The sequence below is a fragment of the Adiantum capillus-veneris genome, chromosome 10 (genome assembly GCF_014529385.1).
Source record: "Adiantum capillus-veneris isolate H3 chromosome 10, ASM1452938v2, whole genome shotgun sequence".
In the NCBI taxonomy this organism is placed as follows: domain Eukaryota; kingdom Viridiplantae; phylum Streptophyta; class Polypodiopsida; order Polypodiales; family Pteridaceae; genus Adiantum; species Adiantum capillus-veneris.
This window is the reverse complement of record NC_140940.1, coordinates 84229100-84373278: the sequence shown is the minus strand read 5'-3', so window position 1 is coordinate 84373278 and position 144179 is coordinate 84229100. Positions and strand designations below refer to the sequence as shown.

The following is a 144179-nucleotide window of genomic DNA, read 5'->3' as shown; positions in this document are numbered from 1 at the left end:
CATATTTTCAAACCCTCAAAAATATATTAATTCATGATCTCATGCAAGGAGGGGCTCACTCTTGGAGGATTATGCAAATTCAACAAAAGGGGGCAACTGAAGACTTTTGTAAGAGGAAAAATAGGCATTTTGGTGGGATTTTTGGCATCCATCTCCACTTTGAATTTGAGAAAGTAATCAAAATAAAAACTTTAGCTCACAAGTTGAATAATCACCTCAAAATTTTCTAATTTTTGGAGCTAGCGCCAATGAGATATGATTTTTCTGGTGGACCCCAATCTACCCACTTTTTGTCACAAGTCACACTAGTCTTCTCTCACCTTCCTTCACACTTCCACACACACACTCATTTCTCTCTATCCCTCCCTCTAACCTGCACCTTCCATGGTTTCTCTCACCCTCTTTACCATTAACCTCCCCTCTCACCTCCATAGCTCTCATATGAACTCTACATGTACATACACCATCTCTATGCCTCTCTATTACCTCTAAATTACAATTCCTTCTTAACTCTTCTCTATATACATAAAATTCAGCATGTAAAACCATGCTTAATCTCTACTAATTGGGGATTCTCATCAACCAACGTCGGCATTTTCATCGTAGTGATTCAAGCTTGGCAAAGACGATGTAAGAAGAGAAGAAGAAGAAGAGGATCAGCGTTCATTTTTGAGACCCTACACAAGTAAGTTTGAAATTTCTTCAAAGCTTCACCACCATCACAAGGATTCCCTCACTTCATTCACCCATCTTCCTTCAATAATCCACCTCATTCTACCCATTATAAATATATCATTATCTTTTTAGTGATTACTTACACTAACCACTAACCTACTAACACAAAATATCCATTGACCTAACCATAAAAGGCACCTCACCTTAAGACATGTACATAGTAGAAACTCTCTCTCTCTCTCTCTCTCTCTCTCTCTCTCTCTCTCTCTCTCTCTCTCTCTCTCTCTCTCTCTCTCTCTCTCTCTGTGTGTGTGTGTGTGTGTGTGTGTGTGTGTGTGTGTGTGTGTGTGTGTGTGTGTGTGTTAACCCGCATGGACACCCTATCACCTTCGACGGGCGCATATTATTTATTTGATTGAGTCATGGACCGGAGTCATGGACCGGGCTTGTCGGTCCAATAGGTGTGTAGGTGATCACCGATGAGGGGCGCACTATTTATCTTATTTTTAAAATAGCTTTGCAACGATCGGCAATTGTGGTCGTCCATGTGTGAATGGGCCTAACTCTTATAAAAGGTCCATTTGACCTAAAAATCCTCATTCTCTGAGGTGTAAGCTAAGAAGTGCTCTTGCTCTCCATCTCTGTCTCCTTCTCCTTCGTGTATGTGTCTGTGCATGCTAGAGAGAGAGAGAGAGAGAGAGAGAGTGTGTGTGTGTGTGTGTGTGTGTGTGTGTGTGTGTGTGATCGAGCATTGCGATGACATCGGAGCATTGCAATGACATCGGCGGCGGTGGCAAGGCGATAGAGCGCGGCATCGGCGGTAGCTCCTTCTTCTTTGCAGCACAGGATCCTTCATGACGAAAGCATTGAGAGGTGAGTGACACACCATTGTTCTTTGAGCTTGCTAGGACTCTCTAGCTGTGTTTGTAGCCTTTCAAGGCTCACACACAATGCACATGCAAGTTCCCAGTCTTTGACACGTACGACAAAGCGCACATTTTTGGCATCACTATTGGGGACATCCTTGCATTAAGCTTGAGGAGCACTCAATGCTACCTCTGGAAGCCTTTCTTCCATCTATTTTTCTACTTTTTGTTGAGTTCTATGAGAACTGCTAACTGTCTAGAATGGGCAGATTAGCAGGTTTTCTGTTAACTACTGTTAAGTGACTATAATATGCAATCTAAGCAGGTTTTTGTAAGATTTTGTTAGTGGCTGCAAGCTCTATTAGTGTTGCATTGTACTTGTTTTTGTTAGTTTTACAAGATCTGTATTGTGCAGATGTTAGTAGATCTGTGAGTAGATCTATTAGTGAGTGTAGACAGTGAGAAGTAGAGTAGACAGTGAGCAGCAGAGTTGAATGTGTGTGAGTGTGCAATTCTGTGTTAGAGAGTTGATTAGCTACTGCAAGGAGGTTAGACAGAGCTCCTAGGAGCTATTGTGTTCGCGTGGGAGCTCGGCGACCACATTATCCTCAGGAAAAACTTTTTTAGAAAATTTAAAAAAAACGCTCTAGAATATTGAGACCAAAAAAAGTTTTGAAAATTAAATTTAAAAACCCTTATCCTAAAAGGAAGGGATCGGGATCGGGATCATTCTCCCAAGCCCCGAGCTCAAGCCCCACCCAGGCCTCAGTCCTCAATCTTATGATATACTGCTCACACTACCTTATATATGAAGACTAGGATCTCAAGTGAAGGGAGGGCATGTGGGACAAGTTCCTCAAGTCATCCACCATCCCCTTCACACTCACCCTTTGGACTTACTAATTCTAGCCCTCTCCCCACCTATAGGAAAAGACTAGTTTTAGGATTCTGAAAACTGTACATAACCAAATCAGGGGCTATAAAGCACGGCACATCCCCCTAGCCAAGACGCTCATTTTGAGCTATCACACACCATATTCATGGCTTCGTTAAAAAAGGGGATTAAAAATACAAAAAATTTGGGTAGAAAACACCTAAAAAATTGGTGAGTGGCCTTCACAGGTGCACACCAAAACCTCTAGAGTATTGAGGTCACATGCACCTACGCTCTGGTCGTGTGCTAGAGGAAGAGCACATTGAGAGTGTCTCCGTTTATGTGGGCACTCATTATTCCTCTACCTTAGGTTCTAGGCCCTCAGCAGGAACCCGAGGTAGTACCACTCAGGACCCACATATTGCATCTAGTGACTCTTTCTCTCACTACAATGTCATGGAGGGTTACCTAATGCCTAATCCAGTTTACATGGGCACTCATTATTCCTCTACCTTAGTCTATAGGCCCTCAATGGGAACCCAAGGTAGTACCACTCAAGACCGACATATTGCGTCTAGTGACTCTTCCTCTGACTACAACGTCATGGAGGGTTACCCAATGCCTAATCCCAATAGCTCAAGCCAAGACATGCATGCCATGGGCCCACAGTCTGGGTTGAGTGTGCTTAGCCGCTTGAATAAAACCTTTAGTAGAGCCACTCACTCCGAACATGGAGCTGACGATGTAAATGAGGGGGGTAGTAAATTTGCGATTCTTGACCAATGTAAACCTTATACTCTAGGAGAGTGTGCAAGTGAATACTCCATTCATTGCACCCCTTGAATCTTCAGAGATATTCCCCTCCTTTGAGGTTATATTACCTGATGGTAGAAGCCTTGTCGAAGTGCAAGAGGTTGAGTGATATATCCTTGCAGCGAGGGAAAAGGAAATTGAGAGCTTACGCAAGGTGAAGCAACAGAGAGAACTTAAGGCAAAGGCCCCTATGTCAACATCCATGCTAGTCGAGCAATCGAGTGCTCCTGACTTAGCAACCACTAAGGGTCAACCCATAGAGATCCACCTTGTATCTAGCTCAAAAGACACCCCTAGTACCTCAATCCTAGATGGAGCGTTCCTAAATGAGAACTGGGAGTACAAACTACAAACAAAACATCTAAGCGACCTATACACAGGTCACACCTATCACATGGGTTGGTTAGATGTCCTACAATCCACAACGGGTGCTACTAGTGTAGAGGATCAACAACAAAGAGTTTGTGAGGTTATCCATAGGGTTATTGAGTTGGAGAGACAAAACAAGGGGATCCACATGCCTTCAACGGGTCTCATGAGATTCGTGGATACAGAGAAGGCTAAGCAACCGGCCTTATTGCAAATGGAGACTCCCTCGATAAGTCCAATGGATCCTCCATATGTTTTTTTGCCAGGGTCTCAGTACAATCTAAGCCCACAAGTGATAGATTTACCTTTCCAAGTGTATCTCATCTTCCTCTTGATGACACCACGGCTACCATGCCTATACCAATGATGGGCATGCCAAGGATCACGCCATGGACCTCATTTGTTAGTAAATCACCACTACATGGTAGCTCAATGCCTGCAACAATAGCTACAAGTGTGTACCAATCATATACACCTATGGGTCCTCGTACTCATGTAGCTCCTTCCCCTCCCATTGTTTCAATGACCAATGCTCCACAACCACAAAATCCAAGCTCTTATTTCAATGGGACCATACCGTCTAGAATTAGCATACCAACTACCACGTCTGCTATGCCCAGGGCCACACATATGAACTTTGGGCCACCACACGGCACCACATCGTACCAAACTTGGAACCCAAGGGCTTCCTATGTGCCAATACCAAGGGCAATACCTACTCCACATGTAGTCTCTGGAGTGCCTTCGCCCACCGATGTCTCCTCACTTAGGTGACTTGGCAACATTTGCTCAATCTATTGGTCGATCTATTGTTGAGAATATGACTAACACACCTGATAGGGAGCCTAGAAGTAAGGCAGTACAAATAGCCAAGCTCACACAAAAATTTAGTTGAGATGGGGATGTGAGAAAGCATATTAAAGTGTTTGAAAAAATATGCAATTCTCTAGGAGAACACAATGACCTGCATAAGAGTAATGCTTTAAGCTTGATCTTAAGTGGAAAGGTTGGGGATTGGTATAGAACCCTAAGGGTGGAACAAAAAACTATTTACCCTACTCTTAGGACACTGTTCTTGAAGGAATACATATGAGAGGGAGTGCTTTGGGGTGTAGCATATCAGCTCCAAAAAGCCCAACAAGAGGAAGGACACCCCTACTACCTCAATCCTAGCTGATGGAACATTTCTAAATGAGAACTGGGAGAATGAACTACAAACGAAGACTCTAACCAACCTATACATGGGTCACACCTATCACGTGGGTTGGTTAGATGTTCTACAATTAACAACGGGTGCTACTAGTGTAGAGGATCAACAACAAAGATTTTGTGACGTTATCGATAGGGTTATCGAGCTAGAAAGGCAAAACAAAGGGATCCACATGCCTTCAATGGGTCTCATGAGATTCTTGGATACACGGAAGGCTAGGCAACCAACCATGGAGACTCTCTTAGTAAGCCCGATGGATTCTCCATATGTTGTTTCTCCAAGGCTCTCTGTACAATCTGAGCCCACAAGTGATAGCTTTACCTTTCCAAGTCTAGTTCATCTTTCCCTTGATGACACCATGGCTACCATGCCTACCCCAGTGATGGGCATGCCAAGGAGCACGCCATGGACCTCATTTGTTACTAAAGCACCACTACGTGGTAGCTCAATGATGGCAATAGTACCTACTACAAGTGTGCACATATAGGTCCTCGTACTCATATAGCTCCTACCCCTCCCATTGTTTCAACTACTTATGCTCCACAACCACAACACCCAAGCTCTTATTTCAATGGGACCATACCAGCTAGCATTACCATGTCACATCCGATGTCTACTATGCCTAAGGACACACATATGAGCTTTGGACCGCCACATGGCACAACACACTACCAAATTTGGAACCCAAGGGCTTCTTATGGACCAAACCCAATGCCAATACCTACTCCACATGTAGTCTCTAGAGCGCCTTCACCTACGGTGCCTGCTCACTTAGGTGACTTGGCAACATTTTCTCAAGCTATCGATCAATCTATTGCTGAGAATATGCGTAACACACCTGATAGGGAGCCTAGAAGTAAGGTAGTACAAATAGCCAAGCTCACATAAAAATTTAGTGGAGATGGGGATGTGAGAACAAATATGTGATTCCCTAGGAGAACACAATGACCTGCATAAGAGTAATGCTTTAAGCCTAACCTTAAGTTGGAAGGTTGGGGATTGGTATAGAACCCTAAGGGTGGAAGAAAAAACGATTTACCCTACTCTTAGGGGACTGTTCTTGAAAGAATACATACGAGAGGGACTGCTTTGGGGTGTAGCATCTCAGCTCCAAAAAGCCCAACGAGAGAAAGGAGAGTCCGTGAGAGACTTTATTAGTCGCTTGAAGCATTTAAATTCTTGTTGTAATCCAAATGAGCGCTTCAATAATAACAAATTGCTTGATAGATTCATTAGGGGATAACGACATGAGGATATCTACAATGCCCTAGTCATTAGAGGTATCACCACTTGGGAAGCAGTCACCACCAATGCGATCCAATTGGAGTATAATTTAATGATTCAAGGAGAAAGAGTCTCTGTTGATCCTAAATCTACTAGCTCGCAAGCATCGGGGCATCAGCCAATGACCCTAAAGCCTATTGCTAAGGAGCCAAAGATATCTGAGATGACTTTAGCATATCTCACCAAGGCCATTCAAGAGAGTCTTAGAGACAATCGTGCTCCACAAAACAATCATATGTATCCAAGAAGGGAGCAACAATGATGCTCATTTTTCTATGGTCCTCATATTACCAGTGAATGCCCTACTTTTAAGGTAAAATTTAATGGGAATTGCAATGCATATGGGAGGTATGGTCATCAAGCTAAGAATTGCATAGTATTCAAATGCACAATGGCCAATAGACCAACCTTAGCATGGATGGACACACCTCAAGTGTCTGCATTGATGCCGGCCCAACTCTTGAACAAACGTCACAACACATGGTCCCTAGGGCCCAAAATGTTGTTCAAACAACACCCTTACCACCTTCAGGTGCTAGGACCGCAACCACCACATCCGAGAATCACATTTGTGAATCAAGTGGGTTGTGAGTCATCTATTGCTTGTTTGGAAGGCTATGAGGAAGATATAGACCCTAATATTGCCTATGGGATTGATGCACTTGAAGAAAGTCCACAATATTACATGGAGGACTATTGGGGACAAGTCAAACCTGTCTATCAAGTAGCTGCACTTGTTGCAAGAGGCCAAAATATCATTACATTGTCAAGAGACCACCTCTTCAATGCTATGAGTGTGGAGGTCCTCTTCAATGCTATGAGTGTGGAGGTCCACATCGTGTAGCCGAGTGTCCTATTAGGCTACAAAAGAATGCTACACTAATGCAAACGAATCAAGAAAGCACATCTACAATGCCAATACTCATGTGTAATCAATGTGGGCATAGATCATTTGATTGCCCAATGTCCAAATAATCCAAATGCACCAAATATCACGCCATTAAACTTGATTGAGGTTATGGAGGAGCCAACAAAGTACACCTGTGGTACTAGTAAATGTACTCACACTATCAATGCTCCAAAAACAAAATTATATTCTCGAAGAAAGAGACACTAAATCAATTACACAATCTCAGAAGAAGATGAAAACACGAAGGAAGACATCGCAAAAAGCAATGAAGTCAGACCCTAGTTCAAAGAGCAACATAGGGACTGGTGATGACCCCTTGTATATGAATGACGCTAGTGCAGCCAAAGTTGGTCGAAGATAGGAGATGGTCTATGCCATGCAAAGGCAGTAGGCAAGTGCAGTGCAGAAGTCTAGGGAAGGTGCCAAGGACCTAGGCAGCCAGAGGATAGCAAAAAAGTATGTATGAAGCGGTTTTTTACGCCAAAATTGCGGTGGGATGGTCCAATTGGGGTAGAAAATGAAGATGTTTGAAGTACTCTATCAGTGTCCTGAAATGTATTTTACAGTGTGCTCTAGAAGCCGGTCCAGACGGCTCGTCAAACGGAGCCCCAGTGTGCAAGATACTGAAGTTTAAGGGTAGAGTGTGTAGCAGATCCTCGACGAGCAGGGCAGCTGGGGACAGGTGACCCAGGCAGGTGTTAGTGGATGGATGTGTAGAGGTCGAGTTGTGGAGCATGTCTTCTCGAATTGCGAATCGGAGTCCTAGTTAGCAAGATATGGTCAGTTGATATTTTTTTGGGGTTCGGGTCTGAGCCCACTTGACCGCATTGGAGAATGTGCCATCTTGCATTTTTTAGACCTCGACGAGGTTTAAGTAGGTAGAGCATGCCGAGCAGAGTCAATGAGAAGTCATTGCACGTGATTCCGAGCCTCGAGCACTGAGTTACGGCTTGGGGAAACCTAGGGCTGTTGAAGGTAAAGTGTTTGCAAATGATTTTTCAAATTTTTGGTCGCCTTGAATCGTGGACCTGGGATAGTCGAAGTTCGAGGAGCATGAGGGGAGATTAAGGTTGAAGACCAAGACTATCGGATGGAACTTCTACTCCGATCACTGGGCTACGAAGCAGGATAGAGCATGCACTTAAAGGGTAGGGAAGGAAATGGTGTCAAATGGGTTTTTGGGCTAAAGTGGGGCATGGGGTACAGTGGAACGAGAGGCTGTCATGTGGCAGGGAAGAAATCCCACATGGGGAGTTGCATGCCGGAGGCGAGGGGTATTTGACCCAAGTCGACGAGTCCTCCCATAGAGCATATGAGAAGTGGAGAGAAGCTCCCTTGAGCTTGGCGATGGCTGCCGCCCATTGGGGCGTTGTGGCAGGCGTTGCGTGGCGATGCAGGGCGTAGTTGGAAGGCGATGGCCCTGCCGGGCGTAGGCGACGGCATTTTGACCGGCGAGGCGGCGCCAGGGGCGGCGCGCCCACGTGGCAGTGAGGAGGGTCGGTGCCCGTGAGGTCGGCTGCTAACATGGCAGGCGCCATTGTGGAAGCCGTTCACACGGCCCTTGGGGCCCAAGTTTTTAAAAGGAGTGGTCAACCCCCCCCCCCCCCCCCCCCCCCCCCCCAATAGCGACCTCGCTATTGCGAGTCTATGGAAGGAGTCCCACAGCGACATGAGACAGCAGGATGATGAGCATATAAAGAGAGAGGGAGAGCTCGAGAACGGCCAAAAGGGCCAAATGCAAAGTGACCAAGAGGGAGGTCAAGGGCATAAGGTGAGCCCATTTCAAGGCAAGGCCGGACGAGATGAAAGCCGGACCAAAGAGAAGCGGATGAGAGAGAAAGAGAGAGAGGGTCAAAGTCCAAACCTGTAGAGCAGTGCAAAGCTAGGCCCAGAAAGGGGTAAAAAATGGAGGAAAAAAGTAAAAAATGAAAATGCATAGGGGGCAATAGCGACATCGCTAATGCCCCACAAGAGCAAAAGAGAGAAGAAGAGAGCAGATAGAGCAAGGCGGTGCCCCCTTCCCAAAAATGCCAAATTAGGGTACCAAATGGACCAACGAAAGGACAATTTTCCAAAATTAAAGGCCCCCCCATAAAAGTCAAAATTGGATCAAATTAGGGACTTTTTTCCTGGCTTTTTGGATGCCATTTGAAGCCTGCAAAGTGGAGTTCTCGAACAAGCTAGCCCCTTTGTAACTTTTTCTTGAAAATGCCATGGTGATGGCAATGCAAGCTGATGTACATGTTTTTTGAAGTGCAATCAAGCCACCGTTGCCCCCTCTTGTTGTTGTTTCCCCTTCCCCCCTTCTCTTTCTTCTGCTTTCATGTTTCCCCTCGGTGCCGGCTGTGTGGATGTGTGTGCCCCCCCGGACCGACGGTGTTTTGTGTAAGAGAGTGAGATTGAGTGGCTGTGAGTGTGTGTAAGGGTGGAGACAGGTTGTGGGTGTGCGTTATGTGGTGGATTTGTGGAGTGTGTGCGCAGTGGAAATTGGGCAGGCAGTGGTCTGCTAGTGTAAAGTGTTTCTTTGGAGGTGTTTTCTGAGAGGATAGAGATGTTGTGGATACCCTGAGAGCTATAGAGAGGCCCTTGTGTTTGTGCCGGGTGTGTTCCCCCATTCCCCCTCTCCATCTTCTGGTCCCCCCACGAAGGAACACGGTGATTGCTCCCAGTTAATCGAAAAGAAGCGGTTTTTCGTGTTGGAAGTCATGGCAGCTAGAAGCTATGGACCGATTTTCACAGGCGAAGAGAACCTGGACGAGTGGATGTCGGATTTCGATATGTATATGCTATTGTTGCGTATGCCAAATGAGGATAGCAAAATGCAGACTTTTCCTTTTGTGATGCATGGTAAAGCAAAAGCATGGTATGAAGCGTTAGAAGATGAGCCGAAGCAAGCATGGCTGGCTCTACGGGCGAGGTTTCTTCATGACTTTTGCAAGGAGGCGTCCCCAATCGAGATGGATGCAAAGCTGAAGGCGCTTAAGCAAGATGTAAGTGAATAATTTAATCTGATTTTAGGTCATTTTGAAGATTGTTGGGCAGAGTTAAAGATAGCCATGCAGTTGGCTAATGGAGACTATTTCAAGCTAGACAAGTTCATGGCGTGTCTGCATCCCAAGGTGAGAGAGAAAGTCGATTTCGAGAGCCCAGAGAATTACAATGGTGCGGTAGCCATTGCACAATCAAAGAGCAGAAACATAAAGAAGAAGATAGAGCATGGCATGTCAGGCTACAAGACCATGGCCCATTCAACCGCAGAGTCTGAGGGAGTCTATACACGAGGAAAATCATGGAAACCAAGGTGTAGCTGTTGTGCCGCAAAATTGGGTGCACACAGTGCAAGATTTGTCCGAGCAAATGCAGAAGTTGCGGCTTAGTCTCATGGATAGAGGATAGCCAAGAGGAGCAAGGGGCAAGGCAAGGCCGCTGCCAGGTAGATGTTACAATTGCGCAGAAGAGGGGCACTATGCACCCGATTGTCCTCAGTCACACACACACACACACACACACACACACAGAGATAGAGAGAGAGAGAGGAGGTATCTACCCACTGTTTGGTAGAGGTCGAGGGCAAGAGCAATTCAATGGTTCAAGAGAGCAAGCGGTAGAGAATCCTACGCAGCAAGCTCCGCCAAACGGAGGTGAGGTCCAAAGAGTGAATATTATCGGGGTGGATAAGCAGGATGTCGAAGTTTTGGCCAATAAGAGAGCAAGAGCTGAGAGAGAGACGGAGACAAAGTGGGAAACCAGAGCTCGCAAAGGCAAAGAGAAGGTGTACGAAGGTAGAGAGAAGCCCAAGCCTAGCAAAAGAAGGAGACGTAGCAAAATCAAACAAGCGGATTTCTAGCTAGGGCGTGGCTATCCCGAGTACAATATGGTGAGTGATGTTTAAAATCAAAAGGCAAACATTACTTTTGGTCAGTTGTTAGCTTTAAATCCAAAGTTAAGAAGGCAGTGGTCCACAAGTGTTAGCACCAAGCTGCCAAGAGCTAATGGGAATGTGCAAGCGGTGCAAAACATGGCTTTGAGGGTAGGTAGCCCCACTAATGTTCTTCCTCTTGTGGATGCGTTTATAGAGAAGAGGATGCAGGTACAAGCCTACATAGATGGTGGACCACAGGTCTATGTCATGACATAAGCAGCCATGAAAGAGATGGGAGTCAAGGCAGTAGTCAAGTCAAATGTGTGCATGAGGATGGCCAACCATACCAAAGCAAGGTGTCTAGGTGTGGCTCAGGATGTGAAGGTCAAGGTGATGGGCATAGAGTTCCTGATAGACTTCTTTGTGATGAAGGCAGTGACGAAGGAAATTTGGAATGGCGGCCTCTACACCAAAACAAACTCCATTGCGCCACAAGGGAAATGAGATGAGGGCACCACCTAGTCTTGGAAGCGTGGACTAGGACCGCTACACAAAGGGGGAGAGAGAGAGAGAGAGAGAGAGAGAGAGAGAGAGAGAGAGAGAGAGAGAGAGAGAGAGAGAGAGAGAGAGAGAGAGAGAGATCACTATGAATGAAGCATTAACCGTGGTGTGTGTACAAGGAATGGATGACTTCAAACACTCCCAACACAAATAGCATATAGATTACCAAACAATCACTCAAGGATTAGCCAAGATCACATCAAGCACACGCATATAAAACATTTCTCTTAATTAACATAAGTAAGAGGAGGAGAGGTTACTAGCATGAAACCATTTGCACTCTAGGATGTGCAAGAATAGAGTGAATGAATGAGCTTATGGGCTCATGGTGAGTGATACAAAGGCTCAATGGGCTGAGGGAGGCTTGAAATTACAAAGGGGAAGGCCTCTTTATATAGGAAAGAGAGTGATTAGGAGTGAGGTTAAGATCCAAGTGTAATTTGTACAAATGAAGCTTGATTAGGGACATTCAACCAATGAAGAAGCTCCTTCCAAGTGATTTGTTGACCAATTAGCTCCATCATCACTTGTGTTGTCTTCACTCCTTCCTCCATAGCTTGAGTCCAAGAGCTTCCTTATTTTAAAATGTAAAGAATCTACATAAAATCAATACATGTCTAGTAATAATAGAAAGGGGTTGAATGAGAACTTATGAATTACAACAAGATTAAGTATGACTTGAGAGGTGATAAGAAGAGGAACTTTGATGGGTTTTTGAGCTTGAGAGAGAGGAGGAAGGAGAGGAGGGTGAGAAGACTAATGGCTGATTTTCAAGAAGGTCTCAATGTGGAAAAGGAAGGGTGTGTGTGTGTAAAGGTAGGGGGGTGGTCTCCACCACACTTGAAAAACTGGCGTCCACCATTTTGGCCATATCTCCTAGACCGTAGATGCAAAAATTATAAAAAAAATATGGCCAGAATCTTCAGCTCGTCAGTTACAACTTTGATGAAGACAACTTTCCTTGGATCGGAGTGGAAGGATTTTTGCAAGCCCATGTACCTTGCATTTGCCTTATCAAAAGCATGGAGTCACCAAAAGCGTTTAATCTCTTAATTGAATTATCGAGGCACCAGCAAAGGCCATGAATTAGAGCATGATATTCTGCTTCATTGTTGGAGTGGACATCTTCTAGAGTGATCCCTTCACCATGGATCCTCTCTCCCAATGGGGATAAGACCACGACGCCTGCAGCTGCCTTATCCTTGGTTCTCTTGTATGCTCCATCAAAGTAGAGGCTATAAGCATTGACCAAAGCCTCTAGAGCTGGAGGTGGTGGAAGTTCCTTTCTCTTCAAATGGCAAACTTTTTCATAGCACTTGTTTGTTAAAATGTCGGCTAAGCACGCTCGAGTTGTTCTTTCAACCTGTATTGTATAATCAAACTCTTGAAGTCGCACCACCCACTTTGCTATTTTGTCAGAGATTTCCATATGTTGTAGTGCATAGGGAAACATATCCTCCACAGTGATAATTACAAACCTCTTCGGCAGCAAGTATGGCCGAAATTTTGTTACTGCAAACATGAGAGCTAACACTAGCTGTTCCATCAGGGTGTAGGCCTTCTCTGTGTTTTCCATGAGGCGGCTAGCAAAATACACAGGCCTCATAAAGGAGGTTTTTGGATCTTTTTGTAGGAGGGCAGCACCAATGGCTTCTTCTCCCACACTAGGGTTTACAAAGAATGTTTCTTCCCAACAAGGTTGGAGGATTACAGGGAGTGACCCTAACATTTTTTTAATCTCTCTAAAATGCCCTTCACTTTCTTCAGTCCAAACAAGCGTCTCTTGACGAGTCAGCTGTTGTAGAGGAAATATCACCTGGGAGAGTAAGTGTATGAATCTACTCAAATATCTTAGCTTTTGCAAGAAGGAGATTAATTGTTTGATGGAAGTTGGGGAAGGTAGATTTAGCAATGTTTCTATCTTTTCAGGATCTACCTCGATTCCATCAATGGACACTACATGCCCTAATAGTGTAACCTTGCTTTCCCCAATGTGACATTTGTCCTTGTTTAGTTGTCCACCCAGCTTAGCTAAACGAGTAAAACCTTCATCAATCTTGCCGAGATGCATACTTTTGGAGCTGTAAATACAAAAGTCATCTATGAAAACCCTTATGGACTTACCAAAGTAAGGTTGGAAGACCATGTTCATGAATCGTTGAAAGGTGGCTGGAGCGTTGGTGAGACCAAAAGGCATGACTCGAAATGCAAAACATCCCCATGGTGTGATGAAAGTAGTCTTTTTTTGGTCCTCCTCTGCAATGCGTATTTGAAAGTAGCCAGAGTAGCCATCACACACTGTGTATCTCTCATGGCCTGCTACTTCATTTAGAATCTCATCTTGAAATGGGAGAGGGAAGTGGTCCCTCTTTGTTGCAGCATTTAGTGGCTTGTAATCCACGCACACTCGCCATTTACCATTCTTCTTTGGCCTCACCACTACTGGGGAGACCCATTCTGAATCTTCTACTGGGTATATGAATCCTGCTTCTAAGAGTCTCTTCACCTCAGACAACAGTGCATTTTGTTGCACAACTCCTAATCTTCTTAGTTTTTGTACTACTGGCTTGCTCCCTTCTTTTAGATGGATATGATGCTTCACTGCCGTGACACCTGTAATGTGAGTGTAATCAGAAATAAACAATGATGCATGCTTCTTGAGAACATTTACATAACCCTCCTTTTCTTCTTCCTTTATATCCTTGGATAACATCTCCTCTAGGCTGGCTTCCCACACATTCTCCATTTGGATCCTTGGGTTGTCTTCTGATGAGGTAGTTTCCTTTATGGTGACGCCCATGACTTCGAGAGTGCTATCACTCTCTTCACTTGAACTCTCTTCCTCGTCCATGGATGAGGAGCATCCACTTGAGCTCCACTCATCAGCTGACGTCTCTAGTTCAAGGTTCTCTTGTCGCCCATTCTTAAGGTTATAAACCACCTTCCGACTATGGCCACCCATGCGAGGCCTCAACTCCAAGTCTCCTGTTGCCCAATCTTGCCTAGCTCCTATACCCATGAGCCAAGGTCATCCTAAAATAAGGGGGTATCCTTCTCCCTTTACTGGCATCACATAAGCATCAACCTCTGTAGTGATTCCAAAAACAGAAACTCTCAAAGCTTTCACTACACCCACACAAGTGACAGAGACATTATTGGCCATTTTTGCCCTAAATTTTGATGATTCCATTACCTCTAAACCCAATTGATGCATTAGCTTTTCTGTCATGACACAAACCTCTGCTCCACTGTCAATGTAAGTTTTTGGAATCCGTTGTCCCTTGATTTGAGCCTCCACCAAAGGCACTATATCCTTGAGACCATATGCTTTGATTACACTTACTAGCTTACTTCGCTTTGCCCTCGTGCTCACCATTTTTGACCATTGTCGTCGAAGCTTTGGGGAGATATGAAGTAGTTGTGGCCAAGTAATCTTTGGTCCTTGGGAACTCACATCAGCTGTCAAGTCATAAGGTTGTGTCCGAGATCCCATAGGGAGATCAGAGATGTCAATTTGAGACCTAGTACGGGTCTTTCTCTTCTTGGCTTCATCTTTAGTTGCCCGAGATGTACTTGCTTCATTGCTTGCATCCTTGCTTGTTTCTTTACCTACTTCATCTTGGACACGCACACGTTTGATAGGCATTGTAGCCACTTCATCTATCTTCATCTTCCCTTTAGCTATTTCTTCCTGGTTGCTTCTGCCCTTGAGGACCTCCTCCATCCTTATGATGCTCACATTTGGTTGAGTAGCAGGGGCTTGAGCTTGACCACGAGGTGGCTGCAAAATTTGAGGTTGCGGTTGCTCTTGTGCTTGAGCTCTAGCACGAGGTGGACTTACTTGTTGTCGAGGACCTCTGACAGGGTAGTCATATCTTCTGGGATGAGGGCAATTATACATGCCGTGGCCAATTTCCCCACAATTGTAACACAACATTTCCCTTGCTTGACGTCGCATTGGTGGCCGATTCCCACCATTTCCCTCAATAGGCCTTCTTGCACCCTGCACAAGATTTACTCTCAACCCCTCTAGCTGGTTTGTGAGATTGTTTATTTGTTGGAGCATATCTTCTTGTTGACCTCTATTGAGGTCTGGTGCATTAGGCACATTTGGAGGTATGTGAGAAGCTTCCATAGTTGTGATATTGCCTCCCAAAGCTAGCTGGCCAGCTTGGGCTTGATAGAGAATCTTTCTATTCTTTTCCCTAGCAATCCTTAAGGCATCTTCAAAAGCATTTGGAAATTTGCCCTGTACCTTCTCCCTTAGCAAGGGGTACAAACCTGAGATAAATCGATCCTTTTGGAGGCAATTGGGAGCTCGCTCACCAGGGTTTAGTGAGTCTGACCATTGCCCCCAAAGTTTCAAAAAACCTTCCTCATAGGTTGCATAACCATGAGGGTCAACTTGATGAAGGGACAGAAGCCGTTGCCATAGTTCTTCTGCCGAATTGGCTCGTTGAAATCTTCATAGGAAAGCCACCTTCAATCCCTCCCAATCAATTCTTTGGGTTGGATCTAGAGCCTGGAACCATACCCTAGCTTCTTCTTTGAGCACCAAAGGAAAAGCTCTCAATTTCAATGCTTCATCATCCCTCCCGGAGACAAGGAAAGCCATCTCCAAGTTATCCAAAAAATCCCCAGCATTTTCCCCACTACGCCCAAAAAAATTTGGGAAAGCCATCATAAAAGTGGGTTGCCTTCCTCTCAATACAGCACAAATATGAAAACGTCTAGGCCCAAATCATATCTTATTAAGGGTAGAATAAATGGATTGATAGATGCATTAATCTCAGCTAGACGACGAGGGCCTAGTAAGTCCCTTATGATGTTTTGGAACCTAAGCTTTGTGCTAGCTATAATATGCACAGTTTGTCTAGCAAGAGGTTGGAAAGGTCCATAAAAATCCCTATGATTCATGGAGTATGCTTAAAGCAAGATGAAGATGTGAACATCAAAAGATACATTATACTCCAAAATAGGAAATATTATAGGGTCAGGGGACAGCAATATCTCTCTCAACCTCTCAGCTCCAAAATAGAAGACCAATCTTTGTTGGAAAAAAATCTTTCTATCAATGCGCACATTCACCCTAATATTCTGAACTGATTGAAAGTTGTAGAAAATGGGATTATTCATTGGTGCATTAATTACAAACTTCCATGAAGCACTTCATTGAAGTTGAGCTCTCTTGGATCCCACCATTTGAGAGATGCGAAGAATTTGCTCACCAGTGATTAGCCTAGCTTTGGTGTGACCATCTTCAGCTTTGTAGAATTCATAGGGTTCGATGGCTACCCTCTCAACCACCTTGAGCCTTCTTGCTAGTAGTAGTTGGAGTGCATCACCATATGTAGCCTCTTGCCAATACCGCACCCCATTGATGTGTAGCTCCCCCTCCAAAAACTTGTTAATACTCGAGTTTGAGAGTGCTTTCACCACCTGAAGTCGAGGCTTCAAAGGAAGTGTCTTCACACTAGCCACAAAACACTCCACACAATTTTTTGACCTAGGGACTTGATGACTACAAGATTTTCCTTGAAGCAAAGAAGGGTGTGTGTAGTTAACTCTCTTTACCCGCATACATGCCGTTTGTCGATAAAGACGCTTCTTTTCTCGAGCTTCTTGGGGAGACCATAGTGGAAGTCTCGGAGAATTTGATGGATCTTCCTTCATAGGATTAATAGAGCGCTGCTTGAGAACTCCTCCGTGGGGGCACCAATTTATGACGAAGGAAATTTGGAATGGCGGCCTCTACACCAAAACAAACTCCATTGCGCCACAAGGGAAATGAGATGAGGGCACCACCTAGTCTTGGAAGCGTGGACTAGGACCGCTACACAAAGGGAGAGAGAGAGAGAGAGAGAGAGAGAGAGAGAGAGAGAGAGAGAGAGAGAGAGAGAGAGAGAGAGAGAGAGAGAGAGAGATCACTATGAATGAAGCATTAACCGTGGTGTGTGTACAAGGAATGGATGACTTCAAACACTCCCAACACAAATAGCATATAGATTACCAAACAATCACTCAAGGATTAGCCAAGATCACATCAAGCACTCTCACACGCATATAAAACATTTCTCTTAATTAACATAAGTAAGAGGAGGAGAGGTTACTAGCATGAAACCATTTGCACTCTAGGATGTGCAAGAATAGAGTGAATGAATGAGCTTATGGGCTCATGGTGAGTGATACAAAGGCTCAATGGGCTGAGGGAGGCTTGAAATTACAAAGGGGAAGGCCTCTTTATATAGGAAAGAGAGTGATTAGGAGTGAGGTTAAGATCCAAGTGTAGTTTGTACAAATGAAGCTTGATTAGGGACATTCAACCAATGAAGAAGCTCCTTCCAAGTGATTTGTTGACCAATTAGCTCCATCATCACTTGTGTTGTCTTCACTCCTTCCTCCATAGCTTGAGTCCAAGAGCTTCCTTATTTTAAAATGTAAAGAATCTACATAAAATCAATACATGTCTAGTAATAATGGAAAGGGGTTGAATGAGAACTTATGAATTACAACAAGATTAAGTATGACTTGAGAGGTCATAAGAAGAGGAACTTTGATGGGTTTTTGAGCTTGAGAGAGAGGAGGAAGGAGAGGAGGGTGAGAAGACTAATGGCTGATTTTCAAGAAGGTCTCAATGTGGAAAAGGAAGGGTGTGTGTGTGTAAAGGTAGGGGGGTGGTCTCCACCACACTTGAAAAACTGGCGTCCACCATTGTGGCCATATCTCCTAGACCGTAGATGCAAAAATTATAAAAAAAATATGGCCAGAATCTTCAGCTTGTCAGTTACAACTTTGATGAAGACAACTTTCCTTGGATCGGAGTGGAAGTATTTTTTAAAAATTCAACAAAATCATGTGCCTGGTTTCTTCCTTTACCAAGTCTTCCACTTGGGTCCCATTTGTTTGAATCATCACATGGCTCCAAAGCCATGATGATATGAGCCACTCATGACCCTTGAATCATGGGTGCATGGCTCCACAACCACATCATATCTTTTCTTTTCACCTTTACATATTTTCCCTTCCCTTTACCACTAGGTTCTCCCTCTAACTTTCACCTCCGGTGAACTAGTCAAGAAAAAATCTTTTTTTTTTAATTTTTCCAAGAGGTTGTTCTCACTCTTTCTTTTATTGTAAACCTCTAGAAGCAAGGAAAACCAAAAAAATATGATAAACAAAAATTTGTGATAGGCTCGGATCAGCAGGAAATAATGCTTATTCGATCATCTTGGGTAGGCCATGGCTTTTGACGATAGGAGCAAAGCAAGATTGGGGAAGCAAAGTGTTTACCTTGCCTGACAAAGAGAAAGGTAGACAAATTGTGCTTGATTTGAAGACCAAGGAGAGCAGTTCTCGTCCTATGGAAGTTAAAGATGAGGGCGACACGACGAGCTACGAATACGAGACACAGACGGGTTATGATGAAGGCTATACTAGTACAAAGGAAGAGGAGAGCGAGGATGACATGCTAAAGATAGATGCAGACTTATTTGGAGTCACCATAGACGACTCCCCACCTAAAGAAGAAGGTATGTAGCCTCAAGCTCATGGTTTCAGCATAGAGGAGGTTTCAAGCATGTTGAGTGAAGATTTAACCAAGGTGAAAAGGAAGGTTATGTTCGACTGTGTGAGTCTATCCAAATCTATTTGTGACGGAGTACAAGCATTTGCGAGATGCAAAGGGGGTGGAGCACAAGATTGTTCTTAAGGAGGGGCATAAGCCTAAAGCACAAAAGCTAAGAAGTCTAGGGGAAATCCAAAAGGAGGCCCTTTGGCAGGAGACCAATAAGCTGCTAGATGCTGGCATCATATTCCCTGTGAAAGAGTCAGAGTGGGTCTCGCCAGTGGTCATAACCCCTAAGAAGAATGGGAAATGGAGAGTGTGTGTCAACTACAAGCCACCGAATGCCACCACCAAGAGGAATCACTATTCCTTTCCGTTTCAAGATGAAATCCTAAACCAGGTTGCTGGGCACAAAAGATACTCGATTATGGATGGCTTTTTGGGATACTTTCAGATTGGGATTGCACTTGAAGACCAGTTGAAGACACATTCATATCTCCATGGGGTTGTTTCGCTTACCGCAGAATGCATATGCCACCTTCCAAGATTGGATGAACAGGGTATTTGGTCCATACTTGGGCCATTTTATCAGGGTCTTTATGGATGATATAGGCTTCTACAGTTCAATATTGGAGCACCTATCGAAGCTGCAGTTATGCTTTCAAAGACTCGATGAAGAAGGAGGTCAGCTAAACCCCAAAAAGTGCAAGCTAGCACAGCCTCGAGCGCAACTATTAGGTCATGTGGTGTCGCAAAACGGTAGAGAGGCTGATCCCGCAAAGGTAAAGGCATTGATGTTGATGAAGCCACCATCAGATGCTCAAGGTTTGGCTTCATTTGTTCATAAACTGAAGTATCTATCACATATGTGCATCCTCTTCAAAAGAGGGCTCAGTAGGTGCATGGTTCTGAGTGGGATGGAGAAGCTCAGGAAGCTTTTGATAGAGTCAAGGAGATTTTGTGTCAGTTTGTCAGTGGTGTGTCCTCCCAATCAAGAGGACAACTTTTATGTGTCTATGACAGTGGGCACAGTTGTTATTGGAGCGGTTCTACTACAAAATGTAGGGAGGAGCTACACTACCGATATACTTTGAGAGCAGGGTGATTAGCCCAGGAGAGGCTACCTACACCGAGGCAAAGCAATGGGTGATGGCTTTGGTCTTCACTTGCAGGAAGTGCAAGGTACATTTGATTGTGCGTAAGTTTTTTGTGTTGACGGCTAATAATCTATTGCCAGAGGTAGTGCTACATTTGAAGCTAAGAAGGAGGATTATGAAGTGGGTGTCGGAGCTGCAAGAGTTCGAGTTCCAGTTCAAGGTAGATCACATGAGTCGGTCTCACCTGGCAGACATTCTTGCCAGCAAGGCCATTGATTTGCCGGCCTATCCAAGAGTGGTGCGAGATGAAGCTAAGGAGGAGCCTGATTTGGAGGATGCTTTTACAATGTGGTTTGACAGAGCGTATCGAAGGGTAGTACATAAAGCAGGAGGAGGTGTGGTGATATACGATCCACACGGCAAAGCTATATTTTTGAAGGCGTACGATCTGGAGGATGTCCACACCAATAATGAGGTAGAGTATCTCACTTTGCATTTGGGTCTTAAACAGTGTATAGAGTTTGGCATTTCAAGGTTGGTGGTGAAGGGAGATGCGTTGCTAGTATCAATCAACTATTAGGCCAATGGCAGGTAAAGCGCGATTCATTGAAGCATTGGTTCTTTTCCATCAAGAAGATGTTGAAGTCTTTTAAGGAGGTCCAATTCAAGCATGTGAGAAGAGAGAAAAACCAAGAGGCGGATCAACTAGCAAGTAGCAAAGTGCAGGTGCATGTTGCAGGTCTATATGTGGCCCCAGCCACTTATGCAGGTAGGGAAACTCTTAAGGAGATTGAAAGTTTTTTGGGTATAGGGCAATGTTAAGAGGGTTTGTCTAAGCTATAAAAGAGAAGAGTGGTGCAAAAGGCCCGCAAATTCACACTGGTGGGTAAGGATCTCATGAACTATGGGCGCGACGGAGTGCTTAGAACGGTGCTATACAAAGAAGAGATAGGAATGGTGCTGGAGCAATGCCACAAAGAAAGTGGACATGAGGGCAAAGACCAGGTTCTGTTTCGAGTGCTTAGAGCAGGCTTTTGGTGGCCTTCCATTGTGAAGGACGTGCATTATTGATGCAAGACGTGCCACGAGTGTCAAAATAAAGGTGAAGACGACTGGTAGCAGAGTCACAAGGCGCCATCATTGCACAAAGTGCTTTTTAAAAGTGGGGTCTGGATGCAATAGGCCCTCTTCCAAAGTCTACGAGTGGTAAGAAGTAGGTGGTGGTAGCCATTGACTACCTTACAAGGTGGGTCGAGGCCAAAGCAGTGAAGAAGTAAATGCTAATGTGGTGGCTCAGTTCGTGTTTGATAACATCTGTTGCGGTTTTGGTGTTCCATGGGTGTTAGTTTTGATAGGGGTCAGGGGTTTAGAAGCAAGCTCATGAGTGCATAAGTGGAAAAGCTAAAGATTCAGCATCGATTTTCCTCGCCCTATCACCCCCAATGCAATGGTCTAGTCGAGAGTGCTAATGGGCAAATCATCAAGATGTTAACAAAGTATGTGTATAAGCAGGAAGCTAAGTGGGAAGCAAATCTAGAGAAGTGTGTGTGGGTGTATAGAATGTCCTATAAAGTGGCTACAAACTTCACTCCATTTGAGCTAGTCCATGGTAAAGAGGCTGTGTTGCCAGTGCATGCGCAACTAGGGGCTTTGAAGGGTATGTGGCATGTCAATGCCACTCAACAAGGGGTTCTACAGGATTGGATAGCCAGTTTAGAGGCTTTGCAGATGGACAGAGAGGCAGCGGCAGACTACTATGTGAAGCAAAGAGAGAAGCAGATTGCCAAGTTCAATCAGAACCTGCCGGACAAGAAGATAGAGGAAGGAGACCTAGTCATGAAGTACGAAAGCTACCAAGATTTCACATTCTAGAATAAGTTCAAGAAGAAGTGGACAGGTCCATATAAAGTGAAAAAAGCCTTTCTGAATGGGACCTATCATCTGGTAAGGGCAAATGGCAAGCTTCTTAGGAACAGGGTAAATGGTGTGAGGCTCAAACTGTATTTCAAGAGAGATCTAGTGCCTGAGGTGCAGCAAATTGTAGTCAAGGGGGGTGGGCAACCCACCTAGAGCATGTGGTGTGCGAGAGAAAGGAGATAAAGCTTTTGTACATAGTTTGTACATACAGTTATGGTTTTGTGAGTGCTTTTAATCGTCAGTTTGGTATGCCAGTTTTAAAGTTTTGTACATATGCTTTTGGTCGAACATAAATTTTCAACAAGGGGGCTGGGCAATGTTGGTGCAGCCAACGTTGGTTGAAGCTAAGAGATGGTCTATGCCAGGCAAAGGCAGCAGGCAAGTGCAGTGCAGAAGGCTAGGGCAGGTGCTAAGGACCTCGACAGCCAGAGGATAGCGGAAAAGTATGTCTGAAGCGGTTTTTTAGGCCAAAAGCACGGCAGGATGGTCTAGTTGGGGTAGCAGATGAAGGTGTCCAAAGTGCTCTATCACTATCCTGAAATGTAGTGTTCAGTGTGCTCTAGAAGCCGGTTTAGACGGCTCGTCAAACGGAGTCCCGGTGTGCAAGATACTGAAGTTTAAACATAGAGTGTGTGGGGCAGCTAGGGACAGGTGGCCCAGGCAGGTGTTAGTGGATGGATGTGTAGAGCTCGAGTTATGGAGCATGCCTATCTTCTCGGTTTGTGAATCGGAGCCTTGGTTAGCAAGATATGGTTAGTTGAAATTTTTTCGGGGGTCGGATCTGAGCCCACTTGACCGCATTGGAGAATGTGCCATCTGGCATTTTTTAGACCTCAACGAGGTTCAAGCAGGTAGAGCATGCCGAGCAGAGTCAATGAGAAGTCATGGTACGTGATTCCGAGCCTCGAGCACTGGAGTTACGGCTTGGGGAAACCTAGGGCTGTTGACAATAAAGTGTTTGCAGATGATTTTTCAAATTTTTGGTCGCCTTGAATTGCAGACCTAGGATAGTCGAAGTTCTATGAGCATAAGGGGAGATTAAGGTTGAAGATCGAGACTGTCGGATGGAACTTCTACTCCGATCACTGGGCTACTAAGCAAGATAGAGCATGCACTCAAAGGGTAGGGAAGGAAATGGTGTCAAATGGGTTTTTGGGCTAAAGTGGGGACTCATGGGGTACAGTGGAACGAGAGGCTGCCACATGGCAGGGAAGAAATCCTGCATGGGGAGTTGCATGCTGGAGGCGAGGGGTATTTGACCCAAGGCGAGTCCTCCCATAGGGCATATGAGACGTGGACAGAAGCTCCCTTGAGCTTGGCGATGGCTGCCGCCCAGTGGGCACTGTGGCAGGCATCGCAGGGCGATGCAGGGCGTAGTTGAAAGGCAGTGGCCCTGCTGGGCGTAGGCGGTGGTATTTTGATCGGTGAGGCGGCACCAGGGGTGGTGCGTCCGCGTGGCAGTGAGGAGGGTCGGCGCCCGTGAGGTTGGTTGCTAATGTGGCAGGCGCCATTGTAGAAGCCGTTCACACGGCCCTTGGGGCCCAAGTTTTTAAAAGGAGGGGTCACCCCCCCCCCCCCCCCCCCCCCCCCCCCCCCAATAGTGACCTCGCTATTGCGAGTCTAGGGAAGGAGTCCCACATCCACATGAGACAGCAGGGTGATAAGCATATAAAGACAGAGGAAGATATCAAGAACGGCCAAAAGGGCCAAATGCAAAGTGACCAAGAGGGAGGTCAAGGGTATAAGGTGAGCCCATCTCAAGGCAAGGCCGGACGGGATGAAAGCCGGACCAAAGAGAAGCAGATGGAGAGAGAAAGAGAGAGAGGTTCAAAGTCAAACCAGTAGAGGAGTGCAAAGCTATGCCCACAAAGGGGTAAAAAATGAAGGAGGAAAAAAGTAAAAAATAAAAATGCCTAGGGGGCAATAGCGACATCGCTAATGCCCCCCCCCCCCCCAAAGAGCAAAAGAGAGAATAAGAGAGCAGATAGAGCAAGGCGGTGCCCCCTTCCCAAAAATGCCAAATTAGGGTACCAAATGGACCAATGAAAGGGAAATTTTCCAAAATTAAAGGCCCCCCCTATAAAAGTCAAAATTGGATCAAACTTAGGGGCTTTTTTCTTGGCTTTTTGGATGCCATTGAAGCCTGCAAAGTGGAGTTCTCTGACAAGCTAGCCCCTTTGTAACTTTTTCTGGAAAATGTCCATGGTGATGGCAGTGCAAGCCGGTGTACATGGTTTTTGAAGTGCAATCAAGCCACCGTTGCCCCCTCTTGTTGTTGTTTCTCCTTCCCCCCTTCTCTTTCTCATGCTTTCATGTTTCCCCTCGATGCCGGTTGTGTGGATGTGTGTGCCCCCACGGACAGATGGTGTTTTGTATGAGAGAGTGAGATTGAGCGGCTGTGAGTGTGTGTAAGGGTGGAGGCAGGTTGTGGGTGTGTGTTGTGTGGTGGATTTGCGGAGTGTGTAAGAAGTGGAAATTGGGCAGGCAATGGTCTGCTAGTGTAAAGTGTTTCTTTGAAGGTGTTTTCTGAGAGGATAGGGGTGTTGTGGATACCTTGAGCTATGGAGAGCTATGGAGAGTCCCTTGTGTTTGTGATGGGCGTGTTCCCCCATTCCCCCTCTCCAACACTGAAGAGGATTCAAATTCAAGTGAAACCATGGAGACAAAAATGACCACTAGGAAAGAAACCAACAAGGAAGATCGTAATTAGCCACAATGGCTAGGACCCAAGAAGAAGATAGAAACTTACCCAAACCTTACAGAGGAGATCGAACGAGTCAAGCAATTAAGGATTTAGGTAGAAGCAACCCAAAGGGATCTAGAGCCAGCACCTAGGTAGATCCAGATTATAGACAGAGTGTTCCCTATGCAACAACAACCTCACAAATTCCATAGACCCCTAGCCATACCTAGTGTCATCCAAGAATAAAGTGACTTAAAGTCATGGGAAAGTGGGCGTACTCAATTCTTGTTGGAAAGAATGTTTACAGAGGGAATACCTGACCCTATCAAAGAAATGGAGATCCCATCTTCCCCACGTCAAGGGACTGAATCCCAAAAGGTGCCGTTAAATATTGCCAAATTGATGGATTTCATGGCTTCAGAAGTTAGAACCACCATCATGTCCAAACTATATGGAGACCTGGAGCTATTCTTAGCTCTTCGAGCTTTCCTCAATGGAGAACTGAAAGTCGGGCTACCACAATTTGCACAGATGGATGGGGCTAGGGAGATGCCAATTGCGGAGGGACACTTAGATCCACAACCCCAACCTAGATGAGAACTTTGTTGTAGAAATACGTGTTAACAAGGTTGGGCAATACGTTGAGGGTGATGAATCCAATGCGACCATACCAGCCACTACCAAGGGATTAACTGTGAAGGGAATCCTTGATGGTGGTGTTGGGGTTAGCATTGTGACTAAAAAATGTTGGGAAACTATGGGAAGACCTCACGTTGGGACCACCACAACCATAGTGGTAAAGGTGGCCAATGGGTCTATTGTTAAACCTATTCGGATGCTAGAAGATCTCAAGATCAAGGTCTTTGGACACAAAATAAGAAATACCTTCATTGTTATGGATTTCTCCAAGCACACTATGACATCTGAGATGATCTTAGGACCTTCTTTCATGAGGGAAGCAAAAATGGTGCATGACTGGTCTAAAAACCATGTCTACTTGTAGTTCCAAGATTCTTTCATTCAAGTGGATCTTGTAACTGGTCGAGCACATCCTCTAGGAAACAGATTTATAATTGATCATAGATCTAACATCACAATTCACTCAGCCCCATTGGAGTATTGTCATGCATGTAAAGTGGACACTGATGTTGGAGAAGATTCTCCTTATATGGACGTTCTACCTGGGATGACTGAGTCTGACAATGTGAATTGGGTCCACCTAGTAGCAACCATAGACGCTTGGGGAAACAAAGGGATGCCCTGGGTAACACTTGAGGGGGATGAAATGCCATAACTCATAATCTTAAATATGCTAGAAGCAATGCATATAGCTTCTGATGACCTCAGGATGAAGGCTTGACTAACATTAGAACCAGTAGTGTCTCACAAGACTATAGCCCACACGATTCACAGTCAGAACCATCAATTGAAATTGACTGTGAGGACAAAGAATCTGAGTTAAATCTTAATGCAAATATGGGGACAAACCATTCAAGGCCCAGTGGTACCCTAGATGAAAATCTATCTAGGAGAGCAAAAGACACAAGTAGTGATTCATCTAGTGACTCTTCACTAGAGATCAGTTGTAATCAAAAATTAGACAAAAAGAGTAAGAGGTATAAGAGGCGACGATATTAAGCAAATGTGCGTGCTAGAATAAATGAAAATAAATCTACCACAGAATATCTTAATTATAAAGAGGCATGTGATGCTCATCGGAAGCTGGTAGATAACTAGGGTGAATACCTTCAAAGCATTATGTGGTGTAGTTCACAACCCATTGACATCACACAGCTAGAGGCTACAGAGAAGCCAAAGTTGAGCCGTACCACAAGGAGACAACACAATCGAGAGTTAGCTCAACAACAAAAGGAAGCGGAAGTAAAATCACAGTCCATAAAACAACAAGACCCCACAGACTTACACCCTGCACTTGATCATTTCAAATCCTACACCACAGAGGAGCATAAGGTTGTGTATATTAAGGCTCAAAGAAAACATATCAATGGAAGCAATGGAGTCTATGATGGTCCAGCAATAGTTAAGTAGATAGAGCTAGCAGACCCAGGAGAAGAGTCCAAACCTGTTTTCATTGCCAAAGATCTGACAGAGACTGAGGAGTATGTACTTAAAGAACTTCTCAAGGAATTCAAGGATATATCTTCTTAGACATATCGTGATATGAAAGGTGTTTTACCTTCCGTGGTGCAACACACAATCCCCATGAATAGCATGGCTTAACCAGTCCAGCAACGGCCCTACCCATTGATCCTAAATATGCAAAGATCATTCGAGAAGAGATGAAAATCTTGTCAAATGCGGATTCATATACCCTATTGAGCACTCATAAATGGGTGTCTCTAATAGTAATTTTTCCAAAAAAGAATGGGAAACTCAGAGTGTGCTTGGATCTCAAGAAGATGAATGCAGCCACTAGGAGGGACCATTACCCCCTGCCATATTCAAAACATGTGCTTGAAAGAGTTGCAGGGAAGGAAGCTTATAGCTTTCTAGATGGGTACTCTAGCTACAATCAAATCAAATTGCACTAGAATACCAAGCTAAAACCACCTTTATAACCAAATTCAGAGTGTTTGCATTTTGTGTTATGGCTTTTAGCTTAACCAATGCTCCTGCTACCTTCCAAAGATTATTAAACACTGCTTTTAGAGAATATTTGAGGGAGTTTTGTCAAGCTTTCTTAGATGACCTTTGTGTTTATTCCTCTTGAAAAGAACATCTATCATGTTTACCAAAAGTGTTTGAGAAGTGCAGATTGTATCCCATCTCCTTAAACCCTTTCAAATGCCAATTTTGGGTTAAACATGGAGTCATTTTAGGGCATATAGTGTCCAAAAATGGGATTTCCACAGATGAGAGGAAAATTAAAGCCATTGTTGATTTGTCACCACCTACAAACTATAAGTCCAAAGGTTCATGGGCCATGTTGGTTATTACGACGGTTTATTTTAAACTTTGGCAAGAGAGCTCGTCCTTTGTACAAGCTTCTTATTGAGTTCCACTGGATCGCGGAGTGTGACCATGCTTATGAGTCATTGAAAAAAGACCTTGATTAGCACTCCCATTTTACGAGTGCCCTATTGGAATATAATTTTCCATGTGCATATTGATGCATCAAACTTTGCTATTGGGTGTGTTCTAGCTCAACCAAGAGAACATAAATTGGACTACCCCATTAGCTTTGCAAGTCATCAATTAAATGATGCTGAGAGGAACTACACCACTACAAAGCGAAAAGTTTAGCTATGATTTATGCATTAAATAAATTGCACTACTAACTTCTTGCCAACAAGTTTATTTTCTATGTTGACCCCATCAAGCATTGTTGTATCTTGTAAATAAACCTTGTCCACGGGAAGAATTACACGATGGTTGTTAATTCTTCTTGAGTTTGATTTTACGGTTGTGGTGAGACCCAGTAAAAGACATGTCATGTGGTGGATCATTTGTCTCGCATACCCAATGGTGAAGCCCCTATTGGAATTGATGCTGAATTGCCTAATACTTCCCTGTTCCTAGTCGAGACCATGCTTAAATGGAGTGAGAATATTGTGACCTTTTTAGTTAATGGTTTTCCACCCAAAGAGCTTCGTAAAGATATATCTCAAAAACTGTTAAAAGAATGTGAACCTTATTCTCTAATTGTAGAAACTCTCTACAAGCTAGGGAAGGATGATATTCTTAGACGTTGTGCCCGTGAGGATGAGTATTTGTACATACCACAAGAAGCCCGCATGGGTATAGCCGGAGGAAATGTTTCAGGGGAACTAACTGCTAGGAAGGTGTTACAATCAGGTTATTGGTGGCCTACCTTATTCAAGGATGCATCACCTTTTTGCCAAAGGGTGTGATGAATGCCAACGTTACAAGATCATGCAACAAGAGGATAGGATGCTCTTACATCCTATTAAAGGGACTCAACCAGTTGAAAAATTGGGTTTAGAGTTTGTAGGCCCAATTAGTCCGGCAATTCGTAATACTCAATCTTGATATATTATTGTTGCCACTGACTATGTAACAAAGTGGGTGGAAGCCAAAGCAACACGCAAGGTTGATGCAAGGTCAACTGCCAAGTTTCTCTTTGAGAACATTTTTACGCGATTTGGTTGTCCCTTTGAGATTGTGAGTGATAATGGTACTCATTTTATAAATGGAGTGATAAAATAACTCACTACCAACTTCATGATAACTCACCAAAAGTCCACACATATTATCCACAAGAAAATGCCCAAGCTGAGAGTACCAAAAGACCTTAATTTCTATCTTGACCAAAACAGTGGAAGTTCATCGTGCAGATTGGGATTTGAAGCTGACTTCAGCTCTATGGGCTTATCGTACTTCTTACAAAGTGGCTATTAATTGTACACCATTAAAAATGGTATATGGCCAAGAAGCAATTATGCCATGGGAGTTTGTAATTCCTAGTCTACACGTGTAGCTTCACAAGAAGGTTGGGACAGTAACCCTTTAGTTGAGCATTTATATATCCTTGAGAGGTTAGATGAAGAAAGACAATTGGTTGTGCAAAATGCACTTGTGGAGAAAGATAGGAGGAAAAAATAGTTTGACCGTCATCTAAAGAACAAAGATATCAATGTTAGTGATAAAGTCCTTATGTATGGAGTGAAAAATGAGAAGAAAAAGTTGAAATATGCGGAAAAAGGACCATATAGAGTATGTCAAATTACCCCACAAGGTACCATTAGTGTGGAGACTCTTGATGGAGTTGAAACCATTAAATTCCTCAATGGGAGAAAATTTAAAAGATACTATGATCCTTTAAGCCAAGAGGAGCTATGTGCCATCCATCAAAAAAAGGCAGCCAAGGCACAAACAGAATTGAAGAAGATACAAGGTCAAAAAGCTGAGGCTAAGGAGCAACAACAACGTATAAGATGCTAACGAGAGGCCAACCTTGGAGTTACACATGCATTCCACGTTGAAATAGAGGATGATTGGTTGGACTCTGACACACCTCTAAGATACCTATTGAACTAAATAGCACCTATGGAAAAGTGTTATATAATGCCTTGTTAGACACGGGTGCTAAATATAATTTGTTGTCATATGGGGTGTGGTGTCAATTGGGAAAGCCATCCCTATCTGAGAGTATTATCCAAGGCAAGGGTGTCAATAAGAAAAACTATGATGTTTGCTATCTGGCAATGGGGTTGTAGCTCAAAACTTTTTGGTCCTGCCTGTTGGAACCATGGAAGGTCATATAAACCTAGGACACACGTGGATGATAGCGACCAAATGCACGTGGATGATAGCGACCAAATGCACTATTGATTGAGGGATAGGGAGTGTCACAACGCAAAAACAACATCTTAGCCTTGTCACTCAATCCATAGTCTCTGAGATATTACCTCCTGAGGAAATAAAACCCAAAACCTTGCATGTCCTGGAGGTTGAACCATATGTCCCTATATCCCAACTCTCTAGAGCTTCAAATTTGGTAGTAGAAAAAAAGCTTGAGACACAGAACACGCATCCTAATATAGCAAAGAAAACATACAAGTGGATCCCTAAAGCTTCTTTAGCGACCATGGCTGATGCTAAAAAATAGGAGCCTATTAAGAAACACCCCACTCACTCCCAAAAATGTAAGAAAGCGTGGTGTTGGATTCCTAAATGACTATTGGAAGTCCAAGGCTACTATCAAGGAAATGATCAAATCGGGTGCCAAAACGTAAATTGTGTTCTTACCTAGCACCTGACCCGTGTGAGTCAAATCTTGTGACGACAAAAGTCGATGGAAGATTGTGGGAAAGGAAAAATCAAGAACACTATACACCGGATCCGGAGCTAGTATGGGTTCCCAAGCGAGAAAGGCTTGTTTCGCTCAGCTCAACCATAGAAAAAATGAATGAAGCTTCTTGTTCTTCATAAAGTTCCTATACGGAAATAGAAGCTTCAACATAACCGACACCTACCATTGTACATATCCATACAAACAATAAAGAGTTTGCACCTCCTCATCACCTACAACAATGCTGCAAATAAAATCATGGGAGAGTACCTTACCACCCTTGCAACTAGATGAAATGCCTAGGCCGGTCAAAAACTATTAGTCAAAGTCTTCACCCAACACAACTTGGAACAATTGGTTTCAAAAGGTGAAGACATCATTCTAAAAGGCATGGTCTACCCAAGGAAGGGGGAGTGTTTTGCTAACATTCATCATTCACTCACTCCCCTCTTAACCATCCTCCCTAACCTCTCAATCTCCAATCTTAGCATTGAGGAAAATACGAACCCCAAAAGGGCCCTTTAGGATCAAAGATGCTTTTGGAATATACTCCATATACCAATGGGAATGGACTTGTGGCCGCGGTCCCACCATATTTTGCATTCCTTCAAATGGCCATAACTTGAACATTCTAACTTCAAACTTGTTGGACAATAGATGATTTGGATCACATTGTCGAGCTCTTTCCATAAATATGTTACTTGATGATATAGTTTTGAGGTACGTAGATATGAGTTATCCATGCCCCCCCTTTTATGTCCTATTGTTGACTAAAATCTGATTGGTTGCTCTTACAAGGCCCCATTTGGTTTCATTTTTTTCCTAATGGGAAATGTATATATAAATCCTTATACTCACAAAAAACAAAAATAAAAAAGTAAAAGAGCAAGAGCCACCAAACAAAAATCTGAAAACCTACAAGTTCTAGTACATGATCCAAAATCATAAAAACACATTATGCACAAGGACATGACCTTTTGACACGACCCTTATAATATTTTCACTCTAACCATCATCTATCTGTGTCTACAGATATGGCTAGAACGATAGAGTCATCCACTCCTATGTTGGGTGAGAGGTACCCTCTTTACTTTGTACAAGTGTTTCACATAGTCTACCCGGTGCTTGTATGGGAATGGGATTTGGTAGATACGCTACCGTGTGAGAGTAATTTTGAGGGGTTAGAATGGTTGATACATCTCTTGACCATGACTGATCCATACTTAGTAGAGGATGTCTCTCCGATTGCACAAACTTACCCTCTTGACCAAGATGACTATAGACGTCTAGTGATGCTCTTAATGAACATTTGTGCCTCTAATGATGAGGAAGAGTTACATGATTACATGTATGGCACATATGGTCTCACGGACGATGACTTTGTTTTTCTCGATGATAACGAGGATAGGGGTTTAGCCTTAGGGTTCCCCCCAATCTCTACAATATCTTATTCCCTTGACTCTCTAGGGGGATTGCAAATAATTAGGTTAGGGTTCCTTATGTTGTTTGATTTTGATTGTGTTCAATAAAGGTTGGTGCCTCTTTCCACTGATGTGCCTCCTAAAGGTATTCTATGTGTTTCCTAGTGTGTACAGGAACATGTTGCTATTGTTAGGATTTGGACCTTCAAGGAATCTTTCTCTTGTTCACCCTTCAAATCAAGCACGATCATCAACACAAATAGGTGTTTCTTGACCATTAGCATTGTCCCTTGTCTTTGTTTTTGCATCCATGTTTGTCTGCTTTAAATGTGATTGGTAGCACAATATTTTGCACATTTTCTTAGATTAAACATAGATTCTATATAATTTTTTGTCATAATCCCTTGTCTAGGTTTCAGAATCAAGCAGTGTGACTAAGCTAGTTTGACCAAGTTAGGAGTTAGAGATCTTCTCTTAATACCATAAGGAATGCCTTCTTGATAATCAATGGTTACTTTAGGTTCTTAATCCGATTTAGGCAGCATTGTGTGCAATGTGCTACGGCTTTCTACTGGGCTTAGTCCCTATTGACCTTTAGCCTAAGTATTATAAAGGAAGTTTACTAGTGTGATAAGCGTGGGGAGGGTAACAATGTTATATGACCCCCCAAAGTTACAAAATTACAATGTTGAAAACAAACAAACAAAAAAATAAAAAAAAATAAAAAGTGCCACAATGTAAAATCTTAAGCTGGAAGAGAAATCCCACCTTGATTTGGTACTTCAGTCACATGTATCGTCTATGGTACTAGAGCCCTAGATATTCCCAGTGTGGGTGCTTTTCCTTGAAAAGCAAAAAACCCAAGGCATATAACACAAATCAAAATTGAATCATGTGAAAAGACTTTGGGGGGTCAAAGAAAAGAAAATAAGTCAGACGATGATTTCATGAGGAATTCCTTTTATCGTAGTTTAACTACAAGGCCTTCTAGGTATAGCCTCTAGTCAGCCCTCGGACATGAAATGTTTTTCTCTCACAATTAAACAGCTTAATTGACCAGAAAAAATTGAGAAGCTTGCCCATGGTTGTTGAGAGGCACATGTTAGAAACTGACTCTGAATAGCTAAGTCGGATTTTGACTTATCGGATATTTACTGAGCTGTATTTTGCTAAGTCGGATGTAACTGTATTTCAGTTGCAGTCTGCTGAATGTCTTGTGACTGGGTAGTTAAGTCGGATTTATCTATATAAGTGGGGAATGGATCTGCGCACGATGTATCTGTTTTCTGATATGAATGGGATGATGATGGTGCAGTGCAGCAACTATTCAGTGTATTCTCTGCTTACTCTGATATTTAGAGTAGTCATGTTTACTGTGTCTGAATTGTTGTTAATGAAGTATGGTGGAGTAGATGGTTATTATTGCTGTGTATGATGTTCATGTGTTGACCTAACCCACAACACATTTGGCGATCCGCTGGGTTAACGTTTATTTTCAAGTAATGATGCATGTCAGAGGGAGACAGGAGAGTAGGAAGAGTGTACTACACAAGGGCTCAAGCACAGGCTGGAAACATTGATCCATTTAACTATGATCATGACAATTAGCAATCACCCGATGCTCAGGGGCAGCAACCTGTAGACCAAGGAGGGGTAGGATCAGGAGCAGCAGGAGAAGAGAGAGTGAGGCAATTTATTGGAGCTTTATTCCTGGCAAGAAGAACCACCAGGAGAAGGATCCAGTTTGACCCACTTCAGGGTGCTACCAGGCAAAGACCTAGGAGACCACCACAACCCATTCCAATGGCTCAACCACCACCCAACCCAAAGGTCAAGGCAGCCAAGTTTAGAGCAGGGAGTAAGGAAGATGCTGACTGTCATGTGGCACAGTTTGAAACTAAGTGGCAGGCAAGTGGCTATCAGGTGATGTATGCTGATGGAGTAAAGATGGAACAGTTTGCTGCCACATTGGAAGGAAAGGCCATGAGTTGGTTCAGCCAATATGGCATTGCACATTTTGCTACTTATAATGCTTTGAAGCAAGCATTTCTGCAGAGATTTAGAAAGGAGAAGACTCCGACTGATGTCCTGAGAAAACTCAGAGACATTAAGCAAAATAAGATGCTGGTTGAAGACTATGCACAGAAGTTCAGAATTTTAGTAGAAAGATTGCAGGGGAATGAAAGACCCACTAATGAAATGTTAGCAGGTTATTTTTTGAAAGGATTGAGAAGCAGCTTAAAGGGAGCAGTAGCTAGCATTGATATTGTTGGAGGTCTGGATGACCTTGTTACTGCTGCTGCAAGGGTGGAGAAGAGACTTGGCATGACCAAAGCAAAAGGAAAAGAAGACAGTGACTCAGATTCAGAAGAAGCATCTGAAGACACAGATTCCAGTGGGAACTCAGATTCAGACTCACCATCAGACAGTGATGAGGAAACAGAAAAAAGAAAGAAGCAAAAGAGCAGTAAGAAGAATAAAGTTAAGCAAAAGCAGAGTATTGAGCAAGATTTGGTAGGCAAACTTAAAAAGTTTGGTTATTCTGTTGTAGCACCTAAAGAAAAAGGGTATTGTCACATTTGTGAAAGGGATGGACATAGTACTGCTAGCTGTTGGTATAATCCAAAGAATAGAGGGCAGACAGCACCTAACATAGGAAGAGGAAGACCAGAAATTGGAGCAAATCAAGCAGTACCATTTATGGGAAGACCACCATTTCAGAGGGCAAGACCTCCTAGACCTCCTTGGAGAGAGCAGGAGAACAATAATAATAGGAGACCCTGTGTGTACTGTGGTGCACCAGATCACTGGGTAGGTCCCAATTGTGCTTTATGGGTGAAGCATAGGGAAGAAAGGGGAATGCCCATTGTGAGATATAATCAGCCCAATCCACCTGAAAATCAGCAACAGCAGCAACAGCAGCAGCAGCAAAATCAGCCAGCAGCTCAGGCAAATGTAATCTTGTTTGATGTGTTTTCTCAGGATAAGCAGATGCAAGATACTGACCAAGAACAGGAGCAGCAAGGGAATGAAGAGGAACATCAATGGGCTTGTGACTGTAACCAATGTGTGCAGGAGGATCATGTTGAAGTTCTAGCAGTGACTAGGTCTAAGGATAAAGCACCTTTGGATTGGAAGGAGCAAAAAGGGGTAAGAGATCAGGTTACAAAAAGGATTGATAAACACCAGGCAAAGCAGGTGGATGTTGAGGATGACCCAAATGAGAAGCAAGAGCAGAATAAAGGGAGTAAGGAGATGGAAAATAAACAGGATAAGGATTGGCTTGAAATACTTATTAGCTCACCTCTTCAATTATCTTTGGATCAGTTGTTGCAATTGGTTCCAGCTTTCAAAGACAGATTGTTCAGAAAGCTGTAAAACCTGAATGGACTTGGCACAATGGACAGGCAGTTTTATTCAGCAGCAGCAAATAGAATTGATCCAGCAGATGTGGACTTTGTGGTACCAGTTATTAAAGTACACTTTCTTGGAGAAAATTTTGATGATGTGTTATTGGATGGAGGCTCTGGGGTGAATATTTTACCAGAGGCAGTGTACAAAAGAATGGAGTTGGGAGCTATGGCTCCAGCACCTTTTCAGGTGAAAATGGCAGACCAATCTAGGGTACAACCTTTGGGAATTCTCAAAGCACAGGAAATTCAGGTGTCAGGATTATCCTTTTTTGTTAATTTTGTGGTACTCAGAATGTCAGACTCAGTAGCTGCATATGAAATGCTATTAGGAAGGCCTTGGTTCAGATTGGCTAAAGTAAGACAGGACTGGGGAGAAAATGTTGTCATATTGAAAAAAGGGAAAAAGAAAGTAACCATACCTATGAGGGGAAGGAAGATGGTTCCATTAAGTGAGAAACCACTGTTTGCTCAGACTATTAATTTTGCTGATGAGGTCACAGATGACCAAGAGGAAGAGTTCTTGAAGGCCAATCCAACTGTTGTACCTGTGTTTGAAGTAGATGTGGAAAGCATGTTACAGCAAGGTAAGAAACAGGATGAGCCAGATATAGGTTTAGCACCAGGACAGACAGTGCAGGGTAAGGAACTGTTACAGTTGGTGGACCAGAAATATGCTATGTCTGATAAGGAACAGATTCAGCAGGAAGAAAAGGAGGCCAGGGATATGGCTGAGAAAATCTATGAAAAGAAGTTTGGGGCATCAAGCAGGGTAGAAAAGGAGGAGCTTCAGGAGCTAAATTTCGGAACAGAGGCAGAACCAAGAATGGTCAGAGTGAGTGCACACATTCAAGGGGAATTTCTGGCACAGCTGTTGCAATTATTGGTTGATTATAAGGATGTGTTTGCTTGGGATTATTCTCAGGTGAGAGGCATTGACCCAGCACTACATCAGCATAGGATTAATTTGAAAGAGGGTGCAAAACCAATTGTGCAGCAAAGATATAGAATGAATCCTAACTTTGCCAAACAGGTGAAGGAGGAGCTTGATAAGCTCCTGGCAGTAGGGTTCATTAAACCTGTACATGAAGTATCATGGTTGTCTCCTATACTGGTTGTGCCAAAGAAAAATGGAGCTTTAAGAGTATGTGTGGATTATAGAAAATTGAATGCAGCAACCATTACTGATCCCTTTCCTATGCCATTTTGTGATGCTGTGTTGGATGCAGTAGCTGGTCATGAAATGTACAGCTTTTTGGATGGTTTTTTTGGTTATAATCAGATTAGTGTTGCTGAGTCGGATCAGCATAAAACAGCTTTTATAACTGAATGGGGAGCCTTTGCCTACACAGTGATGAGTTTTGGGTTAACCAATGGACCACCTTCATTTAATTTTGTTGCTCATAAGGTGTTTGAACCTTACTTACAGGACTTTATGAGAGTCTTTGTGGATGATTTCTCAGTGTTTGGAAAGAAGGATAAACATCTGCTACATCTGAAGCTCTGTTTTGAAAGATGCAGACAATTCAGGATGGCTCTGAATCCTTATAAAAGTGTAATTGCTGTGAGGAGTGGAATACTTTTAGGACATGTGGTGTCAGAAGCAGGAATGGCTATAGATGTCAAGAAAATAGAAGCCATTCAAGCAGCACCAGTTCCTACCAATGTTAAAGAGTTAATGAGGTTTGTTGGACAGACAAAGTGGCACTCCAGATATTTGAGGTATTTGTCTAATGTATGCTTGCCATTAACTCAATTAACAAAGAAGGATGTGGCATTTGTATGGGATGAACCTCAGCAGAAATCATTTCAGATGTTGAAGAAAATGATATCAGTAGCACCAATTTTGCAACCACCTGATTGGTCATTGCCTTTTCATGTGTTTGTTGATGCCTCGGATATAGCAATAGGAGCTGTACTGATGCAGGAGAAGGAGAAGGGATGGTTCAGACCTGTGTACTATGCAAGCAGGGTTCTCACAGGTGCAGAAAGAAACTATCCTGTGACAGAAAGAGAAGCTTTAGGGATGGTATATGCATTGAATAAGTTCAGGCATTACTTGTTGGGGAACAAGATAGTTTTTCATGTTGATCATCAGGCCTTGTTGTATTTGATCAAGAAGCCACTTCTTACTGGAAGGCTTGCAAGATGGATGTTGTTATTGCAGGAGTTTGACTTTCAGATTGAGCATACTCCTGGGAAGGAGCATGTAATTGCAGATTATCTAAGCAGGATTGAAACAGGTGAAGCACCTACTGGGGTAGATGATGCACTTCCTGATGCTCAGCTGTTTGATGTGCAGACTGCTGTGACTGAGTCTTGATATGATCAATTGCTGATGTTTTTGACTGATGGAACTATACCAAGGGAGTTCAATGCTGATCAGAGAAGAAAATTTGCACTGAAAACCAGACCCTATTTAGTTATTGCAGGGGCACTATATAAGAAAGGCATTGATCAAGTGATAAGAAGATGTGTGCCAGAATTTGAGCAAAGTGCAGTCTTGCAGGAAGCACATTCAGGCACAGCAGGAGGGCATTTCTCTGGAGATACTACAGGGAAGAAGATTTTGCAGGCTGGATTATGGTGGCCTACAGTTTTAAAGGATGCACATGATTATGCCAAAAGATGTGTAATTTGTCAGAAAACATGTCAACCTGATTCAAACAGGGATAGGATGGGGGATCACCCTATTTTGCCTTTGGAACCTTTTCAAAAGTGGGGTTTGGACTTTGTAGGACCTGTCAAACCAACTTCCAAGAGGGGATGCAGATACATGTTAGTGGCTACAGATTATTGCACTAAGTGGGTAGAAGCAGTAGCATTGAAGGATAATAAAGCTTCAAGTGTGGCCAGATTTCTTTATCATAACATTATGACCAGGTTTGGGTGTCCAGTGGAGCTGGTAAGTGACAGAGGAACTCATTTTCTGAATGAAGTAATTTCAGAGCTAACAAGGACACATATGATTATGCACAAGAAGTCTACAACATATCATCCACAGGCTAATGGTCAGGCTGAGAGCTCCAACAAAACACTGGTAAGGATTTTGAAAAAGATTGTGACAGAGAATCAGAAGGATTGGGATGATAAGTTGGATTCTGCCTTATGGTCCTTTAGAACAGCTTTCAAAGTCACTACTGGTATGACACCATTCAAGCTGGTGTATGGGCTGGAAGCTGTGGTTCCTATGGAGTTTGTGGTACCAAGTTTAAGAGTCTCAGCAGAGAAGCAGTCTCCAAAGTTGTCAGTACTACACAGGAACAAATATCTGATGCAGCTGGAGGAGGATAGGTTGGTAAGCTCTTACATTACTGAAGTCATACAAAGAAGAAGACAAGCATGGGTGACCAAGAATGTGAAGTTCAAGATCTTTCAGGTTGGAGATTGGGTAATGTTGTACAACTCTAAGCTGGGACCACATCCTGGTAAATTGTCATTGAGATATCAGGGACCATATCAGATTGTGCAGGATAAAGGACAAGGGACATTCATCATAGCTGATGTGTTTGGTACAAGAGTGGAAAAGGCAGTTAATGGTTTCAGGCTGAAGAAATTTCAGGGAAAGCCACCTCATTTGGACTGGCCAAGTGTAGCCTGCATAACTGTAATACCCCTACAGCCAGGAGATTCAGAATCAGCAAAAGGAAAAGGAAAAATGCTGGTTTGCATGGATTTGAGGAGGTCTTTTCATAGTATCCCATATAATTCACGGGTTGGAGGAAGTAGGCAGTTCCAAAGTGCACATCCGATTCAACATTGTAGATGTTGGAAGAGTACCTGTGTCGGAACTGACCAAGTCGGAATTTTTAATAAGAAATTATTAGGCCGGACTAATAACTTCGGGGAGTGTGCTGAAAAGAAGTTTCGTAGCACTTCAAGGATACTGGGTGGAGATATGTGTGCATGGTGCAGCGAGTATAATCATACATGCAACAAAAGTTTAGTACACATGCAGCAGCGCGGAGCATTCGGGTTTTCGCTTGAAGAAGCTTTATTCAGTCCTCCCATGCCGAAAGCAAAGCAATTGATGGCCATGCAACCACAGCCTGATGAGGAGCAGACCGAAGGTTCGGGGCGACGTTTGAGAAGCAAAGCTCTGCCAATGCGGCTTGACGTTAGCAGTGCAGATGAAAACAGTGACTCTGCAGAAGAGGAAACGCCAATGCCGACTCCTGTGTCAGAAGGTAAGGTGATGCAAACATTAATGGACCCTTTTATGGATTTCAAAGTTGACATAGATTGTCAGGCAGAGCGCAACGCCATATGGTTGCAGCAGGTAGGATTGTATGAGTTTGCCATTCTGCATTGGGAAGAATGTAGAAACAATGTATATGCAAAGTCTCAGTTGGAAATACTTAGGAAGACTAAGGGGAGAGTGTCACCGCATGTGGTACTCAATGTGGAGTTGGTGTCTGAGGTGTTCAAGCTGCCTTTGCATCCTAATACACCTATTCCAAAGTGTTCAGAGGAAGCACTGAAAAAGGAGTTTGGTCCAAGAGAAGGAGGCAGGCAGTATTACATGTTAAAGAATGTGGCATATGCTAGGAGAGAGCAGCTTAAGTGGTACTTGGAGAGGCTATGCTTTATTGTGAAGTTTGATTATATGTCAAAAGAAAACTTTGCACCATTAAGCTATGCAGAGCAGGGAGGAGAAGTGAGCTGGGCTCACTGGGTGTATGAAAAGTTGGCAGCAGAGATTCATTCTTCAGACAAGAGGAAGACACAGGCAAATAGTAGGTTATGTGGTTACTTGTCAGCATTGTTTTTTTTTGCACAGAGAGTACAGAATGGTGAAGCAAGGTGGCCTGTGAAAGCAGAAAAACTGGTGCAGGAGAAGCAGCAGCCAGTTCAGATTGAGCATCCCATCATGGTGCATTCTGAAAAGACAGGATTTGTGAAGTTTAATGCTAAGCATATGGAGGCTTATGAGGATTTGGTGAAAGCCAAATATACTCCAGGAGAGGCCTTTGAAGAAATCACAGCAAAAATGCAGTTTGCAGAATTTGGTACCATGGATGTTGATTCACCAATGCAGGTAAAAGCAGAGGAAACACCAATAAAGCTTGGTAAGGCTTTCACATTATCCAACAAGAGGAAGAAGTCTGAACCAGTCAGCAGAGTGTTTTCTAGATTAGATTTCAGTACTGAGGAAGTCTCTGGAGTATCAGTAGATACTGGGAAATTGGACAGTGATAAAGTAGTTCAGATGCTGCAGCAGGTGCAGGAATTTGTGAGGCAGCAGAATAATATGCTGAAGGTTCAGAGTATGCAAGCTGAAAGGACTGCAGAAAAATTGATGGATTTTAAAGGACAGGTGTCACAGGTGAAAGAGTTTGAAGAGCAGATAGCTATGATGAAAGTAAAGTATGAGCAGGATATGGAGGAAACAGTGGGGAAACAGAAGATGGAGTTAGCAAAAGTGAAGAGATCATTGGGGGAGTTTAAGCAATGGACTGAGAAAGTGGAGGCAGCGGTTGCTTTGGAATTGGAAGACATGGCAAAGAGGAATGCAGAGTTACAGGTCACTGTGGAGATGCAGAGGTTGAGATTGGAACCTTTGCAGATATTAGAGCAACAGATGTTGGCACAAGAGGAAATTAGCTTGAGTGCAGTATTAATGAAAGAAGGAGAAGTGTCTATTCTCAAGCAGCAGTTAGCTTTGGTTGCACAGGAGATGTGGCAAAAGACCAAGGAAAGAATGAGATTTGTCATTAAGTATCCATATGAGGTGTTAAAGGCAGGGTTAGTGCATGAGGTAGAAGCACAATTGTTGAAGGAAGTGGAGGAATTGCAAAAGGAGAGAGACTGTTTGAAGCAGCAGGTTCAGCAGATGGAAGAGAATAAGAGACAGCAGCTTGCAGAGGCAGAAAAGAAAGAGGAGAATTTTACTAATAGTTTTTTGATGCAAGATGTAGCTGAGGAGAAAGTGGCAGAAGATCAGATCGATACTGAGATTGCAGATAGAGCACAAGAGGTGGAAATGGGAAAAGATGATGCAGCAGAATCAGATGCAGTAAAGGAAGCAGAGCTGGTGGATCATAAAGTGAATGCTGAGGACCAGAGTAAGGAAGAAGCTGTGCAGCAGAGGGTGGATTCCTGATCAAGGGATATGTGGATCCGGGTCAGATTTCTGCGAAATCTACCACCGGGGCGTGCCATGTGTTGAGAGGCACATGTTAGAAACTGACTCTGAATAGCTAAGTCGGATTTTGACTTATCGGATATTTACTGAGCTGTATTTTGCTAAGTCGGATGTAACTGTATTTCAGTTGCAGTCTGCTGAATGTCTTGTGACTGGGTAGTTAAGTCGGATTTATCTATATAAGTGGGGAATGGATCTGCGCACGATGTATCTATTTTCTGATATGAATGTGATGATGATGGTGCAGTGCAGCAACTATTCAGTGTATTCTCTGCTTACTCTGATATTTAGAGTAGTCATGTTTACTGTGTCTGAATTGTTGTTAATGAAGTATGGTGGAGTAGATGGTTATTATTGCTGTGTATGATGTTCATGTGTTGACCTAACCCACAACAATGGTATTCATAGTTGACCTGTAGTGCCTTTCAACTATTAAATTAGCGACCCAATACTTGTTTAGTTTTTTACCTTTACAATTGTTTATACGTTTGATTATATTACGGTTTAATATTTATTACTAACAAATTGTTTAATATTCTCTTACCAATCAATTTATCTGTCTGCAACAACTGCATATGCTTTTTAACTGTATATGAGAACGCAATTACTATGCCAATTTTGGTTGATTTTGCAGTGATTGAAGAAGGAAAAGGACATTCAATCTTGGATGCTCTTCCACCTCGATGAACGGGCTTCATCTCAATACTTTCGAGGACGGAATCTACATCAAGAAGGGGGGCACGTTAACCCTCACGGACACCCTATCACCTTTGATGAATGTATATTATTTATTTGATTGAGTCATGGATCAGGCTTGTCGGTCCAATAGGTATGTAGGTGATCGCCGATGAGAGGCGCACCATTTATCTTATTTTTGAAGTAGTTTTGCAATGACCCACCACTGTGGGCACCCATGTGTGAATAGGCGGAAATCTTATAAAAGGTCCATTTGACCTAAAAATCCTCATTCTCTGAGGTGTAAACTAAGAAGTACTCTTGCTCCATCTCTTTCTCCTTCTCCTTTGTGTATGTGTTTGTGTATGCTAGAGAGAGAGAGAGAGAGAGAGTGTGATCGAGCATTGCGGCAATATCGATGGTGGCGAGGCAGTAGAGCGCTGCATCGATGGTAGCTCCTTCTTCTTTGTAGCACAAGATTCTTCATGACAGAATCATTGAGAGATGAGTGACACACCATTGTTCTTTGAGCTTGTTAGGACTCTCTAGTTGTGTGTTTGCAGCCTTTCGAGGCTCGTACATAGTGCACAGGCAAATTCCCAGCCTTTGACACGTACAAAAAAGCATACTCTCTCTCTCTCTCTCTCTCTCTCTCTCTCTCTCTCTCTCTCTCTCTCTCTCTCTCTCTCTCTCCCCTTACTTAGCACTCTAATTTCACTCTATCCACCATCACTAATGCCTTTCTCTTGAGCCCACATCCATGACTCAAGTAGACAAAGAAGGCCCGTAATGTTTTGATATTCAAAAGAAATCCTAATCTTGATCTGATTAGCGTGTAAATAAGGTTACCAATAACCTTAATGAGGGGTGTCCAACTTATAAATAGGACCCTCTCATTCTTGTAGATGATCCCCAACATCTCACATGGAACCCCAACACTCTATATGCAAGGAGAGATTAAGTTGTACTCATCACCTTGTGAGATTCACACTTGGTGTGAGAGAAGATTTGATGTTACACATTGCAAGTGAGAGAGTGTGAGTGTCCTATCTCAAATGACTCTTATACATGATCTTTCTCTATCAACAATTGAAGTCTGGTGCTTCTAAGGCATGCTTGGCTTCAAAATCTTTGTCCTTCCACTTGTGTAAAGCTCTATGGCAAATGCAAGGTGATGTTTTATCATTTGAGTTTGTTTGAGAAAGTGCTTAGTGTGTTTCATTGCCAAATTTGTGTACATTGTAAGAGAGTATTGTGGCAAGAGGGCTCCCATACCCTAAGACAATGTCTGTCTGTGTTGGCAATGTTTAGCATTTACTACCCATGGGTTAGTTTTTTGTACATACTTTGTGGTAGCGTTGTAATGAACCATCTCCATTTTCAAGTTACAAAAGAGATATTATGCAAGTTCCATTTCTCTCTCTCTCTCTCTCTTCCCTTTTCTCTAGCTCTCTCTTGCTCCATTTGGTGTTGGTCTTGGTGTGAGATTTCTTGTGTGTGTTTTGTTGAACTCCCCTTGGTCATCACAAAATCTCTCTTGCATCCTAGTTTGCATCCCATAACTAGGTCTCGCCCCTTCACTTGTTTGGATGTGGGTTGGTTGTTTTTTTTCTTGCTTGTGGTTTCCCCATCCCTAATTGAGTAGCATCGAAGCCTTGAGGGGTTTTTAGAGGTTGCCTCTCTTGTTGCTCGTCCCAGACGGCCTCAATTTTGGTGTCCCCATTGAGGAGGGTTTGATGTCTATTGTTGTTGCACATTGCATGAATGTTTAGCTTTTAGTATAATCAAATAGCTTGCATGAATCACAAAAACTTGTATGACCCATTTGTTCCCATTGCAAGGCAAAAGGTACATAGCATTGTAAGCACAAAATTACAATTTCAACGAGTAATTCATAGAAGTTTGGGCTCTCTTAGGTTGGCCAAGATAAACACTCCAGTAAATCTTTTTATTTTACCTCTCATTAGGTACGACCTTAGTTTGGACGTATATATTTTTATTCTATTTTAATCATTAAGTCATGCATAGACCATGGATATTTTCCCAAGAATAGAGGTTTTTCCCTTCCATTTCAATCCATGCATTAGAATAACCGTTGCAAATAGTAGAAAGATTCATTTTCAATAGTGTATGGTGTTCATGTTTGGTGCTCAAAGAGTAGGACAAATTCTTGTGTCCAAACCATGTCATCCTGCCTTTTGTTAACTATCATAGATCATTTGATGTGCATTTTTTTTTTTTGCTGTAGAGTAGATTGAATTTTAGAAAGATTATCATTTCAGTACTTCTTTGACCCCCAAAACACTCAAAAGCTATGGCAAGACATCGTTTCTCACAAGCAAAAAGACTCAGATGACTACTACATATACAAACAAGAGTTTCTACGTCTTTGGGCTGTATGGGTGAGAAATGTTGCTGACATGCAGAGTTCCTAAAGAAGGAGAGGTTCATAGTAGTCTCTTTTCCACACTCAAGATATAAGTTGAGGCAGGTGCACCTGCTACCTTTGATGCAACTAAAACTAGGGCTGTTGGGAAGTATAGAGAACTCAAGTGCCTAAGGGGGGAAATTTCAATAGAGTGTCCTATGTATCAACATCTGAGATATTCCTGAGGTAATTGAGAAGCTAAATGAGTCCTTGAGCAACTTATCAATCCACCTTGCACAAGTTGTAGGTCCCAAGGGACAAACAAAGAAAGCTGAGGAGCGAGAGCCATGACCTAGGTGACTCTTGCAATGTTGAAATTGCGGAGAGTCTAGACATGGGATGTATAATTGTCCTTGGCCTTGTGGGGAGCCAAGAAGACCTAAGTTGAATTACCCAATGATGAATGTAGGTGAAGGAACTGGTCAATAACCAAGGCTTCTACAAAGGCCAAATGGGGTAAGACCACCTCCATGAGGAGTGAAAGGAGTTCCACCTTTGCCAAATCCAAATGTGCATGTGGTAGAGATGAAAAATTCAAATGAGGTATACATGGAAGAAAATGGTATTAAGTGTGGCCATGCAAAAGGTAAGGAGAAAGAAGGAGTCATGTCACAAAGTGACCATGGACAAGAAAAGAAAGCAAAGGAGATCAAAGAAGCCAAGCGAACTTGACATCGTATCAGCCTCCAAAACTTCCCTCTTGGACATGGTATGGCTCCATACAACCTATTGGAAGACACAAGAGGTAAGGGTTCTGATATCTCATGGCCTTAGTTTCTTGCATTATGTCCACAAGTTAGGAGGGATTTAACAAAGGCGGTCAGCACTAGGAGAAATGTAAAAGAGAATGTGCATGTTGTGAAGATTGCACAAGCTAAAATGAATGAGGATATTACACCTGCGCTAGATTGTTACATCAAAGAAAGGTTGATTAGGAAAGGTCTAGTGGATGGGGGTGAACAAATTTGCATCATGACAAAAGGACTCATGCAAAGACTAGGCATGCACATCCATGAGACACCTGAAATCAAAGTAAAAATGGTAAACAGCAGCAAGGCTAGGTGCGTAGGCATTTGAGGAAATGTTTTTGTGGAGGCCATTGGCATTAAGAATGCAGTGGATTTTTATGTTATGAGACGACCAAAAGAAGTGGCTATCCATTTATCCTAGGAAGACCATGGTTAATGAAAATGCAAACTTTGCAAGATTGGGAAAGTGGAAAGTTAATTTGTAGGAATGACAATCATAAAATTGTTGTCTTTGACATGAAGGAGCAACGTCAAGAGGAGATCCATGAAGAATCATCACAAAGTGATACGTAGGAAGAGTGGACTAATGGCACTTCAGAAGAAGAAGGTAGCGATAGCACTAAGGAAGAGGAGTCTTCCATTGAAGTAATGGGGGTGAGGTTTAAGCAAAACAAACAAGAAACCTATTTTCAAGATTTGGAGGAGGTAGGTTCCCAAAAGAACAAAATGTGCAAGATTAAGGGATAATAGAAGGTATGCTATCAACAAAACTTACAAAGGGAGAAAGAGAGGAGTTCATATGTGAGCTAAGGAAGTTTCCTAGGCTTTTTTCTAAAGACTACACCGACATGCATGGAGTAGATGTTATTCAACAAAAAGATTGAGTTAAAGCCTGAGGCCAAACCTCAAGATCAAAAGCTATGAAGTCTAGGTGTTATCAAGGAGCAGGCTCTACTCAAGGAGGTAAGAAAGCAGGTTTAATTTATCCAATGCAGAATTTAGAGTGGGTCATTCTTGTTGTTGTCACTCCCAAGAAGAACGGCAAGTGGAGGGTGTGTGTGGATTACCGTCCACTGAATGAGGCAAATAAAAGAGAACACTTTTCCCTCCCATTTCAGGATGAGATACTAAATGAGGTAGCTGTTCACAAGAAGTACAATGTGTGCAATGGCTGCTCAGGTTACTTTTAAATAGGTATCACATTGGAGGATTAGTTGAAAACAACCTTCACCATTCCTTAGGGTTGTTATGCTTTCAGAGTCATTCCATTTGGCGTAACAAATGCTCCTCCAAATTTCCAACCCTTCATGAACATGTTGTTTCAAGCATTCTTTGGAAAGTCCATTAGGGTTTTTATTGATGATTTTTTCATTATAGCTTAAAATCATTGCACCTACAAAAGGTAGAAGAAGGTTTGAAAAAACTTTACGACATGGGAGGTCAGCTCAATCCCAACAAATGTCACATAGGTGAGGATGAAGCAATCTTTCTTGGTCACAAGGTTTTTTATAAAGGCATTGAGGTGGATCCTTCAAAGTCAAAGGCTCTTATTGAGCTACCATCACCTAAGAACCTCAAGGAGGTTATCTCATTCATTCAAAATGTGAATTATATGTCTCATTTCAGTCACTTAGCCTCAGAGTTACTTCACCCCTTGCAAAAATTGACATAACAAGTTAAGTTTGTTTGGTATGATGAGCTTTTTTTTATTAAAAAAATCGTAACATTAAAGTCATTCTATCAGAACTACCAACACTCATGCCTCTTTGTTGGGAGTACACATTACTTGTTTGCTCTAGCCTTGGGAAGGAAACAATCGGGGTTGTTTTGTTATAACAAGATCCCCACAGTATCAAGATACAACTCATCAAGTTTTCTAGTAGAGTCATGAATGCTTTGGAGAGAGGCTACACGGAAGCAAAACTCATGATGCTTTCTCTCATGTTTGTGGTGAGAAAGTTTAAATCCTACTTGCTACCAAAACCTTTTGTAATTCTCACTACAAAAAAATTATTCCCTTGGGTATCATCTCAAATGAATCTCAGTACTAGGATCTCAAACTAGGTTTATGGAATTGCAAGAGTTCCAATACTCTTTCAAGGTAGAAAATAGTATAGGTGCAAAATTGGCAGGGATTCTCACTTATAGGGTGCATGAGAATGATATTAAAGTACCTGAAGTAAAGACCCTACCATTGCCACCACCTAAAAGTATCCCTAATGCATTTACATTGTTCTTTGATGGAGCTTTTCGATGAGCCACAGGTAAAATTAAGGAAGGGCTAGTGTTGCTAAACCCAAGTGGAGAGGTGGCATGAAAGAGAAGGTCAATCTACAGGGCTTAACTAGCAACAATGAAGCAGAGTACGATATACTACTTCATGGTTTGAAGATGTGCATAAGCCAAGCTATACAACGTCTCATGGTAAAGGGGGATGCACTTCTCATTGTGAAACAGATTTTAGGAATTTGGGCATGCAAAAATGAAAGCCTAAGGACTAAGTTTCATGCCATCCGTAGGTTGTTTAATCAGTTTGAAGAAGTGCAACTATATCATATTCCTAGGAAACAAAATGAAGATTCTGATTTACTTGCACAACAAGTAGTTACATGTGTTGAGAAAGAAGCGCGGGTCATATGGTGGCAGCAGCTATCAACAAGCAATAGTGATACCAGAGATTGAAGTCATTGGCTTCTATTATTGGCTACATTTTGGAGGGTGAGTTTCCACAAGACTTCACAAAAGCTCAAAAGAGGAGACTCATGAAGAAGGAAAGTTCATAGCTCTTCCTAGAAGCTCCCTCTATCAAAGAGGTAAGGATCAAGTGTGTAGGAGAGTACCAACTATTGAGAAGATTCCAGCCATTCTAAAAGGTTTGTATGAAGAGACATGTGGAGGTCATTTTGTCCAAGAGTTGTGAAGAAGATTTTTCTTGCGAGTATGTTTGGCCAAGCCTGCATATGTGGATGTCCAACATTGGTGTAAAAGTGGTCACAACTATCAGGTAAATGGAAATAGAAGATTGGTACATGGTCCAGGGCAAATTGTGCTTGCAAATGGACCCTTTGCAAAGTGAGGCATTGATGATATGGGTCCACTGCGTAGAACAAAAAATGGTAAACTCTACATTCTAGTGGCCGTAAATTACATGACTAGGTGGGTACAGGCTCAAAATGTGGCAAGGGTAAATGAAAAAACAATGAGTAGGTTTGTCTACACTAATATTTGTTGTAAATTTGGCACACCTTTTGGAGATTGTCTCTGATAATGGTCCAGGGTTCATGAATGGTTTACTCAAGGAAGTTTGTGAAAAGCTTCACATTCTACATCGTCATAGCACACCCTACTACCCACAGTCAAATGGATTGGTGGAGAAGGCTAATGGTGTCATTGTTGCAGGCATCATTAAAAAGATGGGGGAAAACAAGACAAAGTTTTGGGATGACTTCTTGGATGGTGCCTTGTGGGCGTATCGAACCACATATAGGGAAGCCACAGAGTTCACACCATTTCACTTGGTCTATGATCAAAGTCCTTGCAGCCTATCGAGCTCAACATTCCAACAATACGGCTTCACGGAGGTGAAGGGGCACAAGATGACCAAGCAACATGAACAGATTGACTTCTTACCGTAGTCAAACTTGAGTGGAAGAGAGAAGCTCCTTGTGAGTGCTATAAGAGGAAAGCTATACAAGCAAAATAAAAGCTCGACAACAAACTGAATGACAAAGGCATCAAGGAAGAAGATCTTGTGCTAAGGTATGACAATTGACTTGATAATTGTTTTGATACCAAGTTTGAGACTAGATGGCAGGGACCATACATTCTCAAGAAGATTTTCATTCAAGTTATTACCAGCTCATGGACTTGAATGGTGAAGAGCACTCCATGAAGGTAAATGGGTATCGGTTAAAGCCCTACTTGAGTCGCCTTCTACCAAAGTATCTACCAAGGAATTGTCAGAGAGCTACTATCTCGTGTAAGTTTTGTTGCACGATGCATGTGTGTAACTCAAGCCAAAGTGACAAGGAGCTACACAATGAAAATCTTGTCAAGATATCAAGTATCACAGAGGACTCAGAACCACTCTCTTTGGAAAAGATGCCTTATGATGCTACATGAATGTACCATCATCTTGGGGGAAGACTAATGATAGTTTTTTTTTTGGCTATCCAAAATTGCCATAGTGAGCTACCTCACCCTATCAAAATCACCCAAGCATTATGGCTATCCCTACCTTTTCATTGTACATTGGCGTGTGTGAGTTAGGAGACTTTTTCCATATCTTCTTAAAAACCCTATGCTAACTAGTCATTAGGCTAGTTGATCCAAACAAATAAATAAAAGTATATATATATATATATATATATATATATATATATATATATATATATATATATATATATATATATATATTATGACCCATTTGTGTGTAAATATTTCATTGTATATAGGGTCTAAATATAGAGATTTTTTATTGTACTTATTTTGATATTTATTTAAATATTTTACCTAAGTGTGCGTTATTTATGGAAGTATGATGCATACATTGACTTATCTTACCATAATTTTTCTTACCATTGTGAATAGTATTTATTATATCAATACATCTTTTCATCAAAGCCTCTTTAAATCTTGGTGTGAACCCACTCTGAGAAAAAATCACAAAAATACATTCCACCCAATCATTCCCTTTGACTAAATTACCATTTTTCTACATGCATTTTTTCTTACTTCTTTTAAATAATCCTTAATCAATAAAACAAATCAGAGTCCCCTCATTTGATTCCCTATATTTTCATATATCTCATTTTTCCATTTTATATTTATACAGCTGACGTTATTCTACATTCCACGAATTGTTTATATACTAATCTGTTTTTTCTCATCATAATCCTAATCCATGCATATTTTTAAACCCTCAAGAACCTATTAGGTCATGATTTCATGCAAGGAGGGGCTCACTCTTGGAAGGTTATGCAAATTCAACAAAAGGGGGGCCACTTAAGAATTTTGTAGGAGGAAAAACAGGCATTTTTGTGAGATTTTTGGCGTCCATCTCCACTCCAAATTTGAGAAAGTGATCAAAATGAAAACTTTAGCTCACAAGCTGAATAATTATCTCAAAATATTCCTAATTTTTGGAGCTACCACCGATGAGATATGATTTTTTTGGTGGACCCCAGTTTGCCAACTTTTTCTCACAAGTCACCCTAATCTTCTGTCACCTTCCTTCACACTTCCATACACACCCACACTCATTTCTCTCTATCCCTCCCTCTAACCTGCACCTTCCATGGTTTCTCTCATCCTCTTCACCATTAATCTCTCACCTCCATAGCTCTCATATGAACTCTACATGTACATACACCATCTCTATGTCTCTCTCTATTACCTCCAAATTACAATTCCTTCTTACCTCTTCTCTATATACATTAAATACAGCATGAAAAACCATGCTTAATCTCTACTAATTGAAGATTCTCATCATCCAACATAGGCATTTTCATCATGGTGATTCAACCTTGGCGATGACAACGTAAGAAGAGGAGAAGAAGAAGAGGATCGGCATTCATTTTTTAAACCTACACAAGTAAGTTCAAAGCTTCATCATCACAAGGATTCCCTCACTTCATTCACCCATCTTCCTTCAATCATACACCTCATTCTATCCATTGTAAATATATCATTATCTTTTTAATGATTACTAACACTTACCACCAACCTACTAACACAAAATATCCATTGACCTAACAATAAAAGGCACTTACCTCAAGACATGTACATAGTAAAAACTCTCTCTCTCTCTCTCTCTCTCTCTCTCTCTCTCTCTCTCTCTCTCTCTCTCACACACACACACACACACACACACACACACACACACACACACACACACACAACACTCTAATTTCACTCTATCCACCATCAATAATGCCTTTCCCTTGATCCCACATCCATGACTCAAGCAAACAAAGAAGGCCCATAATGTTTTGATATTCAAAAGAAATCATAATCTTGATTTGATTAGCATGTAAATAAGGTTATCAATAACCTTAATGAGGGTCTCCAACCTATAAATAGGACCCTGTCCTTCTTGTAAATGATCCCCAACATCTCACATAGCACCTCAAGACTCTATATAAGAGGAGAGATTAAGATGTAGTCATCACCTTATCAGCTTCACACTTGGTATGGGAGAAACTTTGATGCCACACATTGCAAGAGAGAAATTGTGAGTGCCCTATCTCAAACCACTAATGTACATGCTTTTTCTCTATCAACAACAATTGAGATTTTGGTGCTTCAAAGGTGTGCTTGGCTTCAGAAAATCTCTATGGCAAATGTAAGGTGACTTGTATCTTTTAAGTTCTATCATTTGAGTTTGTTTGAGAAAGTGCTTAGTGTGTTTCATTGCCAAATTTGTGTCCATTGTAGGAGGGTATTGTGGTGAGATGGCTCCCACACCCTAAGACAATGTATGTGTGTGTTGGCAATGTTTAGCATTCACTACGCTGTCAGGAGTTTTTTGGAGCAAGGGATTGCGCATATGTACATACACATGCATGGTGCATCGAATAAAGGATTGCCCAATCTCCATAGCTAGGTGGTTACATGGGGCCCACGTGTGTACAGGTAGGACAGGGTGTACATAGTGCAGCGATTTTCACTATTACCAGTACCAGTATGTTTTTTCTACAATAATTGAGGAGTTTATAGCGCGTAAAACTTCTCGAGGAAGCTATCCGCAGGCCAACGACATGAGGTAAGCAGGTGCGTCAGATGGCATCTAGTGGCGTCAGGAGGCCGAACGGGGTCAAGACTTGCACGTGGATAAGTACGGACGCGACGTGGTGTTTTCTTGTGAGAGTTATGCAAAACGGTCATCATTAGGACCACTTTTTGGTGCCACTTCACGTGGTTGCGAGACGCATTATTGAAAAGAAATGAGTGCCAGGTGTGCGGATGATGCAAAAAGGTGACAACTATGCACTGCGAGGTCAGTTTTTGGCCTGTTCGGGGTCCGTTTGAGGTCATCTTGAAGGCCAAGGGTGCCCAAGTAATAAAGCTAAGTGTGGGAACTGAAAAAACAGAGAGAAGTCCAGAAAAAAAGTGGAGAAGAGAGGAGGAACAGCCGCAGGTGTGTTTTTGGGGTTTTCGGAGCCTGTTTTGGCCATAAACTGCTCATCCGAGGTCGAGGATTTGAGCACTTTGACATTGTAGACTGGGATTTTGGGCCGTTCCGGACGCGATGGCGCTGTCCATTTTTCCAAATTCCTCACTCTTTTTCTGCTATTTTTCTGTGTAATCTTCTCCGGTGAGTGAAGCCTCTGCTTAACTTTGTGGTTGTATCTGGTGTATTTCTTCAATATTGTGTGAGCTATTTGCCCCATTGGTGTTGGCCCAAGCTCAATTGTATCTAAACATCAGAAATTCTCCTCTTTTGAGCTGAGTTTTTTGGGTGTGTGTGAGTGTGTGTGTCTGTGTGGAGTGGGCAACTGGATAGTCTCTCTCCTCTCACTCCAGAGGTGTGTTCCCTGTCTCGGCCAGGTGTGTTGTGTAAGCCGAGTGGTGCCCCATAGTGTGTGTGTGTGTATCATTCCAAGAGTGTGTGTTGGGTCATTATAGAGGCGTTGTGTGTGTTTTCATCCCGCTCACATTCTTTTGGTGCCCCCACTGAGGATCTTCTTTGAGTACTTTCTGCTTCGAGCTTCAAGCTTCGAGATTCGGGATTACAGGTTGTAGGTTGCAGATTACAGGTTACAGGTTATAGGGACAGGTACAGGTACAGGTGATTCACACAGGCAGTGATGTCACTTGCAGTGGTTGTGGGTATGCATCACTTGGCGCCTGTTTGAGCGCATTGTCTGCTGGATTGTACGTTACTTGTGGAAACTGCCATTGTACGCCTTTGTGGAGCCATATTTGGTTTTATTTGGCAGTCCCAGCCATTTCTGAGACTTGGTCTGGAAGATAGTCATTTCTGAGACTTGACTTTACGCGATTTGCATTAGCCTTTGTGTGAGAGTCGATAGCGTGAGGTTTTATTGAACTGGGGGATTCTCAAATGTGAAAATCTTTTCGGTGATACAGGTAGCTGGAGCACCCTTTTCATGACCTCGCCATAGGCTATGTACTAGTGAGTCCTATTTGATGCTTGGGTTCTATTGTTGACAGTTTATGCATACATATACAGACTATATTTTGGGTTCCTACTGCTCTACTTCTGGGGAAACTCTGTCGACATTTTCCCAAGTTATGATGGCTGGTTTTTTGGTCTTTTGAGCCATTTATGCTGTTATGCTACTGAAATTTTGGCAAAATCAGAGGTTAAGTCAGGTGTGCCTTCTTGGGAGCTTCATGGTTGGCTTTAATGGATGATCAAAATGGCCCTCAATTCACTCCATTTCATTTAACTCAAAGAATCCAGATAAATGTTCATGTGTCCAGGAAGATTTTTTGCCAGCAGCGCATAGTCTTTATGTTTGGGCCAAGAAGATTACGAGAGATCTTGGAATGTCCTTGGCCTGTTCTAATTCCGATGATCAACTATGAAAACTCATTTGATGTGCATGTGTTTGTCCTTATCTAAAGTTGAGCTCCATTGAAGTTTTTGGGAATTGAGTCAGTAAAAGTTTTGGGTTCTTGCACGTGTGTTCAAAGGGGTTCTCAAAGCATTGTAACTTGGGTAGCCATGGCTTCCTCTTATCCGGAGTTTCATGGAAGAAGTGATGAAGATGTGGAAGATTTTTTGAAAAAGATGGAGGTTGCCTGCATTAGCAACCAGATTCATGACCCTGCGCAGATGTTACGTCTCCTCCAAATTTGTTTGAAGAGTGATGCACGAGTCTGGTCCAAAACATTTGAAGAGGAGTTGCGTGCAGCGGATCCACCTGTAAGATTGAGTTGGGACAATCTAAGGCATGGGTTGGAAGTGGAGTTTGTGAAGATAGAAGATCCTGACAAAGTGTGGCAAGAAGTACAAGGTTTGGTGCAAAAGGAAGGTGAGCCAGTAGATGCGTACATACGTAAGTTCTCATTGGCATGGGAGCGGATGTGCAAGGCCTTAGCACCACAGGTACCCCGCCTGACATGATGAAGAAGGACAGGTTCTTAGCTGGTCTTTGGGAGAATATACGTTGGAGAGGGGAGCTAAAGAAGCCTAGGACATATGAAGATGCACTAGAGGTAGCAAGGAACAAAGAGTGGAAGCTGAGGAAAATGAGCCAGTTATGGGTGGAGTCTTTGCCCATGAGGTCTGAATTTCAGCCTATAGAGTCTTTACAAGGTCTCATGTCAGGGGTTCATCATGAACCAGTGGTTCCTGTTACTACTCAGGTTATGCCAGCAGTGGTCACTACATCGGTGCAAGATGATGGGCTAAGGCAAGACATGAGGCAAATGGTAGATTTGATGAAGAATCTCAACCTAAACATGCTAGGTCAAGTGGGAAATAATCGAGGTCGAGGGAGGTTTGCAAATCAGCCAGGAGATGAAGAAAGGCCTAGGAATGGTGTTGGACAAAGCAATGGTAGGTTTTGGAGGCAGACGCCCACATGTTATAATTGTGGAGAGTTGGGTCACATCAGCCCGCAATGTGATAAGCCACCAAGGATGGGGGGAGACATGTATCCATTGCCAAGACAGGTGCTAACTAGGTCAAATGATTATGGCATCGAAATTAAGGGAGACGAAGGAACCAGTGGACTGACCCAGGAGGAAAAGGGAAAGACAAAAGTGCTAAGTGTAGTCACCTTGGAGAAGGCATCAAAGCTAGAGGATACATTAGTGATGCGTATTGGAAAGAGGACCACAGAGGATAAGGAAGGAAGAAGTGCCCCAGGTCCTAGTAAGAAGAAAGGAAAGAGCCATGAAGGCGAGGATGTCAAGGCCAAGAGGAAAAGGAGAGCTCGTCGAAAGTTTCATGTTTCAGATTTTCCACTAGGGGATGGGAAATTAAGCTATGACTTGAAGGAGGATCTGACGAGCAGGAAGGCAGATGTTACTTTTGGGCAGCTTATAGAGATGGTGCCTAAGCTAAAGCGACAGTGGAAGAGGATGGTTAACCCAATGGAGAAAGAGCCAGAGAGAGGTTCAGTAAAGGTGTTGGCAATGGATGAGCTACCAGACATTTGTCCAATAGTAGATGTGTGGTATAAAAGGAAACATTTGGGACAAGGTTATGTGGATGGCGGAGCCCAAATATGCGTCATAACACACTCGTGCGTTGAGAAGATGGGTCTCAAAGTGGCTAGGGTGTCAGGTTTCCGGATCAGATTGGCAAACCATCAAAAAGTAAAATGCTTGGGTGTTGTAAAGAGCTTAGAAGTGGAGGCATATGATGCAAAGGCAGTGGTTGATTTTCATGTGATGCCAGCAGGGTTGGGAGCATATCCTACTATACTAGGCAGACCATGGTTACGTGCAGTGGGAGCTGTTCAAGATTGGCGACACGGTACGATTAGCCTCTATGGAAAGACAGGTACCAAGAAGCTATACAATATGGACACAAGGAAACGATTAGAGGAGCTTTATGAAGATGAGGATGAGTCTAGTGATGAAGACTCTTCCACGGTGACAGATGAGGACAGTGATAGCACTACCAGCAGTGATGAGGATGCTGATGTTGCATTTCTTTTGATGGATAAAGAAATCCAGGAGTCTGATTTAATCACATTTGCAAATGAAGTCGAGGATGAAAGTGAAGGGCCTTATGAAGTGATTGAAGGGTTGATGCAAACCAAGGTTGAGTTGTCAAAGAAGCAGGAATTGATGACACAAATGATCAGTGGAGACCTCTCGGCTATGGAGAAGGATATATATTTGCACATGCTGGCTAGTTTTCCTGATTTGTTCATTACTTCATATAAAGAGATCAGAGGGTTCAAGGGCGAAGAGATGCATATAGAGCTGAAAGAAGGTGCTAAGCCAGTGCGGCAAAGGCTAAGAAGGATGGGTCAAGAGCAAATGGAAGCCTTGCGAGAAGAGGTGGACAAGTTGTTGAAGGCAGGGTTCATAGTCCCTGTGGAGACCACAGAATGGGTGAGTCCAGTCCAAAGAAGGATGGGAAGTGGAGAATTTGTGTAGATTTTAAACCCTTAAACGCATCCACTAAGAAGAACCCATATCCTCTTCCATTCATCGATCAGATCTTGGATTTAGTGGCAGGTTATGAGAGGTACAGTGTGTGTGATGGTTTTTCAGGCTATTTTCAATTGAAGATTGCTCTTAAAGACCGCACAAAGACCACTTTTATTACGCCATGGGGCTGCTATTACTACACAGTATCGCCATTTGGGTTGTCAAATGGACCTTTCTTCTATCAAGAGAGAGAAAATTGGGTGTTGGAACCATTCATTGGTAGTTGTGTTAAAGCTTTTATGGATGACTTCTGTGTTTATAGCAGTAGGGCTGAACACCATGAGAAGCTGCAGATGGTATTGGCTCGATATGATGAATGGGGAGGACAACTAAATCCAAAGAAATGTCATCTAGCACAGCCAAGGGTGAAGTTATATGGCCATATGGTGTCAAAAAATGGCATTGAGGCTGATCTAGAAAAGGTTAAGTCTATTATTCTTCTTCCATCACCTACGAGTACGAAGCAATTGGCAACTTTTATACACAAAGTGAAGTACATGGCACGGTTTATTCCATTGTCTTCGCAGCTTCTTTATCCATTACAGCAAGTGGCAAAGCATGATCCATTGCAATGGGATGACAAGTGTCAAGAAGTGTTTCAAGAGGTGAAAGAGGTGTTAGGGGGGTTGTTAGCCATGCAGGCTCCTGATTGGGAGAAAGTGTTTTATGTAAATCCATCAGTAGGGAATGATGCCATTGGAGCCATGCTATTGCAAAAGGGGAAGGGCAGCCATTATATGAGGCCAGTGTATTGTGCAAGCCGAGTGAAGTTGGTAGCGGAGAGAAAGTTATCGGAAGTAGAGCTAGTGATGGCCAGTGTAATATTTGCTTGTCGACGATTTTGTCATTACTTGCTACCACGGCCTTTTGTTTTCTTGATGAGTTATGCCTTTTTGCCACAGTTAATTAATGGTACTAACATGTCAAATGTGGTGAAGAAATGGGTAATTGAGCTGCAAGAGTTTGAGTTCTCTTTTCTAGTGGAAGATAGTACAAGGGCTACCCTAGCTGATTTGTTGACCTACAAGGAGAATCCCCTTATTGTTAAGGAAGAGGTGGTGAGAAAGGTAGTTGAAGAAGTGCCACAGATCAGCAATGCGCATGTGCTGTTCTTTGATGGTTCATACAGAAAGAGCCATGATGCAGTTTCAGGGGGTATAGCACTTTATGATCCAGAGGGGAAGCTAGTATGCAAGAGAGGGTTCAAATTGGATGCTCATAGTAACAATGAGGCTGAATATGCTACTCTGGAAGCCGGATTACACATTTGTTTGAAGCATGGGGTTCGAAGGTTGAGCATAAAAGGTGATGCCTTGTTAGTGGTGAAGCAAGTGTTGGGTGTGTGGAAGAGCAAGAACACCTCATTGAAGGAAATGTGATTCAGAATTAAAGGCCTGTTAAAAAAGTTTGAAGCATGGATCATCAGACACATTGAACGTGCTCTAAATGGAGAGGCACATGAAGCAGCTCAAGGCATGATTGGGGAGCTATTTGTGTTGAGGACCACTTTACCTCTTTATTATGGCCGGGAAAGTTTGGCTCAAGAAGAGGAGTTTTTGCTAACAGGAATCATTCCAAAGGAGATTCAGAAGTCTAAGAAGTATGGCTTTGTGCGTAGAGCATACAGGTACAAATTGATTGGTGATGTCTTATACATGAAAGGGGCTGATCTCGTGTTGAGACGTGTACCTTGGCGGGAGGAGCTTTACAGAGTGTTGGAAGAGAATCATGAAGGCGCATGTGGTGGCCATTTTGCTCTAAAGATCACCTTGCATAAGATTTTGCAAGAGGGGTATGTATGGCCTAGTTTGCACAAGGATGTTCACCATTGGTGTAGGTCTTGCAATAGGTGTCAAGCATTTGGGAAGAGAGTGTTGAAGCTAGAGCTACGAAAAACCATTATGGCGTTTGATGTGTTTGAAAAGTGGGGGATTGATGCAATAGGCCCGTTACCTATCACAAGCAGGGGCAAAAGCTATATCTTGACGGCAGTGGACTATCTCTCTAGATGGGCAGAGGTTATAGCAGTAAAACAGATCACTGCAAAGGATGTGGCAAAATTTGTGTATGATGAAATATGTTGCAAGTTTGGGGTGCCATTAGAGCTACTTTCAGATAAGGGGCCAGGATTTAGAGCTAAACTGCTAGACTTCTTATGCACAAAGATGAAGATTAGGCACCAGCATACCACTCCTTATTACCCGCAGTGTAATGGCTTAAATGAAAGATTCAATGGTGAGTTGGTACAAATTCTTTGTAAAGTGACAGAGCACCAAGGAAAGAATTGGGATTTGGAATTGCCTAGTGCATTATGGGCTTACCGTACTTCGGTGAAGACAGGTACAGGGTTTACTCCATTTCATCTGGTGCGCTGTGTGTGTTTTCATCCCGCTCACAACGCATTGGGTTAGGTTTTTGTACAAGCTCTATGGTAGCATTGTAATGAACCATCTCCATTTGCAAGTTACAAAAGAATCATTACGCAAGTTCCATTTCTCTCTCTCTCTCTTCCCTTTGCTCTAGCTCTCTCTTGCTCCATTTGGTGTTGCTCTTGGTGTGAGATTGTTTGTGTGTGTTTTGTTGTGCTTCCCCTTGGTCCACAAAATCTCTCTTACGTACTAGTTTGCATCCCATAACTAGGTGGTGTCCCTTCACTTGTTTGGTTGTGGGTTGGTTGTTTTTTTTTTCTTGCTTGTTGTTTTCCCAGCCCTAATTGAGCAGCAGTGGAGCCTTGAGGGGTGTTTAAAGGTTGTCTCTCTTGTTGCTCGCCCTGGACCGCCGCCTCAGCACCAAGAGAGGAGAAAGATTCTAGTCCTTTATTTTTTTGTCAATTTACATGGAGAAAACGTGGCCTAGCCTTCTAGTGGCATAGCTAGGGTAGTGCCGTATTATCGCAGTAAACAACCACATACAAGACCACCATCGTTTCCTTTTTCATCTTCTAGAAAATCTTCTATTGGCAAGAGCATGTCCTTTCTTATACAATATTAGCCTTACGAGTTTTGGATGGGAGATAGATCTTTGGGAGTATTCTTAGAATGTTAAAAAAATACTCTACAGCCACTACTAATGCTATTGGTTCATCTTTCACACAAGCTACAGTATAAAATCTCTATACACAAGGTTCAAACTCATTAACCATAAGCTTCAAGTGAATTGATATCTACCCTAGAACAATTAAACTATGTCTCTTGCTATCATGATTGGGTCACTTATAAGTACACTTTACATAGCACATGTCTTTCCATCAACCTCATTCTTCCTCACAATTCCCTCGACACATCGGTGCACACGTTGTAACTCGTGTTTCCCTTAGCCCTCCTACACTATCTCACACGGGCTCTACGTCGACCAACTTCTACAAACTACGACCTACAACTCCTACGAGACTCAACCCTAGTACGACTAAATCCTACAAGTTGGGGCCTCCTACGAGGCTAGGATTAATGGTCTACATTGATGTTACTATATATATTTGTTTTGGAGCTCCTCTTGTTGATGTGTGTTACCACATACATGGGGTAGTGATGTGTGTGAACACACTTAGGATCGTTGATACATTTTTTCCCTCATTAGGAGGTTTTTTCCCCCGTGCATTGTATATACGCCCATCATTCTAGGGCTATCTTTCATTCCATTGCACACTAAGTAATACACTGTCTGTTGTGTGCCTTGAGCTTCCTTCGTCTTCTCCAAGCTGTGTGTGTTTTCCTGCAACCCTAATTCCAACAATTAGTATTAGAGCAGGTTGCATCCTCCCAGGCTTAGTCGCTAGTAGCTCTAGCACATGCTTGCTCACTTTCTCAGATTTTTGTGAGCTTTTGCGAACGTTTGCAGGTTGACAAAAAAATTTGGGAGACCTCGTAAAGTTTAGTCTGCTCAAATTTTTTATTTGGGCTCATTTCGGCCTCCGTTTCCATTATAAGTAGTATTGCACATACTATCTTGTCATTTTGTGCAAATTTTTGTCAATGCCATTTTTTACATAACAGGTCCCTTACAGTCTTCTATGGTTTGTGCTATATAGCACGTGTTGTTTCCGCTTTGTTTCTCCTCTTTTCAGACAGTTTTCACATAATGTGCAGGCATTCGCCATGGTTGACACCAACACAGATGTGTTCAAGATGTTTGTTGGTTGAGGACAGATTGGATGGGGACATTACGCAACATGTCCTTGTATCAAAGGGCGTTTGGAACATTATGTAGGGAATTGATGTACGTCCTAGTTCTGAGGATGTAGGCAATGTTACAGGTTTTGGTGGCAGGATTCCTGCTGCTAGAGCTGTTTTGCCTACAGCTGAACAAGCTCGTTGGGATGTAAAATATGCACAAGATCATGCATTGATTGTGTTGTCTATGAAACACACTATTACTCCTCACATTCGTTCAATGAAATCTGCAAAACAGGCTTGGTATATTCTAGTTGGTCTTTATGCAAGTCGCAATGAGGCAAAAATTGCATTGCTGCGTAAAGAGCTAGAGTCAAAGATTATACATGAGGAAGATGACATGGACACTTTCCTTGTTGTTGTCAAGGATATCAATGAGCAAATTAATCCTGCAAGTGAAGATATTTTTGATAGTTCCCTTGTGCAAATTGTTCTCAATGCCTTGCCAGATTCTTACCCCAGACTTTTGTTAGTACTTAGAGACTTATGACCCAAGGAAATCCTGAAGTTGTCAAGTTAAATGCATTATGCACATTGCTATTGCAAGTCACTTTCCGAAAAAAACAAGGCTAAAGAGCATGCAATTGAATAGGCTTTTATTGTTGCTCAAAGAAAAGGTGGTAACAGCAATGTAACCACTTCTCACGATTCTTGTGCGAGTGGAAAATGCTCGATTATTAACACTTTTGCTAGCAACACTTTGTCTGGGAATTCTAGTGATAAGGGCAAAAAGAAGATTCATTTCCATTATTGTAAAGCTAATAATCACTCGATCAAGCAGTGTTCGAAATTGAAGGCAAAAGACGCCAAGAAGAAAGAGGTTGGATCCGCTACTAATGCTGGTTCCACTACAAATGCAACTATTGTTGAGTCTTTTGTGAAAGGAGACAGTGATGCTGATGTCCATTCTGGAATGGGCTTTTAGTGCAAAGTGTACCTATAATCTTGTTGTCTATGATGCATGCATGTCAGTTGCTGTAGATTCACATGTATGGTATTTTGATAGTGGTGCTACAAAGCACATTACCTCACATCGTGATTTGTTCACCTCTCTTGAGTGTGTCCCTCATGGGAATTCAGTTACTTGTGCCAACAATGCCTCTTATCCGATTCAGGGAGTTGAAAATATTGTGCTTACTGGCTGCAAATCACACGTGTTGATGGATTGTATGTACCTGGGATCAAGAAAAATCTTTTGTCTGTATCTGTACTTGCTAGACTTGGTCTTGTACTCAAATTTTGTGGATGATAGATGCGGTGTACATGATCTCAGTTTTAATGATGGAATTGTTGCATATAGCATTTTATGTCCTGGGCTGTATAAGCTCACTTTATGACAAGTGTGGGCAAAATTTTGCAAATGCAGTTGTGGATTCTAAAACTATTTCAGATGCAAAACTTTGGCATGCACGTTTTGGGCATCTGAATTTTGTCAGTTTGCTGCGTTTGGGGAAATCTAATATGGTTGCTTCTTTGTTGCCTCTTGAAGCACCTGTCAGACAAGTTTGTGGAGGTTGTATTTTGAGTAAGATGCAGTGTTCTAAGTTTACAAAGGATGGTTCAATTAGGACCACATGCAGGTTGAAACTTGTGCATAGTGATGTTTGTGGGCCCATGCAAACTCCATCCTTGGGCAATTACCTTTGCTTCGTGACTTTCATTGATGATTACTCCAGGCATGGGTGTATCCACTTAAGGCAAAGTCCAAAGTATTTATGTGCTTCAAATAATTTCTATCTATGGCTGAAAATGTCTCGAAATGTACTATGGGCACCCTCCGTTTCGATCGAGGGGGGGAGTATATGTCTCATGAATTTAACGGATTTCTGGCTAGTTGTGGAATAAACTACCAATGAACATTGCCTTATACACCTCAACAAAATGGTGTTGCTGAGAGAAAAAACATGCCACTTACAAAAATGGCACAATGTAGGGTCAAAAGTCAAGCTTTGCCGCAATCGTTTTGGCTTGAGGCCATCATGTGTGCCACTTATGTACTTAATAGGTGTCCTACAAATATTTCCAGTCTATGAATCCATATGAAGCATGGCATGATAGAAAGCCTTCTATTGAGAGCATGTGTGTTTTTTGTTGTTTGGCATATGCTTTGTTGCCACAAACGCAGCGCAAAAAATTGGATGATAAGGCTTTCAAATGTATTTTTGTCTGTTATAGTGCTGAAAGCAAAGGTTATAGGTTGTATCATCCATAAACAAAGCATATCTTGGTCTCATGAGATGTTTTATTTATGGAAGATTCTTTTCAACCCTTGCTATCATGTACTAGAGACAGTAACGTAAGCTCACACGACATTTATGACACTTTATTGCCTCTTTTCAATAGTGGGAGTTCAAATGTAAATTCCAATGAGTCACATGTACAACCTATGGGGGTTTTTGAAAATGTTATAGATCAGCCTATTACTTATGCAGAAGTACATGATGTACTTGATGAGGAAAGGGCTGAGAGACACATGAAATTTATGTGATTTTCCTCATGACAAAAAGACCATTGGTACAAAGTGGGTTTACAAGTTGAAAGGCAAGCTAGATGGTGAGATTGGTCTCTATAAGGCTTGACTTGTTGCAAAGGGTTATGCACAGCAAAATGGCATAAATTACAAAGAGACTTTTTCTCTCACTTGTTGTATGACTACTGTGCATTTTCTATGTGCATTGGCAGCTCATTTTGGTTGAGATGTACATCAGTCAGACATTGTTACTGCTTTCTTGAATGGTGACATATTTGAGGAAATTTATGTAACGCAACCTCATGGTTTTGTCATTAAAAGGCAGGAAGATATTAAAAGGCAGGAAGATAAAGTGTGAAAATGCAAGAAAGCTTTGTATGGGTTGAAGCAGTCTCCTCGTGCTTGGTACGAGAAGGCTGACACTCATTTGGTCAAACGAGGCTTTTGTAACAGTCCAACAACAGAAAGCACATTGTATGTAAAGCGTGAGGGTGATGTACTTCTCATTGTCGTTCTCTATGTGGATTTGATCATTGGAACAAATGAGAGACATATTGCTAAATGTAAGGCTGATTTGACTCCTACTTTCAATATAAAAGATTTGGGGTTGTTGCATCATTATTTGGGCATACAATAAATAAGCAATGTGATGATGGTATTTCCATATGTCAGAAAAATTACATAGGACATTTCTTTGTAAGTTGGGACTTGAGGATTCCAAACCTACTGCCAGTCCCATGGAAACATGTTTAAAAATGAGTCTTTATGATGTTGGTGATCCTACAGATGTCACTCTTTATCAAACTGTTGTTGGATGCCTCATTTATGTATGCAACACGAGGCCAGATATTCAGTTTGCAATCTCACAACTCAGCAGGTTTATGCATAGCCCAGGGTCTAAGCATTGGTAGGTTGTCAAGAGGATTTTCCACTACTTAGAGTGGCACTTTACATTTTGGATTGTTTTATCCCAAGGGGGGATCATTGCCGCCATACTTACATGCTTTTTCGGACTCATATTGGGTTGGTTGTCTTGACACAAGAGTGTCCACAAGTGGTTTTTGTTTCATGCTTGGTAGCTCATGTATACCATGATAGAGCAAGAAGCAACCTATTGTGGCCACTTCTAGTTGTGAGGCTGAGTATAGGGCAGTCTTCACAGCTACGGTTGAGTGTGTATGGCTCAGACGCCTCATGGCTAATTTGGGTGATGGACAGGACACTGCCAACACTATCTACACTGATAGTCAAAGCGCATTTGTAGTTGTGAGGAACCCAGTTTTTCATGCTCGCACAAAGCACATTGAGGTGCATTACCACTATGTCAGGGAGAGGCTCTGAGCAGAAGAGATCAACTTGGTTTATGTGCCAACATAGGACAACCTTGCAGATGTTTTCACAAAGGCATTGTCTTGTGAGAATTTTGAAGCTTTCCGCAAAGCTTTGGGCTTACTCCCCTTTGTGGACTGATCATGTTCTCATGGCATGGCACTTCCCTTTACTCTATGTGCTGGCTCTCGTTCACCGCATCACTCCCAGGGGGGATTTGTTACCATATACATGGGGTAGTTAATGCGTGTGAGCACACTTAGGACCACCATGGAATTTTTTCCCTCACTAGGAGGTTTTTTCCCCCATGTACTAGGGCTATTTATCTTTCCATTGCACACTAAGTAATAAAATCTCTATTGTGTGCCTTGAGCTTCCTTCATCGTCTCCAAGGTGTATGTGTTTTCTGCAACCCTAATTCCAACAATGTGTACCCTCTATTGTCACAGTGTGGAGTTGGTGTTGTGTGTGCATGGCTTCGTTTGACCAAACGAGTGTCAGCCTTCTCATACCAAGCACGAGGAGATTGCTTCAACCCATACAAAGCTTTCTTACATTTGCACATGTTATCTTCCTGCCCTTTAATGACAAAACCGCAAGGCTGTGTTACGTAAACTTCCTGAAACATGTCACCATTCAAGAAAGTAGTAACAATGTTTGACAGATGTACATCCCAACCAAAATGAGCTGCCAATGCACATAGAAATGCAAAGTAGTCATACGACAAGTGGGAGCAAAAGCCTCTTCATAATCTATGCCTTTTTTATGTGCATAACTCTTTGCAACAAGTCAAGCCTTATAGCGATCAATCTCACAATCCCACTTGCGTTTCAACTTCTAAACCCACTTTGGACATTTTGCAAGGACACAAATCACATGAAGTCCATGTGTCATTTTCTATAAGTGCATCATTTTTTGATAGCATATGGTACACATCCAATTTTTTTAATCTTGTGCTTCATTAAAAGACATAGGTTCTTCAACATCACAAAAGCTACACACAGCCAAAGCTTAATAATATGATGCATAAGATGCAAGGGAGAACCTGAACGAGTACGGCTAGACAAAGGTCTATCCAATTTACTATCACGAAAAGTATGCACCGACCATTTTGGCATACCTCTAGCCTACTCATTCTCATCCCTTTCGTCATCAAGTACATCATGTACTTGTGCATCAATAATAGGTTAATCTGTAGCATTTTCAGAAATCCCCATAGGCTATATATTTGCCTTATTGGAATTTACATTCGAACTTATACCACTAAAAAGAGGCAACAAAGTGTCATAAATGTCATGTGGGCTTACATTATTGTCTCTAGTACATGACCTCAGGTACATGAGAGCAAGGGCTGAATAGAATCTTCCACAAACACAAAATCCCGTGAGACCAAGATACGCTTTGTTTGTGGATGATACAACCTGTAATCTTTGCTTTCTACACTATAACCAACAAAAATGCATTTGACAGCCTTATCATCCAATTTTCTGTGTTGCATTTGTGGCACTAAACCAAAAGCCAAACAACAACAAAATGTGTATGTGCTCAATAGAAGGCTTTCTATCATGCCATGCTTCATAAGGAGTCATAGATTGCAAAGCTGTCAAAGGAAACCTGTTAAGTACATAAGTGGCACACATGATGGCCTCAAGCCAAAAAAAATGCGACAAAGCTTGACTTTTGACCATACATCATGCCATTTCCATAAGTAAACTATTTTTTCTCTCAACGACACCATTTTGTTGAGGTGTATACGGCACTATACATTGGTGTTTTATCCCACAACTCACCAGAAATGCATTAAATTTATGAGACATACACTCCCCCCCTCAATTGGAACGGAGAGTGTCCATAGTACATTTCGAGACATTTTCAGCCATGGCTAGAAATTGCTTGAAGCACATAAACACTTCAAACTTCGCTTTAAGCGGATACACCCATGCGTGCCTATAGTAACCATCAATGAAAGTCACGAAGTAAAGGTAATTGCCCAAGGACGGAGTTTGCATGGGCCCACAAACATCACTATGCACAAGATGCAACCTGCATGTGGCCCTAAATGAACCATCCTTTGGAAACTTCAAATCGTGCATCTTACCCAAAATATAGCCTTCACAAACATGTTTGACATGTCCTTCAAGAGGCAACAAAGAAGCAACCATATCAGATTTCTGCAAACGCAACAAAAAACTGACAAAATTCAATTGCTCAAAACGTGCATGCCAAAGTTTTGCATATAAAACAGCCTTTGCATTCACAATAGCGTTTGCAAAATTTTGCCCAGACTTGTCATACAAAGTGAGCTTATACAGCCCACGACATAAAATGCCAGATGCAACAATTTTGTCGCCAAAACTGAGATCATTTACTGTACATTTGTCATCCATAGATTTGACTACAAGAAAAAGTCTAGCAAGTGCAGACACAGACAAAAGATTCTTCTTGATCCCAGGTACATACAATCCATCAACAACAAGTGTGAAAGAACTGCCATTTGCAGCAGTAAGCACGAGCTTTCTTACTCCCTTTACCAGATAAGAGGCATTGTTGGCCCAAGTGATTGAATTCACATGAGGGACATCCTCAAGAGAGGTAAACAAGTCACGATGAGAGGTAATGTGCTTTGTAGCACCGTTGTCAAACTACGACACATATGAATCTGCAGCAACTGACATGCATGCATCATGGACAGTGCGATTATAGGTACACTCTGCACTAAAAGCCCACTCTGCATCTACATCAACATCACAATCTCCTTTCACAGAAGACTCTACAATATTTGCACTTATATTGGACTCTGTAGTTGATCCAACCTCTTTCTTCTTAGCCTCTTTTGTCTTCAATTTCGGACACTGCTTGATCAAGTGATCATTATCTTTACAATAATGGAGATGCATCTTCTTTTTTTTCTTATCACCGGAATTCCCAAACGAAGTGCTACCAAGTAGCAGAAGCATTAGGAATAGAGGATTTCCACTCGCACAAGAATCATGAGAAGTGGTTAATAGTTGCACTTATATTGGACCTTGTAGTTGATCCAACCTCTTTCTTCTTAGCCTCTTTTGCCTTCAATTTCGGGCACTGCTTGATCAAGTGATCATTAGCTTTACAATAATGGAAATGCATCTTCTTTTTGCCCTTATCACCAGAATTCCCATGCGAAGTGTTGGCAGCAAAAGCATTAGGAATAGAGGATTTTCCACTCGCACAAGAATCATGAGAAGTGGTTACATTCTTGTTACCACCTTCTCTTTGAGCAGCAATAAAAGCCTGTTCAATTACACGTTGTTTAGCCCTTTTTTTTTTTTTAAATGATTGCAATAACTATGTGCATAATGCATCAAACTTGACAACTTCAGGATTTACTTGGGTGTTCAAAACATTGTGCAAGGCATTCAAAACATTGTCGAAGTTGTCTAGTTTGATGCATTATGCAACTTCAGGAAAGATAAGATAGCCCTAGACTGATGGGCGTATATACATTGCACGGGGGAAAAAATCTCCATTGAGAAAAAAATTTCCCGATGGTCCTAAGTGTGCTCACACACATCACTGTTATATGTATATGGTAACATGGACGTAGATGCTCAACAGCTATAAACAAGCTAGAAAGGTTAAGAAAGTGTTGAAGGAAGCTTTGTGGGAAAGGTAAGGGTGGGGTAGGAAGATGCAATTCAAGGCACAAAAGGAAGATGCAAGTTAAGGCATCAGAACACACCTACTCTATCCCAATTGGATAAGTCATCCCAAGTCCTTGTTGCCGCTGGCATATTTGGGTGTAGATATGTAGCAACTACACAACCAAAACTCTTGCTGAAATACCCCAAAATATCACTCAACTTGGCGACAGTGTTGAGCAATGTGGAAGTAAGGAGGGGATAGGCTGCTCATGCAGATGGCCTTTTTTGTAGAAATCTTTCTACTCAATCATGAAGTTCTTCGTTGCCCCGTTAGGCTCTTGTCAAGCCTTCTTTTTGGGAGGCAAGGGAATCCAAGTTGGCTTTTACCACTAGTACCTCGATAGTACCTACACTTACCGCACCATTTGAGTAAGAGCCAAGTCTCACTATGACTTAGTGAATTATGGGTAACAAAATATTTACTAGCCTACCAATGGCAAAGCCCTTAGTGTTTGGTGAGTTTTTTAAGCTTTGGATATAAAGCAACAATGAATTTAAGTAAATATCTTCAAATCATTGTTTTGGTTTATAACGCTAAATCTTGGAATGGAAAAAACCAAGACTAATCTCTTTGCTTTTGCACTGATTTCTTGAACCCTCTCTCTCTCTCTCTCTCTCTCTCTCTCTCTCACACACACACACACACACACACACACACACACACACACGTTCATGTTCACATACATCCTTAACAATGCCACTATTTATTTTTGGGCAAGCTGTCTTAAATTCTTTAGCAATTCTTATACTTCATAATCTACTAGTACTTCTGAATTCAATATTGGTGAAATATAGGAGATAGCACCCTTCATCTTAGGAATCTCTAGATTACCAAGTATTTCATGAGCTTTTCCTTACCTTTCGGAGTACAAACAAACAAAACATGAGCCTTAAAAAGTGCAAGTCTTTTAAATATCTTCCTCAATTGTACAGCCCCTAAATTTGAACTTCCATTTAATAGTGTGACCCTTACTAGCAACTTTATATACTAGATTCCACTACAATTCTTCACACTATGCAAAACTTGGCTCAAAGCTACTCCAATATGACAAAATCTCCTCTTCACCAATGTCCACTTTTTGCCAACAAAAAATAAATGCCCCTACTTTATTGCTAAGCACTAATAGTATGCACTGAAACTCTTGGCCGCCCCAAACACTTGCCTAGGCATCTACCCTTGCACTTCTGGTTATGGTTGGTATTGGTTGAGGGAAGAGAGCATAACCTTAGACCAACCATACTTCATTCATAGGTCGGCGTTAAGAGGTGTTCACGTGGATTCTAGAGATCAAGCATAGTGAGAGCTAATACATATGCTCTTGAGAATCTCCTTTTCATAATTCATTTCAAACGCATTAGGCTTGATTTTGGTCGGTTTTATGGTTGCTCAAAAAATCTTGCTCGGAGTTTGGGATTCCTTCCATCATCTAGTTTGTAGATGTGGGCTGACAGCACTATATCTCCCTACATGATTTTGTGCCCATTTTGCACAATGACAACACGTCAGCACCTATTCAATCAAAAAATGACATAGCAAAAAAACTAAAGTAAACATCGTATGTAGAATAGAGCGTAATGTGCTGAGCAAGCATAGTACGAGATTCATGGATATTTACCCAAGAACGAACATCAAGCATTACCCAATGTGCTATGAGTGAACCACAATTGGCTAAGAGTACATAATCTTTATCATCATCCTTAACAAAAGTCGTACTCCTCCAAAGCACTAATGGTATGGCACCAATCTTCAAAGCTACTGTAAAAATACATAGTGTGATAAATTTATTGATCTAAGCTCACAACCCTCTACTCCACACAATACTGAATCTAAACTAAGCATAATTGCCAGCAAGCTATGCAGAGGCAACATTAGAAGCCTAGTCAGTTGTGCAGATGAATTTCTAGAGAATCAATTAACCTTCCTAATGGCAAAATAATTTGGATTACCACCAATCTATGACACCACAGACCACCAATAATTTGGATTGCCACCAATCTATGACAGCAGTAGTTTTTGTACACCACCCCGTAAAACATACTGCACGGCAAGGGCGATCATTACATTGCCGCACAAAGAAACCACTACTTCCGGAATTTCCTACAAATTTGAACCAAGGAGAAACCTTGGCATTCCCCCATTAAAAGTCCATTTTTTTGGATAACACTCACATTTCTGCTTCCAATGCATATACTTAATATATTGGACTGCCGCACACCAGCTTTGAATTTTGAGTATGTTCATATCACAAGCTGCTACCTTGCAGCAGCTCGAGCACTCATGAACGTATGATAACTTGTGCTCCGCTGCTTGCGGTATGATGTATAGACATCGTCATACTGGGTGATTTCATTGGGATCTGCAACCGCACCCAACCCGAGACGTCCTGTGCTAATCGACCCTGGCTTATGCTCAATGCTTCCATCAGGAAGTGTATTTGTTTCAGGATCAACATTCAGATTTGCAGGAGGGGGTATGCAAGCCCCACCTGTTCGGCTCCGATCTCGATCGTCCCTCACATCTTCGTCCATTGAAGAGGGCCCACCGCCCTTCATCTGACCTTCCATCGGATCGACTTCTCCTATGTCTTTGAAAAACTTAGCAACTCTGCTCAAAATGTAGGAGTCCGAAGCCGTGGAAGGTGGGATGACAGCAGGAATGTCCAAGGGACTAAGAGCAGAATATGGCACACCAGTCCCTATTTGCATTTTTCTTATCATACCTGGTATTAGACCTGGTGGAAAGAGAGGGTATGGAGGATGATCTGGGGCCCGTGCAGAGGCAGGAAGCTGAGAGGGAGTTGGCTGAGTTGCCGCGGGGGTTGAGCCAGTCAAACTGCTAAGGAAAGATGGATTCAAGGCTGGGTATACTGAGGAAACTGGATCTACAGGAACCTGCTGTGTAATTGAGGACGTAACAGAACTGCTTCCCCCAAAAGAAGCCGCAGCTAATGCCACCAAAGAAGGGGTATCCTCCTTTTTGGATGGAGATTGGAAACTTTGTGGGTGCTCTGGACTCGGCATGTGTATATGTTCAGTTTTATTCACAGAGTCGGGAAGAGATACGGCTCCTGATACAGCCAGAATCCATTAAGCAAATTTGTCATTAAAACTTCAGAAGCACCTGCCCAAAAAACAGCATCATATACCTGCTAAATTAGCCGACATGGGCATTGACTTATCTGTTTGTGGTAGCGATTGCATCCCTTGGGACCGATAGGGTGCTGGTGGTCCTGCAATCATTTCATTTTCCAGAGCAGTGATTATCTCCTTGCTGTATACCTCTTTGGAGCCCCAAAACTGAAGTATTTTTTGGAGGCGTGTCTGATTGGCCTCCTTATTTTGTGGATTGTAGTAAATTGCAGCCAACATGGAGCCCAAAACAGGTTGGAAAGCCAAAGCTTCATTATCCAGCTCCTTAAGATTAATACGTCGCTGTAAACTGCATGTCAACCAAAGGTCAACATTGTTATCAAAAGAACAAGAAACCTTTCCTTCAAAAAACACCACAAAAAAGATTGCACACAGCATAGAGCATGAACAATTGGCACGACTTTGAAGCATTATATGTGAGTGCGCAGGGGGCACCCTGGAAGGCAATGTGTGCACAGGCCCAGCTTTGCAGGGGCGCCCCTACTGGGCAGTCCTAGGGTGACAGGTGGGTAGCCATAGAAGAGGGGCACTCCTAGTCTTGAGTGCTGCAGCGGAAGTCTTGATGGTGATAGCTCAGGATGAGTGCTCAGTATGTACACGAGGTTCCTTTTACTTTAAATGAGATGTGCAAAAAATAGAGAGAAAAAAAAGATTACAACTGTGAGTGAAGGCTCTGAGAGAGAAATGAAATGAAATGAAATGATATATTAACGTCTACAAAAGGCCAAAATGACCTATGAGACTAACTGATTACAATGATGAGTCTAGTACCAAGTCTGGGTACAAACAAAGAAAACTACAAACAAGGAAACTGATAGGAGTGCTACCGACTCCTATGGGTGGCTGGTAGGCTGATCAATGGTATCATGCCATAAAGGTACAAAGTGGGGATAAATGTCACCATGATAAAATATAACACTAGCATGAAGCCTATCCTGATCGACACTCTGAGTGTCGTGCTAGAATCCTGTGGATCCTCTGCCGCAATCTCCGCCGGTGCTGGGTGGCTCCCCTCCCCATCAATCGCGGTCGTCTCGATCTCCCTAGCTCTATAGCTCGATCAATGAGAGTACCGTTTGTGGGGGAGCAGGAGAGAGAGCCCACTTGCTACTCTATGCAATGAGAGTGAAGGAGAAGAGGAGAGTGGCGCAGAAGAAGCACACGCAGAGAAAAATACGTGAGAGAGAGAGAGAACTCGTAGAAGTTTTGGGAAAAGTCACGATAGTGACATTTTGGGCTTGACCTTTGAGTATATGAGTAAGTGACTAGGGGGCCATTCACACTTGGGCCCCCTCACTTATAAGTCTTTTAACTTATAAGTTAATAAGTACAAGGCACTTAGGCCTTTATTCCCTAACAACCTCCCACCTAAAGGCAATGTACCTTGGGAGATCAAAGAATCAGCTAACTATGATACATCAGCTGATCATGCACTTACTCATCCAACACCCATCATCTGACGGCAATATGCAAACCGCTCTGCTGGAAGACTCTTGGTCAAAAGATCTGCAGGGTTGTCATCTGTGTGCACCTTGACAAGTGTAATGCTCTTGTCATCAAGCACACTCCTGATAAAATGATACTTCACCTCTATGTGCTTTGTCTTGGCATGAAAAACAGGATTCCTTGAAAGCATAATAGCACTCTGACTATCACAGTGTAGCACAGGAACCGGTGACTTAATGCCAAGCTCTTCTACCAAACGCATGAGCCACAAAGCTTCTTTGCATTCCTCAGTGGCAGCCACATACTCAGCCTTAGTGGTAGACAAAGCAACACATTTTTGCAGTCTAGAAATCCAAGAAACTGCACCTCCTGTGAATGTAAACACATATCCAGAGGTAGACTTCCTGCAATCTGGATGTCCAGCAAAATCTGCATCTGTAAAGCCATGCACAGATGTCTCACTCTTCCCAAAACAAATGCACAAGTCTTTAGTGCCTTTCAAGTATCTCAAGATACACTTCACTGCTTCCCAATGCTTTTTGCTAGGATTGCTCATGTACCTGCTTACCACTCCCACCGCAAATGCAATGTCCGGACGTGTAGCAACCATAGCATACATCAAACTGCCAACGGCTGATGCATAAGGAATCTTGGCCATTTCAGCCCGCATATCATCTGTGTTTGGACAGTCATGTGCAATCAGTTTTACATATGGAGGCAGCGGAGTACCAAGTGTCTTTCCCCCATCCATATGAAAACGATGTAGCACCTTATTAACATAATCTCGTTGAGATAGATACAGACGCCTGTTGGGTCTATCTCGAGAGATACGCATGCCCAAAATATGATTAGCTTCACCAAGTGTTAGGGAATAAAGGCCTAAGTGCCTTGTACTTATAACTTATAAGTTAAAAGGACTTATAAGTGAGGGGGCCCAAGTGTGAATGGCCCCCTAGTCACTTACTCATATACTCAAATGTAAAGCCCAAAAGATATAGCGTGGTTTTTTCCCAGATTTCAACGAGCTCTCTCTCTCTCACGTTCCTTCTCTGCGTGTGCTCCTTCTGCGCCAATCCCCTCTTCTCCTTCACTCTCACTGCATAGGACAGCAAGTGGGCTCTCTCTCCTGCTCCCCCACACATGGTATCAGAGCTTTAGGGTTTCCAAGAGAGCCATCTTCGCAACACAGATCAGAATTCTGTTTTTGCTCGCTGTGGGAAGGATATTCAACCGTTTTCGATCAACTCTGTCGCGAAGGGATCCTCTCACCGTGTAGAATCGACCTCCGGTGACAGTTTCCCCAAAATTAGGGTTTCAAAAACTGGCGAACAGCAGTCTATTTCTGCTGAAATTGACCAATTTCGGGGTCAATTTGATGCAATTTCATTAGGGCAAGTCTCACAGGTCAATCTTACAGGTGTTTCCACCAACGAGGTTCTGAAAATTCAGCAAAACAGGTGTTTACAGGTCTGATTTTTGCCCTAAAACAGGGAATTTCAGCAAGCAAATGATGTATACACCTTGTGGAAACCTTTGGTAAGGGTTTGGCAGTGAATGTACGTCGTTTTGGGGTGATTTCGCGTGAAATTTGCTCGCTGTTTTTCTGTAACAGCAAGCTGTTTTTTTGCCCGATTGCGCACATTTGGGCGTGTTTAGGTCGGCAAAACAGGGTTTCAGTGTTTGCAATCACTCAGAATGGCTTCTAACAGTGAAAGTGGCAATTTGTTGCACATTCGCAAGCTTGAAGGTGCCCATAACTTTGCTATATGGAAGAAGCAATGTTATAATGTGATGTTGCAGAAGAAACAGGCGAAACCTATTAAGTTACAGGGTGTGAAACCGGTTGATATGGAGGTTGAAGAATGGGAAGAAGTGGACGAGTTGGCTCGCTCCACGATCATGCTTTCGGTGTCTGACAATTTACTCTTCAATGTAGAGAATGAGCAGACAGCATGGGGCATGTGGAAGCGTTTAGACGAGTTGTATGCACAGCAGAGTGCTGCCAGTAAAGTGTATTGGCTTAAGAAGCTTATGGATCTCCGCATGAAGGAGGGCACGCACATGTCAGCGCACCTCAATGAATTCAATTCTATTTTCAGCCAACTGACAGAGCTGAAATTCACGATTGATGAGGAGTTCAAAGCTACTTTTCTGCTATGCACATTGCCCGAGAGTTGGGATGTATTCCGGACAGCTCTTAGTAACTCAAGTGCGTCACTTAAGTATGCAGATGTAGAGAGTTCTCTCTTGATGGAAGAGATGAACAGGAAGAACACTACAGGTGGGTCTTCTAATGCATTGCACTTGAGAGGCAGGTCTCAACAGATGGAGAAATCTGACAGTAAGGACAGGGCACGCAGCAAATCTCGTAGGAAAGATGTTGTGTCATCATTGTGGAAAGAAAGGGCATTATAAACGGGAATGCTATGAGTGGAAGAAAGAGAAGAACAAGGGTGCTGAAACTGATGCAAAGGACAAGGGAAATGCCAAGAAGAGCACTGTGTTGATTGAGGAAATCAATGTTGCTAGTAGTTGTGACAGTGACAGCAGCACTGATGTACTCAATGCCTCTTCTGTGGATGCACATACCCTTGCTATGGGTTCTGATGTGGACATGCATACTTGGATTCTTGATTCAGGTGCCTCCTTTCATGTAACACCTCATAGGGATTGGTTTACACAGTACTCAGGTGAGGTGCAGGGCACTGTTTTTTTGGGAGATAACTATGCATGTGACATTGCGGGTATTGGCAGTGTCCAGTTTTCCTTTACTGATGGCATGACTTTTGTTTTGCACAAAGTGCGTCATGTGCCACAACTCAAGAAGAGTTTGATTAGTACAGGACAGCTAAATGATGCAGGCTATCACACCACTTTTGGTGATAGCAAGTGGAAAATTTGTAAAGGGGCCCGGATTGTAGCCAAGGGTTGTAAATCGGACACTTTGTATCCTTTGCATGTATCTAGTGTACGTGACCATGTTGTCGCCGTAACCGAGCAGCCAAGTGTCTCTTTGTGGCATGGCCGGTTGGGACACATGAGTAAAAGAGGAATGGAAACTCTGTCTCGTTGTGGTTATTTGCCGTGGTTGAGGTATGCTGATTTTTCTCATTGTGAGCATTGTATTTATGGTAAGCACAGTCAAACACCGCACAAAAGGTCTATTTCTTTGAAGTCTGATAGGTTAGACTTAGTGCATTCCGATGTATGTGAAATGCCACAGTTGTCCTTAGGGGGAAAGAAATATTTTGTCTCGTTTATCGATGATGCTACACGTAAGGTGTGGGTGTATCCAATACGTGCTAAAAGCGATGTTTTGGATACTTTCAAGAAGTTTCTTGCGTTTGTTGAGAATCAAACTGACAAGAAGCTTAGGTCTTTGCGCTCAGACAATGGGGGAGAGTATGTATCAAAAGCATTTATTGACTTTTGTGCTACTAAAGGTATTAAAAGAGAGCTCACGGCTCCTTTTAATCCCTCTCAGAATGGAGTTGCAGAGAGGTTGAACCGGACTATCCAAGAGAAAGTTCGGAGTATGCTGTCACATGCTGCATTACCTCATGGTTTTTGGGCAGAAGCTGTGCAAACAGCTATTCACTTGATTAATCGCTCACCTAGCAAGGCTTTGGGTGGAAAGGTGCCTGAGGAGGTGTGGTCTGGCAAGCCACCCTCATATGCACATTTAAGAGTGTTTGGTTGTGAGGCCTATGTTCACATCCGGAGTGAACTGCGCACCAAACTAGAACCAAAGTCTCATAAATGCATTTTCCTAGGATATGGTGAGGATGGTGAAATGGGGTATAGATTATGGGATCCCGCATTACGGAAAATCATACGCAGCAATGATGTCATCTTCAATGAGAATTGCATGCACAAACAGCCCACAAAGGTCGAGGAAGTGCGCCGGGTTGTTTTTCGTGAAGATGTTACATATGGACAGCCAAGAAGGCCCAATGTTCAGCAGCCTTTACATGCTGAAAATGGTGCTGAAAATCAGCCATTAGCTGCTGAAAATCAGCCCCAACAAGTTGCCATTGATGCACCACAGGTAGGGGAACAGGTTGATGCTCCTAGACCGCCCGTTGTTGCGATGCAACCGGCTGAACAGCCTGCTGTTTTTGATGGTTTACAGGCTGAAAATCCACCTGTTATGGATCATTGGGTGCGTAGGTCTACTCGGGTGACAAGGCCCCCCGATAGATATGAACCGTCTTTGGACTATGTCATGCTTACTGATTGTGGTGAGCCGTCTTGCTATAAAGAGGCTATGCAACGGGAAGACAGTAAGAAATGGTTCAAAGCAATGGTTTCGGAAATGCAGTCTTTGGAGAAAAACCATACATGGGACTTGGTTGATTTGCCTAAAGGGCATAAGGCTCTGCCATGTAAATGGGTTTACAAGACCAAGGTCACATCTGATGCTTCTTCTAAGTACAAGGCACGTTTGGTTGCTAAAGGGTACAAGCAAAAGCATGGTGTTGATTTTGATGAGATTTTTTCTCCTGTTGTAAAGCTTGCCACATTACGCCTTGTTTTAGGCCTGGTTGCTTCTGAAGATATGGAGTTAAAGCAAATGGATGTCAAAACAGCGTTTTTGCATGGCGATTTGCTTGAGATTATCTATATGATGCAGCCAGAAGGTTTTGTGTCAAAGGGACAAGAGAAGAAAGTATGTAAACTCTTGAAGAGCTTGTATGGTTTGAAACAGTCTCCCCGTGCATGGTATCACAAGTTTGATACATTCATGAGGTCTCAAGGATACAAAAGAAGTAATTCTGATCACTGTTTGTATATCAAAACGGCAAGTGATGGATCTCTTCTATTGCTGATTTTGTACGTTGATGACATGCTTATTGCGGGTAAAAATGTCACGGAGTTGGATGCATTACAGCAAAGCTTAAAGAATCGCTTTGACATGAAGGATCTTGGTGATGCTAATCATATTTTGGGCATGCGTATCTCTCGAGATAGACCCAACAGGCGTCTGTATCTATCTCAACGAGATTATGTTAATAAGGTGCTACATCGTTTTCATATGGAGGGGGGAAAGGCACTTGGTACTCCGCTGCCTCCATATGTAAAACTGACTGCACATGACTGCCCAAACACAGATGATATGCGGGCTGAAATGGCCAAGATTCCTTATGCATCAGCCGTTGGCAGTTTGATGTATGCTATGGTTGCTACACGTCCGGACATTGCATTTGCGGTGGGAGTGGTAAGCAGGTACATGAGCAATCCTGGCAAAAAGCATTGGGAAGCAGTGAAGTGTATCTTGAGATACTTGAAAGGCACTAAAGACTTGTGCATTTGTTTTGGGAAGAGTGAGACATCTGTGCATGGCTTTACAGATGCAGATTTTGCTGGACATCCAGATTGCAGGAAGTCTACCTCTGGATATGTGTTTACATTCACAGGAGGTGCAGTTTCTTGGATTTCTAGACTGCAAAAATGTGTTGCTTTGTCTACCACTGAGGCTGAGTATATGGCTGCCACTGAGGCATGCAAAGAAGCTTTGTGGCTCATGCGTTTGGTAGAAGAGCTTGGCATTAAGTCACCGGTTCCTGTGCTACACTGTGATAGTCAGAGCGCTATTATGCTTGCAAGGAATCCTGTTTTTCATGCCAAGACAAAGCACATAGAGGTGAAGTATCATTTTATCAGGAGTGTGCTTGATGACAAGAGCATTACACTTGTCAAGGTGCACACAGATGACAACCCTGCAGATCTTTTGACCAAGAGTCTTCCAGCAGAGCGGTTTGCATATTGCCGACAGATGATGGGTGTTGGATGAGTAAGTGCATGATCAGCTGTTGTATCATAGTTAGCTGATTCTTTGATCTCCCAAGGTACATTGCCTTTAGGTGGGAGGTTGTTAGGGAATAAAGGCCTAAGTGCCTTGTACTTATAACTTATAAGTTAAAAGGACTTATAAGTGAGGGGGACCCCTAGTCACTTACTCATATACTCAAATGTAAAGCCCAAAAGATATAGCGTGGTTTTTTCCCAGATTTCAACGAGCTCTCTCTCTCTCACGTTCCTTCTCTGCGTGTGCTCCTTCTACGCCAATCTCCTCTTCTCCTTCACTCTCACTGCATAGGACAGCAAGTGGGCTCTCTCTCCTGCTCCCCCACACCAACATCCTTCATGTCAAAGCGATTCTTCAAGCTTTGCTGTAATGCATCCAACGCCGTGACATTTTTACCTGCAATAAGCATGTCATCAACATACAAAATCAGCAATAGAAGAGATCCATCACTTGCCGTTTTGATATACAAACAGTGATCAGAATTACTTCTTTTGTATCCTTGAGACCTCATGAATGTATCAAACTTATGATACCATGCACGGGGAGACTGTTTCAAACCATACAAGCTCTTCAAGAGTCTACATACTTTCTTCTCTTGCCCCTTTGACACAAAACCTTCTGGCTGCATCATATAGATCATCTCAAGCAAATCGCCATGCAAAAACGTTGTTTTGACATCCATTTGCTTTAACTCCATATCTTCAGAAGCAACCAGGCCTAAAACAAGACGTAATGTGGCAAGCTTTACAACAGGAGAAAAAATCTCATCAAAATCAACACCATGCTTTTGCTTGTACCCTTTAGCAACCAAACGTGCCTTGTACTTAGAAGAAGCATCAGATGTGACCTTGGTCTTGTAAACCCATTTACATGGCAGAGCCTTATGCCCTTTAGGCAAATCAACCAAGTCCCATGTATGGTTTTTCTCCAAAGACTGCATTTCCGAAACCATTGCTTTGAACCATTTCTTACTGTCTTCCCGTTTCACCCAATGATCCATAACAGGTGGATTTTCAGCCTGTAAACCATCAAAAACAGCAGGCTGTTCAGCCGGTTGCATCGCAACAACGGGCGGTCTAGGAGCATCAACCTGTTCCCCTACCTGTGGTGCATCAATGGCAACTTGTTGGGGCTGATTTTCAGCAGCTAATGGCTGATTTTCAGCACCATTTTCAGCATGTAAAGGCTGCTGAACATTGGGCCTTCTTGGCTGTCCATATGTAACATCTTCACGAAAAACAACCCGACGCACTTCCTCGACCTTTGTGGGCTGTTTGTGCATGCAATTCTCATTGAAGATGACATCATTGTTGCGTATGATTTTCCGTAATGCGGGATCCCATAATCTATACCCCATTTCACCATCCTCACCATATCCTAGGAAAATGCATTTATGAGACTTTGGTTCTAGTTTGGTGCGCAGTTCACTCCGGATGTGAACATAGGCCTCACAACCAAACACTCTTAAATGTGCATATGAGGGTGGCTTGCCAGACCACACCTCCTCAGGCACCTTTCCACCCAAAGCCTTGCTAGATGAGCGATTAATCAAGTGAATAGCTGTTTGCACAGCTTCTGCCCAAAAACCATGAGGTAATGCAGCATGTGACAGCATACTCCGAACTTTCTCTTGGATAGTCCGGTTCAACCTCTCTGCAACTCCATTCTGAGAGGGATTAAAAGGAGCCGTGAGCTCTCTTTTAATACCTTTAGTAGCACAAAAGTCAATAAATGCTTTTGATACATACTCCCCCCCATTGTCTGAGCGCAAAGACCTAAGCTTCTTGTCAGTTTGATTCTCAACAAACGCAAGAAACTTCTTGAAAGTATCCAAAACATCGCTTTTAGCACGTATTGGATACACCCACACCTTACGTGTAGCATCATCGATAAACGAGGCAAAATATTTCTTTCCCTCTAAGGACAACTGTGGCATTTCACATACATCGGAATGCACTAAGTCTAACCTATCAGACTTCAAAGAAAGAGACCTTTTGTGCGGTGTTTGACTGTGCTTACCATAAATACAGTGCTCACAATGAGAAAAATCAGCATACCTCAAACACGGCAAATAACCGCAACGAGACAGAGTTTCCATTCCTCTTTTACTCATGTGTCCCAACCGGCCATGCCACAAAGAAACACTTGGCTGCTCGGTTACGGCGACAACATGGTCACGCACACTAGATACATGCAAAGGATACAAAGTGTCCGATTTACAACCCTTGGCTACAATCCGGGCCCCTTTGCAAATTTTCCACTTGCTATCACCAAAAGTGGTGTGATAGCTTGGATCGTCTAGCTGCCCTGTACTAATCAAACTCTTCTTGAGTTGTGGCACATGGCGCACTTTGTGGAAAACAAAAGTCATACCATCAGCAAAGGAAAACTGGACACTGCCAATACCTGCAATGTCACATGCATAGTTATCTCCCAAATAAACAGTGCCTTGCACCTCACCTGAGTACTGTGTAAACCAATCCCTATGAGGTGTTACATGAAAGGAGGCACCTGAATCAAGAATCCAAGTATGCATGTCCACATCAGAACCCATAGCGAGGGTATGTGCATCCACAGAAGAGGCATTGAGTACATCAGTGCTGCTGTCACTGTCACAACTACTAGCAACATTGATTTCCTCAATCAACACAGTGCTCTTCTTGGCATTTCCCTTGTCCTTTGCATCAGTTTCAGCACCCTTGTTCTTCTCTTTCTTCCACTCATAGCATTCCCGTTTATAATGCCCTTTCTTTCCACAATGATGACACACAACATCTTTCCTACGAGATTTGCTGCGTGCCCTGTCCTTACTGTCAGATTTCTCCCTCTGTTGAGACCTGCCTCTCAAGTGCAATGCATTAGAAGACCCACCTGTGGTGTTCTTCCTGTTCATCTCTTCCATCAAGAGAGAACTCTCTACATCTGCATACTTAAGTGACGCACTTGAGTTACTAAGAGCTGTCCGGAATACATCCCAACTCTCGGGCAATGTGCATAGCAGAAAAGTAGCTTTGAACTCCTCATCAATCGTGAATTTCAGCTCTGTCAGTTGGCTGAAAATAGAATTGAATTCATTGAGGTGCACTGACATGTGCGTGCCCTCCTTCATGCGGAGATCCATAAGCTTCTTAAGCCAATACACTTTACTGGCAGCACTCTGCTGTGCATACAACTCGTCTAAACGCTTCCACATGCCCCATGCTGTCTGCTCATTCTCTACATTGAAGAGTAAATTGTCAGACACCGAAAGCATGATCGTGGAGCGAGCCAACTCGTCCACTTCTTCCCATTCTTCAACCTCCATATCATCCGGTTTCACACCCTGTAACTTAATAGGTTTCGCCTGTTTCTTCTGCAACATCACATTATAACATTGCTTCTTCCATATAGCAAAGTTATGGGCCCCTTCAAGCTTGCGAATGTGCAACAAATTGCCACTTTCACTGCTAGAAGCCATTCTGAGTGATTGCAAACACTGAAACCCTGTTTTGCCGACCTAAACACGCCCAAATGTGCGCAATCGGGCAAAAAACAGCTTGCTGTTACAGAAAAACAGCGAGCAAATTTCACGCGAAATCACCCCAAAACGGCGTACATTCACTGTCAAACCCTTACCAAAGGTTTCCACAAGGTGTATACATCATTTGCTTGCTGAAATTCCCTGTTTTAGGGCAAAAATCAGACCTGTAAACACCTGTTTTGCTGAATTTTCAGAACCTCGTTGGTGGAAACACCTGTAAGATTGACCTGTGAGACTTGCCCTAATGAAATTGCATCAAATTGACCCCGAAATTGGTCAATTTCAGCAGAAATAGGCTGCTGTTCGCCAGTTTTTGAAACCCTAATTTTGGGGAAACTGTCACCGGAGGTCGATTCTACACGGTGAGAGGATCCCTTCGCGACAGAGTTGATCGAAAACGGTTGAATATCCTTTCCGCAGCGAGCAAGAACAGAATTCTGATCTGTGTTGCGAAAATGGCTCTCTTGGAAACCCTAAAGCTCTGATACCATGTGTGGGGGAGCAGGAGAGAGAGCCCACTTGCTACTCTATGCAATGAGAGTGAAGGAGAAGAGGAGAGTGGCGCAGAAGAAGCACACGCAGAGAAAAATACGTGAGAGAGAGAGAGAACTCCTAGAAGTTTTGGGAAAAGTCACGATAGTGACATTTTGGGCTTGACCTTTGAGTATATGAGTAAGTGACTAGGGGGCCATTCACACTTGGGCCCCCTCACTTATAAGTCTTTTAACTTATAAGTTAATAAGTACAAGGCACTTAGGCCTTTATTCCCTAACACCGTTGGTGTGTGTATGGGTGGGAACCGAGCTCTATGATGGTGGTGTCCCCTCTGCCTCTGTGGTACTCAGACTGAAGAAATCTAAGATGCGTCTCTGGGACTGTCTCTGTCTCTGGGAGAGAGAGAGAGAAAGAGAGAGAGAGAGCACCCCTCCAAGAGCCCCTTACTCTATTGCTAGGGTGGTATATGTCACAAAGTGATGGCGTGGCGTGCCCAACTACAAGAGAGATGGCCGAGTGGACAAGAGGAACTGAAACTTGAAGAGCTGAACCCAGAAATTGTGGCCAATCTGAAGGGGTTAGTGTTTTTAAATAAACCTAATCCTACGTAACTTATGGAGCACCGGCCGAGGGGCCAATTATCAAAAGCTTCTATACAGACTTGGACACTCCAAGTCGAGATTCTACCGCGACACCACAAGAATTCACTTCAAAACAGTTCACAGTTCACAATTGATTCTACGCTGGCCCAGCGGAGTTCCGTGCCTAGAGATATTGGCCCCAAAGACTGGCGCCCCTTTCGGTATTTCTTTCTGTATTAATCTGCAACTCAAAGTACAAGTGAGTGGGAGGTCCTCACTCTCAGACTCTGCGTCCAGATGCTCTGAGAAGTGGGAGGCCTGCCCACTTATTTATTCATTACAAGGGATGCCAAAAGCAGAGCCCCAAAAGCTGTTCCAAAAGCATCTGCTCTCACTTGCTTAGTGAAAATAAAGCAAGGCTTTAAAAATTAAAAGCTCTCTTTCTCTTGCGTAGCCAAAAGCTGGCCCAAAAATGCTTTTCCGTACGCTGCTTCCGCGAATGGCGTCGCAAAACGCAGGCGTCCATACAGCAGGCAACGTCAGCAGCTCGGGGGGCAGTACGGGAGTGCCACGTCAGCATTCTGTCGAAACCTGCCACGTCAGCCTTTTTCCCCGGGATTGTCCATGCCAAGGAGAGGTGGTGTGTGTGTGTGTGTGTGTACAAGGCAACCACATCACCAGTTTGTGACAGCTTCAACGCTGAGGCTCATTTCTGTAAATTGCGTAGACTGATGATGTGGTAGACTGTACGGTTTTCCGCGATTGCACTGCCTGTTTTTGGCAGCTTTTTGCGAGAGCTTTTGGTAGCAGATGGCGTGTACTTTTGATCTGATGCTTTTGGGACTCTACTTTTGGGCATCCCTTATAAGTTTATAAGTGCCCAGAGGGCCACTCTTCCATAGAGCATCTGGACGCAGAGTCTCGGAGAGAGTTGGACCCTCAAGAGTCATACTTTGTGAGCATAATAAAAAATAAAAACCGAAAGGAGCACCAATCCTTGGGGCCAGTGGTCTTGGCTCCAAACTCCATCGTGCCATGTTCTCTCTCTCTCTCTCTCTCTCTCTCTCTCTCTCTCTCTCTCTCTCTCTCTCTCTCTCTCTCTCTCTCTCTCTCTCTCTCTCTCTCTCTCTCCACACACACACACACTCTCTACTAACGTGCCAAGCCACTGAAGACACGGTAGGTTGGGGATTCCCAGACCCAACCCAAGCCGACCTGCAAATATCGGCCGAGGGGCCTAAACCCTAAGAAGCAACAGCAGTAAAAGAAGTTCCTACCAACTTATGGGACCCCGTAGGGGGATTAAAACCACAAATCAGGACCCACACACACTCCATAAAAGGTTACGCAGCCCCTGAGCGCAAGTTGAGTGACGTAGGCCCTCTAATGACGTGTGTACGGCAACGTGTCACAAAGTGCTGACATGGTATGACCACCCAAGATCAAACTGCTGGCGAGGACACACAATACGAACAGGTGACATGGCATGTTGTACGGCAGATTCGCGTTGATAGGTTGCACTGACATGTTGACGTGGCTGTTATATAGATTTTCACAAATTACGATGATTGCTTCTTGGCAATTTTTTGAATAAAATGCTTTTGGGACAATTTGCTTTTGAGTTTACTGCTTTTGGGGCTCTGCTTTGTTGGGTTAAAGGCCCCGTTTTGTACATTTTTATACTTTGTCCAGGTTCAATGTGAACCTGGACAAATGTGAACCTGGACACATTTTTTTAAAGTCACTTATAATAAAAGTGGGAAAACCCAAAACTCACTTATTGAGTTTTCCCCAAAAACGTGAGCTCTCTCTCTCTCCCTGCTTCGATCCCTAGCGCTTCCTCTCTGCTGCACTCCACCTCCTGCTTCTTGTCCCAATCTTGCACTACATGCGACACGCACCTACGAGTACCCTCTGCTTCGCGCTTTCAACTGGTATCAGAGCCCTAGGGTTTCAGAAGGACCTACGCAGGTGGCTGGACAGCGAGCATAAGATGTTTTCTTGCGACAATCTCCACTTCTATCGTGAACCCCCCTTCCGAGGTCACCGGGGATACCTAGAGTGCCAAAGCAACCCAAAACAGACTGTTTTTAGGTCAAAAACCGGTTATTACAGCAAAGTACAGGTTCTCTCATGATGTATTAAGTTGTGGGAACACTTGTACTTGGTCCCTACTACCCTAAATCAACCAAATTTGCTGAAAAACAGGTTATTACAGCAAATTATAAATTTATGTAGGTTTATGCAAATGTACATTTGATGTATTTGGATTGGGGAAAGTATTAAATGCTATAATTACCGAGCATTAAGCAAGTTTTGGATGCAAAATGCCCTTTTCGAGTCAATTTTCTGCACTTTTATGCTAAAAATTGGAGCTTTTGTCCATACATACTCCCAAGGGTTGTGTTTTTGCATTATGTACATTCTTTAAGGTTAAAAACAACAACATTTGTTGTTTTTGGGCAAAATTTTGTTTGCTGAATTTTCTTCACAAAAAATTCAGAAATTGCTATTCTTGCCTAAACTTGCATATTTTTGGCTCAAATTGCTTCGGTGACACTTTGGAGCTGTTGTGCACATTGCGGTGAGGTTATATTCTGTTTTTGGAGCATTTTGCCCAAAAATTTCAGCATTTAAGCCCTCTTGTTTGTGCAACTATGGCATCGACTTCCTCTGACGTTAAGAATCTCTTCGAGATCAAGCGGTTTGAGGGAACAGGTTTTGATCTTTGGAAGGATAGGAATCCTCTTTCTTAAAGATTGTGACAGGGCACTTGAAGCAGAGAAGCCAGAAGATATGTCAGATGCAACATGGCTTACATTGAATAAGAAGGCCATTACCTACATTAAAATGGCCGTCTCTGACGAGATCTTGGTAGATCTCAAGGGTCTTGTCAATGCGTTTGAGTTGTGGGAGAAATTGAAGGCAACGTATGAGAATACGACCCCAGTTAATCAGGTGCATTTGATGCAGAAACTTGTTGGCATGCAGTTAGATGAGTCCAAGAGCGCTGCAGAGCATTTGTCATTGTTTACAGGCACTCTATCTCAGTTACGAGACTCGGGTTTGCCCCCTTTTGATGATAAGCTCAAAGCTATCTTCTTGTTGATGACTCTACCTATTCTTAGGAAACATTAGTGGTCTCACTGTCAAATAATCCCAACTTGACTTTTGATGGAGTTAGGGGTTCAATATTGAATGAAGAAATCAGGAGGAAAGCAAGTGGAGAAGGAGGTGGCTCAACCAACATGGTTAGAGGCAAGACAGAGAAGAAGAATGCCTATGCACAGAGAAGTAAGAGTAAGAGTAGAGAAAGGGGAAATGCCAGCAAAGGCAAGGGTGATGTGACATGCTATCAATGTGGCAAGAAAGGTCACGAGAAACCCGATTATAGGTACTATAAGGCAGAATTGGAAAGGAAGAAGAACGATGGAGACAAAAAGAAAGAGAAGAAGAAGATCAAGACAGATGCACAGGACAGTCCAAAGGACAAAGAGAAGGCCAATGTAGTCTCTAGTGTTGTTATTGAAGAGCTATCAGATGTTGAAGACATCATTCAACATCTTATGTACCACTTTGTCAGCTGATGATGCTCATAAGTCTGATGCCTCTTTTAATGTTCATACACAGGATATGCAGATCACCAAGAGTGATCTAATTGATGCTTTATTGACTGTTAATGATGCATTATCCTAGACTTGGATAGTTGATTTCGGTGCTTCATTTCATGTGATTCCTATCAAGGAGTGCTTTTCTACATTTGTTGCAGAGCCATGGCCATGTTTACCTTGGAAACAATCATGCATGTTCCATTGAGGATATTGGCACCGTGCATCTTTCTATAGATGGCACAAATGAGCTTGTCTTGCATGATGTTAGATATGTGTCAAGAATCAAGAAGAGTCTGCTTTCTGTTGGTCAGATGATATGCATGGTTACAGCATTTTGTTTGAGAGAGGATCCTGGAAGATGACAAAAGGCTCAAGGCTGATTGTAAAAGGTACAAAGAAAGGGACACTTTACTGCTTGCATGGCAAGGCCTTGTTGGGCAAGTTTATTGCTTTGGCTGAAATTAACTCACATATGGAGTTGTGGCATAAGAGGCTTGGCCATATGAGCCAAAAAGGCCTTACTAAGCTTTGTAATTTGAACAAGCTTGATGCTAAAGGCACAAAGCTTGATTTTTGTAATGATTCTCAATATGGCAAGCAAGTGAAAATTTCTTATTACTCCCGTGTCTCTCACAAATCTCACTCATGGATTTTGGGGAGAAGCTCTAAAAACTGTAGTGCATATATGTAATCGATCCCCTCACATGTCTTTGAAAGGTGACATCCCTGAAGAGGTTTGGTCTAGTAAACCTGCTTCATATGATCACTTACGCGTCTTTGGTTGTGAAGCGTTTGTGCATGTAAGACCTGAGTTGAGGAGTAAGTTGGATGCAAAGTCCATTAAAGGCCTCTTCATGGGATACGGTGAAGAAGGTGGAATGGGCTACAGAATTTGGTTACCTCAGCTCAAAAAGGTTGTACGTAGCCGGGATGTTGTTTTTAATGAGGCAAGGCTGCTTAAAAACCTATTAGGCCTAATTTTGACCCTCGGGATGCACCACATATGGCTAAAAATGTTGATGAACCAATGGTGTTTGAGCCAGATGACGTTGGACAGCAAAATGAGGCTCTTGAAGGGCATGTGCAGCCACATAACAATGCTGAAAACAGGGCTGAAAATGATGTACAGCAGCCCTTTGTTGATGATATCATTGTTCCACCTGATGTAGACCCATTTCCAGATAATGTGGATCATTGGGTGAGGCGTTCTACTCGTCCAAGGCGGAATGTGAGTAGATATGATCCCTCTTTGCATTATATTATGCTGACAGATGAAGGGGAGCCTCTCACTTATAAAGAGGCTAAGACATGTGAGTCAAGCAATAAGTGGGAGCTTGCAATGCAAGAGGAAATGAAACCCTTGTATGCAAATGATACTTGGGATCTTGTACCATTTGTCACAAAGTGATGACGAGGGCTACCGACAGCAGAAACCATAGTTTCTGCCAGAAACCCTAAAATTCCTGCAAATCCTAATTTCTGTCAAAAGCCCTAATTTTGCAAAAACCCTAATTTCTAGAAACCCTAACCCTAACTGCTGGCTGAAACCCTAAAGTGATTGGAAACCTAAAATCACGCGCCAAATGCCACGTGGCAGCAATGTACAGATTTCCGGAAATCATGGAGGCTGCTTTTTCTCCTCCTAGCGACGCAATCTGGCATGCTTTTTGGCTACGCTTTGGATATAGAGAGAGAAAGGGAATATTTGCTTTTATTTTTGGCTCTGTTGAGAGAGAGAAAGAATTTGCTTTTGAACTGAAAGCTTTTGGGGCTATGCTTTTGGGCATCCCTTGTAATCTTTAAATACGCAGTGAGGGGCTTACTTCTCAGAGCATCTAGACGCAGAGTCTGAGAGTGAAACCCTAACCGCTCTTTGTACTTTGACATTGATTTTAATACATAAAGAAATACCGAAAGGGGCGCCAGTCTTTGGGGCCAATATCTCTAGGCACGAAACTCCGCCGGGCCAGTGCAAATCTATTGTGATCTATGAATTGTTTTGAAGTGGTTATTTGGTGCTGTCACGATTGATTCTTGACTTGGAGTGTCCAAGTCTGTTACAGTGGTATCAGAGCACGGCCGATTTCTCTTCTACGGAAAATCCGATCCCCAATTTTTTTTCCGCGGCACCTATGGCTTCACGCAAGGATCAGTCAACTCCCTCTGCATCAGGAGATGAGGACAGAGATCACAACGAAGATTCCGGTAGAGAACATGACCCGCCTCAGCCTACTCAAGCGGAGCGACGAGAGATGGAGCGTCGTCAGTTGATCGGCGATGCAACGAAGATGATGCTCAATTTTGCGAAGGACCCAAAATTTGCAAAATATATGAGCGAGACTTCTTTTCAAGAAGTGCATGAGCAATGGCAGAAAACCACTACACCACCCCCGAAACCCCCTCTCAAGAAACCTTCTGCTCACAAGAAATATTCAAAGAAGGAATTACCAGAGGTGGTTGATGCACGGATTGCTCAGCTTTTTGACAGGTAAAGGAAAGCCAAAAAGCACAGCAAAAAGCAAAAGAAAAGCACTGACTTTTTGGGATAATTAGGTCGTCAGTCGACATTTGACAAAGCAAAGAAACAAAAGAAGCGTGTTCACTTTGAAGGAGTACCCAGTTCTTCTTCTTCTTCTTCTTCTTCTGACAGTTCTTCTAGCTCTTCAGATTCGAGCGAAGAAGACAGAAAAGGTAAAAAGCGAAGCAAGAAACAACGCTTCGGAAAAGTCAAGAAAAAGGCAAAGAAGGCTAAATCTCGCCCAGAGACTGACAGTTCTCATGAGGACTCGTCTACAGACAGCTCAGATTCCGATGACGGAAACTTTTATGCGAACGAGAAGAATTTTATAAAGCCAACCAGTATGACTTTCTCAAACATAAAAGCAAGAAAGTCCGAGAGTTTAAGGAAGGTGGCCACTCGATCAAATTTGATACTTTTTCAAGATACTCAGATGCTTCGAAGGCTTTGTCTTTTATACACAGTTTGACATCGCTTTCGCGGGAGGACGCTACTCAGAGCACTCCAAGATTCGGAGAGCTGCCTCTTACTTTGAGGGGAATGCTCGCACTTGGTGGTCCACGCTTCTTTTAAACAAGACTGCGCCAATTAAATGGCTGAAATTTAAGAAGCTTTTTATTTCTTCTTGGTTGACTCGAGAGTATGACCGAGATATACGAGCTGCTTGGAACCATCTTCGAATGACCAACAAAGATACAATCAATGCTTACTGTGAAAGATTCTGGAGCTCTTTTCTACCCGCCTCTTCATTCAAGAAGATCTCATTCAGAGAACAGATTGAGCGGTTCACCTTGGGTCTACCTACAGAGATCCGAGATCACTGCTTGGAGGAGAAGTCAGCTTCTATCCAGGAGTTGATGAGTCATGCAAAGCGGGGCTTTGACATTCACTCTGGCAGTCTGACCTACCCCACCGATGAGGCCATGACACAACGAGCCGAACAGACTTCTGGGAATGAAAGTAGAAAGAAAAAGAGCAACCCAGAGAAAAAGGATGAACGACCCAAGCTTACTCCTCAGGAGCGAGCTCGATTCATCAAGGAGGGGAAGTGCTTTGGATGCGGGGAACATGGACATATCTCCGCGAAGTGCCCTCAAAAGGCACCAAAAGAACAGAATGAAAAGGACGACGACAGGCCTGAGAGTTTGAGAGCAGTTGAGGAACGTGGACGAAAAGGCAAGATGAAAACAGGACTGGTTCCAGATTGTGTGGGTACCGATCCCGACACCATGGATGAGAGTACAGAACTTTGCCGAGCTTGGGGCAAAGTGAAAGATCAAGAGGCCCTGATCTTCTTTGATGGAGAAGCCAAGGCCAACTTCATTTCACCGGAATTGGCGGCGCGGCTCGAGATCACTCCCAATCGGATGGGACCACTTGCGGAGGCAGTTCTAGCGACACCCGGCAAGGACCTAGCCATTACACCTGTCATTGGCAAACTTCGGTTGCATTGTCAGAGGTATTTGGGGCATGAGGACTTCTTCATAATGCCTTTGGAGGGTTGTGATGTTCTCTTAGGGATTCCCTTGTAACACAAGAACAACTCCGTGGTCGATTATCGAGCGAGAAAAGCGACTTTGACTACAGAGAAGGGCAGAACCATTGTACTTGATATTAAACTGAAGGGCGAGTCTGTCCCTATTGTATCGGCTTTAGCCATTTCAAAATTAACGAAATCCAATCTGTTTGTTTACTCGATCTTTATGAAAGAATTGAACGATAAGGATAGGAGAAATATGTCTAAACTTGATAAAGAACGCCAAGATTTTCTCCACTCTCACGCCGATTGCTTCTCAAAGGGCCTACCAAGCGAGTTACCACCTGCTCATCCTGAAGATCATACCATTGATCTGATACCTGGAAGCACACCACCAAACCAGCCAGCTTACCGTGTGAGCCGAGCACCAAATGAAGAGATTATGAACCAGGTGAAAGACATCTTGGAAAAGGGTCTTGTCCAGCCTAGTACTTCACCGTATTGCTCTCCAGTGTTGTTGGTTTCGAAGAAAACGGATCTTGGAGAATGTGCATCGATTATAGAGCTCTCAACAAAATCACCATCAAGAACAGATTTCCGATTCCTAGGATCGATGATATACTCGACGGGTTACAAGGATCCTCGTGCTTTAGCAGGATTGACTTGAAGAGTGGATATCATCAGATCCGAATCGCACCGGGAGACGTCTACAAGACAACCTTTCGGACTACTTTTGGGTTATTTGAGTTTTTGGTGATGCCTTTTGGCTTAACCAATGCTCCTGCGACATTTAACCGGATGATGGACAAGATTTTTCGAGAGTACAGCCTATTTGTTGGCACTTTCTTTGACGACATCATTGTTTTCTCCAAGAATGAGGCAGAACACAGACATCATCTGCTTCAGGTCTTTCAGGCATTACGAGATCACAAGTTAGAGATTAATGCAAAGAAAAAGTAAATTTTTCCTACCAGAGATACACTTTTTGGGACAAATAATGTCAGCAACAGGAGTGCAAATGGATCCGGCCAAGATAGAGACTATACGTGATTGGCCCGATTTGAAGGATGTCCATGAAGTTAGAAGCTTCTTGGGACTGTGTTCGTACTACAGGCGGTTCATACGAAAGTTTGCAGAAATTGCTGCCCCTTTGCATATCTTGACACAGAAAGGAGTCCCTTTCTCGTGGGAATCCACAAAGGTGACTACCTTTCAAACATTGAAAGAGAAATTGACTACGGGACCAGTTTTGACTTTGCCGGACTTGCAGAAGTCATTTGAAGTATATTGTGATGCTTGTGGTCGTAGTCTGGGTGCGGTCTTGATGCAAGAAGACTATGTCATTGCTTACGAGAGCCGATTGTTCTCTAGGCCGGAGATGACAGCACAGATTTATGAGAAAGAGCTTTTAGCGGTTATCCATGCTCTTACTCAGTGGCAGCATTACCTACTCGGAGCGGATTTTACTGTTTTTACAGACCATCAGAGTTTGCGCTACTACTTGTCACAGAAGCAGCTTTCGGAAAAGCACATACGGTGGGCGAACATCTTGTCACAGTTTCACTTCCAGATTGTCCACGTGCAAGGAGAGAAGAATGTGGTGGCAGATGCTTTGTCTCGAAAGCCGTTGGTTCTGGCTATTTCCGCGATACATCATAGGAGCTTCGAGGATATGGTCGATCAATATGCCACAGATACAGATTTTGTAGATATTTTCACACGGATACGGGATGGGGAGACAGTAGCAAGATACTCCATTCGGGAAGGCTACTTGATGAGAAAAGCCATGTTGTGCGTTACACAGCCGTTGAGGGAAAAGGTTATGACTGAATGCCAATGTCCACCTTTTACGTGTCACCGTGGCATTGCTACCACCATGAAGGGGGTAGAGAGATACTTCTTTTGGCCGAGACTCAAAAAGGATGTGGAAGAGTTTGTGCGCAGTTGCTTAGTATGCCAGAAGGTCAAGTTTAACAGGCATAAGACACAGGGATTGTTACAGCCTTTACCCATACCCACCCGCCCCTAGGAAAGTATTGCAATGGATTTCATTTTTTATCTCCCGAGAACACAGAGTGGTCACGATGGTATCTGGACTGTTATTGACAGATTTAGCAAATGGGCTCATTTCATTCCAGTGAAGAAAACAGTCAAACCGGATCACTTAGCGAGACTGTTTGTGGCCCAGATCTTCAGATTACATGGCATGCTTGAGACGATTGTCTCCGACAGAGACCCCAAATTTACGAGTTTGTTTTGGAAGGCAATTTGGGAGAACATTGGCACACGGTTGCAGTTCTCGTCACCATTCCACCCGCAGACTGATGGGCAATCTGAGATTGCAAATTCAGTGCTTCTAGATTTATTGAAGTCTTATATCTCAAATTAGAAGACTCGATGAGAAGAAAAGTACTTACCTTTGGTGGAATTTGCCTACAATAACACGATACACTCTTCGACGGGGAAGGCGCCATTTGAGATTGTTGAAGGTGCTGCAAAGGTTCCACCCTTCCTAGGTACGAAAGATAAGATCTTTGAAGCGGATGAATATACGCGAGATTTGGATACTGCTTTTGCCAAGGTTCGCGAGACTTTGCAAAAGTCTCAAGAACGACAGAAAAAGGAAGCGGATAGCCATCGTCGCGACTTGAAATTGAAGGAGGATGATTGGGTGCTCTTACGTTTTGAGAAGGCACGCCTAAGAAAGAAAAAGGGAAAGGAGAGGCTTTTTCCAAATCTTAGTATGCGATACTACAGACCTTTCCAGATCACTAAAAAGATAAATGATGTCTCCTTGCGATTGAAACTGCCAGATACTTGGAGGATTCACAATGCATTCCATGTGAGTCTCTTGAAACCTTTTAAGGGTGATGTGTCTGATGATGGGGAGCCTGATGAGCAACCCGAAGTGGAGGAAAACGAGGAGATCTTTGTTCCTGATCAGATTTTGGCACATAAGGATACGAAGAATAAAGGTAAAGTCCGAAGGCGGTTCTTGGTTAAGTTCAAAAACTATCCTGCATTGGATGCAAAGTGGATGGAGGAGAAGGACCTAGCAGATACTCCTCAGATTGTGAAACTTTACCTCGATGCTTTTGGTTTAGCATAGTCTATTCCAAACGGAGCTTGGCCGGAGATCTGGTGCAGTGGGATGCACAAGATGGGAGTCACTCTGCTCCTTTGTCAACAGATGCCTTGATTTAGATACTAGAGTCACTGATGTCTCTTTGAGCTTCAGGGATACTGAAAGCTTACAACATTCTGTTGTATGACTTTAATGAAATGGAATTTCTGATTATGATACTGATTTATTCTTGACTTCTTTTAATTGCAGGAACTAATAGACGAAATGATTGCAGCATTTTGGTCTGCTTGATCTCGAATAGACATGGTTGCAATAGGGGTTAGTCAATCGGACATCAATGAGGTCCCGATTGGACCTAGATGCGATTGCTAGCTACATTGCCGATAAATCATGGTCTAAGATCCGAATGAATGTTGGATGTCATGTGATGTGACTGTCGATTTGGTACATGTGCTAGATATGTGTTCCTAGTACGTAGGTACTAACAGTCAGTGTCTGCTAAGACGGTTGATGGCCTTTGTTTGTTTTGGAGGCGTAATCGAGGGCGATTACAATGCTTTCATAAGGGGGGTCTGTCACAAAGTGATGAGTGGCTATCGAGAGCAAAAACCCTAATTCTTGCAAACCCTAATTTTTGCCAAAAACCCTAATTTTGTAGAAACCCTAATTTTTGGAAACCCTAACCCTAACTGCTGGCTGAAAACCCTAAAGTGGTTAAAAACCCTAAAATCAAGCGCCAAATGGCACGTGGCAGCAATGTACGGATTTCTGGAAATCACGGAGGTTGCTTTTTCTCCTCCTAGCGACGCAATTTGGCATGCTTTTTGGCTACACTTAGGATATAGAGAGAGAAAGGGAATAGTTGCTTTTATTTTTGGCGAGAGAGAGAGAGAGAGAGAGAGAGAGAGAGAGAGAGAGAATTTGCTTTTGAACTGAAAGCTTTTGGGTGTCACGTGACACATCCAGCCCTATGTGTCCATGGACAAGCTACAACATGACCAAGGTTCAGTTCAGTCCAGTCAGTCTAGATTAGAAGTGATCTGGTACTTTTTGTGAGTCTATTCGTAGACCGTGCATGCCCAATCACTTAGTATAGATGCATATCCTCTTGTTGCACACAGCATGATCATAAGCATTCCCATCAGAATCAATTAGGGGAATTTTCCAGTGATTTTAGCCTATTTTACCTATTTTTGGCATTTTTCACTTATTAATTTAAGTGACTTCCCAACAAAAATAGGTAGGGCAATTTTGCTAAGAAAATATATAAGCAAACCCAAGTTAGCACTAAATGGCAGAAGAGGCAACAGGAGCTCCACGCTCAACAGGCAACTTCTCAGTATAACCCCCCCTTAGGAGGCCTAGCGTTTTGCAGATCCAACATCACCTAGCGTTTTCATCACAAGATCAGCCAGCGTTTTGCCTTTGCAAATCCCGGCAACAACAGCACCTCAGATCAGCCTAGCGTTTTTGCATTTGCAGAGCCACGGCGACAGAAGCACAGATTTTCAGCTCTAGCATTTTTGCATCTGCTACACACCCTAGCGTTTTGCAGATTCATCGCGACGAAAAATCAAGGAACATCAGCGTTTTCAGTTTTCAGCAGTTAGACATCGCAGATCAAGTCCCCAACCTCGCAGCTCTCACCTTCCCGCACCAGTTCCTTGCCGCACGGTCAGTTTCCGCAAGGTTTACAATTTCAGCCCGGAAAACGCAGATTTCAACATCTGCATTTTCAGCGCGTCGTCATCGCATCGTCGCCATCGACGTCGTCACCGACATAGAGTCAGAATTCAGCAGATAGAAGATTTGCAGATTTCAGCCCATAGCATTTTTGGACAGCAGTAGAAAGATTGCAGATTTCAGCCCTTAGGTCGACTTCGTCATCACCGTCGTCATCACCGACATAGCCTAGACTTGCATCAGTCTCATGCATCACCATTGTACCATATTGTGCAATCAAGCCTTCGGAGGAGGGTTTTGCGTCTCTGGTGTCGTATCTCTCTTCTCTTACCTCTCAGACTCATACACTTGCACGCACAATGTCCATTCACTTTGTTTGTGATCATAGCATTCTCTCATTAAGAACGGAAGGCTCTCCCTGCCATAAGGACAAAAGGAACCTTGAGCACAGTTCGGAGCACTCATCTTGAGCAAAGCGCAAACATTCATTCCGTTGCACCTAACATTGGTATCAGAGCTTTGGCAGTGTTCTGTATCACTCAAGGAAAGAACCACAAAAATCACAAGAATTTTTTTTGCTTGTTGCGGTCGCACGAACCCAAGTTCGCTTGGGCGTGTCAATTCCTAATCGTGTTTTTGAAGAGTGACAAGAATCCCAGGAAAGAAGGGCTTGTCCAACCTCCCCTTGTGTCTCTTTTCACTCATTGAGAGCGGACCGTGCACTTAGCGGCCGGCCAATCGACGTGAGGTGGGAAAAAGCAACCTTGGTGTGAGCGCAAGGCAGCCAAGGGGTGCGCCCACGGAAAGGAGTAGAACTCGGGTGAAGAGAAGATCCTTCTCAAACGCGGTTTTCAAGTGAAAGAAAACCTCGAGAACCTCAAGAACCCAAGACCCACAAGAACCCAAGTTCCTCGTGAACTTAAGAACCTCAAGACCACAAGAACCCACGATTGCAGAATGGTTATCACTCGAAGCGGAATGGATACTTCGCTTGGAGGTGATGAGCATGAGAGAGGCGAAGAAGAATTTTCCCCACCAGGAGGTTTTTCCGACACTCCCCCTTCACCATCTACGTCAAGGATTGCACTACCTCCTATGGAGGAGTTGAAGCAGTTGTTTAAGGAAAGACAGTTAGACCGCGAAGAAAGAAAAGCAGAAAGAAAGGCCTACGAAGAACGAAGGGCAGCCATAGATCGTGAATACTAAGAAGGAATGGCAGTCATTGAGCGTCAATACGACTTGGAAGAAAAAGAAAGTCAAGCCAAATTTGATCGCGAGAACAAAGCAAGACAAGCAAAATTTGATCGCGAGAACACAGCAAGAATGCAAGAGATGTTGCGACTCTTTTCTCAAGTACAGGCACACATGCAAGAGATTCGGGAAAAGGAGTCTCACTCAGTCTCTTCTTCTCCAAAGCATGACACATAGGATTTGCATGATTGTGGGAAGCATGATGATTTGAATGACAATGATTTGCATGATGATGATTTGATTGACAATGATAAGCATGATGATTTGATTGACAATGACAAGCACGATGATTTGCATGATCAAGATGTGATTTCTCACAAGCATGATGATTTGTATGATCATGATGTGATTTCTCCCAAGCACGATGATTTGCATGAAGATGACGTGATTGTTCACAAGGATGATGAGTTAGTTGATGCTTTTTCTGGCGAAGCTAACCTCGTTGCAGATTCAATCAATCACGAAGGATCGATCTTGGCTCTCAAGCCTGGGTCCAAAGAACCCTCACAAGAAGTATTATGTGTTCGCATAATCGAGACGTACACATTGTTCAAATGTTTCATTCGTGATCGTTTCCTGTATTTTAGTCAGCGTCGTTATGTGATCCCTTTTCCTAGGCATGACATATTGTATGTTGAGCACGTTTCTGTCATGGATGAGCACGAATGTATTCGGATTTTTCATGAAAAGCTGAAAAGTATGTATGTAAGGAAGTCACATTCCGTGTCTCTTCCTTGGCACGACACATTCGTAGAACGAGCACATGAAAGTATGAGCACCAAACATGGGCATTTCCGTTGTGAATTGCCACAGTTGATTGCTCTAGATCATAAGAGAAAGATTCGATCTCATTGTTTGCATGTGTTTGATGAACGGATTGTCACTCCGTCTCTATGTTCATCTACATTGCATACACAGTCTTTAGCAAAGACAAGATTTTTTCCATTCACTTTACATGGAATGGGTATGTTCATGTTTTTGTGTTGGAAATGGTTTCAAGAATTTTCAGCCATGGAGATTCTTGAAGAAGAAAGAAGCATGACTCTAGACGAAGTTGAAGCATCGAAGGAGCCACAAAAGACTCTGTGTCGCTTTCAGCGCGGCCCAAAGAAGAAGGCATTGCAAACCTTTATGAAGTTCAAGTACCACACGACCCACACATCAGAGTGGGCCAACAAAGAGTCCCTTCCAGGATTCCGGATGCTATTGGCAATCTCCCTCGACGCCATACAGTTCGGTACCAGTACCTCACTTTGAAAAGGAGGGGATGTCACGTGACACATCCAGCCCTATGTGTCTGTAGACAAGCTACAACATGACCAGGGTTCAGTTCAGTCCAATCAGTTTAGATTAGAAGTGATCTGGTACTTTTTGTGAGTCTATTCGTAGACCGTGCATGCCCAGTCACTTAGTATAGATGCATATCCTCTTGTTGCACACAGCATAATCATAAGCATTCCCATTAGAATCCATCAGAATCAATTAGGAGAATTTTCCAATGATTTTAGCCGATGATACCTATTTTTGGCATTTTTCACTTATTAATTTAAGTGACTTCCCAACAAAAATAGGTAGGGCAATTTTGCTAAGAAAATATATAAGCAAACCCAAGTTAGCACTAAATGGCAGAAGAGGCAGCAGGAGCTCCACGCTCAACAGGCAACTTCTCAGTATAACCCCCCCCCCCCCCCCCCCCTCCCCCCCCCCTCCCAGGAGGCCTAGCGTTTTGCAGATCCAGCATCACCTAGCGTTTTCATCACAAGATCAGCCAGCATTTTGCCTTTGCAGATCCCGGCAACAGTAGCACCTCAGATCAGCCTAGCGTTTTTGCATTTGCAGAGTCACGGCGACAGAAGCACAGATTTTCAGCCCTAGCATTTTTGCATCTGCTACACACCCTAGCGTTTTGCAGATTCATCGCAACGGAAAGTCAAGGAACATCAACGTTTTCAGTTTTCAGCAGTTCCTCGCCGCACGGTCAGTTTCCGCAAGGTTTACAGTTTCAGCCTGGAAAACGCAGATTTCAGCATCTGCGTTTTCAGCGCGTCGTCGTCGCATCGTCGCCATCGACATCGTCACCAACATAGAGTCAGAATTCAACAGATAGAAGATTTGCAGATTCAGCCCGTAGCGGTTTTGGACAGCAATAGAAAGATTGCAGATTTCAGCCCTTAGGTTGACTTCGTCATCACCGTCGTCATCGTCGACATAGCCTAGACTTGCATCAGTCTTATACATCACCATTGTACCAGATTGTGCAATCATAAGTAGACCACTCTCGCCGATGAGAGTGGGGCCTTCGGAGGAGGGTTTTACAACGTCTCTGGTGTCGTATCTCCCTTCTCTCTCTATCTCTCAGTCTCATACACTTGCACGCACAGTGTCCATTCACTTTGTTTGTGATCATAGCATTCTCTCATTAAGAACGGAAGGCTCTCCCTTCCATAAGAACAGAAGGAACCTTGAGCACAGTTCAGAGCACTCATCTTGAGCAAAGCGCAAACATTCATTCCGCTGCACCTAACATTGGGGCTCTGCTTTTGGACATCCCTTGTAATCTTTAAATACGCGGTGAGGGGCTCACTTCTCAGAGCATCTGGACGCAGAGTCTGAGAGTGAAACCCTAACAGCTCTTTGAACTTTGACATTGATTTTTATACATAAAGAAATACCGAAAGGGACGCCAGTCTTTGGGGCCGATATCTCTAGGCACGGAACCCCGCCGGGCCAGTGCAAATCTATTGTGATTGTGAATTGTTTTGAAGTGGTTATTTGGTGCTGTCGCGATTGATTCTCGACTTGGAGTGTCCAAGTCTGTTACACCATTGCCTAAAGATATTGGCCCCAAAGACTGGCGCCCCTTTCGGTATTTCTTTATGTATTAAATCAATGTCAAAGTACAACAGAGCGGTTAGGGTTTCACTCTCACACTCTGCGTCCACATGCTCTGCAGAGAGAGCCCTAAACCACTTATTTAAAGATTACAAGGGATGCCCAAAAGCTTCTAAATCAAAAGCCAAAAATTCTCTCTCTCACACAAGAGAGTTTTTCATAAATGAAGCAAGTAATTTCTCTCTCTCTCTCTCTCTCTCTCTCTCTCTCTCTCTCTCTCTCTCTCTCTCTCTCTCTCTCTCTCTCTCTAGCGTAGAGCAAAAAGCAAAAATTGCGTCGCTTGGCTGGCCTTTTTTTCAGCCCGAAAAATCCGGAAATCCATACCGCTTGCCACATGGCATTTCAGCCGCCAGATTAGGGTTTCAGCCAGCAGTTAGGGTTAGGATTTACAAAAATTAGGGTTTTTGCAAATTAGGGTTTTTGGCAGAAATTAGGATTTGCAGGAATTAGGGTTTCTGCTCTCGATAGCCACTCATCACTTTGTGACAGACCCCCCTTATGAAAGCATTGTAATCGCCCTAGATTACGCCTCCAAGACACACAGAGGCCATAAACCGTCTTAGCAGACACTGACTGTTAGTACCTACGTACTAGGAACACATATCTAGCACATGTATCAAATCGATAGTCACATCACAAGACATCACTAAACATCACAGGACATCACATGATATTCAACATTCATTCAGATCTTAAGACCATGATTTATCGGCAATGTAGCTAGCAATCGCATCTAGGTCCAATCGGGACCTCATCGATGTCCGATTGACTAACCCCTATTGCAACCATGTCTATTCGAGATCAATCAGACCAAAATGCTGCAGTCATTTCGTCTATCAGTTCCTGCACTTAAAAGAAGTCAAGAACAAATCAGTATCATAATCAGAAATTCCATTTCATTAAAGTCATACAACAGAATACTGTCAGCTTTCAGTATCCCTGAAGCTCAAAGAGACATCAGTGACTCTAGTATCTAAATCAAGGCATCTCTTGACAAAGGAGCGGAGTGACTCCCATCTTGTGCATCCCACTGCCCCAGATCTCCGGCCAAGCTGAATTCTGGGTTTCATTTGGAATAGACTATGCTAAACCAAAAGCATCGAGGTAAAGTTTCACAATCTGAGGAGTATCTGCTAGGTCCTCCTCCTCCATCCACTTTGCATCCAATGCAGGATAGTTTTTGAACTTAACCAAGAACCGCCTTCGAACTTTACCTTTATTCTTCGTATCCTTATGTGCCAAAATCTGTTCAGGAACAAGGATCTCCTCGTTTTCTTCCACTTCGGGTTGCTCATCAGGCTCCCCATCATCAGGCACATCACCCTTAAAAGGTTTCAAGAGACTCACATGGAATGCATTGTGAATCCTCCAAGTATCTCGCAGTTTCAATCGCAAAAAGACGTCATTTAACTTTTTAGTGATCTGGAAAGGTCCGTAGTATCGCATACTAAGCTTTGGAAAAAACCTCTCCTTTCCCTTTTTCTTTCTTAGGCGTGTCTTCTCAAAACGTAAGAGCACCCAATCATCCTCCTTCAATTTCAAGTCGCGACGATGGCGATCCGCTGTCTTTTCTATCCTTCTTGATTAGAGGTCCCTCGGGATTTGTACTTTGCAATGATTAATAATAAAGAAATACCGAAAGGGGCGCCAGACTTTGGGGCCAATACTTGTGGGCACGGAACTATGTCGGGCCGTGTCGACTCTCTCTCTCTCTCTCTCTCTCTCTCTCTCTCTCTCTCTCTCTCTCTCTCTCTCTCTCTCTCTCTCTCTTTTTTGGAAAAATCAGGGCTGTATATTACTGAGTACAATAAATTCCCCAACAAATGCCAAAATAGCCTGTCACGTGGGGTGTACAAGCTGAATGTAAGGATGATAGCCACTAGAGTGACAACTCGACTAATACAATCTCATGGTGGTCTGTGTGATGAGTGGAGGAGAAACCACTGAGGAGGGGCATAATGCCAGATAATCTGACCACCTGTAAGTGTGAAAAAGAGTGGAGCTCGGGCCCAACGCCGAAGAAAGGTAAATCGTCGAACCTCGGCTGCTCGAGATGTACCTGAGGAAGAATCCCACTGCCAAATCAGGGTGTGAATGATGTCCAGCCAAATGGCAGTAAGGGTATCCTGAAGGAGCTGTGGAGCCGCACTGAGAATGTGAAGACAACGAGCTCTCCAAATATTCCATAGTGTAATGCTAGTGATGACTGAAAAAACTTCATCACGTGTCTGAGGATCTCCCTGCCATGCGATCTGTGGTAACATAGCCAAAGTCCCTCGCCGATAACCAGTCGAGGTAAGCATAAGAGCTGGATCTGTGTCTGAGCCCTCGTAGAAAAGATGCGGTCCAGGCATCGGCATCAACCATGAGACAGAGCCCCAAGTGAGAAATCCATCCTGAACACCTTCTCTGCTAAGTAAAAAGCAAACTGGTAGCGACACTATATGAGAAGAGGAGCATGACCAAAGACAGTGTGCAAGTGACTCATGTAGTCGCGAAGGACATTGAGCGCATAACGGATCATGACCCATAGTAGCAAGCCAAGTCCCAACTGGAAGTCCTGCATGTGCAATGATCCACATGAAAAAAGAAATACGACGAGCCGCATGTAAATCCCAGATGGCTAACCAAAACTGTTGTAGATAGGCATGGGAGAGACCTGAATGTAACCAGAAACGCATACGAGTGGGCTGCTCTGGGTGTTGTCTCATCAATGCGAATCTTCCAATTCTGACAGTGTACTCAAAAAATGATACATGTGTACCGGTGGGGTTAGAGTGAGGCCAGTGCCACTCTCCCGGGTCCCAATAAAGCTGTGATAAGGCACGACCCTCCCACACCCAAAGCCTCCAAAGGGCGGCATCAGCGGATGCGAAACGAGGGTCAACACAACGACGCTTCCCGCGACAGCCAACTACTCGTATGGCCTCCCATCGAGCGCCAGGGTAGACAAGGTGCGGAGAGGTGGTAGCATATGTCAATCTAGCATGAATCCCCTGAAAGGAGGCTGAATCAACTGTGAACAGCATGGTGTCGAAACGAACTAATAAGAGAGTGCTCTGAGCAAAGAGACCTTCCCAGCCACTATGTGGAGGCATTTGAACCGTGCCTCGCATGACTGCATCCCACTATGAAGGAACGGCGGAGCCAATCTCAAGAAGTCTGTCTGTCACCCCGCGACCAATGTCATAATGTTCTGCTATGAAATCTGCATCCAGCATACGCGTCTCATGAAGCAACCGCATAGAGGCAGCAGGGCCAGTGTCCCAAGCAGCCCAGTCAATGTGAGTCCTCTCTCCAAGCTGACGGGGTGGGTTAACCGAAGAATCAAGAACTGCATCATTCCAAATGAGAGGCTTGCGCTCAATCTCCTCACGACATGAGGGAGGTGAGCGTATGAGAGCTCGTCGCATGGAAACCCAAATCTGAAGGAGTGATCGGATGAAGGGTGAGAGAGTGTGGGTGGTCAAGGGGGCATCCGTAAATAGAAAACGAAACCCTATATGCCAAGTATGACCATCTCTAGTGCCGAGGCGTGGAGTTGCTGTGCAAAGAGCGGCCTGAAGAAGCATCTTCCAAGGTTCTTGGCCGGGGAAAAGACCCCGAACAATAAGCTTGGTAAGAAGGGCGCGACTCTGTAATTCTAGATCAATAATGCCAAGGCCTCCCTCTGACCTAGATCGAATAATCGTGGACCAGCGAACTCGAGCACGAGTATCAGTAGTCCCATCTGTGCCACTCCATAAAAAGTTCCGCACTAATCTGCGGAGCTGAGCTATCACTCCAGAATGTAGCATCCAACAAGAGGCCGTATACCATACTGTAGCCAGAATGACTTGGTTGACGACCAATGCACGGCCAGCCAACGACAGATGACGTGAAGACCAATGACATAGCTTCCTGCGAATAGACTGTAGTACGGGTGCAAACTGCTGCTGTAAGGAAACATCAAATCCAACCTGGAAGCCCAGATATCTGCATGTCTGGCCCGGCTGCAGCCATGTGAAACCATCAGCTACCCCCCAAGTAGGTATGTCATCACTGCCAACCAGTAACCCATAGGATTTATGCCAGTTAATACGTGCACCACTGGCAATACAAAAAACCCCCAAGGCCTCCCGCATGGCATCAAGCGCTGCTAGCAGATAGTGCAACATCAGCATAGTGTCATTAGCGAACTCCTGATCGATAAGGTCCGGAGTTGAAGGTATGGGCATGGTCAAGCCACGAAATGCATGACTCTGAGCACGAAGAAAATCTGACATAGTCTCTCCAACAAACAGATACAGATATGCTGCTAAAGGACATCTCTGTCGTACAGATCGAGAGAGCTCAAAACTGCGACTGACACGACCACCAATAGTAATAGCACTGCTGGCAATCCTGAAGAGAGCAGAAATGCCTACTATCCATCGCGAGGGGAAACCCATCCTGGCTAGTGATCCTTCGAGAAAGTCCCACTCAACACGATCGTATGCTTTCTCGAAGTCAAGAATGAAAAAAGCGAGAGGTTCAGAAGATGATCTGGCCCACTCTACTGCCTCATAAAAAGTGAAGATATTATCCAGTATGCATGGATCCATGACAAAGCCTGTCTGAGAAGTATGAATAATATCTGGTAAGAACGGTCGCAAGCGATGGCTGATCAGTAACGCTAATATCTTATAGACTGAAGGGAGTAGGGTAATAGGTCTCCACTGGCAGAGCTGAGTGGTATCACCCCCTTTCGGAATAAGAGATATTAGACTTGAGCAAAGATCCGGATGCATATATCCTGATGCAAAGATGTCCTGACAACCGCGAAGCAGTGGTATATGCAATACATCCCAATAAGTCAAAAAGAAAGCTCTAGTGAGGCCATCCTCTCCTGGACAGGAGGATGGATCGAGACTCTCGATAGCAGCATGAAGCTCTGCAAGTGTGAAGGGTGCCAACAAGATGTCGACGATAGTATCTGTACAACGACGTCGGGTGTGATGCCAGACCTGCTCACGGGCAAGTAAAACCTCAATAGTGCATACATCAACAGTGAACAATGCCTCAAAATACTCTGCAGACATATCAAGAATAACATCAGGATGCATATGAAGTGTCCCCTGAGCATCGCACAAAGTCCGGAGGGTGGTGCCAGGAGGGCGCTCTTTGTGCGCGGCGAAGAAGGCTTTATTCATTCGATCAGCTTTAGCTATCGAATGAGATACCGAAGCATGATGAGTGAACTCAGACCTAGCCTCCTAGACGCCACGAATTTCCTCTGTGAGCTCTGTCTGTCTAGCAGCGAGATAAGCATCCTGAGGCCACTCCTCAAGCAAGCGTTGTGTGGAACCAAGAGGAATGTGAAGATCAGACTCGCGTACTCTCAACTGTCGATGAATAATAGCAGTCTGATCACGGCAATAAATACTAGACTGAGTAATGCAATGAGCAAGGAACTCGCTAGGGGGACCACAATAAGAAGCACCCGTGGACCATAAGTCACGAATCTGTTGCTGCAAAACTTCAGTGTTGAGAACACTGTCAGGGATGCGGCAGCCCCGTCTCTGTGCAGAGGATCTAGTGAAGGAGATAAACAATGAGATGGGTAAGTGATCTGAGAGGCTGGTCCCTCTCCAAATAGTAGTAAATCCACCTAGAGGAGCTGCCCAAGGGCCAATGTAAAAACGATCAAGTCGCTCTAATAATCTCCCCTGCTGTCTCTGAAACCCCCACGAGTAATGAAGTGTAGCAGGGTGATGACCAAAAGAGGGTATGTGCCATGCATCAACACCTTGAATAGCTAGAAGAAATCGATCCCAAGTTGACTGCTCATCGAGAGAAATGGATGATAAAACAGAAGGTGTGATAGATCGCCAATCAGAGTCGCTTTCAACATTGTTGAAGTCGCCTCCAACAACCCAAGAGTCTACGGCAGGTAGAACAGTAGCCAAGGAAGTCCAAAAAGTAGCCCTCTCCCGGGGAGTAGTGGGTGCATAGACTGACATAAGACCAATGATAGAGTCCTGAATCCGAAGAGACACAAAGACTGCTCTGCCAGCGACAAGGGTGCCATGCTGCTGAACTGAGGCCAAGTAACGTGGCCCCACTGAAATGCATACACCGCAACTCTGTCCATGAATGCCCAAAGCAGGCTCCCAAAAAGTGTGAGCGCCGGAGGGCATGAGATTACCAAAGGGAGTGGCAATCTTATGCTCCTGTACTAATAATATATCCACAGTGCCTACTACATGAGCGTGTAAATCTCTACGAAGTAAAAGCTTACGGGAACCTCTTACTCGAGAAGTCTGTAAACCATTAGCATTCCAAGAAACTACATGTAAATCCATAGTCTGCATGAAAGAATTGGTAAAGCATCTGACTAACTGCGCATCTTCTTGGAGGCAGCTGGGCCATCCAAGGGGTGACCTTCAAGCGGGAGGAAAGCAACCCTCAAGCCCTCTCTAAAATATGGCGTCTCATTGCACCAACTGCGGACCTCAGCTTGTTTACATTGCATTACCGCTACGACTCTCTCTCTCTCTCTCTCTCTCTCTCTCTCTCTCTCTCTCTCTCTCTCTCTCTCTCTCTCTCTCTCTCAAAGTTCAGTGATTTTTAAGTTTTTGTTCGCCATTGATTTCTCGCTTGGAGTGTCCAAGCTTTTACAGGCTGGATGAACCAAGAGAGATGTCTGAACTCTAACACCCCCTCGCAGCTCCCGGAAAGGAAGTCGGACCAGGAAGCTGGAGTGGCAACTTGCAAATGTAAAGAGAGAGTTACGTGGACGAGGATATTTGCTACAGAACCGTGTGGTCAAATAGTACTTGGCTTGTATATCATCCAACCGCTACCCGCGAAAGACGTCCGGGAAGTATAATGATGTCTGTTGAAAGTAAATCTAGTTGTAACAGACTTGGACACTCCAAGTCAAGAATCAACCGCGACAGCACCAAATAACCACTTCAAAACAAGTCACATATCACAATAGATTTGCACTGGCCCGGCGGAGTTCCATGCCTAGAGATATTGGCCCCAAAGACTGGCGCCCCTTTCGGTATTTCTTTATGTATTAAATCAATGTCAAAGTACAAGAGAGCGGTTAGGGTTTCACTGTCAGACTCTCCCTCCAGATGCTCTGCAGAGTGAGCCCTAAACCACTTATTTAAAGATTACAAGGGATGCCCAAAAGCAGAGCCCCAAAAGCTTCTAAATCAAAAGCTAAATTTTCCCTCTCTCTCTCTCACAAGAGAGTTTTTCATAAATAAAGCAAGTAATCTTTCTCTCTCTCTCTCTCTCTCCTTGCCAAAGCGTAGAGCAAAAAGCAAAAATTGCGTCGCTTGGCTGGTCTTTTTTTCAGCCCGGAAAATCCGGAAATCCGTACTGCTTGCCACGTGGCATTTCAGCCACCAGATTAGGGTTTCCACCACATTAGGGTTTCAGCCAACAGTTAGGGTTAGGGTTTCCAGAAATTAGGGTTTTTGCAAATTAGGGTTTCTGCTCTCTGTAGCCACGTCATCACTTTGTGACAAAGGCTCTTCTTAACAAATGGGTATACAAGATTAAGATCGTGGATGAAAAACGCAAGTACAAGGCAAGATTGGTTGCAAAAGGATATGCAAAGAAAGAAGAAATTGATTTTCAAGAAATCTTCTCTCCTGTTGTAAAGCTTACAACTTTAGTGTCCTTTTTGCTCTCGTTGCGGTGCTTGATTTGGAATTGAATCAAATGGATGTAAAGACAGCGTTTTTGCATGGTGACATTGAAGAGGACATATACATGAAACAACCTGAAGGTTTTGTAGTTCCTACACGTGAGGAACTTGTATGCAAACTGAAAAGGGCTCTGTATGGTTTGAGACAATCATCACGGCAATGGTATAAGAAGTTTGACACTTTTATGTTGTCTCAAGGCTTTAAACGCAGCCATGCATATCATTGTTTGTATACGAAAAGGGATGAAGATGGTAGTCCCGTCGTACTTGTTCTCTATGTTGATGACATGCTGCTTGCTGGGAAACATAAGACTAGTCTTGATGCTCAAACGTAAGCTAAATTCAGTATTTGCTATGAAGGATTTGGGTGATGCAGAGCATATTTTGGGCATGCGTATTAAAAGAGATAGAAAGCTAAAATTGTTGTTTTTATCTCAAGAAAGGTACATTGCAAAAGTACTTGACAGGTTTAATATGGCTGATGCTAAGCCTTTTGGAGTACCTTTACCTCCATACACTAAGCTTAGCAAAGCAGATTGCCCAAAGGATGAGGTGGCATTGAAAGCAATGAAGGGAATCCCATATGCATCAGCTTGTGGTTCTCTTATGTATGCTATGGTTGCCACTCGTCCTGACATTGCTTATGCACTGGGAGTTGTTAGTCAATACATGTCGAATCCTGGCAAAGCGCATTGCGAAGCTGTCAAATGCATTTTGAGATATTTAAAGGTACACATTCAAAGTGTAATTGTCATGGAAAAAGTGACTTGAAGTTACAGGGATATTGTGATGCAGACATGGCAGGTGACATGGATACCAGGAAATCTACCAGTGGATATGTATTTGCCATTGCTGGTGGTGCAGTCTCTTGGTGTTCTAGGTTGCAAAAAATTGTGGCATTGAGTATTACTGAGGCTGAATATATTTCAGCCACAGAGGCTTCAAAGGAGGCCATTTGGTTGGGTAGACTTGCAAAAGAACTTGGCATACCTGCTCATAGACCCGTGTTGGGTTGTGATAGCCAGAGTGTTGTCTATTTAGCCAAAAATGCCATGTTCCATGCGCGTACCAAACACATAGATGTGCGGTACCACTTCATACGTCAGGTATCGGAGGATGGTCTAGTCACCTTGACTAAGATCCATACACAGGATAACCCTACAAATGTTCTCACCAAGAGTCTTGCTAAGGCTCAACATGAGCATTGCATACAGCTGGTGGGAGTTGGTTAACTTTAAGGCGTCATTTATGCCTTTAAGTGGGAGGTTATTGGGTTAAAGGCCTAAATAACCCCGTTTTGTACATTTTTATATTTTGCCCATGTTCACATTAAACCTGGACACATTTTTTTTAAGTCACTTATAATAAAAGTGGGAAAACCCAAAACTCACTTATTGAGTTTTCCCCAAAAACGTGAGCTCTCTCTCCTCTCCCTACTTCGATCCCTAGCGCTTCCTCTCTATTGCACTCCGCCTCATGCTTCTTGCCCCAATCCTGCACTACATCGCAACACGCACCTGCCGGTACCCTCTGCTTCGCGCTTTCATGCTTTTGGTGTCACGATTGTGACGTATTCTTTACCTTCTTTACGTGATTCTATTGCAGATACAAAGACGTACCAGATCAGAGACCCCTATTCTCGAAAGGATGCGTCTCTTCGACCAAGAGTTGCACATGTTCTGCGAATAGCCATGTCTCTTCAACGAATGGCTGCACCTTTACGCCGAAGGGTTACAACTCTACAGCAGAGAGACACGACTATTGGCCTAGAGTCATGTCTATTGGCCTATGGTCATGTCTTTTGATCGTGTCTTTTCAGATTCTATATAAGAAACCCTCTTGTAACAGATTCAATCAATCAAACACACATTCCTCTCTTGTGTCTTTGTCTCTAGTCTAGTTCAGTTTTCAGTTTTCATCTAAGTACAGTTATGAATAAACACACTTGGTAGTAGTGTTCTTCACAGTGGTATCAGAGCAATTTTTTTCCCGGGGCCTTTGGACTTGGCTTCTACCTCGCCGTTGCTCACCCTCCCCGCGACACTCTACGTGTTGTATGGCAGCAGAAGAACGGTGGTACACACGAATCTGAGTATGAGGTGACTTAAGTGTTTTATCCAATTCATACTTATACTATACTACAGCATACAGTGATGTGTGTGTGCGACATGTATGTGTGCAACGTACCCGGCAACTTGCGAGTCCTTGTTCAAATTGGCCGCTCGCACCCTTTCGCATGAAACGTCTTTCCAACAGACACACCCTTCGGGCACCAAGAGACAGGACTCTCTCCAAGCGGTACTACTTTCCCAGCGATTGACCCCTTGCAGCGTTTCACACATAGAATTCGTTGGCTGGCTGTTTCTTTTTACGTACTGCACACAAATTACGTGGCTGAAATTGCAATTGATCGCTGGCTGAGTTATTCAGCTGGCTGGAGTTTATTCGCTGGCTAAAATCGCACGCTGGCAGAGCCTCTTTTTTTTCTCTACGCTGGGGTTAATACACTGGCTGCTTGACCCCTTTATAAACTTGCCCATTATTACAAGTGTCCGGCCGCCCCAAATTGGAGTGACCGGCCATAAGAGGTTTTATTAACTTACCCATATTATACAGCATGGCTACCTCTTTTTCTACGCAACGAACCAGCAACACAGGGCAATTTTGCAACGCTGGCTTGCTTGCGCTCCTTTCTTCTGACCACACACTACGCGTCGCGGACTTTACTGCCTCATGGACGATGACACATACGATGTTCCCATTCCGTACCTGTCGTACGTAGACGAAGTGCCAGACGAAATTCTCCCAGAGAATCCCATTCTGCCAGAACCTGCTCCTGTGCCGGTTCCCGAACCCATTCCATTTCCGGACATTCTCGCAGCCATTCCATCGCCTGTGTACTCTCCTGAACCACCGAACCCGCTGGAACGTGAATACTTGGTACACATTTGTCAGCGGCGCTTTGGCTTCCAGCGTTGATCGATTTGGAAAGTGACCATACAGTGTCAACAGGACGAGTTACAGCATTACGAGTTCATCCTTACTCGTTTTCCGCACTTGGCACACCATATCCCAGCGTGTTTCATTGATAGTCTTTTGGAGATTCAGACTGCGCACACGTTGGTTCCTTTTCATTCGGAGGAAATTGTGCCGGATTATACTCCTCTTACCCCAGAGCCCGACGAGGTCGAGGATATCACAGAGGACGATCCAACGTTTGCAGAGTTCTTAGAGTCAGTTCACACACCGCCAACTTTGGCTACAGGGTGGAGTTTTTTAGCTTCGCCTCGATACGAACTCTGACTTCATCATGTCAGCGACAGACCCAGGACAGGGACAGATGGATGCTACTGCACTCTTGGCTGCTATCCAGCAGCAATTCGCAGTCCAAGCGTCACGTCAAGAGCAATTTGAAACACTACTTCATTCCTTATCAACAGAGGTCAAATCATTGAAGCAATCGACTTCTTCGCCCGATTCTAGTGCAGCTTCTTCCGTGAAGGGCAGAAATCATCCGATGCCAGATCAACCAGAACAAGTTAATAATCCTGAACTTCAATATCTTTTTCGCTTACTCACAGAATCTAATAAAAAGAAAGTAGACATTAAACCGCCAGAACCCTTTGATGGCCGCCGTAATAAGCGAGTCATTGACCAATGGCTGTTCAAAATGGACCCGTATTTCAATAATCTTGAATTGCCGGATGACAAGAAAGTGGTCTTAGCTGCTAGTCTCCTTAAAGATAGCGCCTTCCTATGGTAGCAAAATCGAGTAACCTTAGGAAAACACACATCGACGTGGGCAAAATTTAAGCGAGCGTTGTGTAAGGCTTTCGTGCCAGCTAGTGCCGATTTCCATGCACGCTCTGCTTTGCGTCACCTATGCCAGACAGCCTCAGTGGCTGCATATGTATCTCAGTTCCAAAGGTTGAACTTAGAGGTAATGACATTCAGTCCCGAGGACAAATTACACTATTTTGTCGACGGATTGGAGCCCACTTTACGTGATGATGTACATAAGGCTAATCCATCTACACTTGAAGAAGCCATCAGTTATGTGGAAAGATTAGGAGACTATCGTAGAGAAAATTTTCCGTCTGGTAGAGCCGGTGATCGCCCATTTGGTCGCGGACCCCGTTGCTCCTTTTCGCAACCAACGAGAAATCCCTTATTCAAGCAGCAGACAACAAAATGGCCCTAATTCTATGCAATCACAATCAACTGCTAGTTCTTCATCCAGGTCTAATGTTTGGAGTTCTATAGCGCAGAACGGTAGACCTAATTTCCAAAATGATCGGTCTCTTTTCAATCGACATCGTCGAAGCCGTCAAACTTTTCGGCCAAATTCATATTCAGACAGACGTTCGTATGGCAATCAAGCTTCAACTTCTGCCGCTCCTCCTCCGCAGTCTACTTCACAACAGTCCAAAGATGGATTGTGTACAATTTGTGGTGGACCACACAGATGGTACCAATGTGATAAGAGACCTCAACCGTCCAATTTGCGACGCAATGCTAATGCAGAGACACCTTTAATGTTACCTTCCACTTCTGAGCAATCTGCACCACAGCAAGATAAAGGCAAGCGTGTGGTTAGTACAATTCGTGTTTCTGAGGTGGCTACGTTTCTTATGAAAAATGCCAATAATGCTAAGCCCGTCCCGAACACCTTGTCTAACCAAGTTTTAAGTCTTCTTGGTTTCATACATGGCAAACCGATTAACATTTTGGTCGACAGCAGTTGTTCTAATAACTTTGTGAGCACCAACATAGTGCATCGACTTAAATTGCCTACGATTCAAAGTATTCAACCATATGATGTTGAATTAGCTGACGGTTCATTTTTGACATGTAACACAATTGTTCAGCACTTGCCATTTGACGTCCAAGATTATCAAAACAACCTTTCTTTTGAAGTAATGCCATTATCAACTTATGATATGATTCTTGGCCAATGTTGGTTATACCAATATGATCCTCTTATCAGTTTTCGAGGACATACAATAACACTTTGCAAGGATGGTCAACTCATTACGATGAATGGCTTATTTCAAGTACAACCAGTAGCTGTTGTTTCTGCTTTACAAGTTAAGCGGATAGTATGAAAATCTGAGAATTTTACAGCACTCTTAATGATACGTAGCACAGATGATGCTTCATTAGATACAATTCAATCCACACCAAAACCCAATCCAACAGCTTATCTTGAGCAACCATTCTATAAACCATACTTGGACCTCTTTCCTGATAAATTGCCGAGCACTTTACCTCCTCGTAGACCAGTGGATCATCCTATTGATTTAATTCCTGGCAGTGCTCCGTCTACACGAGCTCCATATCGAGTCTCATATTCCGAATCTCAGGAAATTCAACAACAACCCGTTGATTTGCTTAATAAAGGTCATATTCGTCCAAGTAAAAGTCCTTTTGGTGCTCCAGTTTTGTTAGTGAAAAAAAAAGATGGTTCTATGCGCTTGTGCATAGATTACCGCGCGTTAAATAAGCTGACAATCAAAAATAAATTTCCTCTTCCAAGGATTGATGAACTTTTTGATCAACTTTTGGGTGCTAAGATATTTTCGAAGATTGACTTGAAGTCTGGATATCATCAAATCAGAATCAAAGCAGGTGATGAGTATAAAACTGCATTTAGAACAAAATATGGGCATTATGAATTTTTGGTAATTCCTTTCGGACTAACCAATGCTCCTGCATCGTTTATGACATTGATGAATGAGATTTTTGGTCCATATCTGGATAAATTCGTCATAATTTATTTGGATGACATTCTCGTTTTTAGCAAGAATATTTCAAAGCATAAAGAACATCTTCGTTTGGTGTTTTTAATATTGCGGACTAATGTGCTTTATATCAACAAGAAAAAGAGCGAATTTTTCAAGGATCGGATCGACTATCTTGGCCATGTTATATCAGCTGATGGAATAGCAATTGACCCTCAGAAAATCAAAGTTATTGTCGAGTGGCCTCTTCCAACAACAATATCTGATGTTCGCTCATTCTTGGGTTTGGCAAATTTCTACCATACCAAGGTTTACAAGTTTTCGGACATTGCTGCTCCTCTTTCAGAGTTGACGAAGTTTGAAAAGCTTACATGGTCCTCAGAAGCAGAAAAGTCTTTTAATGATCTTAAACAGGCTTTGACTACTACTCCAGTCATGGCCATTGCAGATCCTCTCAAACCATTTTTAGTAATGACAGATGCTTCAGATCGTGCTTCTGGTGGAGTATTAATGCAAAATGACTGAGTTATTGCCTTTAATAGTAAAAAGTTTACTGCTATACACATACGTTACTTAGTCTATGACAAAGAGTTCCTCGCCATTATCCATGCCTACCGTACATGGAAACATTACCTTTTGGGAGCCCACTCTATTGTCAAAACGGATCATCAATCATTGCAGTATATTTTTACACAACCAGTTATGAATCCTCGTCAAGGTCGATGGGTGGAATTCTTGGCAAATTTCCACATGACTATTGAATATGTTCCAAGACTTCAGAATTCAGTAGCAGATGCACTCAGTCAAATGCCACAAGCTACAAACATGGCAATATCTACAGTTACTTTTGATATTCCTGATTGTTTCAAGAATGAATATTTGACAGATCGAGATTTTGCTGAAGTATTTCGAGTACTTCGCACAAATACTCCCACACAAGCAGAAATGAATCTGGTTGCAGCATATACAGTAGAAGATAATCTGTTATATTATGAAGACCGAATTTGCGTACCACACAATTTACGCACGAGGAAGATGATTATTCAAGAACATCATGAAGTTCCTTATACAGCTCATCCTGGAATCAATAAAACGTATAAATTATTGGCAGCTGTATTTTATTGGCCTCAAATGAAGCAAGACGTGGTGAACTTTGTTAAAGCTTGTCACTCCTACCAAACTATGAAGGCCTCAAGACAGTTACCACAAGGATTATTACAACCTTTACCAATTCCAAATGAACGCTGGGAAAGCATTAGTATGGATTTCATTACAACGTTGCCTAAATCATCAAAAGGCAATACTCAGATATTGGTGATTGTGGATCGCTTTTCAAAGATGGCACATTTCATACCTTGCAGAATTACTGCTTCAGCACCAGATATTGCTTCGTTATTTGTGCAACATATATTTCGAATCCATGGACTGCCAAAATCAATAATTTCAGATCAAGATCCCAAGTTCACAGGACATTTTTGGACTTCCTTATTCAAGTCATTGGGAACGAATCTTTTATTCAGTTCAGCTTATCATCCACAGACTGATAGACAAACTGAACGAGTGAATCAAATATTGGAGGAAATGTTGCGACATTACATACAAACCCGCCTAAATTCTTGGGAAGAATATTTGCCTTTGGTGGAGTTTGCTTACAATAATTCTTTTCATTCAGCGATTGGAATGACTCCTTTCCAAGCAACATTTGGACATACACCATTGATTCCCGCAAACTTTGTGATACAACATAAAGTTGCTTTAGCGGATCAATTGGTAAATGAAATGCAAGATATCCTTCTTCAGATCAAGGACAGATTGGCACATGTTCGACAGACTTATCAAAAGCAAGCAAATAAACACCGTCGCCATACAGAATTTCAAGAAGGAGATTTGGTGTTACTATATGTTGCCTCGCATCGATACAAAACAGTAAAGTCTGTTTTTCCCAAGCTACGGCCCAAGTACTATGGTCCTTTCAAGATTTTGAAGAAGTATTCTACAGTCAGTTACAGACTCGAACTTCCAATAGCATGGGGAAAGATTCATCCAGCATTTCACATTTCTTGGTTAAAGAAATATATCCCAGGAGATTCAATTATTCCAGATGTCTCATCCTATGTTCCAGAAATTGAAGAAGAACACTTGATTTTAATCCCAGAACTTATTCTTGATGTTCGACAAAAGGAGACAAGAAGGAAGATTATTACCGAGTTTCTAGTCAAGTGGATGGACCTTGAAGAGTCAGACTCTACTTGGCAAACGGATGAAGAAATGCAACAATACCCTAACCTTTTACAAGAATTTTTTGATAAACGCATGAAAATTATTTAATAACGGGGTTTTATTTTAAATGGGAGGGAATGTCACGATTGTGACGTATTCTTTACTTTCTTTACGTGATTCTATTGCAGATACAAAGACGTACCAGATCAGAGACACCTATTCTAGAAAGGATGCGTCTCTTCGACCAAGAGTTGCACATGTTCGGCGAATAGCCATGTCCCTTCAGCGAATGGCTGCACCTTTACGCCGAAGGGTTACAACTCTACAGCAGAGAGACACGACTATTGGCCTAGAGTCATGTCTATTGGCCTATGGTCATGTCTTTTGATCGTGTCTTTTCAGATTCTATATAAGAAACCCTCTTGTAACAGATTCAATCAATCAAACACACATTCCTCTCTTGTGTCTTTGTCTCTAGTCTAGTTCAGTTTTCAGTTTTCATCTAAGTACAGTTATGAATAAACACACTTAGTAGTAGTGTTCTTCACATTTGGGGCATCCCTTGTAACAATAAATAGACCATAGGGGTCTCACTGTGTAGAGAATCCGAACGCAGAGTCTGAAAGTAGAGGTCCCACAAGTGTTGTACTTTGCTCAAGAATTAATATAATATAAGAAAGAAATATGGAAAGGGACGCCAGATTTTGGGGCCTATACCTCTGGGCACGGAACTACGTCGGGTCGTATCGACTCAAATTTTCAAAGAGTGATACTGTTGTGAAATATTTTAAGTGATTCTCTCGTGTGTCGTGCCAAATTTCCAACTTGGGGTGCCCAAGTCTGTAACAGTAGTATCATAGCACAGTCGATTTCTCTTCTACCATGAAATCCGATCCTCTTACCGCAACACACATGGATTCTGTCACAAAGTGATGACGTGGCGGACAGCAAAAACCCTAATTTCTGCCAGAAACCCTAAAATTCCTGCAAACCCTAATTTCTGAAAATCGCGGAGGCGGATTATTAAAATTTTTATTTTTTTATTTTTAAGGGAAATTTTGAGCGACGCAAATCTCAGCTTTTCGCTTTGATATGGGAGAGAGAGAGAGAATCTGCTTTTAATTTTAAAAGCTTTTGGGGCTCTGCTTTTGGGCATCCCTTGTAACCTTTAAATTAGTGGTGAGGGCCTCACTTCTCAGAGCATCTGGACGCAAAGTCTGAGAGTGAAACACTAGCCACTCTCTTGTACTTTGATTTGATTAATATAAAAAGAAATACCGAAAGGGGCGCCAGTCTTTGGGGCCAATATCTCTAGGCACGGAACTCCGCCGGGCCAATGTACATCTATTGTGATCTGTGACTTGTTTTGAAGTGGTTATTTGGTGCTGTCGCGGTTGATTCTTGACTTGGAGTGTCCAAGTCTGTTACAGTGGTATCAGAGCACAGCCGATTTCTCTTCTACGGGAAATCTAATCCCCGAAAAAAAAAAATTCCGCGGCACCTATGGCTTCAGGCAATGATCAGTCGACTCGCTCTGCATCTGGAGATGCGGACTGGGATCACAACGAAGATTCAGACAGAGAGTATGGCCCGCCTCGACCTACTTTGGCGGAGCAAAGAGAGATAGAGCGTCGTCAATTGATTGGCGATGCAACAAAGATGATGTTCAATTTTGCCAAGCACCCAAAGATGGCAAAATATATGAACCAGACCTCTTTGGAAGAGGTACAGATGGAGTGGCAGAGAACCACAACACCACTCTCGAAACCCGCTCTCAAGGAACCTTCTGCCTCCAAGAAATATACGGAGAAGGAACTGGAGAACGTGGTTGATGCACGGATTGCTCAGCTTTTTGACGCGCAAAAGAAAGCCAAAAAGCACCGCAAAAAAAGCAGAAGAAAAGCGCTGACTTCCCGGGATATTTGGGTCGTCAATCGACTTTTGACAAGGCAAAGAAACAAAAGAAGCATGTCGATTTGAAGGAGTACCCAATTCTTCTTCTTCTTCTGACAGTTCTTCTAGCTCTTCAGATTCGAGCCAAGAAGATAGAAAAGGTAAAAAGCAAAGCAAGAAACAAAGCTTCGGAAAGGGCAAGAAAAAGGCAAAGAAGGCTACATCTCGCCCAGAGACTGACAGTTCTACTGAGGACTCGTGTACAGACACCTCAGATTCCAATGACGGAAACTTTTATGCGAACAAGAAGATTTTTTTTATTTTTACAAAGCCAACCAGTATGACTTTCTCGAAGATGAAAGCAAGAAAGTCAGAGAGTTTAAGGAAGGTGGCCACTCGATCAAGTTTGATACTTTTTCAGGATACTCGCATGCTTCGAAGGCTGTGTCTTTTTTCAGCAGTTTGACATCGCTTTCGCGGGAGGACGCTATTCAGAGCACTCCAAGATTCGGAGAGCTGCCTCTTACTCTAAGGGGAATGCTCGTACTTGGTGGTCCACGCTTCTATTAAGCAAGACTGTGCCAGTTACATGGCTGAAATTTAAGAAGCTTTTTATTTCTTCTTGGTTGACTCAAGAGTTTGAGCGAGATATACGAGCTGCTTGGAACCATCTCCGGATGACCAAGAGCAATACAGTGAATTCTTATTGTGAAAGATTCTGGAGCTCTTTTCTACCCGCCTCTTCATTCAATAAGATCTCGTTCAGAGAACAGATTGAGCGGTTTACCTTGGGTCTACCTACAGAGATCCGAGATCACTGCTTGGAACAGAAGTCAGCTTCTATTCAGGAGTTGATGAGTCATGCGAAGCGGGGCTTTGCCATTCACTCTGGCAGTCTGACCTACCCCACAGATAAGGCCATGACACAACGAGCCGAACAGACTTCTGGGAATGAAAGTAGAAAGAAAAAGAGCAACCCAGAGAAAAAGGATGCACGACCCAAGCTTGCTCCTGAGGAGAGAGCTCGCTTCATTAGAGAGGGGAAGTGCTTTGGATGCGGGGAACATGGACATATCTCCGCGAAGTGCCCTAAAAAGGCACAGAAAGAACAAAATGATAAGAACGACGACGGGCCTGAGAGTTCGAGAGCAGCTGAGGAATGTGGCAGAAAAGGCAGATAGAAAAGCAGAACTGGTGCCACATGGTGTGGGACCTTAACCGAATTAAATGAATGAAAGTACAAACTTTGCCGCTTTTGGGACAAAGTGAGGGATCAGGAAGCTCTTTTGAAGGAGCCAAGGCCAACTTCTTTTCACTTGGAATTGGCGGCTCGATTTGGAAATACGCCCAACAGACTGACGCCACAGGCAGAGGTAGTTCGACTGGCACCCGGATGGGATGTTGCCATTACACCGAGCATTGGCAAACTTTGTTTGCCTTTGTTTGCAATGACAGGGGTGTTCAGGGCACGCGAGTGACGTTCTACTCAGGATCCCTTGGTACCACAAGAACTACGCCGTGGTTGACTACCGGGCCGAGAAAGCGACTTTGATAAATGAAGGGCTTAGAGATTGTACTTGATGAACTTCAGTTTTCTTACTCATTCTTTTGGGAGAACTGAACGATGGATAAAGGTTGAATATGTTTTGACCTGAAGAAAAGAACGCCAAGATTTTTTTTCTCGACGCTCATGCCGATTGCTTTTGAGAGGGCCTGAAGATCATACCATTGATCTGATATCTGGAAGCACGCCACCGAATCGGCCACCTTATCGTGTGAGCCGAGTACAGAATGAAAAGATTATGAACCAAGTGAAAGACCTCTTGAAAAAGGGTCTTGTCCAGCCTAGTACTTCACCATATTGCTCTCCAGTTGTTGTTGGTTTTTGAAGAAAGACGGATCTTGGAGAATGTGCATCGATTATAGCACTCTCAACGAAATCACCATCAAGAACAGATTTCCGATTCTTAGGATCGATGATATACTCGACAAGTTACAGGGATCCTCGTGCTTTAGCAGGATTGACTTGAAGAGTGGATATCATCAGATCAGGATAGCACTAGGAGATGTCTACAAGACAGCTTTTCGGACGACTTTTGGGTTATTTGAGTTTTTGGTGATGCCTTTTGGCTTAACCAATGCTCCTGCGACATTTAACCGGATGATGGACAGGATTTTTTTTTTCGAGAGTACAAGCTATTTGTTGGCACTTTCTTTGATGACATCATTGTTTTCTCCAAGAATGAGGCAGAACACAGAGATCATCTGCTTCAAATCTTTCAGGCATTACGAGATCACACGTTAGTGATTAATGCAAAGAAAAGTGAATTTTTCCTACCAGAGATACATTTTTTGAGACACATTGTGTCAGCAGAGCAGGAGTGCAAATGGACCCGGCCAAGATAGAGACTATCTGTGATTGGCCCGATTTGAGGAATGTCCATGAAGTTAGAAGCTTCTTGGGACTGTGTTCGTACTACAGGCGGTTCATACGAAAGTTTGCAGAGGTTGCTTCCCCTTTGCATACCTTAACACAGAAAGGAGTACCTTTTTCGTGGGGACCCACAGAGGTGACTGCCTTTCGGACATTGAAAGAGAAATTGACTACAGGACCAGATTTGACTTTGCCGGACTTGCAGAAGTCATTTGAAGTATTTTGTGATGCTTGTGGTCGTAGTCTGGGTGCGGTCTTGATGCAAGAAGGCCATGTCATAGCTTACGAGAGTCGTTTGTTCTCTAGGCCGGAGATGACAGCACAGATCTATGAGAAAGAGCTTTTGGGGGTTATCCACGCTCTTACTCAGTGGCGGCATTACCTACTCGGAGCGGATTTTACTGTCTTTACAGACCATCAGAGTTTGCGCTACTTCTTGTCACAGAAGCAGCTTTCGGAAAAGCAGATGCGGTGGGCGAACCTCTTGTCACAGTTCCACTTCCAGATTGTCCATGTGAGAGACACAAGAATGTGGTGGCAGATGCTTTGTCTCGGAAACCGTTGGTTCTGGCTGTTTCCACGATATATCATAGGAGCTTCGAGGATATGGTCGATCAGTATGCCACAGATACAGATTTTGCAGATATTTTCACACGGATACGGGATGGGGAGACAGTAGCTGGATACTCCCTTGGGGAAGGCTACTTGATGAAAAAGACTATGTTGTGCGTTACACAGCCATTGAGGGAAAAGGTTATGACTGAATGCCACTGTCCACCTTTTACGGGTCACCGCTGTATTGCTACCACCATGAAGGGGGTAGAGAAATACTTCTTTGGGCCGAGACTCAGGCCGAGACTCAAAAAGGATGTGGAAGAGTTTGTGCGCAGTTGCTTGGTATGCCAGAAGGTCAAGTTTGACAGGCATAAGGCACAAGGATTGTTACAGCCTTTACCCATACCCACCCACCCCTGGGAAAGTATTGCAATGGATTTCATTTTTTATCTCCCCAGAACACAGAATGATCACAATGATTTTCCGATTACATGGCACGTCTGAGACGATTGTCTCCGACAGAGACCCCAGATTTATGAGTTTGTTTTGGAAGGCAATTTGGGAGAACATTGACACGTGGTTGCAGTTCTCGTCATCATTCCACTTGCAGACTGACAGGCAATTTGAGATTGCCAATTCAGTGATTTTAGATTTATTAAAGTCTTGTATCTCGGATCAGAAGACTCAATGGGAAAAGAACTTACCTTTGGTGGAATTTGCCTACAATAACACGATACACTCTTCGACGGGGAAGACGCCATCTGAGATTGTTGAAAGTGCTGCGAAGGTTCCATCCTTCCTGAGCACGAAAGATTAGATATGTGAAGCGGATGAATATTCGCGAGATTTGGATACGGCTTTTGCCAAGGTTCGCGAGACTTTGCAGGAGTCTCAAGAACGACAGAAAAAAGCAGCGGATCGCCATCGTCGCGACTTGAAACTGAAGGAGGATGATTGGGTGCTCTTACTTTTGAGAAGGCACGCCTACGAAAGAAAAAGGGAAAGGAGAGGCTTTTCCCAAAGCTTAGTATGCGATACTATGGACCTTTCCAGATAAATGATGTCTCCTTCCAATTGAAACTGCCTGATACTTGGAGGATTCACAATGCATTGCATGTGAGTCTCTTGAACCCTGTTAAGGGTGATGTGCCTGATGATGGGGAGCCTGATGAGCAACCCGCAGTGGAAGAAAACAAGGAGATCCTTGTTTCTGAACTGATTTTGGCACATAATGATACGAAGAAAGGTAAAGTCCGAAGGCGGTTCTTGGTTTAGTTCAAGAACTTTCCTGCATTTGATGCGAGGTGGATGGAGGAGGAGAACCTAGCAAATACTCCTCGGATTGTGAAACTTTACCTCGATGTTTTGGTTTAGCATAGTCTACTCCAAACGGAACCCAGAAACTCAGCTTGGCCGAAGATCTGGTGCAGTGGGATGCACAAGAGGGGAGTTACTCCGCTCCTTTGTCAACAGATGCCTTGATTTTGATACTAAAGTCACTGATGTCTCTTTGAGCTTCAGGGATTCTGAGAGCTGACAGTATTCTGCTGGATGACTTTATGAAATGGAATTCCTGATTATGATACTGATTTGTTCTTGACTTCTTGTGAGTGCAGGAACTGATAGACGAAATGACTGCAGCATTTTGGTCTGATTGATCTCGAATAGACATGGTTGCAATAGGGGTTAGTCAATCGGACATCGATGAGGTCCCGATTGGACCTAGATGTGATTGCTAGCTACATTGCCGATAAATCATGGTCTAAGATCCGAATGAATGTTGAATGTCATGTGATGTCCTGTGATGTCTGGTGATGTCCTGTGATGTGACTGTCGATTTTGTACATGTACTAGATGTGTGTTCCTAGTACGTAGGTACTAACAGTCAGTGTCTGCTAAGACGGTGTATGGCTTTTGTCTGTTTTGCAGGCGTAATCGCGGTCGATTACAATGCTTTCAAGAGGGGGGTATCTCACAAAGTGATGACGTGGCGGACAGCAGAAACCCTAATTTCTGCCAAAAACCCTAAAATTCATGCAAACCCTAATTTCTGTCAAAAACCCTAATTTCCGAAAATCGTGGAGACAGATTATTAAATTTTTATTTTTTATTTTTTATTTTTTATTTTTTAAAGGGAAATTTTGAGCGACGCAAATCTCAGCTTTTCGCTTTGATTTGGGAGAAAGAAAGAGAAAAAGAGAACTTGCTTTTTACTGACTCTCATTGAGAGAGAGAGAGAGAATCTGCTTTTGATTTTAAAAGCTTTTGGGGCTCTGCTTTTGGGCATCCCATGTAACCTTTAAATTAGTGGTGAGGGCCTCACTTCTCAGAGCATCTGGACGCAGAGTCTGAGAGTGAAACCCTAGCCACTCTCTTGTACTTTGATTTGATTAATATAAAAAGAAATACTGAAAGGAGCGCCAGTCTTTGGGGCCAATATCTCTAGGCACGGAACTCCGTCGGGCCAGTGTACATCTATTGTGATCTGTGACTTGTTTTGAAGTGGTCATTTGGTGTTGTCGCGGTTGATTCTTGACTTGGAGTGTCCAAGTCTGTTACAGATTCAAACGACAAATCCCGCAAGAATAAAACAGACCATCCTGACACTTCTAGAACGGGAGGTAGCACGAGAAATTCGAATGGATCAACAGATAAAGAGTACGAGCCACCTCGGCCTAAGGAGTATCAATTGATGGAGATGCAGTGTCAACAAGTTGATGATTGTGCAAAGCAGATGCTTCATTTTGCGAAGGATCCCCAACATGCCAAATTCTTGACTCGGAACCCGATCAATGAAGTGCATTCCCATTGGCAGAAAGCCACCGATTCCTCAATGAAGTCAACCCTCCAGAAATTTCCTTTGAACCCATCTTCATTCAAGTGCTTGCTTTTCCTTGTGCACAATTCTAACACAAATCGGAATTTCCTCTTGACTATGGATATTCCCTTTCTGATGCACGTGTCACCCACCATGTGACACATCAGGAATACCCATCACCTAGTCTTTTCCTACCGAACTTACGATATGTTGAAGATGATGAAACAGGAAACAGAAGGAAGACAACAACTCAGAGTAGGAAGAAGATGGAGAAGGAGAAGACACAGAGCTTGCGTACGAGATCTCTGTAGTCTCTCTCTCTGTATTAGAATAATAGTGTATATAAACTCAGAGCTACAAAGCTTATATGAAACCCTAAGAGATAAGGTGTCCTTTCACACCAGATGTCAGGGGGAAAAACCCAGTGGGAGAAAAGTGCCCCTGGTGAAGCGCGTATACACAATAACATTACTACATGTCTACAAATCCCCCCTGTAGTGATAGTGTGAATCCGTACAAGGTAGCAGATCATCATGTGTATGAGAATAAGCCCAAAGCTTTTCGGAAAGCTTCAAACTTTTCTCGTGATAACGCCTTCGTAAATAGATCTGCAATGTTATCCTGTGTAGGACAGTAAGTTAGTGTGATCTCCCCTGCATGTAGCCTTTCCCTGACATAGTGGTAGTGAAACTCTATGTGCTTTGTTCTTGCATGAAATACTGGATTCCTTGCAACTGCCATAGCACTCTGACTGTCAGTGAAAATGGTAGTGGGTGCCTGTTGACACTCACAAAGATCTGCCAATAACCTGCGTATCCATACACAATCAACTGTTGCCGTAAAAGCTGCCCTGTACTCAGCTTCACAAGTTGATGTAGCCACTGTGGGTTGCTTCTTGCTTAGCCAAGATATACATACATTTCCCAAGAAAAAACAATTGCTACTTGTGGAATGTCGTCTGTCAAAATCACCAGCCCAATCTGAATCGCTGTAACCAAGAAGCTGCATAGAACTGTGCTTTCCATACATATCCCCCCTTGGAAAGAACATGGCAAGATTAGGGGTACCTGAAAGGTAACGAAGTATGCGCTTCACAGCCTGCCAATGATGCATACCTGGGCTGTGCATAAATCTGCTTGCTTGTGAAACCCCAAATTGAATGTCTGGAAGAGTGTTGCCTGCCAAATATATCAAGCAACCAACCGCTGCTGCATAAGCATGTACATCAAAAGGTTCTCCAGCATCATGCATGCTCAACTTTGATCCAATTTCTACGGGTGTAGAGATTGGTTTACAATTTTGCATACCAAACTTGTCCAAAATTTTATGCAAATATTTTGCCTGCAACATGTATATGCCATCCTCTGATTGCACAAACTGAATACCCAAGTAATAATGTAGCAAACCAAGATCAGACATCTCAAAGGTTTTTCTCAAAGCATCTTTAAACGCTTCACTTTCATCTGCAATATTACCTGTAAGAAGCATATCATCCACATAAAGTGTTAGCATAATGAGAACTCCATCTCTCTTTTTGACATACAAAGTACTTTCTGTAGGACTATTCTGAAATCCCTAGCCATTCAAATAAGTATGTATCTTCTCATACCATGCTCTTGGAGCCTGTTTGAGACCATACAAAGCTTTACGCAATCTACATACCTTTTGCTCTTGACCTTTTACAACAAAACCACTTGGTTGACTTACATAAACTTCTTCCTGCAAATCACCATTCAAAAAAGCAGTTTTGATATCCAACTGATGCACTTTCCAACCATGATGAGCAGCAATTGCAACTAGTGATCTAACTGTGGATGCACGAGAAGTAGGAGCAAAGGTTTCATCATAATCTATGCCTTTCTGTTGCGCATAGCCTTTTGCCACAAGCCTTGCTTTATACCTGTCAACAGTACCATCTTGTTTCCTTTTTACCTTAAAAACCCACTTTGTATCAATAGGCTTTTTACCTGTAGGCAAGTCCACTAGATCCCATGTATGATTCTTATGAATAGAATCAATTTCTTGCTGCATAGCATCTTTCCACTGAACACACTCTAAAGCTTGTTCAAATGAATCACGCTCATTTGTATCACAAAGAGTGCTAAAGCAAGCCAAATCTACTTGCTCTCTACCAAAAGTAGTACCAGCACGTGTTTTTCGTGGCAACGGTACATCCAACTTGCTATCCTGCAAAGTTTTCTGAACCTATTTAGACAAGATTCTTTCTTCCCTGAGAACTTCTTGCTCTTCACGCACAATTTTCTCTACATCATGAGGTGTCACATGCTGATCAAAAGATTGATCAAGATTATCAACCTATTGTGATTCTTGATTCTCCACAAAAGAAGGAAGCAAACCTTCAAATACATCATGTGTCTGCATATGAGGTACATCAAAAGCAACCATAGGTTGAGTAGTAGTTTCTGCAAAAATTACATCACGACTTTCAAAAATCTTGTTTGTAGCAGGATTGTAAAGTCTATAACCTTTACTTCCACTACTGTACCCCACAAATATACATTTGATTGCCTTATCATCAAGCTTCCCACGTAACTGCTGAGGGATGTGAGCATAAGCAAGACAACCAAAAACACGAAGATAACTGACTGAAGGTTTTCTGGCATACCAAGCTTCAAATAGAGTAATGGTCTTCAAGGCACGAGTAGGACACCTGTTCAAAACATGTGCTGCACAAGCAACTGCCTCCATCCATAGCTTATGAGGCAAACTCTTAGCCTTGAGCATACATCTAGCCGTCTCCATTAAAGACCTGTTCTTCCTTTCTGCAACACCATTCTGTTGTGGTGTGTATGGCATAGTGCATTGGTGTTTAATGCCTTTCTTTCCCAAAAAATCCTTAAATGCACCTGACATGTATTCACCTCCTCGATCGGTACGAAGAGTCTGTACTTTGCAACCTGTTTCATTTTCAACCATGGCGACATAATGTTGAAAAACTGTAAACACATCTGACTTTGCTTTGAGTAGATACACCCAACAAAACCTGGAAAAGTCATCAATGAAGGTCACAAAAAAAAGGTTGTTTCCTATAGATGGCGTCCTCATAGGACCACATACATCACTGTGTACAAGCTGAAACTTTCGTGTCGCTCTAACTGAACCATCCTGCGAAAATGCAAATCTGTGCATCTTTCCAAGAACGCAACCTTCACATACATGTCTTGGTGGCATCTCCAATAAAGACAAATCATGCACCATATTATGACGTTGTAAAGTCATCAAACTGCCATAACTAACATGCCCAAATCTAGCATGCCACAACTCAGCATCCTGCATGGCCTGAGTCTTTGTTTCTGCAATACATACCTGAATCTGCTTTTCATAACGATCTAGCACAAATAGTCCATTTTCCAGCGTACATGTAGTGATAAGAGAATAACCATTCTCTCGATCTTGTACAACACATCTGTCATCCTCAAAAATGACCCGAAGACCATTTTTTGCAAGAGAGGATACAGACAACAAATTCTTCTTGATCCCTGGAACATATAAGACATCTGGCAAGCATAAATCTGAACCATCTGAAATGGTAATCAAAATCTTACCAACGCCTTTGATTGGATAAGAAGCATTATTTGCACATGTCACCTTCTTTCCTACTGGAGCTGCATCCAATGAACAAAACAAATCCTTCCTTGAAGTAATATGCCTGGATGCACCACTATCAAAGTACCAAATCATTTGTGTCTTGTCAACACTGTAAGCAAAAAAATCTGAACATACTACAAAAGCATAAGAATCCTGCACAAAGTTTGCAGACTCTTCTTTAGCTGTAGAAGAATCACCAGAAGCTGAAACAACCAAACTTAACTCTTTCTCCTTTTCTTTAGCAATTCGCTTTTTACACTCACTAATGTAGTGACCAGGTTTCTTGCAGTAGTGACATTTACCTTTCTTCTTGGACTTGTCGGAATCACCTTTAGACTTCTCTGAAGATTGTCCTGCACTAGACTTGGAGTAATGAGCACTCTCTTTACCCTTGTTTTTGTTCTGTACAACAAGAGCATGATCCATATCATCCACCTGTAAAGACTTGTTCTTACGTGATTGATCCTCCTGCAATAGCAAAGCCACTAACTCTTCAAAATGAAGAGGCTCAGAATTAGCTCGCAAAGACAGAGTCAAAGAAGTCTGAAAAGTCAAAGAAGATGGTGGTAGTGAATTGAGTGTTTTGGAAACCAAGTCCTTCTCTGGAATCACTTCATCAATGCTAAGCAATTGCTCTTTAAGATCCCTGATTTTTGTAAGATGCTCGACAATATCGTCACCTTCGTCCATCTATATTTTGTCAAGTTGTTTCTTCAAAAACTCTATTCTGGCAGCGTTTCTTCCTCCAAACATAGCTTGCAGCGTGTTCCAAGCATCCTCAGAAGTTCTGCAAGATCTAATATGTGGTGTGATTGTCCTCTTTATGGTTAAGGCAATCACGGCCATAGCTTGTGCATCTTTAGTATCCCATCTCTTTTGCTCTGGAGTGACTTGTGAGTCCTGCACCAACAGCTGCACCACGACCAAGCGTGGCAGGTGCAATGCTAACTGGACGAACTTCATCTCCAGATACATAATCCCACAATCCTTTACCAACCAAGATATTTTTTGCCATAAAAGACCAAAGAGAATAGTTGGTACCATCCAATTTGTCTTCGGATGTAAACGCACCAAAAATCTCTTTCTCCGTAGATTGAGCCATACTGTGGATGCACACAAGAGAGCAAAAGAACCTCCAAGAGATTCACAAATCTCCTCTCCAATGCAAGCAAAACTCTACACAAAATCTCAGCACAAAGCTAAGACAAGCTGCTTCCCAAAAGAACTGTTTACCTGAAGAAAATCTGTCAAAAAGCACACCCTCTTGATCTAAACGCCTCCGAAAAGTAACTTCTGCTACGCTGCTCAGAACAAAATTCTGAGGGCTCGAACGGCTTCGAAAGGGGGGTAAAACCCCAGGTCACCTACTCAGAATACTCCCGGAACGTCGAGGATGCTCCCACGAGCAAATTTTTCGAATACTGCCTGAAAACTGCGATTACGCGTGCGGACGCGAGAACGCAAATAGAGGCTCTGGAAATCACCTTGCTCTGATACCAATTGTTGAAGATGATGAAACAGGAAACAAAAGGAAGACAGCAACTCAGAGTAGGAAGAAGATGGAGAAGGAGATGACACAGAGCTTGCGTACGAGATCTCTGTATTCTTTCTCTCTGTATTAGAATAATAGTGTATATAAACTCAGAGCTACAAAGCTTATATGAAACCCTAAGAGATAAGGTGTCCTTTCACACCAGATGTCCAGGGGGAAAAACCCAATGGGAGAAAAGTGCCCCTGGTGAAGTGCGTATACACACTAACACTACTACATGTCTACACGATACAATCTCCTTCACGATGCTCTGTCACCCATCCTATGACGCATCAGAGATGTCCGTTCCCGGATGGTTGGATACTTCTTCCCGATGCTCCCAGTCACCCATCCGATGTGACGCATCAGAAGTACCCCTTCCTGGTGGATTTACAGATATTCCTGTTCACAGTGCTCCCGTCATTACTTTGAATGACACACTAGGAATACTTTGTTCTCGGATGTCTCCAATGATCAAAAGTGGACAGACAATGGCTTTATAGGCCATCATTGAAGTATAACTCGAATATGGCAAGATACCACCATAAAACAGCCCTCGCTTCATATAGAGATCTCCTACAGCCCAGTACATGCAAGAGATGACAAACCCTTTTCACATGAAGTTGCACACCCACCTGTTTATTCACACCCTGGGGAGGGGAATGAGGTACATAAACACCCTCATTGTTGTCAAGAGAGGACTCTATGTCATTGTCGGACGATGGGTAAAAGCTAAACTATAATAATGTCGGTAGCTTATTGCCCATGTTTGATCTAACAAGTTGTTGAAACTTCTCATCCACATGTGCGCTTAGTCTAGACAACACAATCACTTTATGATACGATACATGAAGAACAATCAAAATATGATCTACAACATGCATAACGCTTTAGCAGAGTGGAAGAACTGTCATTTGAAACTCACTCTTTGAAGACAAACATGATAGTACTTTCATTGTGTCATAGTGTAAAGTCTCTCTCTTAATCTCTAATTTGTTCTAGTAGCAATGGATATAGCATGGCCTTTCCACCTTATGTAAGCATAATCAAGCATATGCAGTTACCATGAAATCTAGCATTAATATCTCATTTGATCAGGATCGAATGCTTCATAACAAGCATTACCTAGACCTAACAATGCGTATGGTTACCATAAAATTTAACAATGCGTGTGGTGATTACGCTGAAGTCTACTTCTACAAAACCCTAGACCACATGAGCCACAAGGATCCGACAGCTTTATAAAAATAACCGCTTCAACTTCTATATCCTCAGTAACTACATACAACATATTCTTTACCTGTCAAAGAGGATGTCATTCGCCAAATAGATCACATGCAGCTGCCGAATATCATCATCCAGTGCAAGTACTCTGTCGCGCAATGCCTCTGCCAAAGCAGGCGCAAAGGGAAGCCGCTGCATAAACCAATTTTTTGCCCCCTTGATGGACTCTTTGGTGCCTGTCAAATTTTCAAGAACACTCTGCAACTCCAGGGCAACATCTGTCGGTAGAGGTCCCGAAAGACCTTTGAAGCTCTTCGGGACATTTTCTTGATATGGAAGCTCAAAGTAAGGAGGCTGATGGTGTGGTTGTGCAATCTGGTGGGGTTGATCGTAAAATGGAGGCAAAACTGGATGCATTGAAGTGCTGAGTGGGTTCAAAACAGGGTTGACAGGCCCAATGCCAGAATTCAGGGAAGCTAGGGCAGGGTTAAAGTTTGGGTTTGCAGCAGACAGTGCAGGCATAGGAGGTGGGGGATTCATGAAGGGCCCACCCAAATGAGGGTTAACAGTGATCCAAAGCTTGCATCTGTAGTAAGCAAAACCCTCGGCTCCAAATAGGAAGGCATAAAGCGGGTTGTCTTTCTGTTTCTCCTTGAGCATCTTTTCAAACTCGGGACCATTCTTGGCTGCGTACTCTACAAGCTTTTCAATGCGTTTCTGAAGCTCCGGGTCTGCGGGAGGGGGGACAATGTGCGGGGGAGGTTCCCAGGGGTTGAAGAAGGCAAGCGGAATCGGTACCTGTTGCTGCAGAGGGGCAGGAGGGGGCGCGAAAGGCCCTGCTGCAGGAGGGTAGGGTATGGAGGGGCCGTAGGGGGGGAATCCCCCCATAGCTGCAGCCGGGGGCCCAGGGAAAAAAGTAGGCGGAGCTCCTCCCTGTGCAAACTGCTGAGGGACTCCGTGCATCGACGGTGGTGGTGGAGGAGGAAACTGCTGCGGACCTGTCCCGTACGGATGCCCGCCATAGCCGTGATCCATCGTTGCTCCACAGCAGTCTGATTAGGAAGGTGCACACAGAATAGGAGTTTGATCTTGTGACCGGGCCTAGGCCGAATACACACTATAATCAAAGCTCAAAGGTGCTCAAGGAGCCAGGCAGTCTTACACATTTTGAAAAGGAAATAAGGAGGCAAATCTTTAGAGATCCTGGACCTCATTGCATAACAAAATCATTTTACAATAATTTAAAGATCGCTAAACCGGTTGAAGATCAGCACCAAACTGCACTTTGCATGTGGCCGTGCATAAGGAGGGTATGCCATGCAAAATTTGGTCGCAGTAAAACTGTTTCTTGCTTGCGACGAATGTCGTGCATTAGGAGGGTATGCCATGCAGAATTTCGTCATAGCAATCTTGGTCCTTGTGTGTGTGTGTGTGTGTGTGTGTGTGTGTGTGTGTGTGTGTGTGTGTGTGATATATATATATATATATATATATATATATATATATATATATAGAGAGAGAGAGAGAGAGAGAGAGGCCATGCACTACAAACTGGTGTGCATAGAAGAGAGGGGGGGGGGGGGGGGGGGGGGGGGGATCACGACAAGATTGAACCTGACAAAGCTGCATACAGAGGGTTAATGGAGAGGCTGCCTCGTGCAGTGTATGCAACGGAGGAGGCGGTTGCCTTGTGCTGAGAGGGTGGAGAGTCTTTGTGAAGGCGTTGACGGGGCGATATGGGAATCTTTTTACGAATGATTTTATTTAAAGTAGTGCCAGTAGGGTAGAGGAGCCAGTAGTGGGACGGGGTCCAAAAGATGTACAAAATTAGGACCATTTAAAGGCCAGAGTAGGTAATAACTTGGAGTATTAATGGTACAATTTATTGTGTGGCATGATGAGCGCGACAAGCACCTGCCTGGTCCTTGACTAGAGACCCTGGCTTAGCCTCCACTCACGAAATCCCAGCACGCCACAGACTGTCCATCATTCCTCTTCTGATATGCGATCTTCCTTGAACACGATCGTGACCTGCACATGATAACAAACCATAAAGAAAAGCTCGTTAGTACTCATGACACATAACTGACAGTAGAAGCGTGAAAATTAACAAGCATGCAGCCTTGCACTCAGAAAGGTTATTCTCAATCACAAGAACATAAACCATACACGACCTCTTACAATAGACCTTCTCCTAGTGCAATCTCCTTCCTCCACTCTCACCTTTCCACAACTAGATATCATTGAACTTCTTGTATGGTATAACATCACATAACCAGCATAACCAACTACTATATGCAACAATACTCCCCCAACATAAACTGTAAGTTTTCTTTGGAGTACATCCATTCAGCTCTTCACATGACAAGCCTCTTCCTGCACTAATCCATGGCAAAGGTGTAGAAGTGCAGCAAACACAATGCAATCAACTCCTGGCAGCAACAAGCTAGTTCCCACACTTTGAGTTCAACAACAGAAAGCCTCCTTGAAGGTGCAAGAGCAACATTGTTGCAATAAGCAAGACACGTCCTATCTATCAAAACAAGACAACCAGATGTTCTTTTTCACCAATGGCGAGCAATGCCTTTTGCGAGTGCAAGGCATGTCTAATCGAAAGACACCCACAACTAAAAGGTTTGTTGTGCACAAGTCTCCTTCTTCATTAAAATGGTGGAAGGGTTTGTTGTTGTGGCAAGCTACACGTCACGTCTGTTTTTGCTTATACAATACCTAGAAAGAAAGCTCCCTTCATAAATCCCAAAGCTCCTAGTATATCCACTCCCACCTCATCCACATAATTACAAAAGTGATTGCCTAGCCCTAAGAAGTCCACTCAGTCCGCACCCAAGAAGAAGAGTATTCTCATCTTCTCGAAATCTACAAGGACTAAATCTTCAATCGTAAGAGTGCTTTACATCAAATCACTTACTATCCCACTGTGTCAATGCACTTATTATCTTTGTGACTTTTTCGTACAAGTACCGCGCTTCTAATGACATCACCTCACCCCATCAACAAAAAAAAACGAGCAAGCGAATCTACAACCAAAAGTCCTCCACTTGCAATGGTGGCCAAACCAACCTTCCCTAAGCTTAGGAATTCACCAATTGCATCAGACCCTCTAGATCAAAACGCTTCTAAAGAGTTCCCATTAGCAACAACAAAACCTCGCATTCAACGTACGTGGACAGAAGAAGACATGATGGCTAAAGCCCTTCAAGCACGAGAGAATGGCCTCTCATTGGTCAAGTGCTCCATGCAATTTGCGATAAGTAAAACGGCAATTGCAAATTGGAAAGAAGGAAGAACTCTCAAGAAGAGAAGAGGACCACAAACAGTTTTGACAGAGGAAGTAGAGATTGCTCTACTGCAATGGATATGTACAAAGTGCAATTCAGGTCATGGCGTCTTAGTGTTGGATGTTAAATTGAAAATGACAGAAATTTGTCAAACAAGGCACACACTCTTTTCCAATGGAATCCCTGACAAAAGTTGGTGGGTTGGCTATCGAAAGCAGCATCCAAATCTAGTTTTTCGTGTTGGAGAGAGCTTGGATCAATCAAGGGCAACACGCTTTCGACCCGACATTGTAAAGTCTTTGCATGACAACCTTTACTCATCATATCAGAAGCACAAATATCCACCTTCTAACATATGGAATGTAGATGAAACTGAATTTCAGGATCAAGAGACAAAGGTATGAAGATTCTAGCAAGAAAGGGGATTGAATTTGTTTATGATGTTGTGTGTGATTCGCGTGAGTGGATGACAGCTTTATGCTGTGTGAATGCCGCTGGTCAAGCTATTCCGTCATATTACATTTTCAAAGGTAGCTGAATAATGGGAAACTATATTCAAAATTGTGAACAAGGAGCAGCAATGGCAGTGCAGAAAAAGGCATGGATGACGGGTGAGTTGTTTCAAGCATGGCTGGAGCACTTCGACAAAGCTATCACAGAGCTTGTTGGTAAGGAAAATAGGCATCTTCTAATTCTAGATGGCCATGGTAGTCACATATCCTTGGATGTTGTTGAAAAGGCTCGAGACTCAAGCATAGATAGTATTACACTACCAACACATACATCACACAAGCTTCAACCTTTGGATGTATCCGTATTCAAATCCTTGAAGACTCACTTTTGCAAAGAGTGGGACATTTGGCATCTAGAACCAGCAAGCAAGTTACAATTGTCTACAATTGTGGCAAAAGCCATTCGCTCCGCTGTAACAGAAGACAATATTAAATTAGGTTTCAAAGCAACCGGAATTTGTCCATTAACCCTGATGCAGTGAAATTTGACAACATGCCATGCAATCACATCAACATCGTGGAGGACGCAACAGCCGAAGAAGAAGATTTTTCATAGGTACCAAACACACCTCTACCTCCAAGTAGAGAGGATGAATCCATTCATGCACTCACCACCATGGCAAGGCAACTCCTAGATGAAAATACACTTCTTGAAAATACTCCTATAGTCAATGGGGTCACGTACACTAGGCTGATGGAAGACGATGATACATCCCATTATTTTGACAGTCTTGAACAGCAAGAAGCATCTTCTCACCCAGTATGTGACTCTTTGCCTCCATCCGTTTCAACAACCAGCCCACCATCAGATGCAGCAAAGAAGTGAAGCAAACCAAACTCTCCCTCATATGATGTTGAGAAACAACAGCAATGAGAACACAAATTAGACTGCTAATCCCACCCTGAACATGCAGCAAAGAAGTGAAGCAAACCAAACTCTCCCTTAGATGATGCTGAGAAACAACAGCAATGAGAACACAAATCAGTCTGCTAATCCCATCCTGAACATGTAGCAAAGAAGTGAAGCAAACCAAACTCTCCCTTAGATGATGCTGAGAAACAACAGCAATGAAAACGCAAATCAGACTGCTAATCCCACCCCGAACATGCAACAAGATATATTTGAGAACGAGAACACAAATCTCAACATCAGCTAGCAAGGCACTTCATCGTAGTCTAGTAGCATTGTAAACATTCTACGAGTGCCGATGATGGAAGTTTCAGTGTGGCAAGTAAATAGAGAGGCCTTTGTAGATTATACCAACAGCTTGATACTTACTTCCAATCACTATATTGAGAGTATGAAAGCCAAAACAACAAAAAAGGATGACATAGCAAAGGCAAGAGAGGTGAAGAAGGTGGAGAAAGAGAACAAGTGGCGACAAGCATTAGCTGATAAAGATGCAACCCGACAACGAAAACTTCACATGCAACAAGCAAAGGCTTTGAGGAAGAGCTGGGAGGCACAACAACAACTCTTAGAAAACAATCTATGCTCTATTCTTTGGGATCAAGGTTCTACTGAAGGGTTAATTCTTAAGCCATTGCATTTAGATACGCCATATCATCCCTATGCACGAAGGCAAAGGATGGAGAAAATGCGAAGAAAGTGACAAGCTCTTCTTTCTTGATATCTCACTTTGTGGGTGACTTTTATTGATAGCAGCTCGTCATGTTTTGTACATGTTTGGCCCTAGCACTTCCTCCCATCTTGACAAGCTTTTCTTTCCTCGTATCTATTATTTTTGCGGACGTATCGGTTAGCAAACCTACTAGATAACCTTAGCTCATAGCTTTCCAAGAAGTTTTGTACATATTAGGGTACCCCTAGTGCGCATTACCCCTCTTTCAATTATGCTTTATTGCCTACTTGCGACAATCACCCAATTACGTTACTCACAACCAACATAGAAGGTTACAACACAACCACTACTGTAGAAGGTTTTAACAACAATTGCATTATGCAAAATGCACTAAAGTAAAACCTTCGTTTACCACAATTGACATAGAAGATCAACACCAGCACTACAATAGAATTAACCTAGAAGATCAACACCACGAAACCCTTTGTTTGCCCTTGTCATGAGTATTGAGTGAGCTCGGAAGCTCACCAACATCCATGGCATATCTCATCCATGCACTTGTAGTGGGGATAGATCTGCCTGTTGTAGAAGAATACAACCTTGACTTGCTTCATGCGACCAAAACTAGGAAAACATCGACCAACAAGTAGAACAAATTAAGGGGAGCACCCATGCACTCAATAACATGCACTAGGCAACCGCATTAGGTGCAAGAGCATCGACCAACAGGTAGAACAAATTAAGGGGAGCATCCATGCACTCAATAACATGCACTAGGCAGCCGCATTAGGTGCAAGAGCAACCTCTGTTGGATCGCCAATCGCAAGGGAAAGAGTGACTCATGGGCAAAGTTGACTCGAAGGTTCAACAGAGATTGAAGGGAAACATCAAACTGCGTAGCATGCACTACTCTGGCAATGCGGAAGGAGTCTTTGGTGATGATACCTTGGCAGCTCTTTTGCAGGTGGAGCGATTCAACTTGGCACACTATGCTTTGAAGGCTGTGGAGGAGGAGGAGCAGCCATTGAAGCTTGGTAGCATATTTAGGAAAGAGGTAAAAAGTACAAGCAAGGCGAAAAAAAGAGAGATTACTTGCCAAGTCTGTGTGGCGAACGAAGCTTCCCTGGCTGTGGATTCTTCGGTGCTATCAGAAACCAACATGAAGAGCTGGGTTGCCCACCGCTTTTGCAAGTGATCCAAATCACTTGGCATGCACTGAGGAAGAGGTTCAAATTGACGCCCAAGGGAGAGTGCATAGCCTAGAGGATGTGTGATTGCATGAGTCCGCACATGGAGAGAAGCTCGGGACTGTGCGGTCACTTCTACGAGGCCACCAAGGAGCATTTAATGTCATGCATGGGAGTCCACCTGGTGGACTACACATGGCACGTTATCAATTGGGGTAGATATCACCACTCATGACCCTTTAGTTCACCCCTAAACCCGGTTGTCCCGCTTATTGGGGTAGATAGGTATCCTCATTGGATACCATTTTTTATATACACAAAACAATCTCTCATCTGACCTACTCAAAATAGCATCATTCCACTGACACATGCTTAGAAGACCTTACCGAGCTGGTCAATACCTCCCCATTCAAAAATTCCCAAAATTTCCACACTAAAATTCCCTCCCAAGTTACCCGTCCCACTTTTGGCTCCTCTACCCTACAAGTGGCTCATACATTATTATATTCATTCTCACACAGATTCCATGTGCACATCTCATCATTCCCCTTCCGAGGACCTCACCCTATAAAACGTGTCTAGGGTGGGAGTTGAACTCGAGCCCCTGTGTGTGTGTGTGTGTGTGTGTGTGTGAGAGAGAGAGAGAGAGAGAGAGAGAGACGTCTCCTTCTAGGGCATCTTTTGAAGATTCCTATTAAAAGGAATTTTCAAAATGGGGTCCTCCCTATTGGCTAAGCCCTTTGATTTATTCGATGGGGCCTGAGGTTCAACCCCTCCCCGTGGACGGGTAGGGGAGCTTGCATGTCACGAAGTTGTCCAGCGTGTGATTCACATAGCAAATTACCTTTAGGCGTACCTGGTGACCAAGTATGGGCAGTCGATCTGTAATCGGCCTTATACCACAAGTTCTCGAATGCCCCAAATGGTGGGATCTATGAGAAGGGACTTGATCACAATTATCGCGGTGTTTTTTATCCATTCGATAGGTTTGAGTTTACTTTTTTCAATGATTGAGTTTACTTTTACCTGGGGCCGTTTAACTTCTAGGAAAGTGAAGTGGCAATGGGGACAAGCAAACCCACAAGAGTGCATGGATAGGGCACCAGGATACCATTGGGTATGTAAGACAAGGGGAACTAGAACCTGAGAGTCCACCACCCAACCACCCACTATATAGCATAGCCCCTGGCCCTTTGCCCTAATCAGACTCCCTTTCCACACTGCCTAGCCCCGGCCCTGCCCTTGTCTAGTCCGGCCTTGCTGGTGTTCTGACATTACTCCCCCCTTAAGAAGAGTTTTCATCCTCGAAAACAAAAGTGGGGACTTCTTCTTAAGAACACTAATGTTTTCCCAAGTGGCACCTTCCTCAGGTCGGTCTTTCCACTTGATTAAGGCTTGTTGACGTACGTGATGATGTGTGTATGCAACTCATGATAATCGAGAACATGTTCAAGTTTATGCGGTAAGGTAGGAGGTTCAATGAAATCAACCAAAACCTGTTGGTCAATGACATTGTCGTCCCCATGTAACCGCTTACGTAAACGGCTTACATGAAACACCGGATGAATGCGAGAATGTGCAGGTAGTAATAATTTGTAGGCACGATCACCTACTCGCTTGAGTATTTTGAAAGGCCCACAATATCGGGGAGATAATTTAGGTGTTGGCCCAGTTTTCAGACTTTCTGAATGTTTTGGCACACGTAAAAATACTTCTTTTCCTTCTTTGAAGGTAACTTATCGACATTTCTCATCAGCGTACTTCTTATACCGATCCTGTGCTTGTCGGACATTCTGACGAGCAAGTTTCAGCATATCCATGTGGTCTTGGGAGAAAATCCTTAACCTGTTGTAGTTTTTCGGTTGCCAACCCCACCGTAATTGGTGACCTAGGTTGAAACCCATACATGAGCATGAAAGGACTAAAGCCTGTTGTTACATGCTTAGCACTGTTGTAGGCAAACTCGAGAATAGGTAAGTATTCTTCCCAGTCTGACTGTTTTTTGCTGACGTATGCTCTTAGCATATCCTCTAGCACCTGGTTAATTCGTTCCGTCTGACCATCTGTTTCTGGATGATTGGCTGTACTGAGATTCAGTTGTGTACCCAATCATTTAAACACCGCTCTCCAAAAGTGGCTGTTAAACTTAGGATCACGATCAATGTTACTCGGCAAACCATACAATTTGTATAGATTGTCCACAAATAACTTGGCTAATTCTGGTGCCTTAACCGTTGATTTGGTCGGAATAAACTTACATAGTTTAGTCAACCTGTCTACGACCACCCATACCGAGTCATGATCTCGTACAATGGTTGGTAAACCCACAATAAAATCCATAGAGATGCCTTCCCATTTTCCATTGGGAATCTCCAAAGGATGTAAGAGTCCTCCTGCTTTTAGGTGCTTTGCTTTGTTAACTTGACATTTTTGGCAATGCAAGACATAAGCTTGAACAAAGCCATGTAGACCTGGCTAGTAAAACTGTCGTCGTACGAGAGCATAAGTTTTTCTAATCCCTGGGTGCCATGCACTTGGACTATCATGACATTCATAAAGAATTTGGTGCCGAATGTCTGTGTCCGTCGGTACACAAACTCTCCCCTTATGGAGTAGGTACCCATTGTTGATGGTAAAATGCTTCCGTCGCTGTAGTTCATCACTTGATAAAGGAGAACTAGGTGTGGAGGTTAACTGTACACTATCGTCATTGGAGTGAGAAGGATCCCTCATTTGAACATGGCTCCACACTTTGGAATATGCTTCATCATGCTCATATTTGCCTTTGAGAGAGTCTAAAAATTCACTACGAAGCTGCATGAACAAGAGCGAATTGATATTTGGCATTCGACTTAGAGTGTCTGCCACTACATTATATCGGCCTTTGCGATACCTTAGCTTGGCATCATATGCCTGAAGGATCTTGGCCTACCTGGCTTTTCGACCCTTTAAATCCGTTTATTGTGTAAACCATTTGATGCTTTCATGGTCAAACACAATTTCAAACTGAGCACCATACAGATAACGCCGCCATGTTTTTAAGGCAGCCACTATTGCATAGAGTTCACGTTCGTAAGCAGAGTAGTTCTGCTGAGCTGCATCAAGCTTCTTACTTTCAAATGCAATCGGCCGTCCGTCTTGTAACAAGACTGCTCCAATAGCACGGTCACTGGTATCGGTTTCCAAAATGAATGGTTTCAAAGGATCTACAATAGCTAGGATAGGAGCTGTAGCTAATGCATCCTTGAGTGTATCAAAACTGTGCTGTTGAGCGGGTCCCCACTGAAAAGCTTTACCTTTGTCTTTTAGTTGATTTGTCTCATGGGAACAACAATTTGAGCATAGTTTTTCACGAACCGTCGGTAAAAACCTGCAAATCCTTAAAAAATTTGTAGTTCTTCCAGATTTTTAGGGGAAGGCCATTTCCGGATGGTATCCACTTTGGATTGATCCATATATAGCCCGTTAGTTGAAATAACATGCCCTAAATAATGAATTTCGTCTTTTAGAAAATCACATTTAGATTCCTTGGCATATAATTTGTTTGTGCGTAACAACTCAAACACTTGCCTGAGACGTTGTAAGTGTTCTTCTTCAGAAGCACTGTAGACTAGGATGTCATCGAGGAAAACAATGACAAGTTTGCCCAAATATGGCTTCAAGACACTATCCATAAGTGTCATGAATGTTGCGGGTGCATTGGTTAACCCAAAGGGCATCACCAAGATCTCATAGTGTTCAAACCGTGTTCGGAATGCAGTTTTGGGTATATTGGCAAGTCGAATACGGACTTGGTGATATCCTGACCGCAAGTCTATTTTCGTAAAAATGCGAGCATGAGTGAGCTTGTCAAACAACTCATCTACTCTGGGCAATGGGTATTTGTTCTTAACTGTAACCGCATTTAAGCCACGATATACTACCGTCTTTTTTCTTCACGAAGAGGATAGGCGAAGCCCATGGTGAAGAACTGGGTTGTATAAACCCTCTGCTAAGGTAGTCAGCAAGCTGACGTTCTACCTCAGCGGCTTTTGTATAACTCATACAGTAAGGTGGTTTACTAACAGGTTTACAGCCTGCAGCCATGTCAATGCTATCGGCGGTAATCCTGATGGCAATTCATTAGGAAATACATCTTGAAATTCCTGTAATAATTTCTATAATTTACTAGCAATGTTTGCTTGTTTAGAATTAGCAATTGGTGGAAGAGAAGAGAGAAGCATGTGGCATTGAGGAATGTTCAACAGACTCAATGCTAGAAAGAAAATGAGACAGTGAGTAACACAAGAAAACCTGATCTATTTCATTATCAAAAACGAGCTGCATAAGCTCAGCGGTACAAATCAGTGGCGATGAAGGTATATCTTTTTCTCCTAACAACAACACATGTGCGCCATGGGATTCAAACATCAAGCTGTTGTGCTCATAGCTACGCTTCAGTGATGGCCCTAGGCTATGCAACCACTCCCTACCAAGAACCACATCAGCCCTTTCCATGTTCATAACCTGAAAATCCAAACACGTGGAGTACCCTTGTACTTCCAAGGGAACAGCTTGACATTGAGTATCCCAGATTTCATTATCATGTCCATTCATCATTGCTACCTTGTAGTGGTGGGTACTCAGAGTTTGAGGCAATTTGAGTTTTTTCACCAATCCGTAATTGATGAAATTGTGAGTAGCACTGTCATCCACCAAGATGCGCACCTTGTGCCCTTGCAGATATCCGTGTATACGTACTAACTCATGTGGTCCGAAGGTTGGTTGCCACATGGAAGCTGTGAGACAGAATTCGTACACCACCTCAGTGTGTGTTACTTCCACTGTAGAGAACCGTGAGGAAGACTTCAGAGGTAGCAGTTGCACCGTGTGCACTGCTTTCTCCTTGCCCTGAGAAGCATATTTCCCCTTGGGACAATCCTTTTTTCCATGACCTCTTCCTAAACATTGAAAACATAATTTTTCTTTCTTGGCTTTATCAAAGTCCTCCGGAGAGAGAGGACCCCTAGACCCCTTGGGTTTTTTAGATGCATCCGAATTGGCAACTATACATTTTCTTTTATTGTGCCCATACTGAGTGCGTGTATTACCATGTATATTAGCAGGCACGTGACTATTATGTGTTTTCTTTTCATCTTGATCATCATGAATATGTGCTTTCACTATTGCTTCCTCAAGTGTTTTAGGGTCTTGGGTCTTGACATACTTCTTAAGCTCAGGTGTCAGACCTCGTATGAACCCCCGTACTTGTTAAAAGGTATCTAAGCCTTCCAACTTGAGGATAACATCTCGATAGTGAGAGATATATTCAAGTAGTGATGGATATTGGAGCATGGAACATGTGTCCCAAGCCGTCCAATTCCGATCAGCCTCGTTTGTAGGCAAAAATTCCTTGCTAAGCATTGCTTCAAAAGCTGCCCAACTCTGTGGTATGATTTTCTTCTCCTTGAGAGACATCCACCATTTGTAGGCCTTGCCTTCCAGAGTTAAGCTCGTTTGTAGAGCTCTGACTGCGTCCGGAGTACGTTGAAGGCGTGAATTCCATCCCACTTGCTGAGAAAGATATTCACTGCATCCTTATTGCGGTCTCGGTCTTCTCCCTTAAAAATCGGTGGTTTGGTGTTTTTCAACAGTTCATCCGCCTCTTTTGCAGTGAGAGTATGCAATGTATCAGCATTTGGGCCTTGCCCTAGAGTAGAAGTGCCCTGCCCTTGTGTGGCAACGTGCTCATGCATGTGCATGTCAGCAGGACTCTTAGACTGCTGATGCATTAATTGAATTACTAATGTGGATAGTTTAGTAACATTGTCATTTAAAGCTTTAAAATTTTCATCCATGACTGTCATGCGTATCTGAAGTGCACAAAATTCTTGAAAATCGAGCAATTTGTAAGTCTCTTCACTTGCCGTAGCATCGCGGGTACTTTTCTTGAGAGGATCCGGCCGCGGGTCATCATTGGCAGGATCAGGCGTACTTTGCTCAAAATCGAATGTCATATTGATATCCGAATCCATGGCGACAAAGTGCGGTGCAAGGAGTACTCAGAAAAAATACCTGATATTGAGAGCACTCGCAAAGTATAATGAGCCTTGCTAATTCCGTCAAAATCAAAAGAATTCCGGTGGAGAGTGATTCGAATTGTCCGCCGTATATGGAATTCCACAAGTTCTTAATAGCCGAATCAATTAGACTTGAAAGCGGTAATTGATTTTACCAAAAAATTATACTGGAACTTTGTCAAATTGGTGTTCTTGAAATCTCTGAGTTTCTGCGTAATACACAAAAAATTTGTGTTGAAATGTGTGCCGGCTTCGTCGATGCTAGGCCGCACCTTCCGGCCTTGCCGAACCCGCACGTGGAGTGGGGGGGGGGGGGGGGGGGGGGGGGTAACCCACTGTGGGTACCGCCCCTTATGGTTTAAGTTTTGTGTATGGCCACTAACCCCTAAGGAGGTTGGGCGCCCTCAAGTGGGAAAAAAGAACTCAACCAGTCGGCTATGGCCGCTTAACATAGCGCACAGGGAACTGCCGACGCCATGGCGCTCAAGGCGTTGAGGTAGGGGCTCCAGCCCAGTGACGTGAAGTCTTCACCTGCCCGGCGCGCAGCCATAGAGCCCACCCACGGTGCTTTTCGTGCAACTCCGCCTCGGCGGCTCCTCTGTGCAAGGGGGGCTGCCCATGGTGCTTGCATTGTCATCCTCTTCACAGGAGGGCTGCTCCACGCCCCCTTGACCCCGACATGCACCAAAGCATGCACAATTGTGTGGCTCCCCTCCTCCACGGCTGTGCCTTTTCCCAAAAAAGGAACCTTGCTCTTTATACCAATGTAAGACAAGGGGAACTAGAACCTGAGAGTTCACCACCCAACCACCCACTATATAGCATAGCCCCTGGCCCTTTGCCCTAGTTGGACTCCCTTTCCACACTGCCTAGCCCGGCCCTGCCCTTGTCTAGTCTGGCCTTGCCGGTGTCCTGACAGGGTAGGTATGGGGTTTGAAACCTAGGTTGTGAGGGGACGGGTCAACGTTAGTGACTTTTTTTTAGCCATACATGCGCCTCGAGATCCATGCACTTTACTGTGTGCCATAGATCCCACCTCTTAGAGTTCATTTAAGACCGTGTGATATATAATATTAGGGGGCGAAGACTAAAGCTAGGTTCAAAGTCCGAACGAGAGGAGGCAACAAGAGAGAGGAAGGGGCGTGTATGTAGTGTGGCGTGCAGTGATTGGAAGGCATTCAAATTCCTACGAGCGTACACAACTCGATGATGGACAAGCCCCCTCCCCCCCCGAGAAGCTTTTATGCCCATATCGGCATCTTGCGTATAGACACATGCCTTCAAGATGCACAGTATGTGATTGCATCTAGAGAGAGGCCCTCGCTTTGCATCCGATGAAAATTGTCAAAAGCTTTTTGGCCCTGCTCCTAATGCGCGTATCCCACAATCAATGCACTCCAAAGATGGCATTCGGGACAAGAAGCTCCTCATGCACGATTTGTGCTTTCTGAAGTGCACCACATTTGTCATACATATTGACCAAGGCATTGCCAAGCATGACAATTTTTTGCGATAGCCCTTGACTAACAATATCAAAGTGAATTTTTAAGCCCATATCGACATCTTGCATACAGACTCATGCCTTCAAGATGCACATGTATGTGATTGCATCTAGAGAGAGGCACTCGCTTTGCATCCGCTAAAAATAGCCAAGATGTTTTTGGCCCTACTCCTATTGCGTGTATCCTGCAATCAATGCACTCCAAGAGACGTCATTTGGGACAGGAAGCTCCTCAGGCACGATTTGTGCTTTCTGAATTTCACTACATTTGTCACACATATCGACCAAGGCATTCCCAAGCATGACAATTTTTTTGCGACAACCCTTGACTAACAATATTAGAGTGAATTTTCTTGCATACAATTACATGCCTTCAAGATTCATGCGTAGGTGATTGCATATGGGTAGAGGCCCTCACTTTGCATCCACTAAAACCAGAGCTTTCTGTCCCTACTCCTGTTATGGGTATCCCCCAATCAGCTGACGTCATTCCGAACAGTAAGCTCCTCAAGCACCTGCTAAAAACAACCCAGAGCTTCCTAGTCTGGCCCTTGTCGGGCATATACTGCAATCAGTGCGTTCCAAAAGATGACATCCCACACCACATTTGGCATACATATCAACCAAGGCATTGCCAAGCATGGCAGTTTTTTGCGACAACGCTTGACTAACAATATCAGAGTGAACTTTTAAGCCCATATCGACATCTTGAGTACCAACACATGCCTTCAAGATGCA

The 144179-nt window shown here is 43.3% G+C and overlaps 3 protein-coding genes across 3 annotated transcripts; 2 read left to right on the top strand and 1 right to left on the bottom strand.

Annotated features, from left to right (window-relative positions):
• Positions 1-39241: 39241 nt before the first annotated feature.
• On the top strand, positions 39242-41578 carry LOC147449168 (uncharacterized). The gene is made up of 3 exons (XM_086522555.1): positions 39242-39466; positions 40070-40228; positions 40328-41578. The coding sequence occupies exons 1-3, from the start codon at positions 39242-39244 to the stop codon at positions 41390-41392; spliced, it is 1449 nt and encodes a 482-aa protein (XP_086378681.1). The 3' UTR covers positions 41393-41578.
• Positions 41579-69996: 28418 nt separating this feature from the next.
• On the bottom strand, positions 69997-130414 carry LOC147449167 (SWAP (Suppressor-of-White-APricot)/surp RNA-binding domain-containing protein). Its single transcript, XM_086521724.1, has 3 exons — positions 129377-130414; positions 71220-71512; positions 69997-71141 (listed from the first exon to the last, which is right to left on the bottom strand). The coding sequence occupies exons 1-3, from the start codon at positions 130333-130335 to the stop codon at positions 70327-70329; spliced, it is 2067 nt and encodes a 688-aa protein (XP_086377850.1). The 5' UTR covers positions 130336-130414; the 3' UTR covers positions 69997-70326.
• A 2726-nt stretch (positions 130415-133140) lies between these two features.
• Positions 133141-133593, top strand: LOC147449166 (MFS-type transporter clz9-like). The gene has a single exon (XM_086521521.1). The coding sequence runs from the start codon at positions 133141-133143 to the stop codon at positions 133591-133593; it is 453 nt and encodes a 150-aa protein (XP_086377647.1).
• The last annotated feature ends 10586 nt before the right edge of the window (positions 133594-144179 follow it).

Coding starts and splice junctions, on each gene's coding strand:
- LOC147449167 (XM_086521724.1), bottom strand. CDS start 130,335: ATGGATCACGGCTATGGCGGGCATCCGTACGGGACAGGTCCGCAGCAG. Junction 71,513..129,376: donor AATGACATCCTCTTTGACAG/GTAAAGAATATG, acceptor GTTGACATGCAG/TTTACAGCGACGTATTAATC. Junction 71,142..71,219: donor CATGTCGGCTAATTTAGCAG/GTATATGATGCT, acceptor TGGCTGTATCAG/GAGCCGTATCTCTTCCCGAC.
- LOC147449168 (XM_086522555.1), top strand. CDS start 39,242: ATGCAGCAGCGCGGAGCATTCGGGTTTTCGCTTGAAGAAGCTTTATTC. Junction 39,467..40,069: donor AAACGCCAATGCCGACTCCT/GTGTCAGAAGGT, acceptor TTTTTTGCACAG/AGAGTACAGAATGGTGAAGC. Junction 40,229..40,327: donor TGGAGGCTTATGAGGATTTG/GTGAAAGCCAAA, acceptor TCACCAATGCAG/GTAAAAGCAGAGGAAACACC.
- LOC147449166 (XM_086521521.1), top strand. CDS start 133,141: ATGGGAAACTATATTCAAAATTGTGAACAAGGAGCAGCAATGGCAGTG.